The following is a 140,864-nucleotide window of genomic DNA, read 5'->3' as shown; positions in this document are numbered from 1 at the left end:
CCCGCCTAATACATTTGTATTAAATATAGTGAATCTATATTAAGCTTCCAGTGAGTTAATAAAATGTAGAAAAAAAACACCCCGTACATAATATAACAATATAATAAATGTAAAAAATAATAATGTAGCTATAGATATAATACCGATGAGTCAGAGTTTTTTCGGAGCTTAAAGATTACTATGACTTTTTACTATGTTTTTATCATCATAGACAAAAACAATAGTTTACAAGAAAATTGTAAAAAGAATATATTAATTAACCCAGAAACATAAAATCAAAAGTATCATAAGTCGACATTGTCTATGAATTTTACAGGCAAACACATAAAACGATTCTTTACATGTTTCATACCTAAGTATTACAAGCTTGAATGCTTATGTACATAGGTACATAATTTGACACAGTATAAATTTAAATTTAACAAACAATGTAATTATTTGATCTTCTATATATAAATGAGTAACCATTACCAGGAGAGCACTTTCTCGTGTTGTATCATAGGAAATTAACGTCAAACAAAATGTTCGAGTTTCGTCATCACATAAAAACGCCGATATATGTAAATTATTTCAAAGACGCATTTTAGGTAAGATATTATTGTGTTACAACAGAGCGTAATTTTTATTTTTATTACGTAAATTTATTTCTAATAATAAAAGACATGTTGCATAAAAAGTATGAAAAGGAGTCTTATGGTTCAATAAAAATTTAGACAAACCCTCTAATTTATACAACAAAATTAAATTGAGTTTGAATGTTCAAACCCAACATGTTTATTTAAAGAAACTATAAAAAGAAAACTTTTATCAATAATTAAATAAAAAACAAGACTTCAATTAAACTTTTGAATATTAAATTAAAAAGGTATGTTATTGTTATCTTCACTTCAGCGTGATCGCGAGTTACATAAGTATCATTGCTCCATTTTTATTAAATAGTTAAGTAGATGTTACGACACACCAAGTTATTTCCACAGATTTCTTTCAAAGACTCCGAGAGTCATTTTCTCGGCTTACAAAGTCGCAGGAAATTAAAATTTGAGAGTTCTTTTTTCGTAGGAATAATACTTTAAAGATAGTTGAAATAGATAATAAAGATCAAAGTGATTAATTTTTTATCTATGACTTGTAGTAATAGCTTTAAATATACGACAAGTTTTCAATTGCTTGATAAGACATTTTTGAAATATTAAAAATTACAAAATTATAAAAAATGAACTTTTGATACAGACAGATAGTTTATATTTTAGTGTTATTTTAATTAACGAAACAAGATAATTCTATTGGACTTATTAAGTTTCAGTTCATTGTAAGAAAAATATTACCATTATAAGAATACAACAAGTGTATAAAGTTTGTTAAAGTGATGTCGTACTAAAATTAAAATTACAATAAATAAAGAATGCTAGCAATGTACGTAAAACTTCTTAGAAAATTAAATTCTGTATACCTACTCGAATATTAACATTTAATATTTGGGACGCATTACTTATACTATATACTTTCAGAACACTTTAATAAATGGCAAAAATCCATTTATTAGGCAATGAAAGTGCTTAAGAATAGTGGCATTAGAAAAATGTAGTTGTGTACATTATTATATTAATGGTTGACCACTTGGTATTACAATCACGTGTTTAGAAACATTAGCTATGTTGGTTTCTAAACACGTATATCACGTGATGAACCTGAAATTCTGATCTGTATGTTTCTACGGTTGTATTAATTGAAATAAACTCACTTTTTAGCCGACTTCAAAAGAAGGGTATCAATTCAACTGTATTTTTTTATGTTTGTTACCGCGAAGCTCTGCCCCCTGGAGCTCCGATTTTGATAAAAAATATTTCAATCGAAAGGTAGTGCTTGCAGATGGGTCCCATTTTTTTGATTATTTTTTAAAATAACTAGAAGACTAGTAGATTTTGAGTTTAGCTTCAAAATGCGTTGCGAAAATTAGAGACATTCAGGGAGTCAGTTTCTATAATAGGGACATAAACGTAGGTATGTCTAATACATCTCAAATGTCACCAATGTCACAAAATGTCACCTATTTACTTCGACCGACACCGACTGCGAAATAACAATAATTATACAATATAGACATGTTACAAGAAAGAAGAGAACTTTCTTTAGAGTTTAGAGGGTTTTCATGACATTATTTTGTTACTTTTTAGTGAATTTTGTTTGAGATTGTTTTTTTTATGTTACTTTTAAGTGCATTTTGTTTTTATTGAATAAGTTTATCAAAGTACTACCTAGAATAATCCAACTCAGTTAAGTCAAACAATAGATGGGTAAACGAATAGATCAAGCTTGCTGCAGTGTACTAAAGACAAAGAGCATAAATTTTAATGTAAAAGAGCTTGATAAGTAAGGTGTTGTTATTTAGATATTTCTCTATAATATGGATTTCAGTACCATTTGATTCTTATGAACTAAGAAAGGATCTGTATATTTAAGATCTTTTAAAACACAACGAGTAGGAAGTTTAATATCTTTAAGGAATTGACGAACCGGAGTCCCCTTGAAAGCTCAAAGGGGAAATAAAAAGATATTTCCATTGCAAATTTGGGCAAGTTTGATTTTGATCGTTACTTCGGGTAAGAGACGATGAAAAACAAGGTTGGCCTCGAACCTAGTTTGAAATACGTAAATGCAAATTTTTGGGTAACTTAAGAAGAAAATTGAAACCAAGCTAGAGCACACTGATTACAAACTTAAGTGATGTGTTTGTTTCAAAGTTGTAAAAACAAAATTTAGATTTTTTATATGTTATCCGATAAATCCAGTACATTCAGTATCGTTTTATTTATGTACTTTAATGTTAACTATTTAAAAAAAAACAAGGTAATAATACAAAAAAGAAATGATATAAGCTCCTCAAGTTTAATTTCCAAATTATTAAGGCCATGAATTGCAAATTCACAATCTTTCCGACGGAAGTTTAGCTTCTTTCAGATGCGAAACATTAAATCTGTTGGAAAATGTGTAAGACTTTATGTTTATTTTATTGATGTTCGCTTGGTTTCTGTATTGGTATGAAACAGTCTATTAAAGAGGCGTGAAATTTTACTTGTCTATTTTCAATTCTTTTATGTTTCGGAATATCTTTGCGCCATTTTACTGAACTCACACTTTATTGAAGGCATTTTTATAACGTACTAGCTTTTTCCCGCGACTCCGTCCGCGCAGAATAAAAAAAAAAAAAAAAAAAAGAAAACGGGGTAAAAATTATCCTATGTCCTATTCCTGGTTCGAAGCTACCTGCCCACCAATTTTCAGTCAAATAGATTCAGCCGTTCTTGAGTTATAAATGGTGTAACTAACACAACTTTCTTTTATATACGAGTATATATAGATATATATAGATTAGAACGGATTGATGTTCTCTCATACTTTCTGCTTCTCTTATTTCTTTAAAAAATAATTAAAACGAACGTTACTTAAACATTCTCTTTTCCAGTATTTATTTTTACTTGTCAATAAGCATAGTTGAATTCAGTCGTTAAACGTACGTATAAAAGTTTATGAAATAATGCTAACATTAGTTTTTTTTCTTTTTAATTACAAATAGGATTATTTTAAACAATAACGAATAAGGATTTTCATGTTTTCGCTTTAAAGTGAATTCTTAATGAAAACGTCACTATCATCTTCTGAGAAAATTGTCGTTTTACAATGAAGCCATAACTGGCTAAAACTGAAGCAGACGACGAGGGAAAAGAACTTTACAAAGAAGTGTTATTAAAACGTCGTGAGATGAAAACAAACTCAATTTAATTACGAGCCAAGAATTCTTTTAGAGATTTTAAAGAGATGTCTCTGCGAGATGAAAAAAAAATGCTTTCTTTTAATAAATCGGTAAGTATTATATTACATGAATATTTAAAAACAAAAGCGTTTCACCTTTTATTAGGCGCTCTATAAAATTTGTTTATTTATCAAAATCACAGGAAATTATTGCAGGAATAATTTCCTTAATAATAAGAACAACAACACAACTCGTGCCGGTGACACAGAGGTGTCGGTAGAGATTATCCATTGGCAGTTCTGATACTTTATACAACTACGCATGTATGAATGTCTGAATAGTAGCTATTGTATGAAATTTAAAAATGAAATTATACATGTAACAGACGACGATGATCATTGTATATAATACTTTAAGAAGTATTTATAATCTTACTTGTTACTTATATGTATATAGGAATGTTTAAATGGATGGACGGATGTTTGTTTGATGGTATATCCGGAACAGCTTAATGGATCTTAATGAAACTTGGCTCAGTTGTAGAACATACATCCTGTTTATTATGTTTTTTTTTTAATGCCGCGCGGATGGAGTCGCGGGCGACAGCAAGTAAACTATAAATGGCAAAAAAAGTATGCAAACATGTCGGTTTCCTCAAAGTTAAATCTGTCGCGCTTTGTCTATTCCTCTTCTGACATTTACAAAGAGATTTTCTTTATTGTAGACAGCGCGGCGTATCGTTCAAAAGGAAGACATATTTAAACGAGGGACTTATTGCCAGTACAAAATATTAAAAAAAAGAGTAAATATAAAAATGTAAAGAGTTTGGTTAGATTATTAACGGCCAATCTTTAACAATGAGTCTATTAAAAGAAATATTTAAAGGAAGTATCAGTTTTTTATTATTAATTTAAATGGTTTCAACTTAAAATTCTTATTACTTATTTGGCATCTATCGAAAATCATTCAGTTAAAACATAATTGTATAGTAGCACAATCATTGCAGTACCAATTTAACTTCTTAGATTGTAGGTAGAATAACATTAAGCAATTCCTCTCCCTAAGGATCGTAAAATATGAAAGCAATAAACGTCAGACACAAACAGCTAAGTTTCACAACATAAAAGTTTGCGAACCGCTACTACTGGAGAGACGGCCTCTGAGACCAAGTGGCTATTCAGCGTTTTTCTATAATATTGTTTTGTATCTGGATCATATCGTCTTTACCTGCCCAGCTTCCTTTAGCTAGGCGCTTCATATTGTTCCCTCAATGTCATAAAAAAGTACAATATAAAATGATAAAACGACAACTAAAACTTATTCACTATTTACAAAATCAGTGTCAAGTTGGCAGCGAAATACAAGTTAATTGAATCATAGATCGTGTTGTTATCATCGTCGGAAAATTTACAAGTCGGAGAGGCCACTTTTGCAAACTAAAATGGAAACAAGCTGCCGACATTGGAAAGTTTCTTACGGTGAGCTGTTGATATTCATTCAATTTATTTTTAACCGGTTTTAATTTACTTTTTTGGGATATATTATTTGGGAACGGCTTAACTCATGTATGATTGTCCGATGACGGCACCGACTAGTTTCGGACCGCACTTGCGTGGGACACGACCCTGAAGTTCTCAAAATAAGTCCTGTATATGACGGTATGAGCGATCTCACTTAGTTGCTGTTAAAAAAATATCTAAACTTACCTTCTGTTACATTCATTGCCTAGTACCAAAGTGTCGGGACAAACCCAGGATGGGTTTATAGACACTTTTATTGTAACTTTGTATTTTGTACACTGTTTAATATAAATAAATATAAAAAACAATCGCCCTGAAGATCAAGGACACCCGTCGGGTCCGAAACTAGTCGGTGCCTTCGCCGGAAGATCACTCGTGAGTTAAACCGTTCTTAATTAATTTACTGAGAGTAGTTTTTAGATCTTACTTGACTAAGAACGTTATGTATAGTACGTTTTAATTGATATCGCTTGCAGTATACATATACATATATGTACCATTAATAATGTTAAGTGAAGAATTCACTCACTTTATAAAGATTATTTGAAACATATATCATTCAATTTTAATTTCACATTTAATTTTTAACAAACTGTATTATTTCTTTCAATATATTTTAAAGGTAAATAAAGAAACTATAGATAATAATGTAAAAAATTAAAATTTCATGTAATCGAAAAATGTACACAATTTATACAAAGCCAATATTTCTGGTTACATCTCCCATGTCATGAGTTTAATATCGTCCATGTGCAATTAATTTACACCAATAAATTTACTTTACCAATAATTATACTCATATACTTCTAAAAGATTTTTGGATAACAATAAGTGATTGACACAGGTCACTTGAAATATGTACTCGAGATCACTAAGTAGTTTGTATGCTGAATGACTTATCACTACTCGTAGTAAATATGACGCAATTAAACTATCAGTGGTAAGTTGCGCAGTGTAACATGTCCGGCTGTCTAGTTCACAAGCCCTATTAATTTCCTGTATAAGAGTCGTGTTGAGGACAAGCTTTGAGTGTAAAGTTTTCAAAATGCTTCTCTAATGTGTGGTTTGTAATGTGTTGTAATTGAACAATTATATTTTATACATTGTCTTAATGAGTTATTTTCAAACAGATTTTACTAAATAAAGTTACACGCTGTTCTTTTGGACAATAATTTTTGTCTGATTGTTATTGTTACGAGGATAAGTGGACTGTATGAAAGGGCCGGTTGTATCGCCTTCTTAAATCGCAATGAAAGTTCGGGTCAAGGCTAGTTCAGAAGAGTAGTCCGTTGCCGGTGGAGTCCGAGGTGACGAGTGTCGTCGCCGTCGACCGCCGTTCGCTCGTTGGTGCCGCCGGTCGTGACGTAGGTCGTGACGTCGCGGTCGCCGGCGCCGCGTCGCAGCGAGTCTTGCCATGTCTCAACATGCTCCCCGGGTTGAAGTACTGAAGGTGTTGAAAGACTTCAAAAATCTGGAAGGGGACAGATGTTATTAAATGCCCTTCGAATGGTGCCTCTCCTTGTCTTCAGTTCAGCGACTCTAGCGGTGCCGTCGCTGCCAGGATAAAGCTGAATGACGCGTCCCAAGCACCAAAGCAATGGCGGGAGAGCTTTCTCCTTCACGAGGACGAGAGAACCAAGTTTCAACTCGGATTTTGAAGAATGCCACTTAAGCTTTTGTTGCAAAAGAGTTACATATTCATTACAGAAGCGCCTCCAAAAGTGCTGCTTCAAAAGCTCAATCCTCCTATATCGCTCCAGGCGGGTGATGCTGACATCAGGCACCTGTGGTTGCGGAACAGTCATAAGCGAGCGTCCAATTAAGAAGTGAGCAGGGGTTAGAGCGGAAAAATCTGTAGGATCAGTGGAAAAGGGAATGAGAGGGCGAGAATTTAAAACAGCTTCTATTTGAGTGAGTAAAGTCGCCATTTCCTCATAAGTAAGATGAGTGGTTTGCAGTAACCGCTTAAGATGATGCTTTGTAGAGCGCACGGCTCTTTCGGCGAGTCCGTTGAAATGAGGTGTATAGGCAGGCACAAATTTAAATTCAATGCCTTCCTGAGCCATGTGACCTTCAAGGTCGGACTGAACCAGAAATTGAGCCAGCTCGTTGGAAGTGCCGACGAAGTTTGTCCCATTGTCGGACGTGATGCTTTTGGGCTTCCCCCTGCGAGAAACAAAACGATTTAATGCAGCTTTGTAAGCCTCGCTGGATAAATCCGTAACGAGCTCGATATGACAAGCCTTTATTGCGTTGCAAACGAAAATTGCCAAAAATGACTTAATGAGTTTGCAGCCTCTGCCCTTTCGATCTGCTATTAACACTGGCCCTGCATAGTCAACACTACAGTGTAAGAAAGGAAACTCCAGTTCCGTACGGGTGGCTGGTAATTGGCCCATGATTGGCTGAACGTTTTCAGCCTTAAATCGGACGCATCGTACGCATTTATTGACGATGGTTTTGGAAAGGTTTGTGCCACCTAGAGGCCAGTAAGTCTGTCTGATATTACCTAACAGAAGTTGAGGTGGGGAATGTAAATATTTTATATGATAATGTTGAAATAATATTTTTGTAAAATGATGCTTGCTGCATAACAAGATGGGATGCTTGGTATCAAAACTATAAGGGGAATTATCTAGCCTGCCACCGACTCGGATAATATTATTATGATCTAGAAATGGACTTAATGAAATCAAGCGATTTTTATTGGGCAATGTCTCGCCGGCTTTAAGAATAGCATATTCATCAGGAAACATCTCCATTTGAGATTTCTGTATGATTAAATTTAATGAATTTTGAAGTTCTTGAACCGAAAGATGACCTGTTAATTTGTTGGTCTGGTTTCGAGAATTATAAATAAATCTCTGTAAATATGCTATTGTATTTTGTAAGCTAGTTAGTTTTGATTTATTTTTGATTAAGTTAGCAATTAAGTCAGCATTAGAATTATTATCAAGCGCTAAAGAACAAGTAATCAACTCGGGTAGATCCTGTTTCACGTTACAATTGGGCATTGTTGGCCAGTCACATTCATTTTTTGCCAAAAAGGTTGGCCCTGACCACCACAAAGACGAAGAGCTGATGAGGTCAGCCTTCAGCCCGCGGGAAACAAGATCCGCCGGATTGTCTTTCGACGGTACGTAGCTCCACGTGTGACCCTCCGTGCTTTCCTGAATTTCGTGAACGCGGTTACGAACGAAGCTTTTCAGATTAGTCGGTGGAGTCTTTAGCCACCCTAACACAATGGTTGAGTCACACCAGAATTTACATTTGCTAATAGGTATGGTAAGAGAGCTTAATACTTTATCACACAGCCTTGCAGCTAACAAAGCTCCGGAAAGCTCGAGACGAGCAATCGTCATGGGCTTTATCGGTGCCACCTTACTTTTAGACGTCAAGAGATGTACCTCTACAGATCCTGAAGCAGTCACAGAACGCACATATATGCACGCTCCGTAGGCCCGTTCTGAAGAATCTGAAAAGACGTGGATTTCATGACAGACAGAGTCGTGGACAAGAACCCAACGTGGAACCATTAATTGGTTTAGAAGAGGTAAGGTGCTGGCGAACGAGATCCACTTTTCTTTTATGTCTTCTGAAACCTCTGCATCCCACGAATATTGTTGAATCCAAAGCTCCTGCATGATTAATTTTGATTCAACGACGCATGGTCCTACGAGACCCAAAGGGTCAAATATCTGACTTATCACGGAAAGTATGCTGCGTTTTGTGACCTTTTCACGAAGTTCAATGTTGATACAATATGACAGCATATCTAAATTCGAGATCCAGTTGAGATCCAAAGTTTTTGAAGACGTGTGAACATTATCACTGCTAGATAGGTCTAGAATTTTGTCAGATTCAAGTGATGAAGTGGAAATTTGTTCGAGTATTGTAGTGTTATTAGAACGAAATTTTCTCAAATTGAAATTTGCAGATTTTAAGGTGGTGATAACTCCTTTACAGAGGTTAATTGTATTATCGATAGTGGATGAACCACCTAAATAATCGTCAACGTAGAAATCGCGCTGAATCGATTGTTTGACGTCATTATCGATAGCACTGGATGCTAAACTAACCAAACACTTTGTCGCTAAGTATGGCGCGCTTGCAGTACCATACGTAAGCGTATTAAGAGTGTAGGTTTTCAAAGGCTCTGATGAATCATACCTGAAGATGATCTGTTGAAGGGGGCGTTGAACAGGATTGAGCTCAATCGCCCTATACATTTTTTCTACGTCTCCAGTCACGACGTACTTATGCTGTCGAAAACGTAGCAAAATGGAATAAAGATCCTCTTGTACAGTAGGACCGACCATCTGAATGTCGTTGAGAGACACACCTGAGGTGGTGGAGGCCGAGGCATCGAAAACTGTACGTAACTTTGTAGTAAGACTCGACTCACGGATTACGCCGTGGTGAGGTAAGAAGTAGTTGACCTGTTGAAGACAGCTAGGTGCAGACTCTTTGTTTTCAGTCATGTGACCAAGGCGCTCATACTCTTGCATGAACTCCATGTACCTATCTTTAAAGGCAGGTTCTCGATGAAACTTACGCTCCAAGGACAAAAAGCGGCACTTTGCCATTTGATAAGAATCGCCCAAGACTGAAGGGTCCTCCTTCAGCGGCATTGTGACGACAAAGGTGCCATCCTCTTTGCGTGTAGTGTTGTCAACGAAGCTCTGTTCGCAGGCTCGTTCTTCAGGAGATAAGAAGTGCTTGGCTGAAACAGTATCAAGTTCCCAGAAACGAGTTAAGTCTGGATTGGGTTCCTCATTTGCAAGATTGCAGATAGGAGAAGAGGGTGACTTAAGACGGGAAACGTTCCCTGTCACCAACCAACCCAGTTTTGTTTCATGTAATGTGGGCTGATTTTTACCTAAATCAACACGATTATTTAATAAGACAGACCAAAATACTTCGGCCCCAACTAAGATGTCTACGACTGACGGTTCATTGAATGTAGGGTCAGCTAGACTTATTCCCGTAGGAAGAGGAATATTTTCAATATGTATGAAGGAAGACGGTAAAGCGTTGGTGATTTTTGGTAATATAAGACAGTCAACAGTAAGTCTATAGTCGCTATGGTAGGACTCAAAGGTAAGGCTGCAAGACTGTGTAATATGAGAAGTATTATTGTTTATACCTGTCACCGTGGAACTCGCACTTCGTCGTGACAATCCCAGCTTACCGCAGAGCGATTGTGTTATAAAGTTGGCCGTTGACCCGTTGTCAAGGAGCATCCGGGCGGCGTGGACGGCGCCTTGGCTGTCCACCGCCTTCACCAGCGCTGTGGAAAGCAAAACGTGCGGAGGAGTAGTAAACTGCTTTGAATTGCTTGAATTAGCAAAGTGATTAACGTTACTAGTTGAAGGCAGAGCAGGCTCAGGAATTATTTGCGGCTCGTGCAAGTGCAAAAGCGTGTTATGACGTTTTTTACAATATTTACATGGTACAAGGCTACAATTATTTTCTAAGTGCCCAGGTCGTAAACAATTAAGACAGACCTTAGCTTCTTTGGCCTTTTGAATTCGAACTTCAATAGGGAGGGCTCTGAATGTTTCACAGTTAAATAGAAAATGAGTTTGATTGCATAAGGGGCATGTAAATATTTTTTTGTTGGATGAATTTAATTTTTTATTTATTTTATTATTATTTTGATAAAATTTTTGATTGTTTGAAGCTATAAGCAAGTTTGTATTTAATTTATGAGATTCTGGTTTATGCATTTTACCTTTATTTTCTTGCAATGTCTCCAATAAATCTGCTCTGTTGCTAAGAAAGGTAAGAAATGTATTTAAAGATGGTGGATCAGTGAGAGTATTTCTATGTTCCTCCCAGACCCTATGAGTAACACTATCGAGCTTTTCAGACATCATGTATATGATTAACACATCCCAGTGCTCAGTATTTTGATCTAAGGTTGACAGTGCACGAAGATTTTTATTCGTGACTTCTATAAGACGACGAATAGCTGAGTAGGACTCGTTACGAATGTGTTCTACGTTAAATAATTCCCTGACATGATTATTTACGAGCAGCCGCTTGTTATCGTACCTATTACATAATAAATTCCACGCCGATTGATAGTTTTCGGCTTTAAAATCTAAATTATCGATAACTAGCAAAGCACTGCCTTTAAGAGATGCACGAAGATAGTGCAACTTATTAATGTCATCAATATCCCTTCGGGAATGTATTAAAGAGGTGAAAGTATCACGATACTCAAGCCAGTGTTGATAGTGACCATTAAAGACGGGTAAATCTATTTTTGGCAACCTAACACAATTGGATTTAATAACGCTTGCCTGTGCATCTTCGAGCTGTATCACGGAAGTATCCTGGGGCTGTGCACCCAGCAGGCGCCGCGCCTCGGCTACCAGCGGGTGGTACCCGGCTTCGAACTCCTCGCGCTCCAACTCGGAAACGGAGGGGTCGTCCGAAAGCATCTCGATCTCGCACTGTAAATTATCGAAGTGGGCATATAAGGCATCGAATTTTTTAAAACGGCCTTCTAAGTCTAACAATTGTAATTTGCTAGGCTGACCGCCGGACACAAGTTGCTTTAAATATTTACTAAAAATAGTCACTTTAGTTTTTATACACCCCCGTTTTTGTTTTAACTTGGTTAACTTGTCGTCCGTCATAGCGAAAGACGATAAATAGTTAGCGATTAACTATGAAAAATATTATAAAGGGAAACTAAATAAATAGGTCACTATGACGTAAACTTGACCTACTTTCGTACGAATAATAAATACAGGTGTGCATGCGCAGCGGCGCAGCGAGCCAGACTAATTAGCGACAGTGATTGGAGTGCGACAAACAATATCCCGTTATGCGGGAGCAATGTTTTTTGCTAAATGCAAGCGAAGTTAAGCTTTAAAGGCATAGAATATTGTTTATTATTGTTTAAGCTTGTATAAAAGTAAGAAATACGCTGCCAGTAAGACAAAGAATATGCGACAAATGTGTGTACCCACTCAAAAAAAAAAAAACTGTTTTAGGGAATTTAAGATTAAAAGAAAGGAAAAGATAGAAGGAATAATTGGAACGAACTCACGAGTGACCAAACCATCCACCAGTGAATCCTTGCTGATGCAATCTTCTCCTTTTCTTGACGATGACTCGCAGATTCAGCGGGTTGGTCCGAAGTCCGGCGTTCCGTCGACTACTTTGTTCTCGAGCGCGCGCGGTTGCCGGGCGAAGTTTCTTCGGCAGGATGATGATCTTGACGACGATGAAGGCTCCCGAAGATCTTCTATAGCTGAAGACCGCGTTTTGAAGTGCGCAGAGACTCGACGTTGAACATTGCGGTGACCGTTATTTCGACGATTTCGAAAATTAAGACGGTGAGAATCCTAAAGGACCAATGTTATTGTTACGAGGATAAGTGGACTGTATGAAAGGGCCGGTTGTATCGCCTTCTTAAATCGCAATGAAAGTTCGGGTCAAGGCTAGTTCAGAAGAGTAGTCCGTTGCCGGTGGAGTCCGAGGTGGCGAGTGTCGTCGCCGTCGACCGCCGTTCGCTCGTTGGTGCCGCCGGTCGTGACGTAGGTCGTGACGTCGCGGTCGCCGGCGCCGCGTCGCAGCGAGTCTTGCCATGTCTCAACATTCAATTCAAAACAATTGTAAAATTCATTAATATAAAATTTCGATTACATACTATCAAGCTATGCAAGTAAAGCACTTAATTGAATCACCAGAAAACTGTGTCAGTTTTAGCGCTGACATGCAAAATCTGAATCGTATTCAGTAGGAGTGATTTCAAATTTCTCGCAATGAAAGCCGAAACACTTAATTGCACAGAAGAAGCCGCCCCCGACTGGGGCGCACTCGAATTATTTCAAAAGAGGTGCGGTACTTCATTAGACATTGAGATTTCAGATTCCATTATTTGTTCGGTACTGAGTTACTCCAGGAGAAGTTGAAGTTTAAGAAATTCCTCGTACATTTAACCAGTTCATATAAGATCTTCTGACTGAATATATTTAAAATGAACTGATGAATATAAGATTCAATTTCAGTTTTATTATCACAATTATTATTATTATCACACAATACTTTGGATTCCTTTCACAAGGTGTCCTGGTTAACTTTTATAGAATAAAATCACGTACGTTGTTACGGGAATATTACACGAGGCATATGAGACTTCATGATATGAGCAAAACCACATCTTTTGTATTTAAAACATTACGACCAACTTGCTATCATCTTCAATTGCATTAATACACTTGACTTTTTGCAACAATGATATTTAATTACTACCAAAACTTTAGCTACAATAATATTTTATAAGCTTTCAAACAATTTTAGCTATTTCTACTTCTCAAAACTAAGAGGCGAAGATACGTTTTATAGATATAGTAAAGCGCTTCGGCATATTACTTAAGCTTTTAAGTAAATAAACAAATTGTGAATTGTAAATTTCAAAAACTATATTTCTCATATCTTTAAACTGATTAAGACTGTTTAATTAACAACAGCAAAATCAGACATCTTGACACCGTTCGTATCTTCGCTATGTAGCAAAATGATAATTAAATAATTTATAAAATAAACACGGAACAGATCCACTACTATTAAGTACAAACGTTTTAATTAAATGCTATCTAAGCGAACATTGCCGACTCTTTTGGATAAAAGTCGACTTCAAATATAGCCGACGGTCGTTGAGAACTGACCTCTCAGCCTCATTTGTGGGATCGGGTTGGACTGGAGCCGTACGTAATGAAAGACGAGGCGTTTAATGAAACACCTAACTTCGCCTTATTAACACGGAAGCGAAATATATTATAAAATCTAAAATTTTAATCCTAAATGACTTGTCATCAAGCACCTGTTGTAATTTAGAGTTTGTAGTGTCAGGAACGATTCTTCATTGTATTAATAGTATAGTAGTATATGTATATACAAATGTATATATCATCATCAGTTCACTATATGTCCTCAAGTTCGGCCCTCTTAGGCACCCTTGAATCGGTATGCTAAACGCGTAATGAGTGACAGCCCAAGCCGAAGTCCCCTCTCGGGGGCTCTTGAGCCCAGTCACTCCATGGAGCGTCCACCGAAGCGATTAAGAGCTCGGTGACCTCCCAATCCGGTAATAATAACGAAGTAACAGCCTGAGCCGAGGCTCCTGAGGGAGCCCTCGAGCCTAGTTAGGCTAAGCGTCCGGCCACCTCAAGCCCGGTGAAGCTGTAAATACCTCTTCAAGGCAAAGAGTGACTACTCAGTCACAAAAAAAACACACACATATATATATATAATATATGTCCCCACTGAGGGCCTCGGAGTATACTCTGTGTTATGCGTGTATAAATCTGTATATTGTGAGATACAAATTCGGATACCTAATTATACTGCCTAAGTTTATAAAATGGAATAATAAAAGAAAAAAAAATTACACTGTAAACGACTATTAGCTCGATAAATAGAATATATATATGACCGCAAAAAACAAGAACTAAGGGTTTAATACTTCTTTAAATTCTTCGTAGATATACGTTTTTATTTTTTTATACGTCCTAAAGCTACGTTGAGGTAAATTTAAATATGCCAACAAACGAAATTAAAAGCTTGAAGATTTATTCTGGCGCGACTAAAACAATATTATATTTACTTTCATAAAATTATTTCGTGGAGGTGACGGCGAGGGCCATACACTGCTTTAATTTATTTCCACACAAATTGCTTAATTGGAGGTAAAGGATTGTTTGTTCTTTTCCTGCGACGGAGGGTCAATGGGCTGGGAATAAGTGTGGACTCCCGCGTATGTGCAACGCACACTTCCCCTTAGAGTGTACGGAGTATACGTATTTTAAGAGTATACTTTATGCCAGACAGTATTAGTATGAGATAAATATAATTGGCCGATTTTGTAGGCTTAACATTTTTCAGAAATATTAAGCTTTTTTTAAATTGATGAGAAAAGAGATACTTTCTATCTTTTTAACACTAGTAACTGATTAAAAAACGACATATTTACGGCTTACGGCAAACAAATATGTATCTTACTAATTTATTAAATGCGAAAGTTTAGATGTATGGATGTTTGTTTGTTAGAATGTATCTCCGCAGCGGCTCGACGGATCTTGATGGAATTTGGCACATATGTAGAACATAGTCTGGAAGAATACATAGGCTACTTATTCACTTTTTTTTAATTCCACGTGGACTGAGCCGCGAGCGATAGCTAGTTTTTTTTAACTTTAAGTACACACAAACATTGGTTTTTATTGACATAAAAGAAGAGACAGTAGACATAGTACAAATTAATAGTAACAGCTAACAGTGGTTCGATTCTATCATTCGGTTATTCCATTGGTCAAAGAGCTTGAAACCGATTTGATTAGCCAATTGGCACTCCAGTTAACTAACTTATCGAGCTTACTCTACCATTTTGTTTCTCTAAAACTAGGTGTTTCGAAAATCCGACTCTCAACACGACAAACTTCACAAAAAAAATACTATTCATCATAATGTAAGTAAAATTTTCTAAACAACATAATAATGTTACACTATTTAATGTTAACATAATATTATTAAAACCTAATTCATAACTTTATTTAAAAAAAATAAAACAATTTTTTGATACTATTTTGCCGATCAACCCTTTTTTTTTCTGGATTATCCATCTTTTTACTCGTTATTATTAGTATTTTTCGTATTTCAACTTAAACCAGACAAAAGACTGTAATATTAAGGCAATTATTCGTTTAACTTTATCTAAACTCTCTGGCTTAAAGCCAACAATACAGCCATGTAATTAACAGGGAGGTTTTTAAATTTCTATTTGCCAAGTACATTTATTTAGTATTTTGATCACATAAGAAATAACTTTCAGAAACACATTTATTCGTATTACTTATATTATAATGCATCTATTTTTCCAAAATTGCGATAAATTGCTTCGCAAAAAGCATAATGATTATACCAGTTACATATCTGGTACAGGTCTGGTTATATCAATACAATGACACCGTCAGTTTTCACTGCTGAAACATCCGACATGTTGGTGATTGTTTCCAGAGAGAATATAGAGATCAAACTAGTTACATGGTGGATATTGTTAATATCGGCTTATAAGCATCTCTGTACTCTGTACGAGTTACATCCATAGTGTGCAAAGAGAAGTTACAGTGCTTCACTATATTTCATATCTTATTCACGTCTTGCGACATCGACAGTTATATCAATAAGTTTGCCATTTCAAAATACTAATACATTCTCGACACGTTTGTACCTTTTTAACTTATTGCGTTTCACTGTGGAAAGCTCAGAGCGCAATCATCGCGTTACGACACAAGCGGCTGTAAAGAGACTAGACGGAAACTTTACAGCCACGTCGTGCTCTTCCACAGTTAAAAGTGTCCACTTTGAAAAATGTGAAGGATGTAACGCCATAAAAATATAAAAAATTAAATTGAAGAACTTTGCCTCTAAAAATGTTTATTATTCAATGTTGCGAAGACATTTTGAATAGATTTTTATTATTATTCTTTGTCTTTGTCAGAATTAACATTACAAAGAAATATGTTTGTTCCGTTTAACTTTAGGTACATATATCCATTTAAATTTGAAATAGTTTAAGCAACCAAGAAAATAATAACTTTACTTTACACCCAACAACGAAGAAAGCAATTCTAGATTGTGGAATGAATAATTCCATTCATTAAACAAAACAGTGGTAGACGCCAGCAACAATAATATCGGATGCACAAATCTAGCTTGACCGGTGCAATACCTCACAGAAGACAGGCGTGAAGTGAAAATAATTCCGCGTTTCGCTTGATGGGTGTGCGTACCGGAGAATTTAGACCCTTTTCCCTTCTCACCCTTTTCTTATAAAGGGAGGATGAGAAGGGGAAGAGGATTTGCTATAGAAATATAAATTATTTCTATATGTCTCCTCATTTGTCGATTAAATGTAGGCAATGCATGCACTTGATCTTTTACCACCTTAAAATATACGTATATAAAAAAACATTGTCTAAAAAGTTTAAATTTCTTATTATCCGATGAAGCACACTCTAGCAAAAAAGGCTGATTTTACATTGCCATTTTCATTCAAAATCTAAAATCCTTTCGTTTTCACATTCTGTATCCGTCCCACATTACCTTTGAATTATTTTTACCGACACTTATCAACCTTTAGATCGGAGACCTAATCTCACCTAAAAAGCCTTACGGTCATAATTTTCGAGGGACTTTCTACTGCTATGATGCGAACGTAGAAGAAGATACAATGAATTTTAAATTTTACTCGTAAATTATTCATGTTATATTATGGACTAGTTTTATATGAATATCTTACATATAATAAGATTTCATTGGTATGAACTATGTTATTGCAGTGGAGCCTATTTCGTTTCTTTTTTTGGTCTAATCTAATTCGGAAATCGCATTCAACGTGATATTAAGGAGGAAAATCTCACGAGTGTCGTTTTGATCTAAAAGGCGGTAACGATTCTTTTGCTTTCTACGGCACATTAAATCACATCGGATTTTTGGGTAAGTTACCGACTCCGGTGGGATCTGTTGTAATGTTGAGCATAGAATTTATTTGAAAAACGATGATTCGGACGATAAGATTCGGTTGAAAAAGTCCACATCAAATATAAAAAAGAATAGATCTAACTTCAAATTGTATATAAAATGAAAATTTTCTCTAACTAAATATCTATATAAATATATTGTTTGCAAAAGTACTTAAATGGAACTATTATCAGAAATAGAAATAATTTTAACTGGAAGCCACATTCAAATCCTTTAACATACAAAAGCGCTTAATACATTGTTACGTGCGTTACCATATTTACGTTTAAATAATATTTCAACCGAAACAATTTTACATTATTACCTTCCGGATTATGTACGTTCAAAACTGGATATTGCATTAATATAAATTAACGTAGTTAAAGAATTGAACCGTTTACGATTCTAATGGAAAATTTCACAACAAAGGGAATTAGCATTCAGTGGAGAGTGAAGCTATTAAGTTAAATAATCCGTAGCTACAGCAAAGATTAGTTGTTCATTTAGTTATCGAGCTATAAAATAGGAGCTATAAATTCATAACCAATTAAAATAGAGAGATAATAGAGAGACATTTGATAGGACATATAAAATCTATGAAATACGCATACAATTTTGTAACTTTATTTTTGAAGGTCACCTCTAATAATATTTAGTTATTCTACTAGAACTGAATGAGTAAATACTACAATATTATACATATTTAACAAGCTTTTACCAGCGACTCCGTCCGCGCGGAATAAAAAATAGAAAACGGGGTAAAAATTATCCTATATCCGTTTCCTGGTTCTAAGCTACCTGCCCACTAATTTTCAGTCAAATCGATTCGTTCTTGAGTTATAAATAGTGTAACTAACACGACTTTCTTTTATATATATAGATATATAAGTTGTTATGTGACAAACTAAGTATATGGTTTTGCGGGACCTAATTTATCTTTAACATAATAACATAATAAAAAATAATAAAATAGAAATTGAATTTGAGTTGATAAAAATAAACAAAAGAATTCTTCAAAGCAGTCACGCTCTAAGAAAATTGCGGTGTAAAGTGGCACATCCCGCGAGTAAACTTACTTCAAGACATAACTAAACTTTGTAAGTACAAGTCTTCCTTGTTGTATCCATTTTCAAAATCAAATTAAGTGTCAAACGTGTAAAGTATTTTAATAAAAGAATATTAAAATAATACTTTGGATTTTTATTTTGTATGTCTATCCAATACTATAATATTTATAATTCTACCGTCTTTAACAAACACAAATACAAGAAATGTGATATAATATTACTTCCCGTCAATTAGTGTTTGCTGGATCTGATACTGTTGTAAATTGTACAATATAGTCATTACCAATAGCAGTATCTATTACATATGTCCTTATTGTGGTAATTGCGTCATCTTTCACAATATTGATTACACGTTAATTTGATGAATATAATTTTTTATTTATGTTAAAAAAATATTTTACATTTTATCCTGCTACAATATTTATCAAAAAATGTAAAGAAAATATTAAGACATTTGGCACCAACAGCCTTCTAATTGCTTCAATCGGTATTAAAAAGTGTAACCTCCTTTTATTAATCCTATATCTTGTGGATACCCTAATATGATAGTTGCCTTTTGTTTTTTTATAAAACGTACATTAAATTTCTTTATCAAATTATTTTTTAATATAATTATAAATGCTTTAATTTGTCCCTTTATTTATATAACACAGAGTTAACATCACTCAGTGTGTTTTCTTAAAACTCAGTCGCAGTCGGGGTTAAGAGGACTAATTACTTATTCAACGTCATGCCCCGGACTCACCAAAACCTCGTTCCTTGTATTTCGTCACTTCGTTATCACATTTAAACACCGAGATTCTTGCCTCGTGTGTACTTCCAAATTGCTCTTAATCTTATAATCTACTAGCTGTCGCCCGCCACTCCGTGCACCCGGAATAAAAAAAAACTTTACTAGTCTATATATTAGGCTATGTGTTTTTTCAAACTATGGTCTACATCTGTTCTAAATTTCATTGATATCCGTTGAACGGTTCTGGTACTACCTTCAAACAAACATCCATCCAATCATCCATCGCATTTATAATATTTATAATAAATATTAGAATGAATTATGAAAATGAATTATTTATTTATTATTATTATTATTATAAAATATAAAATTTATGCATACACATGACGTATTTACCTTGACTCGTAAATCATTAATTTGGAAAGGAAATTCAAAATTTGCATTGATAATGTCGTCGTCGTTTGCTACAAGCATATTAGATGTCCGCTTTGATAGTGTATTTGAGAGACGATTGTAAATTTACTCTTGGCCAGAGTCAGACTTAGTTTGTGCAGGACACGACGCTTGTGTGCTGTTCAATCTAACAACAGATATTTAGTATGAAACATTCTCGACTATACTGGTTTCTAAATAAAGCATAGGTTAGGTAAGGTATATTAGGTAATAATGTTTACATTTTAACAAATAGTCATTAATAAAGTAAGCTATGTAAATACTGATCGTTACTATCTGATCTTTTTTATAAGAGAAAGGGGCAAATGAGCGGAGTAACATCGAGGTGATCAACGACTCCAATGGACATCCGGAATACCAGAGGAACAGCAGATGTGTTGGCGGCCTTTAAAGAGATGGTAAGCTCGCTTTTTGAAGGATATTAAGTCACATTGATTAAGAAATACCGCCCAGGACAGACAATGATGTTATGAAAGAATAATATCATCTTAATTATTTTAATATAGCCAAAATAGTCTGACTTAGCAATAAAAAAGTTCAAACATATTTGGATGCAGCATATATCGAATATATATATAGATGAAAGACAACGCACAAATATTTAAATGTTTATGCTATTACTAAATATTATATTGAAACGTTTTGTACCATTTTTATTCTGCTTTAACCGCATATATTTCTTGGCATTAAATGTATAATATAATATAAGTTCTCACAGGCTTTTTATAGCTCACTTTAGCTTGAAAATACTAATTATAAATCTCAGTTTAATTAAGTCATGTTAAGTTAAACAGACGCAACTGCAATAATTTATACTATTTAAATTAATACTATAAATGAAGAGAGCCTTTGAACATAATTAAAGACAGGGTTGAACGGACAAATAAAATGTATTTCACCCAACCCTAATAATAAATGAAAAGGTGTGGGAAATAATGATAAAATTTTAATTACGTGTTAACTGAAATCTGATTACACGGATCAGGAAATTTATGAGTTATTTTTAACACAAAGGAACAGATGTTAAGAACCGTTGGTCACGATCTCGCTCTTCTCATTTTTCTTATATATGCGCGCATAAGTTTTTGTGTTTTTTTTTTATTTTACAATATATTACAATTACAGAAAATGTTAAACTATGAACTATGTTCTTAAATCGTTCACTCGCAATAATGTTCGACATGAAAACGTAAAATTCAATTTATCTTCAGACTTTGGTATGTATTCTTAAATATTAAACGTCGTGGGTAACCGCATCTGAGATATTCTCTTTTAATAAAACTTCTGGCTTTTGTTTCCTTAATTGAAATCAAATTTCAAGAGGGACGCAGCTGCTGCGTTAGGACTCGTAGCGGTGACTCGAGATTGCTTCTTTTCTTTTGAAATCGTTCATTTCATCTAAATTACTGGAAACTTTAATAATAAGAAATTATCAAACTTTTTCAGTTTAAGTGAAATTTGAATTAAGATGAATGATCGTATGTTTTCTTTTTGTACAATACTGCAATGAAAGATACTCGTTTGTTCATTGCTTAGTGTGTAAACTTTTCTTTACTTCCTCCTACCGCTTGTTAAAAAAATATTCATAAATATGTCGCTCTCAATCTGCTGTTCCTGATACAGTTTTATCCATATTGATTAATATACAACGCCCAAAATGAGAACTGGAATCAGAGCAATTACAACTTTAATACAAACTTACCTAATTCCAGCGCACCTTTTAACAGCTCTCCGTTTTATCAAATTCTGCCTTCCATTTTCGCTTTGTTTTCATATCTTCTACGTTCCGCTTCAGTTCGGGTACGGTTTGCTTTCGCAATTGAGAGCTATAAGCTTATCAGTGGCGAACTTTAAATATCACAAATATCACGCAAACAACGCATTCATACACCAACAACTTGTCTAATAAATTACCCACACTCAGACAGAAGCACATACGATGAAAACAGCCCCTAGCGTGGCGCAAACAAAAATCGAATGCCAAATACAATCGAATTCGACTAATTTACAACGGTTTGGAAAATGACGTGCAGTTGCAATTAAATTGGCTCGTAACCCGATACCGCCTTTGCCGAACGAATGTATCTGTAGTTGATAATTGTCAGTACAATGTGTTCGTCGAATTTTAACCACAAATATTCCAAAAAATAAATTGTTATTCAGGATGTGTTACTGTAGCTAGTGTATACAAAGTCTACATAAATACATGTTCTTCTTAAGCTTATAATTGAAACTAGCTTTTGTTATAGAATAGTGATTATGTGACTAAAACTATAAGGAAAAACGTAGATTCAATTGTTTGTTCATTTCGCAAGTAAATTTTTACAAATATGTAGAGTACTAATAATAACTTTGTAAGAAGTGAATATATCTATATGAAAATTAACAAAAAATGCTGGAGTAATAAACAAAAGGTTTTTGTACTAGCCTAGTAGGTCCTTTTCTAACTCCGCACACTCTGAACTGTGCCACTTTAAATTCCTTTATAAATAGGAAGGTACATAATGGGTTGGAATCGTGGCCGCGACTAATGAACGCTACAATTTACTATTAAACAAAATTAAGGAGCCATTAAGAAGTACCCACAAACGAGCTCTATGGCGAGGAGGAAGTATGTTCAACTTTAGCAAAGATACTTTGCGAGTACGTAACATTTATGCTTCGTTTGAACTATGACATGTTGCAGACATGTCTCATGTTAACTTTAACATCAGTATTTGCTTTTAAAGTAATCAATACTGCAGTCAGTTATGTCTATATATACAATGTATAATTCTATATGTAGAGCCTAGCTGACTGTACAAAGTCCAAAAAATATACTAGCTCTCGCCCGCGACTCCATCCGCGCGAAATTACGATTATCCTTAGACTATAACACTTTATTATTATTTATTGTGTTCTTGCATCGACTGACTAACTGTGGGTTTCTGAGACTAAAATCCCCTTTTAAAACACATTGTTACCCCTGTTTTGTCAAAGATAAATAACAGGGACGACGATATGTTTTATACAGAGGTCTTGGTCTCAGAAACCAACTGTTAAAAGATCCCTTTTAATGGCTAACAAGATACGACATAATAAAGGTGGCGCTTGCTTCAATGAATGCAAAAGCAAATATTACAAAAGCAGTCGCCCGAGACTCCGTCCGCGCAGAATTAAAAAAAAAAACTTTATTAGTAGCCTATGTGTTCTTCCAGACTGTGCTCTACATCTACTCCAAATTTCATCAAAATCCGGTGAGCCGTTCCGGAGATACCTTCAAACAAACATCCATCCATCCATCTATCCAAACATTCGTATTTATAATATTAGTGAGATTAAGTACTAACTATATAGAAAGTCTCATATTCCTATAATATTGCTCTCTCATTTTTTTTCGTATAGCAAAAATAAATTCCCGATTGAAATTAATTATTTACTCATAATTTTAACGTAAATACTGCACTTATGAGCTAGACCTATTAAAACCATTTTGAATTAAAAACTTATGAAAAACTAATTTAAGATTTTAACTAAAAATTGAATGAACTTGTAAAACTGAAAGAAAAATACTTTTAACTCTTTCGTTTGATTACGTAACCTACAGTTAACCTATTCGAGAAAAGTGTTAAAGATGCGGTGACACATAGCAACGACAAATAAACTAGCCAAATTCAACTAAAGTATAAAAATTAACAAAGCACATCTAAGGAAACATATCCTTAACCTAAACCTTCGGAAATAATGCTACTTAAATCAAACTTCTTAAAGCAACTGTTTTACAACAAAAGAAACTACATATATACATATTCGTTCGCGAATACATTAAATAAATATACAAATATATGTATTAATCGAATCAAACGTAAGCTCAATGGTATATCCTAATAATTATTCCATCTACAAACTTAATATATGGCATTATTCGCACGTACGACAAATTAATTTTATTACACCTATCCTCCGGCAAGGGATCGGACTACGTTCGTCGGCAAATGTGATCGTAATTTCAATTTAAAACTTTGCAAGATATGTTTACGTTGTGCTTAAATCGAGTGCGCTACGAACTTACAGTAACCCTGCAGGGTATACAAAAGTCGAAAGATAAACAAAAAGTATTTTAATTATCTGCTACGGGTAATGTACTCGTAGCATTAATAATGCACATACAAATGACATACAAGTCTAAAATAATAAATTAGTTTTTCAATTTATGGTAGTGTTGATAAAAGATGACATTTTTATTTCTTCTTTCTTTGTATTAAACTGAAATTATAACAGAGTATTTTTAACAATAACAGAGATAACACTAGAATTTACTAAAAAAAAACATGCGTGTTTTTATCAATATTCATCAATAACCTTGCATTGAGAAAGACTTTTCAAATAAGTTCAGTAATTTTCAGTTTATACTTAAAATATTTATTTTCACTTTGAATATTCAAAAGTTTATTTAAAAATCTAAAATCATTTATTAGTATTGTAAAACACATATCAAACTGTACATACAGTGTAGACCAACGATCAATTTAAAACGAGCAAAACTACTGACCACCTTTAATAATTGAGTCAGATTAATTACATTAATTTATTAAATTTGAATAATTAAAATGGCGATGGTGTATTGTTTACTCGTAAAAGTAGGACATGGGAGATGTGGCAGGAACTGAGGTGAAATTATAAGTGATCAGTACCGCGCACAAATTAAATTTATCAAACAAAATTCATATAAAAACCTAATATTAAAATGAAGCAACTCTCGTTCATTGACCTAATTATATGAGCCAAATAAAACAGAAGAACGTTCATTGTTGAAGCATTTAAGACATTTTTGACTTCATCGAAATTATCCTTGAATCTAAACTAGGAAAACATATTTTATGTAATTTATTATATTCTATTTATAAAAAAAAAATTGGACACGTTATGTATTTGCGTTGCTAACAACGAAAACCAATTCTCAAACATTTTTTTTACTCTGTCTGTTTGTCTCTTTGTCCGCAAGGTCACGTTTGTTCCGTGTAATCTCCGGAACGACTGGAACGATTTTGACTGGATAAGTAGGTAGCTGATACCCGAGGGAATATTATAGACTACTTTTTAAAAAATTCGGCGCTGACGACGTAGACGACTTTTCATAAAAAATTTCCAGTGCTCAAGATCCAATTCATATTACTAGTACAGTTTTTAATTTTGATTTCAAAAGCGAGTGTAACAATATAGAATTTAATATTTCACAAATACAAGGAATATTAGTCTATCAATGTTAGGAAAATTCTGCTATATATAATATTAATGGGCGGATCGTTCGTTGTAATAGATTTTGCCATAATGCGTCAAACAACAATAATTTATGAACAGATATTTGGCAAGCAACGGAGTCAGGAAAAGCGTGATAATTCTGGTGAGTGGATGCATCGTTTAAGTCAATGCGACCGATGTTTGAATTGACACTTTCAAGTTATAGTAGCTTGCTTATTGGAGCTAAATAAAAATGTTTTGAAATAAACTCTAAGGTATATGATTCAAAGATGTAAAATATAGTACAATAAATGAAATTTTCCCATATTGTATAATATGTCCTTTAAGTATTCAACACTTAGATTTTCCACATTAATTAGTTTCTACTTACAATTTAAATATACATAATAATTTTCGATTCTATCATGGACCTTAGTGGACCAGATCAGAACGAAAATCATTCCTCTGCCGCCTACTAATAGTCTTTCATACTGTTGACGTCATAATTATACTATGAAAGTACACATCGTCCTTTTAGGTGCGTTAAAAACTTTAATTACTGTATTGGTGAATCTACGAAAATAATGTAAAGACATCTTAAACCTTTAACCTTTATCTAAGTTAATGAGGATCTATAGTTTGGTCGGTGAGTTAGTAAGGGACCGTTATTAAAATAGGGTTACCGTATACGGTGTATCTTTGTTTTAAATTAACTTTAAAAAACTTAATGTTTAAAAAACTTTCGAAAGATATTTTCAGTAGACTATACCACGTATTGGATCTGGATGAAAACTTGGCGCTATTCCTTTTGTAACCGTTGTGTAATTTTCTGTTAAACGTTTCTGGGTCTATCGTTAAATTCGCTATCCCAAATTGTCCGAAGATAAATGTTGAAAAGGCCAAATAATTTGGAATTACTTTGGACACTGTTAAAATAAAAAACAAAAAAAAATCTACAACGCAAAATGTAGATAAAACGAATGCTGAAAGAGTTTTTTGAAAAAAAATATCACCTTGTATAGGCATTTTCTTATGTACCATATTTTGCAGCATTATACACAAATAGGTCCAGAGAGTTATATATTATACTGTTTTATTAACACTAATTGTTTTTATAGATTGAGAAACGAGAAGCTTAGAGTTCATTATGTCTTAGATTTCCGAGTAGACTGCGCTGAGTTTACAAGTTAAAAACAAAAAGAAGTTCAAGCGCGTAATCAAACTTCAGCGGCCAAGACAAATTCTAAACAAAAACCAGTTGCCGTATGAGAAAATACTTTTGCATCGAAAGTACTCGTGTGTTCCTTGTAGTGAAGATTTTGAAAGAGCATTGTTTTCTCGTTAAAGTTAGCATAAATATTAGAAATAACCTACAAATTACCGCACAATCGTGTTTATTTAAGAATAAAATTAGGAATTAAAATCGACTGCGAAATGGCCTTGTTTTATAAGATAGAATCATTTTCATACATATTTGAACATGTTACCGTGTGGTTATTGAGAAAGGAATGTGTTAACTAAGTTACGTGATTATCCGGGGATAAGTAGGCATTTTCTATTGGGGCATTATATTCTCCATGGTAAAGTATTGATGAAGAAATCGGTACTCTAGTTTTTGATTCGCGATTTGTCAAATTTGTTTCTAATATTTAAAAACTATTGAATTACTGCACTCTATTTAGGTGCGAATAGCAATCGATGAAAAAAATTAAGAAGTTTCATCGAGTACGAAATAGACCATTAAACAAGATTATTAAAGAAAAATAAAAGTAATAAAACAAGTCGTGCGTTTCGTATAGGGTGGGCGAGGTCGTGGGGGTGATGTGGGCAGGGCGGATACCGGGTGGCTTGGCTCAGTGCAGTCGGTATTCGACAACAGGAGTAGTCGGACTGGCGCGCGGGAACCCAACTCAAACTTTCGGAATCCGACTTGCAAGTGAGCGCGAAAATAATGTGCAGCGCAAAATGTTGTTGAATAAACTTTAAAGAACTGTAGAATTTTTTAAAAATGGCACAATTTAAATTGATTAAAATACTTCTCAAAACTGTGTTAACTTTTCTTTTTATGATGTACTTTGACGGAGTTACCAAAGGTCAAGTGCGAAGTGATATTGTACCTATTGGTAAGTAATAATTTTAAGAAATAAATAACTACTTTGATTTAAATTTATTTAAAAAATGCATCGTCTAACTTATGTTATTAATTTAAGCAATTCAGGTGTATTATTAAACCTCCGTAACTTTTAAAATAAACCACGATAAATAAAAGAAAACAACTGAAACATTATTTTATTATTTGTTAATGCATAATATGTTCTTGTATTTAAAATACTTTAAATAAGTACTTGAAAATGAATTTAATTCTGCATTTTAGTGCTTTAAGTTTGTTAAATTTTACGTAAATCATTTTATTTAAATAAATTATTTTATTATTAAGAAAAAATATTGTTGTTAATTTACTAAGTATGTTTTTTTTTTAATTCTCCTCTTTATTTTTCATGAATATGGTTTACTGTTTTTAATTCAAAAACTTTTGAATATCTTTACTTAAGGTAACATTAAATAAAATTTATTCACTTATATTTCCAATTTAACTGTAGTCAAATTTGAAGCAGCAAAACGTTGTCGAAGGGGCAATTGAATTAGACTGATAAAATTTCTAAGATAGCTCTTTCGTTCCCCGTAATTTTATTTAAGCCACAAATTATTTTCATTATGTTCATTTTCAATGGCTTCTACCCACTTTTTCTTAATTTTGAATATCAGCACTCTAAGCTCGAAAGTTACAGAGAGATTACGATTTATCAAAGACCTATAGCATAAAATATAATTACCTTTATTTATATAATGTCTGTCAAAAAATCGAATCTCTTTTCTTTCTTATTTTTTATCTTATTTCTCCTTTGTTTGACTATTTATTTTGGTTTCTGCCTAATTTTGCCTGAATGAAGAAGGTATGTATATGTTTAGGTAGTACTTTTTACATTGTAAAGTGGCAAACGAGCAATTAGCCACCTGTATTCGCTGAAATACCGATTTCATCGTTACCATCTCGATGGGTGGCATTCCACAACGACGAGGTTTTCACGAAACTTTCTACCTCGCACAGCCGCGTTGTGGAATACTCTGTCCTCGGCGGTATTTCCAAACAGTTACGACTTAGGGACCTTCAAGAAAAGAGCGTATACCTTCCTTAAAGGCCGGCAACGCATCTGCGATTCCTCTGGCGTTGCGGATGTCCATGGGCGCCGGATCAAATAATTCTCGGTCCGTTGCTCGTTTGCACCCTACTCCTATAAAAAAAAAAAAATTGCGAAGCAAATGCTGCCCATTGACAACTAACTTCTAACATTTAATCAATGGAGGAAGGGACGCACAAAGAGGAATATATCCTTCCTATGCATCTCCTTCTCCAAACCTACTCTCCCAACTAGAATTGATCGATACGAAATTAACTTAATACTCTCGGATGTTGACTGTAAAATTTTGATACATTTTTTGGCAAAGTCGGATATCTCACTTTGAAAAAACCTGTTTCGTAATACGCCTGATTCTAACATAGTGGACACAGAGTCCATTAGCTGTTTGGTACGAAAACAAAGGTTCAATATTCGGTGATGCCGCCGCTGCTTTTTTTTCCTGTCTACACTACTAGGGAAATTTCTGGTTTTAGGAAATACGATGCCATAATAGTTTTAATTAAAATTCCTAAATAGTTTGAAACATAAATCTTAGCAAAGATTTTACACTTTTTTCTACCGTTTAAAAAGATGTTACACACATCGTAACGAGTTTTGAAAAGATAAACCAAAATAGCCAGCACATATCCTTTTTAACAAAAGGTAATGTAATGGGAGGGATTATGAACTGAATGATAACACTTCAATATCAGTCAAGCCCTCTAAGATCAATTCACAATGGATTGGTCATGCATTCTGAAATTAATAAATATTTTATATTTAACAAAATCGGGGTATCTGTACGTAATAACGTAAAAAAAAAACTTATGCCTATTGCAGGAGTGAATATGTGTAAACTTTGATGTTGAATTTAAGTAGGGCGTATTACTGCAAAAGTTACAACATTTACATTAACCTACATACCATTCGCTACTTTTTTGAGTGAAATTTATGCTGCGTGAACACAATTGCAGTATTTTTATTTTGGATGATTCACAAAATGGAATATAATTCTGATTATGATATATAAAACAGTTAATTAATTAAGAAACGGCTTAACTCAAGTTTGATCGTCCGGTGACGGCACCGACTAGATGGACCCCCGATGGGTCCGAAACTAGTCGGTGCCGTCACCGGACGATCAAACGTGAGTTAAGCCGTTTCTTAATTAATGAATTATGATGTCTCACGAAAGTTTAAACAATTCAATTTATATAACACAGTTTATTTCAAATCAATTAAAAATACGAATTAACACTTTTTTAATACATTTATCAATGACTTCAGATGTTTTTTTTTTGTCTTTTGTGTATTTTGCCGAGCGATTGCTTTTGAAAAATTAACGTTTTGTAAATAATTTGAAACCTGTCTTCTAAAATATGAATTAAGTATTTAATAAGTGAAGGAAATTTCCAACAAATGTCGTTAAATGTTTAATGAAATATAATTTACCGATTGAACGCTATTTGCTCGCAGAATATTATCATTATTCGTATATCTTCGTAAAGGGCGCAAAAAAATTAGAAAGTGGTCTTTATTATTGATTTACAATTTCTTAAAATGCAAACGAGCTTATCACATCTATTAAATACTAGCTGTCGCGGAATTTAAAAAAACGTACTAATAGTAGCCTATGTGTTCTTCCAGGCTATGTTTTACATGCCAAATTTCATCAAGATCCATTGAGCCGTTCCGGATATACCTTCATACAAACATCCATCTATCCTTCCATCTATCTAAACTTTCCAATTTATAACATTAATTATTCCACATCTTACGATATTAATTTATTATTAACTATAATTTCTATACTTTATTAAGATACTGGAACTAGTTGTAATGAACATTTAAACTACTTTTCCTCTCAAAGCAATGTGAATAATCATGCATGTAGAATGGGAACAAGATATAACAAAAAAAAACCTAAGGTGTTTTATATTCGAACAAGACTGCAGAGTGAAGAGAGGGCACTTCAGAGGCGAATGGCTAGGGGTGTCTCAATGAGACGCTCTGGGTCATCTGCCACGGTTGCAATGGGTCGTTAGTCCATTCCATCGTTTTAATGATCTTAGGGACCCTTGGAACCATTTGCGATTAGGGTGGAGGACCTGATCGACGACCGCAATTGTCCCGGAAAGACGGTGACACAGCGTGGTCCTATGTTGCCGTAACACTTGAAGCAACGGACAGAGTTCTGTCCTGTGTAGTAAAGTGCTAAAGGTTCCGGTGCGATCCCAGAACCCTCTTCAATTGCCCACGAGGCTGGCCACCGAGGGAGCTTTAGTGGGCTAAGCCCCACACATCCCTGTCTTACCCCCAGAAGGTATCTTTCGAAGATTTCTCAACCGATACCAAAAAAAAAATGTTTCTTATTTAAGCTTAAACGAGACTTTTTCTTTTGAAGAATCAGCTGGCGCTTGGCGTTTTTCTCATCATATGAAAATTCAGAAGAAAGATTATCAGTGTTAATCTCTTGTACCTATATACGAATAAATTTAAAAAGAGTTGCCAAACAATGTGTTTAATCTGTAATGCGCGCTACAATAAATATTTACACGATGAGTTATTAACTGCCATAAATAGAATGCCTTTAAATCTTCACACAATTTTATTCGTTTCATAGACTCCTTTCTTTATTGTATTAATGTATAAGAATGAGTTCAGTATATGATACTCGTATACTCTTGTGACATTCATTTAAATCGAATCAAAAAAATAAATTAAGCTATTATTACAATGATATAGCCTTCTAGACGCTAATTAAATAATTCAGTAGCAATTAATTTAAAATCCACGGCAACGACTCCGGAGTATATTTGATACTCCGGAGCAAAATACTTATCTTTTAACATTTATACCTGATTAGTGGATCGCCTCGGCATTGCATAGACATTTATTTTTAAAAAGGTATTTTATAATAATGATCAATGCATCCCATGTAATGGTGAAAAAAATTTTTAACACGTTCAGATACTTTTTGATATTCGATACAAGCATACAAGAAAAACAATTTCTCTTTATAATTTAAGTGTCTAAAAGACTTTTGGATTTAATTATGTAAATAGTATAGTAATATAAGATTCAAAAATATTTGCTTAAATTTTAAGTATAGCCGCTAAACGCTGGACTCTTAAGGCAGGCGCTGTTAATAAAACTAACTAATTATTCCGTAGTAATGTTTGAACAAAAGTCAATTATTTCTGTATCGTTATTCGAACGCCACCACAAACTTATTATTGTACCAAGATTATTTCTAAATGTGACACTCACGATAAATGAAAGGAGAGATTAATGACGCGGAAAAGTTCTCGATACTTTGCTTGCTTCGTGAGCTACTCTATGTAGTTCTATTTAGAACAGGAAAACACGCATGGCCACTTTTTTTATGAGTGTGTATTGAAATATCAAATTGTATAAACTTATATTTTCAGAGTTATAGATTTGCTCAAAGATAACATTTTAATTCACGTGGGATTCGATTTTGTCAAATTTTGTAAGGCAGAACTATAAAATATTCTGAAGTGGTCTAAAATACCTTTTACTCGTACCACCTATCAAATAAGATCAAAAAATAATAATATAGATTTCTTATATTGTAACATAATCGTTATTTTATAATCGAAACTATAATGGTTTTTCTGAGTTAAGTACACTGTGATTTCGAGTTACTTATCATATTCTTAGTACTTACTCCCTAGAATTTCTTCGAATGAAACAAAATTTTAGTATACCTGAATGTAAACTGGAATCTTATAAACAGCCAGGACCAACTCGGCTTTTCTTTGCGTAATCACAGTGCTTTGAAAAACAAACTCATTTAAAGTGCTTTAAAACTGCACAATCGTTGCGAAACAATCGCTAACGACCAGCAGGGTATGTATTTGTTAGTTCCCATTTAATCCGAAACTGTTTTTTACTGCATACCCTATGCTCGAAAATATTGCTCTGTATTCGATATTGTAACGTCCCAATTTTACGTGATACCGATTTGTAATGCTTTTAGCATATTCGAGATGTAATAAATAAAATTGTAACAAATGAATACAACTATCAGATATACGTTTTTAAACATTATTTTTTTACAGGCAGAAAATGCATATCAATATCTTATCATTACGGTAAACCGGTTTTTTTTATATAGGTAACATATCGAATATAAATTACTCCTTAAACTTTATTACTCACTACATACTCACAGTAATAATAATGTCCAATAAATTGGTCAGGACTAAAAACATGTTTGAATAAGGGTTTTAGTTTCGATATAATTCTAAGAAGACATAAGCCAGATGGGTTCTTTGATGCAGGGCAATTGACATCTCGGGAATAACTTTTGCGAGAAAAAAAGGGAAAAAGCTTTCCTGCTCAGCGTAAGTAGGAAAAAACTATTTCAAATAAGTCTCGTATGTCTAGCACATCCGGGAGTTTAACTGGGATGCGTCAGAGACACGCGATTCGAAAACAAGCGATAAACGTATTCTATAAAGATCAATAAAATTTAAATTGGAAATGTGAAGTACACAGAACAAAAACGGGCACGTAATAGAATTTTAGGTATTAAACAATTCACATCTTAGTAACACCTGATAAAATTCAAAATGTAAGTCACTATCTAAATAAAATAAATTTATTAAGCATAAGATCAACGCAATAAAATATAAATTACAAATTACTGGAAAAAACACATTAACTGGAACACTACACTTCAAAAACTTAAATGGTGAAATGGAAACTTTCCTTTTGGTTTGATAGTCACATGGAGGAATCGTGGTGGGCTAGAGTGAAAAGTGCTTAACAAATGTGGTTCTAGAAATTGTACTTATTGATAAGTTTAAAATAAACAATTGCTATTGCTTACCTAATCACACGTGCGTACAACACTTGAGATTTAATATAACCTTTTCTACTATCTAGGGAAAAGATTGTATTGTATTTCCTTACAATTACGAATTAAGTAGGTACACATACGTTTCTTCTATAAAATAGAGTTCCAATTTAAAGATCGACGTTAATAAAATGCACTATAGAGAAGTATAGTAGAGAAATGTTTGAAATTATTAGAAGTATGTTGAGGCTTAAAGCAAATGCATTGCGAGACGACCGCACATACAAAACCTTGGTATGTAGTTTGTACTCGCTTAATGGTTAGAAGCGGCGTCTGGAAAATATTAGGTTATGAATTTAGGTCGTAAATCCAAATGTTATCAAAACTAACAATCGTCGTAATATCAAAACTGGTGTGAATACTATCTAAACAATATACACATGTTTTAGTAATAATTTAGTAAGTATAATTTTACTAATATTATAAATGAGAATGTTTGGATGGATGGATGGATGTTTATTTGAAGGTATCTCCGAAACGGCTCAACGGATCTTGAAGAAATTTAGCACTGATGTAGAACATAGTCTGGAAGATCACATAGGCTACTATTTAAGTTTTTTTTTATTGCCGCGCGGACGGTGTCGCGGGCGACAGGTAATGTAATATAAGAGCCGCCGTATACGCACATTTTCTAGCTGACTGGTGCGAACTGCCTTGCACTGTTCGTGTATAGTGGTACTAATATGCCATGGTATGTCGAGGTGAACCATCAAATATTAATATCAATTATTAACAGTTTTACAAGAATGTCCACTACTATCTTAGAATATAATTTAAGTATTTGCACACATTTTAAAAGTAAAAATAAATTCAATGATTCATCTTATCATCAAAAAGTAATGAGGTGGATGGCTATAAAGGTGGAGGAAAACCAAAGAAAGTATGGATGGATTGTGTGAAAGAGGATATGCGTAAGAAGGGGGTAAATTCAGATATGACGGCTGATAGAGATGTATGGAGGAGTAGTACATACTGTGCCGACCCTCCATATTGATAAGCGCAGGTGATGATGATCTTATCATCAAACTACTTTGCGTTTCAATTTATTATAAACATTATAATTATTATAAAGTAATTAAAAACGGCTAAATTCGCGTATAATTATTACAATGCCGGCACCGACTATTTTCAATCTATTATTGCCAAATATACAAATCATTTCGAATCAATTTAAAATAATTACCATCAAAACATAATATTTTAGTAAAAACTGTGAGCAAATCAAAGCTTTCGGCAAGTTTTTCCCCAGTCAGTTGTCATTGCAATACGCGCTCCAATTTACTACGCCGCTACCACCAAACATATTTTCTGTGCGACTAACTTCGCTAGTAATAAATGTGAAATGAATAGCCCTATAGCGCCCTCTTACGTAAAACTTACGTATCACTTTATACAAATGAAGATAATTTTAACTTTAAAATGTTATAAATAGACAATGTTCCAACCAAAAATCCTTTTTTCTAAGTAAACGGAACAAAAACGACAATGGCCATAAATAACTTCGATTATTACACATGAAATCAGTAAAGTAGTCGTATTTTTCATAATAAAGTAAAAAATAAGGTTATCAAAGTGGTATAAGTATTATGTGACTGTGTGTGTAGTTATTTTTTGAGGTATGTAATATTGAACAACGTTAATGTTAAAATATTCGCCTTGTCTCATTTTATTCATTTACCTTATTAACGTGCGAGTACACGAACTCTTTAAGAACAATCAGTTAATCAACAACCAAAGTAATACGTAAAAATCAATTAAAGTGAAGAATGGCTGCCGATGTTATGACGTTATGATAGGGGTGACGTCAATAAAACGTCTGTGTTTGCGAAAATCGGTGTTCCTAACTCCTATACTCCCCCTTGAATTTCGAAACTTTTTTTTTTTGAATCCGCACTAAATATTGTTTGACATTTTTGATACAAATAACCGAATATAGAAATAATCTAACAATCCACCTCGTTTGAGAAATAATAAGCTACTATTATAGTAGATTTACGTTTTCAAATTTACATCTTTCTGTTCCATCCAATCCTTTTCTAACAAAATACATTATTTTGTGTATCGTTTATATTGTTATTTGGCTTAAAATGTCTTGTCTTGAAGTCTTAAGATTAAAATTAAGGTGTGTCTTCGTGTTTTTCCACTACTCTCATTAAAAAATAAATTATTTTTATCTGATCTTTACAATTGAGTTGAATTGACTTGTCGTATTTTTTAAATTTTAATCCTAATAATGTCTTCGATTTTTATCTTATTTTTGTATATTCGACTTTTCAAAAGTTAACAAAAAAGAAATGGACACACGTTCAGACTATTTCTTTCCTTAAATAAAATAGGGAATTGAATCTACCTATTTCTATTTAATATAGCCATGAGGAAACTAGGCTACAGCCAGTTTCGTAAATTATTGATTAAATCGTAACAAAAAATATACTTGTGTATGGATAGTTCGACCTCAAGGGATTAGTCCCTGCCCTTTTTCCCAGTGTTTGAACTTTCGCTGATGCCTTACACAAATAAATTATTGACTTTATGTTATATCTTCGTCATAGAAATATTCCGTATATTTATTGTATTATAAACCTAAACGTTAGTTTTTACTGTCGAAATACGAAATTATAATCTCATCTTAGTTTTATCCAAAGGTTAAAGGCCGCCAGCGACTTAATCATTACATAAAAAATAGCCTATAAAATGCTCGCATGCATCAGCTAACTTCCCGTTAAAGTCCCGTCAAAATGGAGGCAGCCGTTTCGGAGTTTACTCGGAGCTAACGCGGATTTGTTGACAGACGGATAGATATAATAACATTTTAAAAAATTACATTCGTTATAAGCAACGCAGATATTTTTGTTAAATTATATTCGCGAATTATGATTGTTTCGATATCACAGACAATTCACTCTAATTACATTAATTGTAGATAATGAAATGCATATTGTCGCATTTATACAAATATTTTGAAATGCACAGTAATGACACCAAAGTAACACAACTTTAACACTCATTGTGTCCTTTATTGTCCTTGTATTCTTACATTTGTTAGGTATATTCCTACTTTAGCTACAGACGTTGTTTAAAATAAAATGTATGTATAGAAAAACTTTAATACTAATAATTTATAATGCATATTTTCAAACTCATAAATTTTGTTTTCATTAACACGCTGTGACGTAATAGATAAAGTTTATTTTTGGTGTACTTATTGAGCTTTGTTAGCATTAATTAGATAAAAATTAATCCGTGCAAATAATAGCGTTGAAATTAATTTGCTTATGTGCAAACGTTATTAAACATTTTGCGTTAATAAAACATTCCAAAATGTTAAAATATCATTGTTTCAATAAATGTTACGACCTACAATTTTATTAAGTCACGGTAAAATATGTTAAATATAAAATTATACTGTCCAGTGCTATTTCTCTACGATGTTATTTGACTGGATACTTAATCTGGTATATGTAGGTACTCAATGAGTAGGAGAGAGAAGCGCCCATACGTCGGCCGGAATTCAAACGGGGCCCCTATGCCATTATTGTGATTTAGAATGTGGCTGTACTTTGAATGTGGAACAATAAATTAGATCTCAATCAGAGTGAAACCGCCATTTGTTATTCGTACATTGTGAAATTCCAGACGTATGGCTAGACACCTTTGTTTTACTCCTAAGATAATACAATGTTACCATAATTTTAATGTACGAAATAGATTCATGGAAAGAAAGACAAAAAAGTGAAGAAGTATTTACTTAGTTCTATCACACAATTTACAGGACAGCTATGTTACTACGGATATTTTTTAAATATGAATATGTCCGTACGTTTGTGACCATCTTAAGCTTAAAAAGCTCGACCTTATTTCTAGTGTGGGGAGTTATGGGATTTACATTCATCCCGGAGTGTTAGGACCATATATGCACTGCTTTCAGAAATCATTATCCATAATTGAAACGCACTACTGCGTTTGTTAACATCTTAAAGCTGTCGCTACCGATTGCTTGAGGCTGTCCGTGTATGGCGGCCTTAAGAGCGGTTAAATCAATAGATTTTATAGCTTGTTAGCGATTTAAGCGATGTGTTTTTAATTTATTCATTCGTCATAAGCTCTCTATACGTCCTCAACAAGGGGTTCAGAACCTATACTAAGTTAGGGGTGATTAGGCCATAGTCTTCACACGTACGTTAGAATTTCTTCTCAGATACGTACAGATGTTTCAGATATTTTCTTTCGCGGTATGAACATCGGATAAATGTACACATGTAAATAGAAAACTGAAAAAACACTTAGGTACCTACATGACGGGATTCGAACTCAGGACATGCAGATTGCAAGTCAAGATCTTAACCCCCTAAGCCACCGACTGTCTTAATTATAACGACGCTTTAATTTATCCAGTTAAATAAAAATTCGTACTACATGATTTTAATTCTTATCTTTTTCATAAATAGTAACACTAATGATCAAGTAATATATTTAATTTGTAAACATAGGATAACAACGGAAAAATGGAAAATAAGTGCAAATGAACACTTAAGGAAAGTAGAATGAAGATGGATGAGCTGTGAAAAAAACACCGTAACATATCACTTTTGCACTCACTTCGCGTTTCATGAAAATTATGAATGGATACCGTCGGTGGGAAGGAGCGTTGCCGTGTCAGGATAGCTTTCATTGTTTATGCATGAAGTTATTATTTACGAGCGAACGGCGTCTCAGGCTAGGGGTTATGTTGGCCGGTCGCTATCGTATATAGAAAACCGATCAAATTACTATCATAACAAAGAAATACAATTTTCAACAAATTTAGCAAGCAGTTGCTTTATATTTTCGTTGAAGGGATTCCAAAAAACGATTAAAAAAAATAAAAATAAAGCAATTAAAAATAACAGTCCGCAGTTACTTGGGACTCTGCTTCCTAAGGTAGTTTGGGGCTTTTGTTTCAGGAGCCTAACAAACTTTGTAATATTCCTGTTTATTAATAACTACTTAATACTCCATAATACATTTTCAGTGTATTAACATGAATCTATATATATATATATAACCTTTTTCTTTCAAGTAAGACATGTTTAAAGAAAACCAAATATTTTTCAACGAAAATAATATGATTCATAAAATTATTTTAGGTAAAAACCGATCTATTTAAATTCAAAAGTAAAAAAAAAAAAAGTTTTATCACAAAATCTCAATTAAGAAACCAAAAAAATGTTATAAGCTTATTACCTATAAGTACTTAAATAATTATTTGATGTAAAATTAAGATTTTGCTTGTTCAATTTTCATTCGCCTAGTCCTCGAACAGAAGTTGTGTAATTTTGTCGATATTTATTGAATGGATATTTTAACGTTGGAATTCAAAAAGTACTTACATTGTAACTAAAATACTAAGAAATAAGGGAAAACAAAAACTAGTACTATTTCAAACTATAGTCTTAGAATAAACTAACTACGCTATAAGAAGTGAAGTTAGTAATTAGTAAAAAATTGCAAGAAATATATATTTCTGTTATAGGTACTATATTTTCATTAAAAATACAAAATGTAACACTTTCTCTATGTCCTCATTTTGGCTCTGGCGTGACACTTCACTTTCCGTGAGATATTAAGGCTGGAAGCATTTTAAACGAAGGAAAAATAAATTATCTTAGAAGAAAGCTTATGTTGGCTTTGAAGATTCTCCAATATTATACTGTGTTTTGCGATTCCATCACGTTCCGGATTAAATTGTTGACATCTTGTAAATAGTGGCCAGAAATTTTGGGGACGTTACGTGCGTGATTTTACAAAGTTTATCACAAAAAAATCAAAGAATCGAAAGGTTTTTGATTTGCAAAAGCAATAAAATTCCATAATGGAAAAGCTACTTGGCTCCTAAAGCTTTTACTTTGTAATTTCCTTAACAAAATTAAACTAGTTTAAAAATTAACTTAACTTAAATATTTATACAATAATAAAGTCATATAGGATTCGTAAAGAAGAAACTGAATACAAACAGTGCAAAACATCGATTTTAAAAACAAAGAAAATAATCGTGAAGCTACAGAGTGAAAAATGCATACTTCACGTCTATGGCCAGCTGTAATCAATCAAGGGAGAAACGCAAACAGCACATAGCTGCAAAAATACAATTCTCTTCTCAAAACAGCCCGGACTCATTTTACGAGTTTTATTTTATTTCCAATACAATCTTGTACTTTAAAAAAAAGCAACATTGTTATATGTGAATACGGTGTCGATATAATTTCATGAAACAAATGAATGACTGGAATCATTGTTATGTCCTGCATTTTTATTTATTAAGTTCCTGATATCGTACCAAAATTCTTCATTTAAATTGAAAAATTCCTTTATTTCATTCCAGCAAATTAATACTTATGCTCGTAGAATACTTAACATTCAATAACGTTGCGAGTACCTTTTGTTCAGCAATATTTTTAATTTAAGAAATTAGTGAAGAGTTACATTTTACTTATATCGTATATAGAGTTACAGGATTACATCACGAGCCTTTAAGCCTGTTAAAGTGTGGCATAGATTGGCGTGAGATTAGAGTGATATAGAGCGTAATTTAATGTGGATTTTAAACAAAAAGAGTCATAAGACATTTGCGATTAAGAGCTCAATCGATATGTTAGACATACTCAAATTTAAACAAAATTCTTTGTACATTATTTACTTGTAGCAAGTTATTAGTTACTAATGGTTAAAACTCTATTCTCTAATGATTGAGGAAGTTATTTCATTATTATATTATCTCAGTTAAAATTTACAAATGTTATATTATGAACGATAACGATGTAATATCTACAGGACTCGAATATTCATCGTTAGCAGTGAGTTTGTAAAGTACCTAGGACCACCGAAGCATTACGATTCAGGTAGAATTGGAGACGTCAGTTGTTATTCCAGACTACGTAGAAGTGTAGATGAGGAAATAAGTTGACGCCGAGAAAACTTAAGTTTATTTCGAAGTCTTCAAGAAACAGACAGTATTGCCAGTTGAAAGTTTTAATCATAATTTTGTTTTACGGGTTCACAAGACGTTGCTAAAAATCTGACACGAGGTGATGTAAGTTTTTAACATTTAATGATCTCTTGGTACAGATTATACGTTAATAGAAATGCCTACTACGGATTTCCTCTGTCAAAACACTTTTATATTATAATGTTATCTCTTTCATTATCCTTGATAAAAACAACGACAGCAGTATGTTTGAATCGTGCTATATTATAGTCAAAGGAATCTAAATCAAAGTTTGAGTCTATTAACATTCATAAGGCAATCGTAACAAATAGCGAAACTTACAGGATTATGCAAACTAAATTAAGAGTTGCAGTTGTGACAGGAACCCACAAAGTCATCTTGTACCTTTTGAGACAGCCGATGAAAATTAACAACCTAATATGAATATCTTATAGTTACGCAAATGTTAATAATATATTGATCAAATAAGTTAATCATCATTTTCATTAGCAGATAACGAGTACACGTAACGATTTCATTCTTTGTTACTTCACTGATAACTGTATTTATGTATGAATGTCCTATATATCCTTGCATAAGCTAAAATAATAAAGTTTATTGTTTATTTGTGTAAATTTTTTTAAAAGATTTGCCAAATAAGAATTTAATTTTGCAGTAGATATATATCAACAATTTACATAACACATAACAACAATACCAGATAACATGTATAGAGAAGTATTTTATAGTGAAAACTGAAATGACGGATCGATCTCAACGAAAACTGGTATGGCAAAACCACTTAGGGCAGTATAAGGACAGATGATACTGATGACCAAGTACTCTTCTGTAGTATACAAATATTCCGTTACTTTAATTTAATTTAAGTAAGGACGATAGAACGATATCAAAGGTTGAGCTGCTATCATATTTTATCTCCGTCCGGGTTGGCAAGAAGCCTTGCCAGTTTTACTGGGGCAAACTACATACAAGCTCTCCTCACCCAATACAAATACTTCTTCGGCACTTTATGGACCACATAGCTTCAATAACAGTCTATTACAGCTCTACTGCGGACTATAAATAACTTGTATATCTCATTTAGCATAAACCAAAGTGTAATCTAAAACACATTAAAAAGATACTGTTTTTACTAAATTATTATTATTATAAATGCGAAAGTTTAGATGGCTGGATGAACGGATGTTTCTTTGAAAGCATCTCCGGAACGGCTAAACGAATCTTGATAAAATATGGCAGAGATGTAGAACATAGTCTGGAAGAACACATAGGCTATTTGATATTTTTTTAATTCCGCGCGGATGGAGTCGCGTGCGACAGCTAATAAAATCACAAAATGTAAATTTATAAGAATAAACAATTGAGTATTAATATATTTGAAATACAATTTTTTTATAAAATTCTCCTTTAGATTTTATACATATTTTAAATTTATACTATTATCGGATATTACGTTTAATCGTAGTAGCCAATAAAGTAATGTAAACTCCAATAATCTTAAAAAATAACAAAGCGCATTTTACAAATCTTTCAACTATTGGTCGAGAGTGTAGATGTTCATATAAAAATTCATTACATTTTAATAATACCTCAGTATCTCGAAATTAGATTTAAAATAAAATGAGAAATGTCAGTTTACGTGAACTTGATGTCATACATACGATGTGCAATCTTTGTAAGATGTCACACGTTGTTTCTAGTGTGTTGGCTCTGATAATTTTATTTATGTTACATCGAAAAACGTAATAGAAACATTCTAGAACTTTATAGAAAAAACATAGTTGCATAATTTGATGTGGACAAACCAATATTTAGAAGAAAAGGAAGAGAAACAAATGATTACAGTTTAGAAACTAAGATTAGAAAGTTTTAGAAAGTAATTTGTTCAATAAATTTTTAAGTAACATGCATAAATTTGTGTAAACTTATTTTACATCAGTAACCGAAAATTATTAAAGAAGGAAAAATATCAAATTGAATAACATTTTGAAATAAAATATATTTTAGCTTTGCGAAAACTCGCCCTCTCCGCGTGATATGTGTGTTTGGTAACTGCTAGACGAGAGAGTTCAAGTGGTCACAGTACCATACGCCACTGCAAAAATATAGTTACATTTTCCCGTAGAACATTCAAGTAGGTATGTACACATTTATACTTTAGTCATATTTACCTTTATTTGTGTCTATTATTTAGCCTGATTGTAATGCAAAGAAACGTTTTTATCATAGCTTATTTATATGATGCACATCATGTTTTATGATTTTCAATGAATAGGGTGCGAATAAATTAAGATTTTCTTGTATTAATATTTGTATCGATAAAAAAATCAAACCGATAGGAGGGAGAGTAAGTTTGTATTTTTTATAAAAGAAGTTAGCCCACTTCTTCAAACGGTGGTAGTACCGAGGTGATCATCGAGGCCCATGGACATGCGCTATACTAAACGAACAGCAGATGTACTGCCTGACATTGAGAAAGAGCTCGCTTCTTGAAGAACCCGAAGTCGTACTGATTTGGAAATACCGCCGAAGACAGACCGTACCACAACGCGGAATGTATATGTAAAAACATCTAATAAAAATTATTTGATAACCATTCTGTGATATTGCTGTGGCTGCTAATTACATAAAACCGCAACACTATCAAACAATAATAAACGTGACTGATAAATAAATCAGATATAATTAAACGGATAAACAACACAACGTCCTCATTAAAGAATAGCTGCCCCGTTTAAATTATTTGAAGAGCAGTCGCGTAGTTTATAAGAGTCAAATTAAAAATTGTGGAAAGAAAACATTGCATTTTTATCCATAACTAGCTTATACCCGCGACTCCGTCCGCGCGGAATAAAAAATAGAAAACGGGGTAAAAAATATCCTATGTCCGTTTCCTGGTTCTAAGCTACCTGCCCACCAATTTTCAGTCAAATCGATTCAGCCGTTCTTGAGTTATAAATAGTGTAACTAACACGACTTTCTTTTATATATATAGACTAGCTTTTACCCGCGACTTCGTCCGCGCGGAATAAAAAACAGAAAACGGGGTAAAAATTATCCTATGTCCATTTCCTGGTTCTAAGCTACCTGCCCACCAATTTTCAGTCAAATCGATTCAGCCGTTCTTGTGTTATAAATAGTGTAACTAACACGACTTTCTTTTATATATATAGACTAGCTTTTACCCGCGACTTCGTCCGCGCGGAATAAAAAACAGAAAACGGGGTAAAAATTATCCTATGTCCATTTCCTGGTTCTAAGCTACCTGCCCACCAATTTTCAGTCAAATCGATTCAGCCGTTCTTGTGTTATAAATAGTGTAACTAACATGACTTTCTTTTATATATATAGATGTATCGAAAATTCTTACGGAAAATTTCCACTGCTGTGACACTTACGTATTATATTGAGACATATTGTCGTCCCTTTCATTTTCATTTTTTTTTTTTTATAAGAGAAGGGGGCAAACGAGCGGCGCGAACACCGAAGTGATCATCGACGCCCATGGACATCCGCAACACTACGAGAATTGCAGATGCGTTGCCGGACTTCTTTGACAAAATAATGACTACTATACAAGTAACGACTGTGGAATGTTCGGTTAATGTTCAAATTTGTGGTAACCTCACTAAATTAGCAAGATTCTGTTTACGTATATAAGATTAAAGGTATTCAGAAAACTTCAAGAGAAAATTAAATTAAAATTACATAAGTCCCAAAATTTCAAGGCTTACTAAATGTGTCGTAGTTAATTTTCTGATAGCAGTAATTAGAAAGTAAGTTAGTGACTCAAGAAGTTTACGTTAAAATGGTATTTAAATTTAAACTCTCATTTCTATATTCGGGAAAGTTAAAGTAACTAAAGGTAATTGTAATTTAATATAAACTATGAAATAATAGTAATTATTAATTAATTATTTATTTTATATTATAATTAATTTAATTCCCAAGTAGGGTTGGCGACAGGCAGGCGGCCGGCCGTAAAAACTTAAACCAAAATTTTAAGGTTTATAAAACCTTGTGTGCCGACCCCACGTGAGTGGGAAAAGGCCAGGGAGATGATGATGATAAATTATAAAATAAATTTTATGATGTGCTATCAAGTTTAGTTTCCAGCATACAACTAAACCAGATTTCAGTGAATTTTAGAAATATGTAGCAGTTTGGCATGAAATTGAAAAAGACGCGGCGAAAAACTAGTCAAGTGGAAAGACTGGGAGAAGCAATAAGTTACATCTTAAATGTGATATCTATTTATGTCGCTGTTATTTATTTGAGTCCATCGTAGTCGGTCATTTTTCAATTTAATGAATCGAAGATTTATTATAAGAATGGGTTCTGTGACTAAAGCAGTTATTATTATTGTGACTGCCAACTTTACAAAAAAAAAACTTGACACTATTTGATTGAATTGATTTCGTTATTAATTAATTTAAATACGACGTATGTACTGTGGGCCAAGCACTAATACCATATTTATGACTTCATATCGACAATTGTCGTCATATCGTCATTGTCAATTATGTCAAAATTAATATGAGATTTTTGGTGTAGTTTACGCCCGATAGAATAGGGGGCTACACAAATTTTAATACAAATATTGTCGGTAACAATACGATGGTAATTGTTACAAATATTCGTGCTCGGACCACTGGTGGGCTATTTAAACCTATTCAGGTGTAAGGGAACTTAATAAACTAGATGGATTGTGGAAGCTGAAATTTTAATACGACTTTTGTATTAGTTGTTCCTGGCGTGGAGCCCAACTCTATATTTATTGTGCGTCGTTTATCAATTTATAAGGTAATGTGAATATTCTCGAAACTATAACACACCAAGTGAATAAATGTAGCAAAATATTCCGTGCAATTTCGTGTACATACATACTGATAACTAATAGCAAATGGGTTGATCATTTTAGATTTATATACGGAACTATTAAATGGAGAAAATATAAACATTTAAGATGTTTTAAAGTTAAGATACAACGGTAGTTGAATTTGTTTTATTGATGTTGTTTAGACATGTTATAATAAGTTGCTGTTTCATAGGAAAAATGGGGCGGATTTATCTTTTGAATTGCAAAGTATATTTTCTCGTACCTAGGATAATAAGATTTTCGACTACTTCCTGTAAGACCGTTCCCTGTCTCGCTTCAAGTATCTTCATAGTCAGTAAATTAGATTTCAGTAAAAAGCGAAGAAAGCGACATATATTTAGATGAATCGGCTTTGTAGCCCCTCATAAACTTGACGGTGGAAGTTTACCAGGAAGTTGTAATATTTTGTGAATAAATTTCATCACTACAATAATTTTATTAGATAAATTTGTTTATAACTTTTTTTATGATAATACTATTAGATAATGATAAAAATCAGCACATGAAAGATGAATTTTCATAAAACCCTATTAAAGTTAATCAATTATTATTTGTGTTGAAAAGTGATTTTAAGTATTACTGTACAGAGTAAGTCCTCCCTTAGTAACCATTAATTTGAAATTAAATTTGAAAATAATCGATACCAAGTTGCTTTTTGTATTCACTGGAGACACTTTACATCACTTAACCACAAAAAACCATTGAGCTTAATTAAAGAAACGGTTTGGCTTCCGAATGAATTTTCTCACGCCCTCTCGCTCTATAATTTGGTCGAAAGACTGTGGTTTATAAACGACCTATAAAAATGTAGATTTCACAAGAATTTTGCAAGCGCTATAGATTTTCGTTTTACTTCCTAACTTTACAAAATGTTAGAATTATATAATCCAAATGATCATTTCAACATAGTTGACCTTAATAGCAATTAATATGTTATTGTAATTTAAATAAACTATTTATCTTTATCCTTTGGGAGCTACAATAGCAATTATTATAATTAAAAGAGTTATAAGAGTACTTTTGTTTTAAACCAGAGTTATCACAGTACAATTATTTTAAAATCAGTAATACCAAAGCAAAAAAAAAATAAAGAAATTATTAAGGAAGGTAAAAATCAAACAAATATCTTGTAAAGAAATATCTAAACAATTATCTAAGTAAATTATTTTATCGAAATATGAATTTGAATATTTGATGTCGATCAAATATTCAAATTCATATTTCAATTCAATCAAATTATTTTTTATTCAATCAAATTACTCGTGCGTATAATATAGCAGAATAAAAAAGTTCTTTTCTCAAAAAATATGTTAATTAGTAAAGAGACCGAAACCAAAATAAACATTAAAAACATCTTGAACTTTCATCGTTAACAGTTAATGTTCATCGAGGAGGAAATAAGAACGCGGGCGAGAAAAAATGTATTCTAATAAAAATATATATATTTAAATTAAAAACTTGTGACCATAATGTTATAGTAATTTTAAACATTACTTAGTTAGTATATATATTAGATGTCTTAAATTATTAACTTCACAGGATAATTGTGTTTTCTAGTGGCTATCTTACAGCTTTGCATATATAATTTGTATGAAATAAAACCAATCGATCTCTTCCACAATATTGCACGTAAGCTCACATGTCTGCCGATTACGCATACGTTAATGACTCCTTTAGTTAGTTCCCAAATCCTTTGAATATGTGGTTTTGCAATTAGCATCACTGATTAACTGTGACTGAAGGTGCGTAGATGCGTTTGGTGCTTACGATCTAATCGTAAACAGACATAATCAGACGACGCGTTCACAAGCAGACAGACTAATGATTATATGCATATATAATTTCATTTCACACCGAATATAATGTTTAAACATGCAGATAAGCAAGCAATTTTTAGAGTTTAATAAGTTCAAAGCTGTTTTCATCTATTTCCATTCATCTAAAAATATCGACAGGGTAAAGGTTAGTAATTTTCTTTCTTTTATGCCAGAACCATGTGCAAGGAATATGCTTCACAGCTTAGTCGAATAGGGAAATTTGTACGCACATGATCAAACGTGATCGTCTTTTTGGAAGTAACTCTGAAACAATAGGCTTCGCTTCTAAATCTACAGTGCCTTCTATATACAACGGTTATTTATAACTCTATATGTTACTGGACACTAACGAAAATTTCCGATTTATAATTCGATACTGGAATAGTACAGGCGTCTAATACAGAATTCTCGAGCTTAAATTTAATAATGGGTAGAAAGAGCTGTTTGATAAATCATTCCATTAAAGTTCGCAGCCGCATAAAAGCTTCCAGACGAATACGCTGTCACAAAATCGTGCAGAACTGTCGTTTGGATTTATCAGCGCCGGGGGATGAATCGTCAGTATTCTCACACATGCAGGCCTAGTTCAGCCTTCAGACATAAATCTTTTAGATTTATCAGTACGGATGCGATGCGTTGCCGCACAATACCGATCCCAGTCCCAGCCAGCTGAACATTCTAACGGAAATAATCGTCCGCACCAACTTACAAACGGAAATTTTATATTATATCTACTTTCTATATTTTATCTTTATTATTTTGCTTACCTTGTTTTTTTTAGGACACATACGTAGAATTGAAGTCCTTTTTTTTATAACTTACTTGATACTTTTTTGTAAATTTTTCATCATCAGCTCACTCACTATACGTCCCCACTGAGGGTCTCGAGCCTATCCTAAGCTAACTTAGGTGACTAGGCCATAGTCAACCACACTGGCCAAGTGCGGGTTGGTTGACTTTACACATACATATCTTTGAATTTCTTCTCAGCTATGTGCAGGTTGCATCACGATGTTTTCCTTCATCTTAAGAACATCGGATAAATGTACATATGTAAATCGAAACTCGAAAACACATTGGTACATGGCGGGATTCGAACCCAGGACCTGCAGATTGCAAGTCAAGGGCTTAACCCCTGAGCCACCGACGCTCTTTCTTGTAAATTATACGATGTATAATCGATGTCATTTATTCTCTACCCATTTTGGTAAAATATCGCGTTACGCTCGCAATACAGAACAGTCGAAAACTTGTCATAGCAATGATCTTACGGTAACGGTTTCCTGTTCCTGTAACTTATATAATTCATAGGCTGTAAAAAAACTATTCCTTTTTCAGTACCTTTTAAATATATTTTTAGAGAGTTAAATGTTAAAGTTAGTGCCAGGCCAATTACTGCAACATGTCTTTATGGTAAATGAGATCTGATAGAGTAAAAGCTGGTGAACATTAGCGGCAATCGATAGTGTGGTCTACGTTCCGATAGCGTGGAACTAATGGACCGTGATTATGTTTTAAATCTATCGACACTCTGCACAACAGTACTCTAGGACAATTTAATATTTAAATATTTTATTATTAAATATTTTAAAACAAGTGAACAATTTTAGCTTCATTAAACAAAAATATTTTTTGTCAAGTGTAAGCTGCAAACAAATGAATTGAAATACTTGACTTGAAATCCAGAAAATAACCTGTAAGAACTAATAAAAAATATTTCAGAGACTTCACTGGAATATAAAAAAAATGACGGTAGAAGTTTTAATATCTCTTCTGCATAAGGTTTCGTGGACCTATAAAGCCTGATTTACACTTTTCTCTTTCTGTTTTATAGCTATAATATCCGGTGTGCTTGCACCTTGAGAGGGGAAATAAATTATTTTAATAAATTACCATGAATGTACCAAGACTATGCTTAGTTAGTAGAATGATATTCAAATCTACTCGTCGATATTGAATTAATCCAGACCAATCATATATCTAATATATAAAATTCTCGTGTCACAGTTTTCGTTGCCATACTTCTCCGAAACGGCTTGACCGTTTCTCATGAAATTTTGTGAGCATATTCAGTAGGTCTGAGAATCGGCCAACATCTATTTTTCATAACCCCCCCCCCCCCCCATTTAGTTTTTTTTAACTGCGCGCGGACGGAGTCGCGGGCGTCAGCTAGTTTTCTATAAAATTGTAATATTGGAAGGATGTAAGCTTTAAAATATTCTATTCATTTACTATTTATATGCTTCATACTTACCTTTCTCATAAATATAACATTCTAGTAAAATACATACACAAGGACAAGGAAAGTTGTCAGTGAAAACCTTTATGATATTACAGCTTATGTTTGTAATATCTTCTGCTCATAAACATAATAACATATTGTATAATATATATATTAGTATATATTAACATAGTATATATATATATATATATATATATATATATATATACATATTAAACAGTAACATAAGAAGGGTAATTTTCAAAGTTATTTGTTACTCGTGTTTTGTTTACGTCAATAGAGTTAACAAGTATTCAGTAGAGAATAGATACAAATATTTTGCCTCTAATCTGTTATTTACGTATTAAAAACGTTTCACGGCGAAACATGATGTGGGATCGAAACTAACAATAGATGTCGAAATATTTGTGAACCATCAATAAAAGTTTCACATTTACTTTCAGTTGAGATGTCTAGGAAATAAATTAACTACATTTTTTTTTCAATTAAATAATAATAATTACGATTGCAGTTAAAAAAAACTGTTTAGTAAATGAATACCCTAAAGTTATATTTAAGTGTGAAAGGGACTTGTAAACACTGAGCAATGTGATAAAAATGGGGACCATATCAATAAATCTTAAGGCAGACAGTAACAATGTAGTTTGCTGACTCGGGCCCTTCTGTGCCATGCTGCCGAAACCGTAAAAGTCAATGTAATAGCACCCATTGACAAGCCCGGCCGTGCCATTGGCGTAAATTGATTTAAAATATTGCCATACTTTAGTTCCCCTGTTTTGACGCAGTTTATCGGTCAATTGAAAACTTTTTTTTTAAGTACCATTTGTACATTATCCGAAGTACAATTATCCGATGTTCTTACGATGAAGGAAAACATCATGATGCAACGTGCACATCTGAGAAGAAAATGATAAGTGTGAAGTCAACCAACCCGTACTGGGACAGCGTGGTTAACTATGGTGTACTCACCCCTAACTTATGGTAGGCTCCAAGCTCCTCGGTGGAGACGTATAGTGAGCTGATGATAATAACCATTTGCAAAATTCTTCACATATATCTAATGATTTTTTTGTACACTACAACTTGTATTCCTTTTCGATATAAGACAGCATCTAGTAATAATTTTATTAACGACTACGCAACCTTCCCCTTAACTAAGTTAAAAAGAATAATTATGCCGCATATCTTTAAAAGGTTACTTACTGGCCATTATGTAAAAAGTGTAAATATTTTCGTGCAATAACTTCGATATACAGTACTTACTGTCCTATTGTTGAAGAAGCGAAATAGTTTGTTTTTTCGTATTATGTGAAGGAGCGATAAATTAATTTCAAACATGTAACGTAAGCGTTTTAATATCTTTAGTTTCATAATCCTTAATTTTTTACTTTTAAAGCGCACCAAGTGACTATTAAGTTAAAGTTACTTTACTACTAAAGTTGAAAGTCGTTAAAAACAATTTTGTTAACAACATTATTCATAATGAAACTTGCACTACTCCGGTAGTCGGTATATAATGAGTGGGTGTTGTAACAATATATCTCCATAACGCAGACATCCCCGGAGGATACGCAGCAAACATAATGCATAATTATTGCTATGAAGCTTCGGTTTTTAGATATAACATTTTTCTTTATTCATAATTCCTGTAAGATATAATTTAGTAATCATTTTATATTGCATTATTATAAACATTTAACACATACATGTATCAATAGACGGCACATTACGAAATAAACCACACACTCAAAAATATGTACCGTTTGTACAGTTTTGGTTGTCTGACACTTGTGACGTACGATTATGTACCATATATATACCTATATATGTTGAAATAATTGAAGAAAAGTGCTCATAATGTCCGTTCTACTCGTATAGCTAGCTACTAACACATATCTCAATCTCCTTGCCTTATTACAAGACGTTTACTTTAGTATAAACGTTACACGTACACGTAAATAAAATCTGTGAAATTTTCTAATCACAAGTCTTTCTAGGAATAATTTAAATCCCCACTGTTTAGTATAAATTTTCAAGAGTTTGACTTAATCAGTACTCTATACACAATTTCATTATCATAAACATTTCTTTATTAAATAAATCAATTAGTTATATTTGTGGGCGGAGTATATTACATGTATTTCTATACTATAATCATAACATTTGCCGAAAACGAGTCTTATTCTGCGTATTTTATAAAAAGTTAATTTTGTCCTTTTGCGGATTTCAACGTTAAAACTAACAAAAAACCAACACTGGCAATAGGAGATAAACTTTCAAAATTATTACACGAACGTACAGAAAATCACCAAAGAAATAAGGATTTCATCAAATTATAGTATACAGTAGTCCACTTAAAGCCCTAATTCATTTAGAATAAAAAGATTGTTATTACAAAGGATAATCTGGACAACGAAGATTTACGTCATACATGATTGGATGTCAAAATATTTTAAAAAAAAACTACTACGTTTTTCTAATGATTGGCTTTTGTCGCTGTTACATAACAAAGTTGACTGTACCCCTGTGGGCGTTTTAAACCATAGCGATATATCCTTGTTGTTACTAGACCTAAAGACCTGATTAATAGACCATTTACAGTCAGGTTATGCGAGACCGTTAGCCTTTAAGCAAAACGCACAGTTAACATTTTAAATAATTTATTTACAGCTTAACAGTACTTACTGGACAGACCTCTAAAATCTTCTAAAAAAAGTTCTTTCCATCAACTATCCATTGTTCTTTCAATGCCGTATAAGCAGCCACATTGTATAGAAATTATGTGGGCAACAAAAACTGTTAGTATAATTTAATTTGTGAAGCATACTGTACGGTACCTACTCATTCTTAAAGCGAACCAATGCATGTTACATGGAATTTGTACTATGTAAGCTCTGCCAACACCCAAACATAGTAAACGTAGTAACTTGTATTAAAACTACTACGTACGTTAAACATAACTAGCTCAAATATGTAATCATTATGAATAGCGCTTGAAATTATAAAACAGATCGTTATTCCTACTCGTAACAAATTCCAATTGATCTATGAAAACTAATTCTAGTTTACATTTACCTTTGTGAAGCTCATTTACGTTCAAAAGGAAAAATTTCCCAGTAAATTGTACAATTCCGGTAAAACGTAAAAAGTTCCCGGTTACTTGTGCAACCAATTTTTCGTCTGCGAAGAGTTATTATTTAACCAACGTTTAAACTATAAAAACATACAGAAACACAGCTTAATTAAGTACGGTTGCAGTTAACTAAAATAAAAAAGTCCTTTCAGGCGTTCTTAAGATATATCATAACCTGATAAATTTAATTTTTAGCCGACTTCAAAAAGAAGGAGGTTATCAATTCGTCTGTATTTTTTTTTTTTTTATGTGTGTTACCGCGATACTCCGCCCCTGGTGGTCCGATTTTGATGAAAAATATTTTAATCGAAAGGAAGTGCTTGCAGGTGGGTCCCATTTTTTTGTTTTTTTTTTAAATAACTAGAAGACTAGTAGATTTTGAATATAGCTTCAAAATTTGTTGCGAAGATTAGGGACATTTTTGCTTTCAGCGCTTACGTAGGCTAAACTATAGGACCTACATAAAAATGATGTATGGCGAATTGTAGCTCTTTAAATGTGCTAAATAAAAGTCAGCGATAGCATATATCTATCTTTTATAGTTTTCTCACAATAACCATTTTTTTCTTCAGAAACATCAATTAAATTCATGCCCTATTTCCGACGCTATTATTCGAGTTCAGTATTAACCCTTATGTAAATAAACATGTTCATTATCAAGAGAATTTAATGTAGATTATATTTGCAATTGAAACTATATCATTCTGTCTAATAGTTTAGGAGATATCGTAAGAATAAAATTACGCGGAAACGAAAAATGCTACATGAAAAGCACAATTTTGCTTTCTGGACTTACGTAGGTCAAACTATATGACTTACATAAAAATGATGTCTGGAGTAATTATAGATCCTTAAATTTGCTAAATAAAAGTCTTCGGTGGCATATATCTATCATCTATGGATGTCTCACAAAAACCATGTTATTGTGAACAAACTTCGATTAAAATGGACACGAAAAACAGCGCCGTAAGCTTACGGCACTATTATATTATATTCGATATGAATCCTTATCCAAATAAATATGTTTTATGGCAAGAGTATTAAATGCAGATTACATTAGCCTTTAAACTATGTAATTCTGAGCAATAGTTTGGGAGATATTAAATAATTAAAAACTACGCGCATTCGAAAAATGCTAGTGCGGCGCGCGGCTGGACCAAATTAAAGGTACGCTACGATGTATTAGTTCGGTAATTTTCAATTTGTATACCGATTTTGATAATTATTTCATTGTTTAAAGGATAAGTGGTTATCTGCTGCATTCTAAATTAGTTTTTGAATTGAAATACACACATATCAAATAGGAAAGTCCTTTTCTTTATTTGTCTTATTTATGTCTTTATACGTATTAACGAAATTTGTAATTGAACTTCAAATTCACTAAAAATTGTGAAATAAAACAAAAATTTTAAGAAAAAAAAATAGCCGACTTCAAAAAAAAACAATCTCAAACAAAATGCACTGAAAAGTAACCTAAAAAAACCAATTTCAAACAAAATACACTCAAAAGTAACATAAAAAAACAATTTCAAACAAAATGCACTCAAAAGTAACCTAAAAAAAAACCAATTCAAACAAAATGCATTCAAAAGTAACATAAAAAAACAATTTCAAACAAAATTCACTAAAAAGAAACAAAATAATGTCATGAAAACTCTCTAAACTCTAGTAGTTGCTCTCGTTGCGCTCTCTAATAGTAGGGGCTCAGTTTTCCGCAACTCCACGACAAGCGCGTATTTTGCGTGTCTCTAAACTCTAAAGAAAGTTCTCTTCTTTCTTGTAACATGTCTATATTGTATAATTATTGTTATTTTGGAGTCGGTTTCGGCCTAAGTAGGGACATAAACGTAAGTATGTCTAATACATCTCAAATATAAAATGTCATCTATTTACTTCGGCCGACACCGACTGCGAAATAACAATAATTATACAATATAGACATGTTACAAGAAAGAAGAGAACTTTCTTTAGAGTTTAGAGACACGCAAAATACGCGCTTGTCGTGGAGTTGCGGAAAACTGAGCCCCTACTATTAGAGAGCGCAACGAGAGCAACTACTAGAGTTTAGAGAGTTTTCATGACATTATTTTGTTTCTTTTTAGTGAATTTTGTTTGAAATTGTTTTTTTATGTTACTTTTGAATGCATTTTGTTTGAATTGGTTTTTTTTAGGTTACTTTTGAGTGCATTTTGTTTGAAATTGTTTTTTTATGTTACTTTTGAGTGTATTTTGTTTGAAATTGGTTTTTTTAGGTTACTTTTCAGTGCATTTTGTTTGAGATTGTTTTTTTTTAATATAGACAAGTAAGGATAGTAATTCAAATAGAACGACTTAAAAAACAAATAATAGACAATATTAATTAACCAAGAATGTTGAATATTCTTATTAAATTATATTTTCCACCATAAATTAAACAAGTCTGGGAGTAAAGCAAGCTTATGGAAGAACGAGGCCGCTGTTTGATGTACTGCCGCTGGAAGGCAGCACTCTGGCGTACTGCAAAGCGCTTCACGCTTGTGCAAACACAATTTATGCTATACATCACTGTTCGCAACGCTACACTCTATAGTTAACTTGGCTGATTGGTATGGCTGTGACTATGAGCCTAATCTCTAGTGAAAACCACACCACACGTTAGACTTTTTGGAACAGACTAGTTGTGAATGTAGTTTGTACTTTGATACTTCATTACCTGAAATGAAAATGCTGCTTCGGAGTACAAAGGGATACTCAGACACAATAAACAAGCAACACATCTACGTATGTTTGTTAAGCTTTTAACATTAAATAAAGGTAGGAAAGGAGCAGACAGAAGAAAACTGCTGTGTCTTTTAATTTTGTTAAAACAACCTTTTACATTATTTTAAGGGAATGTTTTGCTAAAATATTTCTCCATCTATTTCCTTGTAAAAGTCTTTTTTTATCGGAGTACATTTTAAATAACCTCAATAAAAGACTTACCGATTAATAAATGGATCGTAATTCAAAGAAAAAAGTATTTGAAACTCTACAAGTTCGAGCGCAGTGGAAACTTACACTAGGAGAAACGGCGAAGTGAGATATATTACACGTTTTAACTTCACATTTAAGTAAGTGAAATCGTGAAGAGTAAAAGAAATCTTTGGAAACTATGTTCATTTATTAAATAAACATTTTTTTACTCTAAATAAAATTGATCGCGATTCCAGTTAATACTGAAAGACCTTTCGAATAAACTTCATTTTACTTATGCTCATGATTTCGTACTATTTCTGAAATTCTAATCTTGAGTGGGAAGTTCGACAAGTTAGTAATTATTTTAAGGGTTAGGCAGCTATTTATAACATATGTATTTTATTGTGTTCCTTGAAACGATGTACCTGAGAAGCTATTATGAGTGTATACATTTAGATGATAACCTGTAACTGTCGGGTTTCCACTGCCGAAACACAAAGACACAAAACAAACACAAAGATTGCCGAAAAATTGAGATGGATCGGAATGTATTTTATGCGGATTTTTTGTCGTGGAAAAGTTACTCTTATCTTACTATTACTAATAGTATAATAAATCGGAATGCTTAGATGGACGGATCAGATGTAGCATGGATCTACTAATTACGATTTTTTTTAATTCCACGCGGACGTAGTCGCGGGTGACAGCTAGTGCTTTATAAAGCAGACAACTACAGCAATTATTATTCACTTATCTTCTTATAAAAATTCTATTGAAAATATTTGTGTGACGTATTAATATAAGAAAAAAATTCCCTGTCGAATTATGAAAACTAATATGCGAAGGATTTAGAAGCAAATATTTTATATGTATGCTTGACCCTTAAAAGGGTTTTGCACATCGACATGTTGTAACAGATTATAAACCGTACATATTAGAGCTTTAATAATATAAATGTGCTTTTTTTTCAGAACGTTATTCTTTTTTTTTTTCAGTATAACTATTTTTCCTCACAAGTGGGGTTCGCGACAGGCTGACGTCTGGCCGAAAAAAATTAAGCCAAATCTTTAAGGTTTATAAAACCTTGTGTGCCAATCCTACGTGAGTGCGATAAGGCCAGGGAGCTGATGATGAATTTTTCATATCTATTTTTTTGGAATAAAATTCATAAATCGAAGTTATAAAATAAAATTCTTATTAGAAATTAGATGTTATCGACTAAGTTCGTAAAAAAATTTTTTACGCTGACATAATTTGTTAGAAACACATTTGAATTCTGGAAAAATCTTTACGACATTTTTTGTCTTTGTAGCCTATTATTAGGTAGGATGTTACTTGTTTCTGAATTATTTCACAAAATAATTTTGTTAGTCTAATAATTAAGATACAAAGTATTTTGGAACGACCCACACTAATTTAATTTTGGTGCTTTCTATTGCCAAAATTATAGTTTAATTTTTATTCCAAACGTTTTTTCACAAACACATGTGGCAAGATCACAAAAAAAAATTATACACCGCACGTATTTATAATCCAACATTAATATAGAAAATAATATTCGTTATCGGCTCATACACAGCTTGTGACCGAAATATAAAGGGGAAGGTTTATTAACATAAAAAGACTATAAGGCTTGTTTTAATACAGACACTGTTATACAAAACTCCTTTGTAGTCAGTCACCGTCTAGACCGAAAGTGATACTTAACAACGTAATACTTTGAAAATCTCAAAGCTTCGTCGATGTATGACAATCCATATATTAAGTTGAGAATCTACAAGCTACAGCTTTTAGATAATGACTAAATGTATAAGTATTACATCAGGTACTTAAAATATGTGCCAAAAATTTCTATCCTCATTCCAAACCAGAACAAAAGACAGTTTTTTTCGTCTAAGTATGTTTAAATTTACATTTATTGTATCTTTATTTAAATACTAGCTTTTACCCGCGACTCCGTCCGCGCGGAATAAAAAATAGAAAACGGGGTAAAAATTATCTTGCTATTAGTAAGCTTGGTTCCCGATAGCGTATTTAATTTCGAGCATTTATCAAACTGTTGCCTCGAGTGCGATACATTTAAAGCTCCAGGTCGATGACAATGGCGCAATAAATATACCTTCAATATGTCAACGAGAACAAAAAATGTTTATCGGATACATACGCGAAATGTGTCCTATTCATTCATTGGACCAGGTGTTCGCTTAACCGTCGGATTCGGAGACCAAAATCTCTGTTCAAAACATATCTTCATCCCTATCTTTGACGAATCGGAAATAAAACATGTTTTAAACGATATTTTGGTCTCAGAAATCAACGGTAAGATGAAAGTTGAAAATGTTGGAACTGTATTTGACTTAATTAGAGCTAATAGTCATTTGCGAATTTGTAAAAAATATCTAAAAATAATTACCGTGGGTTTCTGAGACCAAAACCTCCGTTTGAAACGTATGGTTATCTCTGTTTTGTCAAAAATAATGACTGGGGTGCTGATATATTTTTAGAGAGATTTTAATTTCAGAAACCCACGGTATATTTTTTAAAAGACTTGTAAAGCTTTAATTGCAATTATTCTCGATCGGAAGCGTGCCCAATACCTCTTTTGTTAAAATGTTAATATGGGTTTAAGTAGAGCTTCCAGCCCCGTTGTTATGGCGGTAAAGGGATTCCACGCATGATCGTATCACTCAAAGGGTTTACGCAGCACTGGCATTATTTCATAACAGTAAAATATTAGTAGCTACTAAATGCTATTTTATTTCCGCATTAACAACATATTACACGAGTAAAATTAATGAAATTCAACAAAATAGCAGCACACATAAAAGAGATGATTTAAAAAATACTGACGACACCCGACTGACTTACCGTGGGTTTCTGAGACCAAAAACTCCGTTTAAAACATGACGTTATCTCTGTTTTGTCAAAGGTAATGACAAGGTAGGCTAAAAATCCTCTTATTCTTTTGGCATAAATCTTAACTTTTATGTTATCTCTTAAATTAGAAAATTAAAGACCTTTTACAATTTCACAGTTTCGAAGATAAAAGAAAACGAACTACACGTTTTCAATTATGATGCGTCGATAATATCTGGTATTAGAGAACGAATAAACGAATGAACTTTTCCGTTGAAATATCTTTATTGCTACGGACTTCGAGTTGGGTCTAGATAAAATAATGTACCGGAGAGATTTCGGGTTCAAGGAAGGAACGTATTTCACACAGAATATAAAATATGAAGTTCCAAGATCAGATTTTTATTTTATGATATAAAGATAATTCTAGAATATACGATTATTTCGTTTATAACTTCTCATTAATGAAAATGGACATACTTTTTTTCTATTGCTAATTACCAGCTATAAGTTTATCTAGATAGAAATAAATTAAAAAAAAAATGGCTACCCTAGAAGGGCTTTTCTGTTCATCTTGCCTTGCCTTGAATATTTTAAGTCCACAACCGAAACAATTATATCTAACAGTGATAGTGACAGAAACATATACTGTTTTCTGTTTTTTTTTTTGTTAAGAAAATGAGAGGGAAAATAATTAGGATTGGTACTGTGGCATCAGGAAATCAAAACATTTTTATGAATAAAACGTAAATATAATTTTAATTTATAAAATTTGACTCTTGTGCTTTTAAGTAATAAAAATGCTGTTTATTTTTAATGTTTTAAGACATGTATTTAGTTTAATATGATTGTCAAATCTTCATTAAGGCAGGAACAAATACAGAATTAAATGGCCATTTTTGCAATTACAGTACATTTTATAATATCAGCAAATAAATTCAGAATAAAGTTAATCATCTGTAACAAATTAAAACTTCATTAAATCGATAAGTTAAATTAAAATTTTGCTATGCGTCTGTTGTCATTATTAATATTGATTAAGTTTCAAAGCGACAAGCGCACGACGATCATTCCAACGAAATTAATTTAAATGTCCTCAAATCATGTATTGCTCATGTCTTTTCATAAAAGTATTGCTAAACATTTACGAGATAAATAAACAAGAATTGATTTGATTTTTTTTTAATAATTACTAATATTATAAATGTATAGATTAAAAAAAAATTATGAATGGATGGATACATGTTTGTTAGAAGGTATTTCCAGAACGGGGGAGACGGACCTCGATAAAATTTGGCATAGATGTAGAACATAGTCTGGAAGAACACATAGGCTACTTGTTAAATAATAATACCGCGAGGACAGAGACACAGGGCGACAGCTTGTCTAGGCGTGCCTAGCTAGTGACTAGGCGACAATAAAAATATTAAAGGAAAAATGAAGTGAAAATTAATTTATTACTGAAAATTATTAAATTAATACGAACTTCGTCACAATTAAATTCTATTGTTTTCAGAAATCAATCTGAAGCGCAGTTAGGGCATCATCACTCGCAGTTTGGCACCACTCGAGCTGTCAAAAGTTAAATAAACGATTGAAGCACAGCGCTTAATTGCCAAAACCACAATATGAGCTTTTCATCTCTAATAGTGATATTTAATAAAATAATGTAGTGATTTCTGTATTAATAAAGACCGGTTTCTTTTAAATTTGCGTAAAATATTACACATCAAGTTTTAGGAAAGCATAGAGAACAAACATAAAAACATTGATTTTTATTTATTAAGAAAAGACAAATACATAAATACCTAACGCCCATTAGTATAAGTACAAAAAATTTAACCAAATACAGTTGGATTTTATTTAATATACCATTATGACAGTTAATAGTATCATTAAAATTTATTTAATTTTAATATTACCTTATTCCATATAGGCAATCATAATTTCAGCGGTCAATTCTAAAATTTTCTGTACTTTATTCTTGTCGGTCGTTGTTAAATGATTAATAAGGTTATCATAGTGACCAGTTTCTTTTAGATTCTTTATTGCTTCTTGTTTAACAGATTCCTCTTGTTTAGAGTAGACCCGATCCCATAGCGTTTGTAAAATCATAGCTTCTAATGTTTTTCTGCTGTATGTTTCTGCATTTATCTGTAAGCACGAATAACGACTTTATAAATATTATTAATAACTATATGTCGGTAACATCCAAGAGGATTAAAAAAAAACTTTTGATATCTCTAGTATTTTCCTAGAAACATTTATTACAAAAAAATATAATTTATAAATTAATAGAGGTAATAAAAGGTAAGCAATGCATCTGCAATTGCGAATGTCTATGGGCAGATATCGCTTCGCTATTTCGGCGAATTTGGATAGCCGCTTTTTAAGTCACTTTTTCTAATTTGTTGCAATTAATATTATTAACTAATATACATACCAAATGAAGTTTAAAGGCACTGGAAATTATTATAACAATAAAAAGAAATTTATATGCCATTTCTTAAATAAAGACTTTATTTAGTCTTACTGCCACAACTGCTCGCAAAGTAATGTATGTTTTAAAAGTGGTCCATAAGGTTTTATTAAGAATTACTTAAACATCCATTTACGTAATCATGCTCGTTTCTTTCAGATCATGTTTATGCTTATCTCTGTAACTTTTAAAACAACACGTATTTCATGGTATAAAGAACAATGTACTTAAAAATAAATATACAAAGACCTCGTGGCTGGTTTATACGAATGCAGAATACTGCGAAACATGTTTGTGCATCTCAAACATTTTTATTTGAGGTTCGTCGAGTGATACTTTGGTTGTGGATTTTTATATCTGCTTCGGTCAATACATAGATTTTGCCAATTTGCCATCAAACAACATTTTTTGGGCAAAACTTTTTATTAAATAGTCGTGGAATTGACTGTTTAAACTGTATATTTTAGAAATGTTGTTTTTATGTTGACTCTTAAATAAACACAGTATGGAAATATAAATATTAACATTGCCTTTTTAACGCTATAGACATTTTGAATTAAAATTAAACCTGCAACATATTTTAGAGGGAAATTTTAATTCGCTGGTAAATCTTTAACTTTTGAAATTAAAAAAAAAGTTGGCTTTTAATTGATCGCGTTTCAATTATTTTAACTTTGAAGTCTCACATAGAATTTGGTAATGAGAAATATGGAAATTAACATACATGATTCAATAATAATCTGTATTCTTACGTGTAAGTAGAATACTTACTGTTTATATCAAAAGGTGACAAACGAGCTAACGGCCAAATGAATTCGCCGCAATAGTGAGTCCAACGTTGCCCATGGACAACCGAAAATACAGATGCGTTGCCTATCTTTAATTAACGGAAAAGGAGACGCACAGAAAGAGGATATTTCCCTTGCCTATGCGTCCCCTCTTCCACTTAATCTACTCCGCCTTCCCATCCTTTCCTAATAAGAAAAGGGTGGGAAGGGGAAGGGGAAGAGGACTAAAGTTAGGCCTCCTACACCGCACTCATCAGACAAAACGCGGAATTCCACTTCACGCCTGTCTTCTGTATGGTCGTGGTATTACACCGGTCGACTTGGCCCATTCGTGCACCCAACAGATATTGGTGTTGCTGGATCTACCACTGTTAAACTACTTTTACTATTTCTTACTTAACTATAAACCAAAGTAAAGAACGGTTGGTCATCGCCAAGTCAATCGTCAAACGTATCATAAAAATAAATGAACATCGACACTCAATTTAATCTTGATCGAAATACTATTAGATGTATTCGTTGACTCTCAAAATAAAAAGTGACAGAATTCCAGCCTGAACGAAGTAAAAAAAAAATATCTATCTAATCAAAATAACACAATTTCTATTGGTTCATTTCAATCTTTTCCGCTTCGCTTCCTTTTGATAAAATGTCACTTTAATCTACTGCGCAATTTTCATGTCTTTTTTATTTATGCACAAAGTTCTTAGCGATTTTCTTTTAAGCAAAAAAATCCTATTGCTGAATGGACATGTTTTGTGATCACTTCTGTGAAATCTTCGATGAAACACAATAACTCAAAGAAATTAAATGTCTTTAATTCTTTTCAGTTATTGTGTTTTGGGTGAAATAAATGTCAGTGAGAAAACAACTAACTGAAAAACATTGATATTTGACTGAGTATAAAACATATATATCTCAAAAGTCAATAACGAGAAAATCTTTTAACAATGCCTGTTCTATACATTCAATCGAAAGACATTAGAATATGGTAAACAGAACAGGAGCTTGGCTTAGGTAACGCTTTTCGCATATTAACCTCCTACATTTTTTATATCACTGGCAAAACTTTTTATGGCACTGTTTTCAAAAAATAGTTTTGACCGTCAGAATTCTAAAGTATATTCCATGGATAGTTAGATAAACATTAGAGTTACTTTAGCAAATTCAATAGAGACGTAATTTCTAGTTTACTTCTTTTCGATGGGTCGCTGTCTTAGAAGTAGTTCGGTATCTCACTCCGTGACGGATATCGTATTAGTTGTTGCATTTCGACGGTCTTGTTTGTTTAGTGTTGATGCAATAGATGGGGGCTTGCTCATGAAGTGAAGGTTTTATTAAATGCACACATGCTTCGAATACCTTAATTATATTTTACATCTTTCAATGTCTATTATGCATATTGCAGACAGAACAAAGAATAAAGAGTACATTGTGCTACAGAAGATTTCTACAGATGAGTCAAAATTTGAAAATTGTGTTATCAACAATGTTATAATACACTTTCACCTCATGTATCTTTTAGTTGTAGGCAGTTCGCGTTATGATTCCTTCGCAACTCAAGCCGCGTTCATTTTCAAATTAATTACCATCCATTAAGATTTTCGTTTCTCAGGAAATTGAGAAGGTAAGAGAATAATTCAATCAAAATGGCCGCCCACCTTTAATAGGCGAACTCCTAACCTAACCAGCTACTTGCGGATTGGAATTTTGCATCCACTTGACAAAGTTGTAAAAAGTACATCATGCTTTCCTTTTGTTTCGGGTTAACTAAATAAAAACGAAAAATAAATCGGATACTGCCACAAATAAACATATAGTATAGGAATCGGAAGGGCCATTTGTGTAAAAAATAATTACAATTTAGACTTGAAATTACGTACATGATCATTAGAGTGAAGAATTTTGTAAAGAAGAATTGGTTGTGAAAAGAAGAATGTGGGGAATGTAGTTTGTTTCGAAAACAATGTTATTTGAATTCGTACCAAAACTTTTTTTTTTAAATTAAACTGTCGTCGACAATTTTCCAGAGCGGTTAAGGCCGGTGCGAAGCGTCATACAAATTACACGCAGATAAAATCCACATTACGGATTGACAAATTCTAGGTTTAACCTGTTTGTGGCTCGACGCATGGATGCGATGCGGGCGAAGGTCGAATGAACGAATAATGGTGTAGATAAGCATGCTGACTGCTGGCTTTGTTCCCTGAGGTAGCCTACACCCCCTACTATTTAACGCGTAATAGTTTCACATGAGGACGTGAGACTTAAAAGTAAGATTAAACAGCAGTGTTATTGTTTAACGGCCGGAGCAAAACAGTGATGTATTGAAAGTGAGCGTTCTAAGAATAGTAGTCCTTTATACCTACTGTCGTGTCCTCGTGTGAAACTAGTATAAATAGGGAAATAGAAGTGAGAGACCATCACGTGAACCTGGATGAAAAGTAGCGTCGCCGTCAGATGAATTGTGGCTCTACAAATGGTGCGGCCGAGACAAGCAATGAAAAATCACAAAGCAAAATAAATTACGAGTTTAACTCGAAAGCTCTCCATATACCGCTACTTTTATTTGCAATTTAAATTTATATTTGTGTGACGGATTATTTGATAGAAAATTCCTAGTACACACGACTTTCACAAAAATAATACTTGGCACTGATAAAAGTATAAAAGGTCATTGCGGTTATTAAATGCACTTGGTCTTGCGATTCACTACTGTGAAGTTTATTGCTACTGCAAAAGTGATTATTAATTTACTACTTTCTAATAGTTAATAAACAATTTATTAGAAAACTATTAGAAACGGTGTAATCACCTTCATTTATTCTTAATAATTGTGGAAACCCCGAAAAGTTGTTAAAGTTAGATTACATTCTAAGAAAGGAACATAAATGTGTACTGAAGTCTTTTATTAAATGTTGCCATGTTCACAATTTTTTTGTTGTTATTTGTACCGTCACTTATTTTATATAAATAAATGAATTGTTTGAAAGCCGCGTGATATGATGTGGCAGGTGCCAGTGCCACACTAGTTAAAATAAAATAGTAACAATACTTTCAATGCTTTCTGATTTTTTATAATAACCAACATGTGCTTGATTTTGTGTATCCAAATAATATTATAAGAATAAAATAAAATGGATGTGAATGCGTAGATGTTTTATTGAAAAAGTGAAGTGTGTTAAGATCGTGCTAAATGGAAATTCGTAATCTCTTCCTACCCTACATACTAACCCAGAGGAGTTACATAAGTGTTATGTTAATTGGAACTACGATTTCAAATAAGATACATCGGTATTTAATATAGCTTAAGTTCCTCAAAGTAGATTAGCGAGAGCGTAAAGCATGCAGCTGTAAAATCAGTGTGAAACGTTACTAAATCGGTCCCACTACTCGTATATGTGACATAAATTGGATTTTGTGTGACAATTGCATCGTGGCTTGAGCGGAAAACGAAACGTAACACGTTATGTAATGTGATTTACTTACATACTGATATAAATATTTGATGTTGAAAATGTGCTTTGTAGACCAAGGTGGCAAATATTCAAGCGAGTCACCTGGCGTTATGTTCCCGGTACATGTGGTATCCGGATGTAGGTATCTACAACAAACAAATGGGTTGTAGTATATTGCTTACCTTTTGTAAACTAAAGAGGGTAAACAAAAATAAAAGTTGCTTCTCTTTAATATCCATCCTCTATTAATTTAAAAAGGATGTGATGGAAAAAAGGACCAGATTTGAACTTGTGGCATTTCTTGCGGATTCTGCGACAGAATGAAGTATTAAGAATAATTCTTCATCTTGTCAGGTCTTTGTCTGGTCTTTTGTCTTAGACCCACAAAGACAGAAATCATGCTGTCACAATTGGATTAACATATAAACTATTGGTTTACAGACTTAATATTTCCTGATCGTCTTTTATAAAAACTTAAATGTAATCTTACTAATATTACAAATGGATGGATGGATGTTTGTTTTAAGGTATCTCTGGAACGTCTCAACGGATCTTAAAGAAATTTGGCATAAATGTAGAACATAGTCTGTAAGAACACATAGGCTACTTACTAATTTTTTTTTTAAATTCAGTCCAAATAAAGATAGAAAGGACCGTCCAATTTCCACATTGTTTACAAATATTTTTTTAAAACATTGTAAATCAAATTCACTGAGAAAATATGAACAGCATGTTAAAATTGCTACCATGTTTACGACAAACATTTGTGATGAAAATTGAGTTCCAACATTTTTTTTATATTTTCCATTGTATGTTTTACTTTTGAAAACAGTTTTTATATACATCTAACCAACCAGTATTGATTTATTTTGTTGTTTTTTTAATAATTCAGTTAGCAATGAATTCCTAAATAATCATCACACTTACAGATTTTTTTTTTCAAAGTTTATTATACCAATTGTGTTTTGTTTTTCACGTGTCATGTTTAAAAATGAAGATCAATTTACCGCAAAATGGATACAAGGATTAATAAGAGATTACGTTTTATGAAAGTTTTGTTCCGTTACTTTAAAAGTGCCTTATATATTTAGTTAAAGGAATTGACATTAAAATATTACAAAAATGGTTAACAGCTATTACTCTTACATACTAAAAAAAGTAAAAAAAATCTTTGTAAAAAGTAATTGTACTTTTGAAGTATGGATAAATATCAATTTAAACTTTAATATTAAAGGTGATAAATGTGTCCACGTGCCGCAATGTCCATGTAAGTTATGTGAGGTTAGAAGCCGGTCGCTGCCAGATGACAGCGGTCACTACGCCTCGACACTTGCTCCCTCGGGAACATGACACCATATGTCGCGTTACGTCCGGACAGCGCTATGCATAATCTTTACTTGATAGTTGTACTAATTACAAATCTAGTATTATTTAATCAGATCCGAAGTAATTATTGATTATCGAAAAAATATCATATTGGGTCCATTGCGCAACAAAAAAAGATGGTCGACCGAATCCAGCAACATCATAATAGAGGGAATAAAAGATCTACATTATAGACTAAAAATCTAATGAAGGTTTCTGAATAAAAGCAACAAGGGGATCCAATTTATGGAGGTATCTTTTATTTAATTGGCTCTATTTTTATTAATAATTATATTCACATTCTATTGATTGATTAATCTGAAATTTAAAACACACCTTTAGATGTAATAACAAAGTAATAATAGAGAAAAAAATCCATGTTAAATTTTCTGACCTGAGCATGCTATTAATCTACGTTTTTTTTTTTTTGAAAAGGAACGATACCTAGTTAAGACCAACATGTACTTGAATCAATACAATACGGGTCATGATACTTTAAAATTTAGATCAAACGACTGCTGCAATTTTACACTTTAATGGGTTGGAAAATAACCTACCTGCCAGTATCTTTAATACAAATTAATAGCAGCAATTGTTTTAAGATAGGCAATAATACTCAAGTTATAATTTAATGAACGTACCTTTAGAACACCATAAAGTATTTAAATATAACAGCTAATTATATTTGCAGCTCTCAATACTATTCATTTTAAAACTAACTGTTGGCCATGGTTCATCGCAGATTTCGTACACATATTTATATGTCTTAGTTTACTTAATTTAATCATTTGGTGTTTAAGTAATTTACACCACGTGTAATAGTTAAGTTGAAAGTATAACTTTTGTTTCAAAAAATATTACAAAGTGACATTAGTATGGGTTGCTACTAGCTTGTGAATCTAATTCACATTAGTCTATTTACTCATCATACATATACGTAAACTAAAGGGCCCTTATTTTATAGATAGTACATAAAAGAGTCATAAGCATTAATATACTCTCACAAATATTTACATAACTTTTCCTATTAATGGGACATTTTAAACATAACGCTCAAGTATTTTTGTTTCAATACCTTTGTGTTCTCTTGAAATTTAATAACCGTGCCGAAAATGCAATAAAGACATAATTTTACTTGTACTAAAATCATCGTAAGCCGGATTAATTAAATTCATAAGCACCCTCGTTAAGGCATAAAGATGTGGGATGGCATTCACGGGATCGCGCCCTAAAGTTAAATGGAATATAACCGCACGAGGTACAAAGTACTGTACCTTACTATAGTTTAAACAGAACGCCAATGCTACCGCAACTACTGATTACTGATCAATTGTGACGATAATATTTGTGCAGACAAGTAAATTCAAAACTCCTTGGAATTTACTTGTCGAGAGGAATATATTACAATATAAGGAATTAACTTGGTGATGTAAATCTTACGGTTTCTAAGAAAATACAGAATGGATCTAGATAATTTATGTCCATCAAACTGTCACACTAATAAAGAAAGGTTTTATAATTTGTACCAGAAATATGTATGCGTAACTTAAGAAGCGACAGAAGTTTCCCTAGATCGCGCCAATATTAAAATCCATATTATGTTATTGAAAACTAGCTTTTACCCGCGACTCCGTCCGCGCGGAATAAAAAATACAAAACGGGGTAAAAATTATCCTATGTCCTTTTCCTGGTTCTAAGCTACCTGCCCACCAATTTTCAGTCAAATCGATTCAGCCATTCTTGAGTTATAAATAGTGTAACTAACACAACTTTCTTTTATATATATAGATATAGATTAATAGTAAAAATCGTTTTCGTTAGTATTTGTATTACAGGTACATTAAAGTTATCACTTGCTTAATGAACTATATTTGAAACATTTGAATAACAGAAAAAAGCTTGTAAATATCGCAACACATATTCATTCACCTGAGTAAATGAGCGCCTTATACAAGAGTAAAAAAGCGTATTGCCATTGTATTAAACGCATATGATATTTGTAATTTTCAATCATATTTTAATAAAACACCCATTCTAATAATTATTTACCTTTTAAGTAAAACAATGGATTTATGGATTTACTAATAACAGTTAATCTCGCAGTATGAGTCAAGTGGCCTCCTTTACTGTAAATTTAGTATGATAAATGTACACTAAGCGGCTGTGGGAGACTAAGTGTGATTTTGTTTTAAAACTATCAATTTTATTAAACTACCATCTATACTGTCAATATCAAATAAAAAAATTATTCCAACCTTTAACAATGTAATCGTCAATATACGGACAGTTTTTGCAATCATTTATATCAGTAATGTTAAAGGCACAACGTTAAATGCATTTTGATTACAAAGTTTAATCGAAGTCGGAACTAATTGAACAGAACTTGTATTAAACATAGGGGTTGCAAAGCAGGTTTATTACGGTGACCAAAGTCATGCGCTCTCTGAAACCAAAACCACTTAATAATGATTACTTAGTAGAAATGCCTAAGGGTATTGAAGACGTTATTGTATTCCAAGTGTAATGTATTATTCGACAATTACACTAACCATAGATAGAACTCGAAGCATGCACTTAAACATCCCAATTGCTGACATTCGCGCGGAAATTTATAGATATCCTGCTCAAAGGACTCTAAATTCCCTTTCGGTCTTTGATTGGACCTAGACATGAACTTGAGAAAGATTGCACGTTTCATCTGAAGAATGTGGTGCCGGAGGCCTAATTTTAGTCCTTTTTCCCTTCCCACCTTTTTCTTACTAGGAAAGGATGGGAAGAGGAAGTTGATTTGGCGGAAGAGGGGACGCCTAGGAAGGGAAAATACCCTCTTTAAGTGCGTCCCCTTCTCCGTTCATTAAAGGTAGGCAACGCATCTGCAATTACGGATGTCTATGGGCAACGGTCGCTTCGCCATTTCGACGAATTTAGGTGGCCATGAGCTCGTTTGCCACCTTTTTATATAAAAAAAAAACAATTTTATTGGATCAACAAATGTAGCTTAGAATCAGTACTATTCATTTAAAGAGACTTAACTCGTGGCTCTATTTGTATGTTTTTTTTACTTACATTAAGTAAAACAAATAATAATACAAATTGGAATGAATGAAGCAACAATCACCAGTTCATATTATGTTTTTGGCATTCCAATATAATTGAGTTGTAAATAAAATTTCAGTACAAAACAAATATGTATTACAAAAAAGAAAGTTAAATATCATTTAGTGTCAATGTTGTCTTTATAAATATGAATTCGTAATAAAATATCGATGAACACGACCTCAAGGTTAATAACATGCGCAAATATGAATATTTACTTATAACATTACATACATCTGAAGCTTTTCTTTACCTAAGTCTGTTTGATTTCTTATTTCATGTCGTGAATCTTACATCAGCGAAATGAACATGTTTGAATTTTTATAATCTGTAATATTGAGTTACTACATTGATCACAATATGAGATTTCGGTGTAATTCAGTGCGGACATAAATAAGGATGTTCGACAAAAAAAGTAATGATACGAAGTAGCAAGTTTTACATTTGTGATGTCAATATGTCAGAGATATTTATATTACGAAATATGAAGTAGACAAAATGAGTGTAAATTTATTTTTACGACATAGTCAAAAAATAAAGTTAGTGGATTACCTTCCAAAAATCAGTGTTTTTCACATGGTCGATTATGTGTGGCTTTTGCGTGCGAATACCATCTGACTTATTTCTTCAGGCAAAATACAGAAAAGTCAAAAATATTGCACACCAAAAGGCACTCCAATAAATAGAACATGAAACCAAAAAACGTTATAGTTTGCATCATCATCATCATCAGCTCACTATATGTCCCCACCGAGGGGCTCGGAGCCTACCCCAAGTTAGGGGTGACTAGGCCATAGTCAACCACGCTGGCCAAGTGCGGGTTGGTTGACTTCACACATATCATTGAATTTCTTCTCAGATATGTGCAGGTTGCATCACGATGTTTTCCTTCACCGTAAGAACGTCGGATAAATGTACATATGTTAATCGAAAATCGAAAAACACATTGGTACATGGCGGGATTCGAACCCAGGACCTGCAGATTGCATGTCAAGTGCTGAAACCCCTGAGCCACCGACGCTCTATAGTTTGCATGAAACCTTTCAATATAAATTTTATCTATAAAAGTCATACAGCGCCAATGTTATACCTTATTCATAAATTAATAGCAGTCTTTATCGCCATTTGAGCATATATTAGTATACATGTCCCTTAAAAATATTTATATATGTATATGTTCTATTATTGTAAAACTGTATTTCGTATGACTTCATTAAAAATGCCATCATAATTCGTTAATAAATCAAGGTGTGAAAATTCCACTGAATTAATGATTGTGCGAAGTTCGTATCCACTTATTACTGTAATGAGATACATAAACCAATACCAATTGATGTTCCGAATGAAATTGAAAATCGCAGAAGAATTATGTCAATGTATATGTTTTATTATAAAATTATGAATTAATCTTAATGTTATTTTTTTTTTGGATATGAAATGATTTTAGATTAAAATTTATGTAGAACATTGATCGGGTGATCTAAATTGTTTCTTTTTAGTTTCCCGAAATACAAAAATATATATGGTAAGTATTCTGGGAAGTCAGGCACATTCCTGGCAGATATTGCCCAGTAGGTGGTTGCGTGCAAGGGTTAATCTTGCTTTAGTCAATTTATAGCCATAATTTATGAATTTGTAATTACACAGCGCTTGCCGAGTCTCTTACTGTATGATGAATAGTTCGTAGCATAATTAACCTCAACAAAATAATAACCCTTAATTCTTGTGTTGTTTCAACTACCGCTTATATGAAAAAGAACCATTTGTTTACTAAAAATAAAACATAATTAAACAGATTCTGAACAATGAAGAAAATACTTTTTTGTATTATTTTCAAGTCGTTCTATTAACTAGCAATAAAAAAAAGATAACACTGACTGACCGAAAGTCTTCCAGCCAGTTCGCAAAACTTAGGTAAAAGTGATACGATACAGATTCATTGTGAAACACATCACAGGAACTATTGTAGGGCAAACTCTTTATTCTTTTGTATGTTCCGCAATTTCTATTCGGATAAAGATACGTGAGTCGACACTACGTACAGTTGCGGCAGCGGCGTGATGATTATATGCCGTAAACATTAACGGCGGTGTCACGTGCAGGCACTCAAGCGTACACTCGCTAACATTACGTGGACAATAGCAATCTACTTCTATGTTTGTCGATTCTACTATATAGTCAATACCATATTATTTCCCACTGACTTTATAAGTCTTTAAAGCACTTTATAATTATCATACTGCTATTTGTATACGGAGGGTCGGAACAGTTTCATACTCGTACATCTCTATTAAGAGCCAGTCATACCCGATTCCACTTAACGCATATCCTCTTTCACGCAATACATCCATACTTTCTTCAGGCTTCCTCTACCCTTTTAGCCCTCCACATACATTTCATATAAGGATTATAATAGAAGGGAAATCAAGAGATACTTCCTGTTTACTTAAGGCAATCATTTTACTAACGTACTTGTACTTTCAAGCCCAGAGCTCAATTCAAAAAATTAAAATATGTTGTCCTAATGTACCATTACTAATTATAAAAGTAAAATAAATAAATAAGTACATTTCCAAATAGAAAGTATTTAATATTGACGACGTGTGGGTTTATTAATATTCAGCCACTAAACAGACGGTTTTATGAAGATGCTCGTTATTAAAGATCATTAGAGGCGGTCTCGTAAGAGCATATTCGTCATTGTTACTTCATGTGATATGATCGAGAATGGCGCAGCCTCGGAGTGGATATGTGCGGGATGACGCGGTATTAATCTGCGTCGGGTAAATAAATGTGGGGCGTATGTCAGCTCGGAAGCGGCGTCGAGACGGCGAGCGTCTCAGGAACTAGTCACGACCCATCTTGGTCGCACTCAAGAGAAATGTCAAGTGTAATTTAGGAAGCCTCACTATTATAAGTAGTTTTTCGACAACCTAGAGGGTATATTAAACACCTTGTAAACAGACGCTTTTCTCATCTGTTTGATTTCTACGAGATATAACATGCAGGGAAAAGATTACTTTGCTTGTTCCCGATAAAATAAAAACTTCGGTATCGGATTTAAAAGATTTTTTCGTGAATTATTTAATACTATATAATATGGAGTAAATGTTTTCATTTTATATAAAAAAACTAAATAAGCTCTTACACCAACAATCAATTTTATAGACGCAGAATATTTTGGACGCAAATTAATTTCGTTACTCTCTTACATAAATAAATTATTTTCCAAAAGGCACAAGCATTATATTTTATGGGTTATTATGTAAACATGTATGCTATTCACACTGTTAAATAATTATTAATTTAGATAAGAATAAATCTTATATACAGGATGTTCTTCATTTATTAATTATGTATTTATTTTCTTAATCATTTCAAAAACCATTTTATTTATCATATAATAATGATTACTTCTATTTAAAAATCATTATTAATTTATATAAAATTATTTATGTATAATATTACTACACCATCTATCATTAAATGATAGACGCAGTATCTAAATTTAAGTCAAAATATTGCATCATTTCTGAAATTATTGTACGCGGTCATAATTGAATTAATAAGCTATTTTCACTGCAACGGCCGTTCAATTTATGTGTAAGAGGATTATTTAAACTATCGCCGATATTGTTATCACAGCTTTTGTAGGCGACCATAGAGGTCGGAATCGTACTAACAAATGGAACAATTATTTCATTTATTCACTAAATAGCTTCCATAGTTCTCAAATAAATATAATGTTACTCTTTTTATCCATATTTTAAACTTGCAATTTTTTAGGGAAACGAACCGCGGAAAAACATCATAGACGTCCATAGTAGACATTTGCAATACCAGGGGAATTAAAAATCGAAAATTAAAATCGCCTTTTTTAGTCGCCAAAAGCACATTGAATATAAACCAGAAGAAAAAAAGGCGAAAAATCGAAGACATGTAAACTCCATTACCAACGACAAAACCTCATATGAACTGTAACGCTTTCTATCGAGATCGAGTGCAGCATTTACGCCATTTTAAATTTTTGTTAAGTCATATAACTTACATTATACTCGTAACATCCTTCATGATTTTTTTATACCTGAAATAGCTGTAGGCTTTTTAACTTCAAGGTCAAAATAAAATAATATCAACTGTACCTGCAAAAAAAATACATTAAAAACAAAACAAAAATTGTATCGTAGATTTTAAAGGGACTAATATTCATCGTTGTCCTAAAATAATAAATTTAATTTGTCAAAATCTGAGTTCAAAATACAGAACGTGAAAAAAGATTTCGTTTTTTTTAATAAAAAAAAAATTACAGTGTTAGAGGTTTCAAACAAATAAAGTTATCGTATAATTGTTATAGGCTTAAGAAAATCAACAATCTTTTGGATCAGAGTAAACAAATATGTTATTAAGGAAAGGGGATCAGGGCCACGAAACGAAATACTGGCATTTAATATTGGACTTAACAAAACGATACCAATAATTCTATTGATATTAACGCCTGTCGGGGCAACAGTTTATCTTAGTTACCCTTATTAATGAACAAACGATTTATTATATGCTGTTATTATTTTGTGGTTCATTTACGCAATAAAATAAATTGACTGAGATATTTACTGTATCAAACATTTGTGTGTAAATCATACTCTGTTCTTTGATATTATGATACTTGATATTTTATTATTAATTAACTATTTCTTTTATGTGCCTCAGTAGATACAATTTTCCTTGAAGAGGCATTTACAGCATTACCGGACTTGAGGTGGCCGAGCGCAGATGGTGCTTAGCCTAAACCTAGTTTAAGTGTAACTAAGAGTAACATGTTGGTGAAAATTTCTTTTGAATGATATAGCGAGTATCACTGTCGTTTTCGATTGCAATGAAGTATCACTTTTGGCTTGACACATATTGTCATCTCTCTTATTTTCTTTGGAAAGAATAGAGACAACAATATGTATCAAGTGACAGGTCAGTCAAAATTTACAGTCAATAACAGTTTATTTATTTATTTTATTTTATTGCTTTTTTTGTCGTTAGATTAATTATTAACAGTGGTAGATCTCGCAACAACAATATTTGTTGGGTGCACGAATAGGCCGGCTCGCCCAGTGAAATACCACGACCACACAGAAGACAGGCGTGAAGTGGAAGCAATTCCGCGTTTCGTTTGATGAGTGTGTCGTTTAGTCCCCTTTCCCTTCCCTCCATTTTCTTATTAGGAAATAATGGGAAGGAGAAATAGATTTGGTGGAAGACGACGCATAGGAAGGAGAAGTATTCTTTTTCTGTGCTGGGGAAATATCCTATGTCGATTAAAGGTAGGCAACACATCTGCATTTGCGGATGTCTATGGGCAATGGGCGCCTCGCTATTTCGGTGAATCCAGGTGGTCGTTTGCTCGTTAGGATAAATAATAAATTTTATTTAATTATTTTTGAGTTTGCCTTCAACAATGTAAAACATTTTCGAAAAAATATGTGAAAACTATTGCAGAGCTACCAATCTTACTTTCGATTATTTTATTGTTACAGAACGTGCCAGATTAGTACAGAAATTCAAATTTCATTAATAAATCAACATCCAATGTAATAGTATAATCCGATGTATACAGTACAATAGTAACATGAGTGGACCAGATAGACAAGTTGAGTGTGTACTCTATTAGTATCAAAGCTATGCTATGCTATGCGGTCAAACTTAGTTCAAGATGTCCACTACAAGGTGTAGTGTCAACTATACTATGCGAGACATCAATTACTACATGTTTGATTTATCGATCAAACGAATTTATCAAGTAAAGGTCAATTTGTAATACATAAACCATACCTATTTAAATTATATCAAGGAATAAAATGTACGAAATGTATACGATTAGCTAAAATATAACAGTATGTTATCAATAATAATTGATTTATTAATTGAAATCTGTCAGATTTAATCAAATTAATAGTAATTATCATTTAAGGATGACAATCGTGTTTTCTATTTGTAACATTATTAAAAAGGCAAATAAAAATCAGGTGACTAATACACATTATATCTATTCACTGTTATTTTTTTAAAGTAAAAAAAACTTTTCCGTCCTCGCGCTTCTATGTTACAATAAAAATAATCCGAGGCATATTTTTCTCACGGCACCATTTTCAGCTTCAAATAAAAGTCGAAATAAATGCCACTAGACATTCGGGCTTTCTCAAGCAAATACCGAAAAAAATCTGGTTCATATCAAAAGCATTACATTCTTTTCTTGTTCAGAGTTCCGTAGAACATTTTACTATAAACAATATCAAAGCCACTAAAAATACAAAAAACTTTATTATCATATACTTGTTTAATAATTTTAATTACAATATAAAATCAAACTGACTATGACACAATGACGCAAGTGGACATGCAGACGTACATTCATTAATATTACACTACGATTAGTCGAATTGAAAAATAACGATTGATTTCCTACATCATTAAAAGAAATATAACCTTAATAACTGTACTTTAAAAAAAAGCTCCTGTCATTAAAAAATACACACTAGAAAGAAATCACTAAACACTATTGTGTACTCTAAAAGCAATAACGATCTGTTGCAAAACCCTAGCAATAAATCCATATTTTTCTCCAACCAGACTAAAGCTATAAATTCCATACCGGAATACGACCAGTGTGTATGCTCGCAAAATAATAAATCCTATATGCCTCACGCACACTCTTCTCACATTCACAAAGCTATGGCCGACCAATATTCATTGAAAACATAAAATTGATAGTTTTTTTTATCAAATAGCTCTTTTTACAACAAATAAACCAGCGCTTGATCACGACCCCCCTTAATGTTATGGTTGAAAGATTAGCGCTAGCTTAATAGATTCCTAATGATGTATTAAAAAGATTTGAAAATAAATACAGAATGTGACAGATCGTCATTACCTACTGGTAACGTTTAATTACTGTGGGATTCCACTGTCAAAACATATTGTCAGCATCAGCACTATCTCACTCTGAAAATAAAAAGTGAAATAAAAAGATATACTGGTGTTTTGGTCAGTGGTAACCGTTGGTAACTTTTTATTCTTTTATAACATCGAACCTCAAATTGATAAGGTTAATTAAAAAAAAATCGGATGTTGAATTATTTTTAAATTAATGCTCATAAAAATAAGATTAATTTTGCTCAGTACATTTGACGCGGTTAATTTTAAACTATTTTTGTACGTGCACGATAAGTTGTTTATTGGGTCGAACCTTTCGTTCTTATATCTGAAATGTTTACGAGCATCCCTTTTATCGACTTGAAATAGGTTGTAACATTGAGTGGTGAATTTCATAAATTATTTCTTGGTTTTGGCGTCGTAAAACTGTTTACTGCTTTTTCGACACAGTTTTTGTTACATTTTCTAATAAACATTGTTTTTTTATGTTCGCAGGCGCGGTCTTCGATAAAAGCACAGACGAGATACAAGATGCCTTCAAGCTCGCTGTTATTCAGTTCTCTAATGCCAACAAAACACGCTGGGAGTTTCAACTTTACGTCGATGTTATAAACACAGCAGACGCCTTCAAGTTGTCAAGACTCAGTAAGTACACTATTATGTAGTCAGTAGTAGTTATCATAGTTCGTCGTCAGCTCTACCGAGGGGCTCGGAGCCTACCCAAGTTGTTAACTACGCTATAGTTACCCACACTGACCCAGTGTGTGTTGGTTGGCTTCACAAATATCTTTGAAATTATTCACCGATAAGTGCAGGTTGCATACAATATTTTCCTTCATCATGAGAACGTCTTATAAATGTACGTATGAAATACTTAAATCAAAAAACACATTGGTACATGGCAGGCTCGAACCAGGATGTATAGATTTTAGTCTGGTCTAGACATTTCCATCTGGTCCGGTTTAGACATTAGTGATGTCAAGGTTAGTAAGTACATTGATAATTTACTTTTGCAATTGTTTCATCTAAAAATAACTTTAAATGTATCCGAATTTATGTCTTTCATTCGATTTTATTTCGCTGTACCGGACATTTTTGTAGAATTTATACCGGTCCTTTTAATCTGTATAGGCCTAATTTACTTTAAGATTAGTAATGTAAAAAAATATATTATTTTCCATCTGAATTTCACCGCTTTTACAACTTAGCGTTTTGCGTACTGAAAATTTTTAAAAGTGTTCTTTTTAAATTAGATTAGTAGCAATATACAATCATTTTGCTTATTAACGATATTAGATTGAATGAAACAATAGTCGTACGCCAAAGGCATACTGAGAAAGTAATCATTATTTACACAGAGGATTCTAAAATTGTTTGAAATATAATCATTTCATTGGACATCAAATTAACAATATTATTAATATAATATGAAAAGATTTAAGTGCTTAAGAAAAAATTTTAGAGATAAGTAATATGTGATATGTTTTAAAGCACCATAAAGTAAAAAATATATGATTGTATATACCTTCTTTTCTGACGTCGATTAACAAAATAAATACAACTCTCAACACTAGATTTCTCTCAAAGCAGCACTAATTTAGCATAGTCAATGTTTGCGTTGTCCTTGTAATGATAGAAATTTCGATGTTTCCGAATTCATTGTTTGCTAATTTTGTCTCAAGGCAGATTACAAAAGGCACTCAGAGATAAATCTAGAGTATAAATCTAAAATTAATCTTATATAAGAACCTGTACACGCGGTAATGCAAAGGTTCTTATAGTTGGTCGTTGCACGGTGGGACGAGTACAAAACTGCGGGAATACGATAATTGAGGCAGTTCTGCTAAAGGAAGGAAGCACAGTACCTTGTCTCTTTTCTCCGGACTTCTCCTGCTTCTGGACACCTCCAGCACGAACCCGCACTCACTTTAAAAACTTTTCGAATAAAAGTTGCGGAGCGGCACACGCACAACGACGACGATTTCAGCCATTATGTTTTTTTCAAAACGCGCGATTGCGGGGCGCGTCCTTCTCGCTCACCTGTACTGTGCGGGAAAAGGACGGGAAAGGATGCAACGACCAAACGCAAAACGGCGTAACCATTCCCCCGGGCTTGAAGGAACGCCTTCAAAAAATTTAGATGAAAATAACGCGATATCTAACTTCTAACTAAGTACCTACATTACTAATACGACTAATAACTAAGATTAATGAAAAAAACGAATGTAATTTAAGCACGCTACTGTTTAGGTAACGGACAAAGACGAACAACGGGACGCAAGTACGATCCAGTCGTAGTCCTAACCCGGGCGACGCGAGTGACTCCTGTGGAGTCGGGAAAAACTTCCTCTATGACACCTAATGGCCAGTGTAGCGGTGGTGTATTATCAGTTATGATAATTACAACTGAACCCACAACGACTGGATCTACCGGCGTGTTCCACTTACGACGCGATTGCAACGTATGGAGGTAATACCTTCTCCAGCGCTTCCAGAACGATTGAATTAGTTTGTCTAATAAATTGTGCCTAGCCACAAAAGTAAGGCTTTCATCTATTTCTTCCGCTGGCAAATACCGTAAAGGTGAGAGATTTAAAAAATGCGCTGGAGTCAAAGCGAGGGGTTCCGAAGGATCACTAGAGAGCGTTGAACATAAAGGACGAGTATTCATTACCGATTCAATTTGAGCAAGCACAGTGCTTAACTCTTCAAACGAAAGAGTGGTGTCACGCGACAGACAGTCGGCGGGATTGTCTGTACCCGAAATATGATATAAATTATGCGGCGCTAAATTATTTTGTATTTTTGTAACTCTGTTGGCTACAAAGGTATTCCATCGGTGAGGCGAGGAATGTACCCAGCAGAGAGCGACAGTTGAGTCCGAAAATGCGAATATGTTACGAAAAATCACGCGAATTTGACATGCGTCTATCACCCTTTTAATAAGTTGAGTTAATAAAAGAATAGCACAGAGTTCAAGACGAGCGAGTGAGACAACCTTTTTTGGAGAAACCTTCGATTTAGCTGTTATCAAATTGATTGTATTAGAGTCCCTATTTTGAACGTGAAAATAAATAACTCCCCCGTACGCTTTCTCGCTGGCGTCTGCGAATGCTAAAATAGTAATTACACTATCAGCGACGATACCAATGTGACGGGGAATTTTTATATCACCCAACAAAGGAAGTTCCTCTCTTAAACGTGTCCATATTTTAACTATATCTTCAGGCGGAGTGTCATCCCAATCACAGTTACACAGCCAAAGCTGCTTGATAATTAATTTTACATACAAAACGACAGGTGCGACAAATCCCATGACGTCCCATATTTTAGCGACACACGACAATATCGAACGTTTAGTACAAGTTTTTATGGGAGTATTAATTTTTATACTGAAATAATCGGACGTGGGAGACCAACACAAACCGAGTATCTTATGTTGATCTGATCCGTCAAATTCTTTCACCTCCGGTAGACGGTGCGATGGCGGAATCGAATCTAGAACCGCCTGTGAATTACTAGACCATTTGACCAATTCAAATTGTCCCGCTTTCATGAGATCTATCAACTCCGAAGCGGTAGAAATTCCCAACTCTTCAGATGGGACCGAGTAAACGAAGTCATCCATATATAGGCTTGTATCGATGACTTCCCTAGCCTGAGGGAACGAAGCGCCTTCGTCGGCCGCCAGCTGCTTAATAGTACGCAGCGCGTGAAAGGGGCTAGATTTGAGACCGAATACTACACGATTAAATTCATAAACTTGTAAAGGTTGTTGCGGGGAAAAACGATACAAAATGCGTTGAAAACGCCTGTCAGATTCTCTTATGCCGATGCTTAGAAACATCTGACGAATATCAGCGGAAAGAGCGATCGAAAATAAACGAAAATTATTAATTATGTTAAACAAACTACCTTGAAGATTTTCACCTCTATATAATAGGTCATTAAGAGAAAAACCAGTGCTGGTTTTACAACTACCATCGAGAACTACACGTAACTTCGTTGTGACCTTATCTTCTCGGATCACACCGTGATGCGGAATAAAATACGAACTTTGTGAAGAATTACAATTTATAGGCGAAATATAATCCTTTTCTAAGTATTCTCGGATTACATTGTCATATGCGATCTTTAATTGTGGAGAAGCCTGCATCTTTCTCTCTAGGCAATAAAACCGTCGCTCACTTGCCTGACGCGAGTTACCGAGACAGCTTACGTCAACCTTAAAAGGCAAAGCCACCACATAACGTCCGTCGCTAGCTCGCGAGGTAGTACTCGAGTAAAACTCCTCACACAATTTATCATCGGGACTAAGTACTGGAGGGACGTCGACTTCCTCCAGCTCCCAGAATTTCCGTATAACGGAGTCTAATGGATCTGCGGTGCAGCAATATGAAACGGACTCGTGACTATTTACGCGGACCGGAGCGTCACCAACAATGACGTAGCCGAGGACCGTTTCTAACGCGAGCGGTGAGACATGCGGAGGTTGTCCTTGAACCTTATTCGACAAAAGAAGATGCGGAAAAATAGAGGCACCGATCAACATTTGAATCGGGCCCGAGCAATAGTAGGTATCGTCTGCTAGCGGAAGATCTTTAAAATTCGACAATAACGAAGGATCGACTGTTGCGGTCGGTAGCCGTTCTGTTATTTTATCTACAACCAACGAATCAATATTATAAAAAATGTTGCGATCGAAACGAGAATGAAATTTAAGTTTTACGGAACCTTGAATGGCTTTACTCGAACCTCCTATCCCTTTAACCACTGAACAAGCGGGTCTTATGTTTGTGTTTAAACCTAAAATTTGACAACAAGAACGAGTAATAAAATTGCTTTGAGAAGCGCTGTCTAACAATGCGCGAACTCTATGTTCATTACCACGAGAATCTACAATGATAATACGCGCGGTTGCTAGTAATACCGTGGTAGGGCCACGAATATCGCTGCGAGTAATACTGCGACTATCCGCCAGCGCACAAAGCGTGACGTCATCGGTGCCTGCGGAGCGAGCGGGGAGCGTATTCGACTCGCTTGTAAGAGCGGGCCGTGCGGCCGCGGCGGCCGTGGGTCGTGTGTTCTGTTGTACGGCCGTCTGAGCGTTTCTCGCGGCAGCGGGTTCGATTCCGAAGCATAATAAAGTATGATGTTTAGCGTTACATTTTTTACATGAAGATGTCGAGGCACAAGCGGAAACGCGATGACCAGAACTTAAACAATTTATGCATAAATTTTTCGACTTGACGAATTTAAAGCGTTCATTCGGTTTGTAGTTATTAAATACCTTACATTTATAAATGTAGTCGTGATTACAATTGCACAAAGTACATGCGGACGACTCGAAACTAGTATAAGCGTGCATAGTCAATGGCTTACGATCAAATGGTTTTCTGTTGTTATTAGCAACCTTTACGACGGATGAGGTGCGTTCCAATACCTTAATATGTTCGCGAATAAAAGAAACCAGGCTTGAAAATTTTGGAATTTCACAACTCTGACTATGACAATGGTTGGATTCAAATGCACGCGCCGTATCAGTATCTAGTTTTTTAAGTGCCATATGCAAGAAAATTAAATCGGAGAGGTCATCGACTTTTATGTTTTTTAAAGCGGCTACTGACGAAGCGAATTTGTCTAAGAATGACTCTAAACTATTAGGGGTTGCGGAAGTAATGGATTTAAAATCAAATAATTGATCCAGGTATGAAGTGGCACAGAGACGCTTATCTTCATACTTACTAGTTAACAAATCGAAGATTAATAAATAGTTATCAGCTGAAGGCGTGATCCCCGAGCATATGGAGCGTGCCCTGCCAGTTAATTTGCCTAATAAGTAATAAAGCTTCTCCGAATCCGACAACGAAACATTATTATGTACGACGTTTTGAAAACTTGCAATGAACAAAGGCCAATTTTTTATGTCGCCATCGAACTCGGGAATCTCCATCGGAGGCAATTTCGGAGGTCTAGGTTGACATGAGGGTCCGACATGAACACTAGTGTGAGAGTATTGCGATTGCAATTTTTTGGCAGCTCGTTTCACACTTCCTAATAGAATTTCGAACGAGGAAAGCGGTTGATAATCAACAACGTAATTAGGATTTGCCTTCAACTCTAAGGTAGCTATTTTATCCAGCACATTTTCAAAATCATCACGCAATGAATCAACAGTTTCGAACTCGCACAAAAATGAATCTGCATCAAATGATTTTGAATCAATATCTTTAACGCGATCAAAAATATTTTGCATGCGGGAGAATATCCTATCTCTTTTAGCATATTGCAATTGCAAACTGGTATCGGCCGGTGCCATTTTTATAGAAAAATAGATGTAAGCAAATGTTTAAAAATGAAACAATTTAAGCGAAAACAATAAGAAGCGACGGAGAAACGAAATACCAAGTACCGGTACGAGCAAGCGACGTTAACGACAAATTTAATTTTAATTATTCTAATTATTCTATTCAATTTAATTATTCTATAATCGCGGTACGAAATATACGAATACCGCCAACTAACGCGGCGAGCGGGCGGCGCGGGGCTTGTAATAACTTACCCGGCCGGTGTGCGAACGATAATTTAAACGAAACGAAAACGATATATACGATACATACGCGGGATGAACTACTTATTGTGCACTTAATGCAATTTAATGAACACAATTTTAACTAAAACGACTTGAAATTAAATATACACCTATAAGCAAGTATATAATATTATTACGTAATTTCAAACGACAAAATGGCGGGTTAGTGCAATTTAATTTATTTATACGATTTTAAGAGACAAATATTAAGTACTTGAATGAGTTTAAAAATGCGGGTTAAGCGAATTAAATTAATATGTAAGCGAACTAAATCAATATGTTAGCGAATTAACTACGATATAGCGGGATGAACGAAAATTTATACAAGTAGGTAGGTAACCGCGCGAACCGATGCCGCGGGTGTACGAACTACTTTGTACGCGGTTTTAATACGAAACGAAACGAATTTAGATAATGGCTAGCGCAAATTTTAACAAATAATCCCGGCTCGTTTGGACCAAAATGTACACGCGGTAATGCAAAGGTTCTTATAGTTGGTCGTTGCACGGTGGGACGAGTACAAAACTGCGGGAATACGATAATTGAGGCAGTTCTGCTAAAGGAAGGAAGCACAGTACCTTGTCTCTTTTCTCCGGACTTCTCCTGCTTCTGGACACCTCCAGCACGAACCCGCACTCACTTTAAAAACTTTTCGAATAAAAGTTGCGGAGCGGCACACGCACAACGACGACGATTTCAGCCATTATGTTTTTTTCAAAACGCGCGATTGCGGGGCGCGTCCTTCTCGCTCACCTGTACTGTGCGGGAAAAGGACGGGAAAGGATGCAACGACCAAACGCAAAACGGCGTAACCAGAACCTTTGCGAAGAACGTACATAATCAATTAATAACATTTACTAGAGACAAACATTTTTTCTTATCTCAGCATTTTATTTAACTTTACTTAACTTATTAACAGTTTTCAGCTTTATATGAAACATTAAAAGGTTATATACACAGCCTGAGTTCATCATCAGCTCACTATACACGCCTACAGAGGCGCTCGGAGCCTAACCCATGTTAGGAGTGACTAGGCCATAATATAAACTACGCTGGCCCAGTGCGGGTTAGCTGACTTCACATATATCATTGAATTTCTTCTCAGATATGTGCAGGTTACATCACGATGTTTTCCTTCACTGTAAGAACGTCAGATAAATGTACATATTTAAATCCAAAATCGAATAACACATTGGTACATGATGGGATTCGAACCCAGGACCTGCAGATTGCAAGTCAAGTGCTTACCCCTGATCCACCGACGCTCTTGTGCGCGACGCTCAGCCTGAGTTATTGAACATTTTATTAAGCAGACCATGATCTGATCATGAATTAAACTGCGTAGTTCGTAAAGCTTTGAAACAATCAATTGATTATTGTCATAAGTCCCTTCGTAAGCATGGTAACATAAATCGTCGAAAATAATAATGCATGGTTGCCTTTGCGCGCGCTCCTTACACTCAACGTTGAATCATAGACGCGAATCGTTAAATTGGTCATAACTACAGACGCAGCGACAACATGGCAACGACATAGATTTGCTCTATCATATTAAATATTGCGGCGACTTTTTTCACGACGGTCTTGACATACAGTACAGGCTACGAGGGACTGCCTTGCGATGACAGATCTATGACATTGTATTCCGTAAGTCGCTTAGCTATTAAAGTCGCCGGGTTTTGAAGATTTACGTGACTCTCACAAAATCTGTTTCGAGCAACGGAAACAAACTGATTACTCTATTTTGATTCACGATTGTTCAATAATTGATGATCAAATGTTTTAAGTGTTTGTCAAATTATTTGCAGTAATGTCCAATATATTTGAATGTTTGATATATGACTTGATCGGTAACAGAATCGTATACAAGTAAAGTATAGAGTATATCCACCATTTTGCATATATTCACAAGCAACATGAAAAAGTATGTTCGTCCTCTCTGCTAACATTCTCGACGATTATGCAATTCAGCTTTTTCAAACTATTTTCGATTCGTCCGTGAATAGCTTACGCAAAGCAACGTTCACGTCCGCTTGTTTAGTCCGTCCCTAGTTCCTTGTAGTATGTGTTTTGCCAGACTTTATAATGCCATTCCATTTAGCATTCATTTTAACATTCCTTTATTGAATTTGTATTACAAATAAAGTTTTGGTAATCTGCAAACTAGCCATGTTAAAAAGAAAGATTTTTTGGAATTAAATCACCCATAGACATTTCCATAGTCACATTGAATGTAGATTTGATGGCGTTTTAGAGAACGTGTTAACAATATGGCTAAATTTAGATCTGGAAATGATGATTATCACAAGATGGTTTGAAATTATAATAATTAGATTTATAAAATTCACCATATGTATCTTGCACAGAATCGTATTTTTTTATGTTTTAATTCTGCAAGATACATTTAATTTTGTGCGGAATACGTTGCGCTAGGTCTGAATATGCGTCAGTTGCCTGCAGTGCAAAACGAGGTTGAGATAAAATGCACGAGTTTTACGTATTACGTACGGTGGTTGTATGTATTGATTTACATATTTGCTAATTTCAAATATTCTTGTAATCATAATACATATTTATAAACATTTCTTTTTCTCAAAACTTCATGCAACTAACATAAACGATATTTTATGTGTGTAATTGTTATATCACGGTATTTCCAAAAGGAAAACATTAAATTTCTCTTTCTATGGCGAGTATAAAGAGTTAACAATAAGCAATAATTAAGGAATAATGAACACCGTATTTTTACTTTATATTTAGATTTTAAGTACTCCTTATGAATATTAAACCTGTGCCTAAAATTCTGTTAAAGATTTAATAAAAAACAACCATATTAAAATATCGTCTTAAATATCGATGTCAAGTAATTTACCGAGTCGTTAAGCTACTTCTTAGAGCTTAGGGATTTAAAAATCGAGTCGTCTTAGTCGGACTTTTTCACAGGGCCTCATTTAAAATAGCGGCTCGAAGATAAAAAGGGGCTGAGAGCGCGTTCGCAGAGCGCGACTTCCTGATCAAAACACGTCTGAGACTAATGACGGCGTCGCGAATTTTTATGGGGACTTCCTCTCCTCGGGGCCACTGTTTGTTCACAAATATCCATTGAATTCCCTCTCTTGAGTCGCCCATAAAAAGTTAAAAGCCTCAAATTTTTATCAAGTCACAACTAGAAGTCAGAATTTTTTGATGAAAATATTATTCAAAAAATATTATAAAAATATTTCCTAATTCTACATAGTGTAATTATTGCTAATAAAATAAATCTATTGAACACCAAAGTTTATAACTAAAAATGTGGTAAATTTTATATGTTTCCATCACCTAATCGTAAGGTTTGTAGTACCAAATAAACTACTACTAAATAAAAAACATATCATCATCGCCTACATTTTCCTTGAAATACTATGATACAACTAAACATGAAAGTAACTCTAAGAAAACGAAAAAATAAAGCCTACTAAACTATGAGAGAAGTTATATATAAATTAATTATACCTTCCTTAACCAATGATAGAAACCTATCATTGGTTAAGGAAGGTATAATTTATATTATATTAAATTCTAGTACATGTTGTAAAATGAAATTGAATGTTTTGATTTCGAAATGCGAAGTGAGCAATTTAAGGTTCCCTTAAAAAGAGCACTAGCATTTACTCAAGGTATAAAATCAGCATATAATATTTTCTAATTTCGGTACCGGTATATCTGGCAACTTGCCCACTTCAATTTAATCTTTGTAGTGCGCATTGTGGTCAATTTTGCCACGTTTTCTCGTTTCGTGTGCATTGCCCCCGTAGCCGGTTACCGCGTACCGATCTAGACAGATATCATGTAAGATTACTGCGTATGCCTCAATCTGATGCGGCTTTCAAGATGTCAAATTATTTTTATCTACTTTTGAATATGGCATGAGATGTTTAGTTGATTGTTTAGTTTCATTGGTGGAGTATGTATACGATCAAGGTAAAAATGACAACAAAAAGCTTGTTTATAATGGTTTTAAATAAACTAAATAGAAAGTTTGAATTGAAAACTTAAATGCTTAAATATTTTTCTTCGGTCAGCTCAATTAAAACAAACATAATTTGACATTTAAAAAATGTATATAATTGCGTATAACTTTAAATTAATAATTTATCCTTACTCATTAAAATACATCAAACATTGGGGTTAACAAATAATTATTAATCAAACTAAGTTTGGTATTACAAACGTGCACTTAATAGATAAATGCTTACCTTAACTAAATTCAGTTAAGCAGACTTCCGAGTGAGTACATGTACTTAACAGACTTAGTGTTTCGGTATCATTGTAGGGCAGGTCGGAACGTTTGCAAACATTATTCCCGCCAATAATCTCGCCAAGTCAGACGAATCTAATAACTCATACGGTTTAGGACGTCACTCACATAATACTCTCTATTTGTTGTCAGAAGATTATATTATATACGTGACTATTCGCATAATTTCTAATAAGATTTGATTAAACATCACTTATATTTATTTTATGGAAATAAACTTTAGTTAACTAATTCCATTTTTTGTTTGGCTTGAATGTAAGAGTGGAAATGTATGCATTAGCACACATTTCACGTTACTTTACCAATGAAATATTTGCACCTCAGTCTAAATAGAGACGTAGCTACGAGTATTAGATTGCGTTAACAACTAGAATGAGTTTGCTATGTTTTACCCGAATATACTAGTATACCAGTAGTACACCACTTTGGAGGGTAAAGTATTATTGGATTCTAATTTCCAGTATTATACGTTTAATCCACTATTGCTTATTAAATATGTTTTGCGTAAGTGTCATATAAAGGTTACCGCGCGTTCGTCCACTCCTAGTCCACCGGGCACCACCGTGTTGAAGCAAGAAAAAAAAATCTTTATCGCAATTAATAGGCAATGGTCAACGGCAATCTAGGCGGTGGCGAGTGTATACCACGGCAATCACGAGGCGAGGTGATTCCGTTCTTAGTAGACGAGGAGTTTAGTTATGCGCGTTAACCTTTATGAAGCTATATAAACCGATAACAGTACTGACATACGTAACGTAAGTACATACGCTAACTCCAAACAGAGTCACAAATACTAATTTGCTTGAAACTTCTATGCGGGCACAGTCCCAATCTTGGCGGGGAAGTAATAATTTGACAACTTCAAACTATCATTTAGACGCTCGTGACATGAAACAGATGTTACTTGTGGTAAATAAATTACACCAAGTATAGAGCTTGAGTGACTTAATCGTTATAGCGTCCGTATATAAATTATGCACGCTTTTTAGTTGCCGTTCACAACTGCAATTACGGAAAGATGGTAATTAAGAAACAGTTTCATTTCTTTTAATAATTGTTCATTTGCTACAGTTTTTATAGAACTAGACTATAAATGAAGAAATATACTAAAGTTGATGGCTTGAAGACTTTAAAAATGTGTTTTCAAAAGCAATAATTTCCAATATCGTAATACTAATTTTACAAATTACGAGATTCTAGCTGATGAAAATTTTAAGTACATTTGGCGTTGATAAAAAACAGAATATTACAAAAAATATATTTACATATTTGTCGCAATATAAAAGATTATTAATCTTTCTTAATATGATATTTGGTACAATATTAAATATTTGTGAAATACAATTTCACAAGTAGAGTGCTTATAATACACTCGAACGCCGCCGACACTGATTAAATGTAATAAGCTTAATATTATATGTGACATTTGACATGAAAGTACCTACAATTTCTAGTTACACCTCTTATCATAGAAGTGATCGTGGCAACAAAACATAAATCAAATCGGATTCATATACAACAAAAAAATCACAAAAATCTATTCAATTAATAGGAATATTAAATTAAATACTAATATATATTCAGTTACTTTAGTATTTCTTTTTATTTAAAAAGAAATATATATAATCCATAAAATTACATTAAATAATAGTAATGTTATTCGATGTTACATTTAGTGTGTTGATACTTCTAAAACTACTATTGGAACATTGATTTTTATATTTATTATCACCTCACACTAAACCAGAAACAAAGGTGTCAACTTTTTCTCTTGTGCAACGACGTGGCTGCTTAGTGAGAAATTTGATTAATTTTCAAAAGTTCAATCAATTTACGTACTTGCGAAGTTTAAAAGTTAACTCAGTCCATAAAATGTCAAATTTGAGTAATGAATACTTTACAGGAAGGCAGCATTAGTGAGATCTTGTAACAGCGCGATTTTACGATGTAATCTAAAATAAGGGTTCAACAATCAATCTTTTAAATCTCTTTGTTCTTATTTGAACAGAGAAGTAATAGGGCATATGTTTTATAAAAAAATGAAACACAGATCTAATTTTCCAAATAATGTTTGCGAGAAAAATTTTCAATCTAAATATGTATAGTAATCTTAATGGTTTTCAAGAAATTCAAGCGGCACTTAGTTTATTTAAAAAATCTAAAAGAAAATGTTTTATGTCAAAAACTTTTTTATTAAATCTTTTGAGGAAAACCAGCGAAGGCCGGTGTTCGGTCGCCGCTACTCATTACATTAAAATTTTCTAGGAAATATTTGTATAGATTTTAAGGATTAAGGATTTTTAGGCTTTAAGGATTTTAAACAAAGCTTTATAAATGTACATATATAATATTTTCATTCATTCATTTAATAAATAAATGTATTTCCCGAGGCGTAACTACAATAACTAAATTGATAACACTTTAATGATCAGTACAAAATAGTTTACACCGAGCATAGCAGTATTTGTTTTTTTTTTTAACAACAAGGCCATAGACAAAAATTGTGTGGTATTCACGTCCTCCTGTGGATAGGTATTCACGTAACAATGCATAGTTATTGGGAAAGAGGTACCGCTCGTCCGCGGAGATATTTTGGTCTTGAAGAATTTATGCGGCATGCGAACGGGTCGCCGTGAATCTAGGATAGTCAAGTATGCTTCGTGTTATTATCTATGGTTGTATTTTGCTTTTTCAAAAAGCAATAAAAATGTATATCCACGTGGATTGTATTATGAAGTGATTTCTTTTGTGTAATTTTCGACATCTCTGAACAATGTTACTTTTTTAAAACATTTACATTGATTTAGGACCCATGCAAAATGTATTTTTTTAAATATTTTATATGGAGAATTTAACTAACGTAGGCGTGAATTAATAAAAGTCATACATATTTGAATTTATAAGTATTAATTCTAGAGTCGAATTTGCCAACACCATTAAACGTGAATAAACAGCTCTTCCCAAATTTGAGAGCCAAGTGTGTGTTATTGCCTCGCCAAGGCAAAATTTAGCAAGGAAGAGATATGACTAGCAAAGCACCCTATTTAGGTTGAAAACGGATCCTTCAGGCGTTAACTTAGCAAACACGATCTTAGCTTAATATAGATTACTGCATATCAAAATGTAGCTTGCAGCTTTACATTCTAAGATCCCGCATTAGCAATTGCTTGATCAGGTAATCTATCTATATATAAAAGAAAGTCGTGTTAGTTACACTATTTATAACTCAAGAACGGCTGAATCGATTTGACTGAAAATTGGTGGGCAGGTAGCTTAGAACCAGGAAACGGACATAGGATAATTTTTACCCCGTTTTCTATTTTTTTTTATTCGCGCGGACGGAGTCGCGGATAAAAGCTAGTATGTAATAAATCGCAATTAAGGTATGTAAATAAATAGAGAAATTTTAACTCATTTCAAATACAGGATGACCATAAAAGTTTGACATTACTACAAAAACGACTATTTCAATACTTAATTACGGATGTATTTTTTATAAGAAAAGAGGGCAAATGAACGGCGGGAACACCGAGGTAATAACGCCGCCCATAGACATCCGCAACACCAGAGGATTTGCAGATGCGTTGCCGGCCTTTGAGAAAGCGATAGGCTCGCTTCTTGAAGGATTCCAAGTCGTACTGGTTTGGGTATACAGCCGAGGACAAACTGTTCCACAACGTGGCCGTGCGTGGCAGGAAATTTCGCGTAACCGCAAATAAAATATATATTGATATATTCCATATAATATATAATTAATAAATTTATAAGCTTACGTCGCTTGTGAGGAAGTCGTAGCAGACGTATTCTTACGTAAAGAGAAATCGTCCAATGAACTTTTTTCTTGTTACTAATATGTTATATTTGTAAAGAAAAGCTTCGAAAAAACTCGAGAATAAACTATACGTTTCTAAAAATACTGCATTTTCAATTTTAAGTACAGTTTTTTTTTTTTTTTGAGTATAGTATCGAAATAATTTGTAAAATTACATATAACTAAAAAGTTATACTTATCATATAATACCTTAGCTTATAGTTCACAGAATCAACTTCATCACCAAGTAATAGTAATACAGAAATGATAATTGCTCTACTGTTTTTGATGTCATCATACAGAATCAACAAAAAATGTCCATTGTATTTTAATCGATCTTTTAATATATACGAGTATATAAAAAATGTAAGCATTTACTTCTACCACATTCACTTATTTATTATTTAGGCAATGTAGTTAATGAAAAATAAAAAAGACTCACGTAAAAAAACAATCACGAACTAAAAATAATACAAAGAGGAAAAGAATGTATTTGGAAATAAGTCGATTTTAAGTTTTAGAATAATAAGCCATCCCTATGCAGTGGAGTGCACACACCGTCTACATCACTGATACTTTGCGCTTAGTGTAATTTGCATGCCCAGTCGCTGTTCTATTCAAATACTAGATACTGTTGAATTTTAACGTACATCTGTGAAGAAATTTAATGCACCCACTTACATATGTATAATACTAATATAGAAATATCTACTACAGATTTAACAGTATCTAATACATAAACAGCTATATATTCACATATCTGTCAAATTTCGGCACCTACTAGTTTATTATTATTAAAGGTAAATGTTTATTAGAACCTTTTTAATAAATTTCTTTATCTTTAGCCTATTCACACTGGATAAATTCTTTAGTCATGAGAAAATATATTATTAGTGGTCGGATAAAATTAATTCATTCAGTGAAAATGTAAACTAACAAAACTATGTAAGGCAGAGGTGACCATCTTGAATAACCAAAGATCTGTTGTTTAATGACGAAATCCTGTGCTATCCACCAATTAGAAACTTCGTGAATAAATAAAACTGCATAGTTCAGTACACAATTGTGTAGTATTTATTAAAAGGGGAATTATGAAGATGAAAATTATTTTTTAACGTGTTTATATTTTATGACTCATTATGATCTAGAGCGAGGACTAATAGTTGCCATCAGCCGATAGGTCGCAATCGTCCACTTGGTCACTCGTGACCAGAGCTGATTCAAAACCAATCCGCATAGAAAAATTACAAAAATTCCCATATATAATAAAAAGTCATAAATCTCTCTGTCTTTTTAAACTGAAAGATATTTTAGTGTAAGTCTGTCTGTCAAAATACTGAGAATATTCCGTAAATATCTTTAACGAGGTTAAATTATATAATTTATATTATTAATGACGCTTAGCTGTATCTAGTTAAAACTGTATAGGAAATTGACGAAATTTTATTTTATCTATATATCTATATATATAAAAGAAAGTTGTGTTAGTTACACCATTTATAACTCAAGAACGGCTGAATCGATTTGACTGAAAATTGGTGGGCAGGTAGCTTAGAACCAGGAAAAGGACATAGGATAATTTTTACCCCGTTTTCTATTTTTTATTCCGCGCGGACGGAGTCGCGGGTAAAAGCTAGTTAAATATATATTCTTGAAGAATAAATTTTATACAAAGAAAATAATTCGTGGCTAAATATGGATAGGTTTAATGACTTTGAGGAAAAAAAACATGATAACGTTGTGCATTATAATATAAGAAGGTAAAGGACCCGGGTTGATATGAAAATAAAACAGGCTGTAGTTCACTTTAAAAAGATAATTTGCATGAAAATTATGACAGAACACGAGCAAGCCACCGGAGCTTTATTGTGGAGCGGCGAATATTGCTCGACAGTTGCCGGCGGAGCGGAAGCATTAAGGATCTATACGAACCAGGATACTCCATGTGCATTATAACACTACTACGAGTTAAATCCTTTATTACACAACCGGCGATAGGTCTACAACCATCACTGGCTACCCAAAGAAAATAATTTGCTTCCCACTTATCGAATTTTTTAGCAAACTATTATCTTAAGAATTATAATTTAATACGTTCCTTTACTGCAACAAAATTAATCTTAAAATATATATTTTTCACTATTTGTCGCGGACTCCGTTCACGCGGAATTGAAAAAAAAAAAACAATTAGTAGCCTATATATTCTTTCAGACTATAATCTACGTCTATGCCAAATTACATCAAGATCCGTTGAACCGTTCTGAAAATACCTTCTAACAAACGTCCATCCATCCATCCAAACATTTATAATATTGCGAGTAGTAAGATAAATATGATGGGCAAGTTTTTTTTACAAATTACATTGAAAGCGTCGTGACGTTTAACAGAAATGGGTAAGAGATAAACGTCCTCGACAATACGACCATTATTCCTCAAAAACTAATCATTTTTTGCTATTGTAAATATAGCATTACTGTTGGGGAAATGAAGATAGAAACCAACTTGAAGATCTTACTAAAGTGGTAGAAATTTTAGAAGTTACTTTACATGCGACAAAGTCACCGCAGAGCTTAATGGAAAAAGTCACCAAATAGTGCGTCCCTACACAAACAAAAACTGTTCCATTAGTTAAGAGTCACTTCACGAAAAGACTGTACTTAGGGTAGAATGTTAGCACCGATTAATTTCAATATCTTATCTAAGTTTTGTACGTGTACGCTATTTTTAACGTTTTTTGTACGCAACAGTGTATATATCACACATAATTATAACAAGCAGTTGCCCGCTACTTCGTCAGTGTGGAAATCAAATAATCTAGTAAAAAATGTAGCCTTTGTCACCCGGGAATAGTGTAGCTTCCCAGCAGTGAAATAATTTTTTCAAATCAGTTAAGTAGTTTCAGAGACAAATCTTTCCTCTTTATTATATTAATATAAATATAGATAATTGCTATTTATCAAAAATATTTTATTACAAACAATATATCAAATGTTTCAAATCTAATACCAATTTAGACAAAAGCTATCAAAACTTAAATGGAGAATATCGGTTACGAAGTTACGCAACGCTTATAAGGACTAACAGTTTCGAGGCGAGTATCTGAGGGTGCGAGGCGTCTGTGATGCTAGCAGACGTGACCCGCATGCTCGCAGCCCCCTGCGGCCACACCGACGATATTTGCTTTTTTTTATTACCGCATCCATATTTCAACAGGAATACCCTCAACAATATTTGGAAGTAGTGAGAGCACTAATGCGTGCGTGGCGGGAAAGATGATTCAAAAAACCTTTTTCAATACTCTCAACGAAATACAAAAACTGGCAATTGAATTGTTTAATATCAATAAAGTACTGAACGTTTTGAAGTAACATCTTTTATATTATTTGATTAAATATCCAACGAAATTTTATTTAGCTTTATAAATTTGTAGATACAACCTACCATCCTCTTTTTTTGACTTTTTTTTTACCTTTGTCCCAAACTACTTCAATTTTGATATTTTAAAAAAATCCGTTTAGTTTAGATTTTCTACTAACCATTAATATAATTGTAATCTTTTTACAAAACATACAGCAATTTCAATTATACTTTGTTATATATATAAGATTTAAGGAGAAAGGATTTCGAATTAAATCTCACAAGCTTTCTTACGCTGCCGGATATTAATGTCCGTCGCAATAAAGAACTCTGTACTATGGAAGTTTTGTATTTAATGGTATGTTTACTACTGTTTTACTATATATATTGAAAAAAAAACAACAACTTTAAGTTACTTTATTTGTTTTCTTTAAAAAAAACAACTTAATAGAAGGAAACAATATCAAAATTGTGTCAAAAATATGTTTCAAGAACTCTAGAGTCAGAGGCGTTAGTACTCATTTATTAAATACACCTACAATAATTTCCCTCACATTTCTCATATAGATAAATCTGTTGATAATATTCCCCAAGCAATAGAGTAACAATGTAACATTAAACATAAATTAACGTATATAAATCAAGTTGTACTTACTACTGGAGTACGAACTCGGAGTAACTATTGACTGAGCTTATCTCCCCGCTACCTACGTTATAACTGCAAACTTAGTGCTTGAGTAATATCAAATATTCAAGTCTTACATTGTCACATTAATATTCCCGGCGTTTCCTGTTATAACAAAACAAACTAAAGATGCAATTAGATAACATATCTAAGAAAAATGTGTGAACAAAAACGTGAAATAATGACTTTCTAAATGACAGGATGACAGATCGGAAATATTTCGTGGTTACGAGAAAACTGCAGAAATATTCTTTGAGTTAAGACTGATAGAAAAGCGCCTTAAACAAACACAAACAATTTAGGACAGGTCTCTAATATTAACATAGTAAATGTATATTTAAAATATTAAAACTTGTGTTTATCTATTCGATATTTTTTATTGCTGAGTACATTGTCCATAATTATGTATTACAATCATAGTGTAAAAATTATATGTTAAAGACTTATCCATCCATCCCATATATATATTACTTTTCAATTAATGACTTTCATCAAAAAAGTATTCGTCTCTTAGCTTTATTTGAAATAGATTTAGAATAGCCGCAGATGTTACAAACAGAGTAATAGGAAAATGTATAGAGAGAAAAGTGTATTGCAGGCATTTGATTGTACCTCATAGCTACGGGCAGAATAAAAACAGAACGAGCCTTCAGTAGAAACGAGGGCAATTAGAGACAGGCTACCCGAGCTGTAGCTCCACAAAATAAGGGGACCCGTTGATTAAGTAGTTAACTATTTGAAAACAATGACAAGTATCCCCTTGTCAGTACAGGATTGTGAAGGGTGAAATTGTAAACGCCGGTCAATTAGGTGGATAACAATTCGTTTCGAATTGTATACAACGGGATTTAAATAAAGAACATTTATTTAAGGACTATGAAATTCTGGAAACTTATTATTATTTATTTACAGAGGGTTTCCTGTCGAAATTCAAAGTTTGTTTAATAAAACAGCTTCATACATTTTAATTGATCACTTATTTGATCCTAAAGTAGATGATAACCAACGTCACTAATTTACTAACTTAAATCTAAGTAAGTCTCAACTATAGTATCAGATCTTTCGGAGTTGCAGAGTTGCGTCCTACGGTTTGTTTAAAAACAAATACCGTCTCAAGTAATTAGAAAAACTTTAAATCTAACTTTCGCCCGACTATGTTCTCCTCTCCCTCCTATCCGGAAAATGTAACACCATTAATGGTGAAAAATAAAAAACCAAAAAACTGTGGAAGTCAAGGTTACAGATTGAAAATTTGTAAAAATATTTTCATGCCACAAAATTATAATTCTTTTGTTTCAGTTTGCAACCAGTTCAACCGGAATGTGATATCTATGCTGGGGGCGGTGATGGCCGACTCCTTCGATACCCTTCACTCTTACACCAACACCTTCCAGCTGCCTTTCATCACGCCCTGGTTCCCAGAAAAGGTATATCATAAGTATATTATACTTATTCATATAATGCTTAATTTTTATTTAATATTTGTAGAGATTATGTATGATATGAAAAAATAAGAAATGTTCAATTAGAAATGAAATTGTATAAGGATAAATTTATTTATTAAGATAATGGTAAATTTTGAAAGAAAGAGGATACTCAATCGTTGCTAACGAGCACTAATATGGTACAGGTACTATAGAATTGACCTGACCGATACGGTCAAAAATCCCCAAAAAAAAATATTAAATAAAAAGCACTAACATAGAAAACAATAGAAGAATAACACTTGAAAAATAAGTGTTTCTTTTTAAATCGTTTTAGATTATTTGTTTTCTTAATTTTATTTGGTTCGAAAAAAATAATATTACACAAACTATGGTATTTTAAGAAAATGACAATACGTGAACATACTACATATGTATAAACTGATTTATATTCGCAATAGTGTTTTGGTAGGATTCTGTGTAGGTCACATAAAATTGTCCGTGATTTATTTGTCCTATTATCAAGCGTAAACTGTTTACTGTTAACTAAGCCACTGTTTAGTTACGTATTCGGCGCAGCTTAGTTTCGAATTAAGCTGATCTGTGTACACGTATCAAATATTTGCATCTGGTTCACCGCTTCACGTTTATGTACATTGGGACGGTATTGTCCATCGGTCATGGGTCTCCCTTTCTGTACTGTTTCTATCACATTCATTGATGTATATTAGGTCATGTTTCCATCGGCGAAAAATTTATTGCGCAGTGGAAACCCACACATAATGCACAACTGATATAACTTAAAGTCACTAACTATGTACTCCTGCACTTTCGAATTTTCTAAACTATTTTATCTAATTTCTCTTTTGATTACACCAAGACTTACAGCAGTGATAGCAGACTTGTCTAATTGTATGAGTATGCCCTCCGTCACAATACTGCTCAGTATTAGCAAAAAAAAATACGGAAAATAAACTACAATGTTAACCCTAATTTTAAATATTCAAAATCGAGGGACCAGAACAGTCTAATGAGATTACTAATATACCTGTATGAAAGGCGCATGTCAAGTGGCATGCATGTCTTAAGAGACGTGAGATTGTACGAAACAGTAGGTAAACCAGTACGAGTATTATTTTTAGTGCCAGCAGGTGACATATTACGAATAGCTTTTTAAATAGATGAAACATAACTCCAAACATATAAGACTAACTATAATCAAGCTAAAAGGGAGGAAATTATTACCTCGCGAGATTTTGTACATAAAAATGCCATAAAGAAAACGTCTAAATTTTTTTCACATCTTGAATTTCAAGCAGAAAATAATATCAAATTACGTTTGCACCAATGTTATATAACTTCGCGCTTTGTGCTCTCAATGTTATTGGATCTACGATCACTTCTCACGGCTCCGTATAGTTCGCACATAAAGTTGTATGAGTTCTGACATCAGGTGTTTACCGTCTCCCGTAGTGTTTGTGATAATATTACTTTACGTTACTACACTTCAAATTGAATTGGAAAGCAAACAAAAGATATATTCTCAAACACCTGTCATTAGAACAGAACCTATAATAATAAGTGGACCTACAATTAATAATTTGCCGAGTTTTTTTACTAGTATTTTTGCTGTGGTTTAAAGAATAGTACGTTTATAATAGAAATTTACTGTGAATCGTTCATAAAAATAGCAACAAGAGTTAAATTATTATTTCTAATGTTTATTTTCGGACGGCTTTTCTCTTTACATATATTATTTTCGTTATTTCGAATATTTTGAAAATATTTTGCCACGTAATTTTAAAATTAAACAAGGACATCCCCTCAACAATTGCGGAAATTGTTTGCCAACAGAACAAACACTTATTTCGAGAACACGTTGTCGTTTGTATATCCGTTTGTAGTTTTCATCGCAAAAGGCGACCAAATCATTTCTTGTTTTCGATTTTTTAATTAATATTTAGTTTTTTTTTTAATTGTGGTGATTGTAAATGTGATATTTATTGAGAATTACTTAATTTATAAAAATATTTATTACTTTATTTAAAAGACCTAAAGCTTGAAGATGAAAATACCTTAATTTTATGGGGAAAAGAAACTTTATGATTTATAACTAGTAATTTTTTTTTAATAATTTACTAAAAAAAATATCGATCCATCTGACGGCAAATGTTACATAACTTATAAGATACTTTTAGAGTTGAAATTAATTTCTTTGGATGAGTCGAAATATTCTTTGTCTATTTACATTCATTCATTGTATCTACATGCATTTTGTGCAATACAAAGCCAGTGCACGTCATTGCTTTCAGCTTTGAAATACTCCTTTCCTACACAGTGTGCCATTTCCGCGCTGAGTTGACCGCAAACGTTTCCTCCAACAAAATGGCTCAAAATATACTTTAAGTGTTCCGAAATAGTGCACAGTTATTACGAAGTTCCGAAAACGAGTAGTAAAAAGACTTCTCTCTTTTATAAGAAGTTGAGCTGTTCTGACAACTCATAATCAAAGGCAAGAATTTAATATTGGTTGCTTATGTTGATAAAATAACATCAAGCGTAAATATAAAATTATTGTAAAATTGGTATATAAAACTCAATATAAATATTCGCAGTATTTTCACCAAAAATAATAATGAAAAACAAAAACAATGTAACTACATTACCGGAAGTAAGTGCGCAATTCAACCACCCGTACTCTGAACAAACAATAAAAGAAGTCTTTCTTTTGTTTCCTGGAGTCAACAAAACAGTTCACGGTTATGAGTTTTATCTAAAGCGAAACCCACATCTCGCTTCTTAATTCAAAATCCTTCGAGCATTAGTCCTACGTAGAACAAAGAATAAACTTTCCAGTGAACGACAAGTCCCATCTGGCAAATTGTCACATTGCGGCGATGCTATAAAATAATTACGTGTAATTATACCTTTTCTATCATAATGTTACGAAAATGTTATGTAACATTTAATAAACACCGAACATATACATATTGTTTTGTCTCTTTTGTGACTAATTTTTTAATATATATTTAATCGCACAATAAATCCTAAGAATAAACGATACTTTATATTTTTATGTAATAAATTGCGTATTGTAATGAATTGAAGAAAATCAAAGTTAACAATGTAGGTATGGTTAAAAGAAAAATTTAAGTTAAGATTTTTTAAAACGAAAGCTTTTTTCATTGGAGTCAACTTTTGAATTTCCATTAAAAACTTTGTTAGGGTATGTTGTGAAAATATTGTTCAGTACGCAATTTAATTTTTTTATCTTTATAGGTGATACCGCCTTCATCGGGTCTGAAAGACTACGCAGTGAGCATGCGTCCGGACTACCACCAAGCTGTAATAGATACAATCACTTACTACGGATGGAAAAATGTAATTTTCATCTATGATTCGCATGATGGTAAGTTTTTATTATTTTTCACTTTCGATTTTAACAGGAGAATAATTTGCTGACTTGCCACATCGATCTGATTATCTGAAATACTCGTTTGACGAATTAGATGTCACCCAGTCAGTCAGTCGTTCCGTCTGTCAGTCAAACCTTCATTCATTCAATTTCTTCTCTTTTATATAGACATAGTGATTGAGTAGATTATTTTACACACAAAAATTGTAATTTGAAGAGACAGTGTAAATGAAAATAATATTGCATTATTATTGCTTGAGTAAACACTTATTAAAATAAGTGTTTAAATTAAAATAATGTCTTTGATAATCATAGTCATCTACGATAGAAATTTAGAGTGTATTGCGGCAGTAGATAAAGGTATATCATAAAAGTGACATGTTGTCAGCGATTACGTAAATATTCCCTTTTTTTCTTAGCCAGGTGTATTTTCCTCGGCTCATATTTTCTGCTTCCTACGTAATTCATTACATAAAACACTTAAGATATTAAATATCTATATTAAGTAGTCTAAATATTATGCAATAATCTATAACTTTTCATAATTTTAATTAATGGATGTTGTTTGTACATTTTAATAAATAACTAATTGAACATAGATGTAACCGACGCCAGCAACCTCTGTAACATAAATGGACAGGCTCGCCCTATGCAATACCAAGACCACACAGAAGACAGGCGTGAAGTGGAAGTAATTCCGCGATTAGTCTGAGGAGTGTGCATGGCGGAGGCCTGATTTTAGTCCTTTTTCACATCTCATCCTTTTCTTATAAGAAAACGATAGGAAGGAGCAGTGGATTTGACGGAGGAGAGGACGCATAAGAAGGAGATGTATGTCTTCTTTTTGTGCGTCCCCTCCTCCTTCGATTAAGTGTAGGCAACGCATCGATTTTGAAATCTCAACTTTAATTAATATAATGTATTCTTTAAATGCAGCCATTGACATTAGTTAATGTAATTTTAACATCTTACGTATAATCATGAATTTATTTTCAAATGAAGTTTTAAATAATTTTGTGTCAGTGAAAATAAATTTAAGGAAAAATAATATTTACATATTATCAGCGAAGGTATTCCTTAAGATATTAATGGCGTCATTAAAATTCCTAAGCCTGATAGGTATTAAAATGTTACGCCTTTATTTCTGAAGGAAAGAAGGCAAATTCTTTAAAGCAGTCGTGTCCGGAATGCTAATTCAGTGAGACGGGCAAAATATTTTCAGCTCTCACGCTCGCCGAGTAATGACTGCACCGTATTTACAACACGAGACCTCTTCTCAGTCCCGTCACGCAGAGCCGATTGAACCCAGTACTAATGAGTTATAAAGGTTATCTGATATCTACCTATGTACCTATCTATTGGTCACTCAGAATTTTTGTAAAAAGTACAAACAACGCTTTCACTCTAGTAAATAAATCTAAGACAAATATGTTGTATTGCTTAAACCTTTTGAGGAAATAATGCCTTTTTAAAGACATTGTTGACTTTATATATAACCAAATTTATATAGCAATGTAAAAGAGACGAAGCATGACCATTTTCACCTTCAGTTTCAGACAACGAGATAAGAAATCTATATATATAAAAGAAAGTTGTGTTAGTTACGCTATTTATAACTCAAGAACGGCTGAATCGATTTGACTGAAAATTGGTGGGCAGGTAGCTTAGAACCAGGAATAGGACATAGGATAATTTTTACCCCGTTTTCTATTTTTTTTTTCCGCGCGGACGGTGTCGCGGGTAAAAGCTAGTATCTGATAAAAGCTGCGAGATTCTATTGGGTTCAAAGCGATAAGCATATTAGTAAGCACATTACTAATCCTAGGATCTAATACAGCATCCTACAAAAACTTAAATATAGTTTAACTGTGGGATCGATAATAATTAATTTTATTAAATTATTTTAGATTAATCATTTAACAATCTTTCGCTTCACAATGATGGTGAACGTAGTACAAATACAAATACAAATACAAATATACTTTATTGTGCACTATCATGGAGTTGCAAAAAAGAAAGTACAACAGGATTTTCACAAAAGGCGGTCTTATCGCTAAGCAGCGATCTCTGCCAGACAACCTTTGGGTAGAAATTAAGCTAAGTAAACCAAATCGATAGGGTGCACACGAACAGTGATAAGAAATAAAAATAAAAACAATAGAAATATTAATAAGAGAAAATAAAATAATACAATATTTCAGCAATATATAGCCAAATTAGAGCTGCAGATAGTGATCTTTGACATGTTTTTTAAACGATTCAATACTTTCACTGCATCTAATAAACTCTTACTCTCTCTCTCTGTAGTACTCTTATTTTTACGTTATTTAATCAGATATAGTTATCTGTCGCTCGCTTTGAATTATAAGAACGTGAGTTACTAACCCATGCGCTATTTCTGACTGTAAGCTATTTACTCGTATGTTCCGAATTCGGTCCAAATACTTTTAGTAGTTTTGGCGTTACGGGCTTAATAAAAAAATATGTCATGTTGCCGATAATTTAAAAAAAAGACCTACATCATTAACGCCTACATCGTTAAGTTTTAATTTCTAAAATTCTAATTATTCCTAAATTCTTCATTAATTTTCCTAAAATCTTTAATCAAAATTGTCAAACATTAAGTCTCTTGTGGTAATCGGAAAGTTTTATTATCTAAATATTTTCTTAACTTATCTAAGACTTGTAATGATTTTTGTGGGCGGCTGATAACGGTATTTATAAAGATCATAAAGACTGAATACTCATTTCGGCTGTAAATAATCCAAATTAAAAAGTTCTCAGTATTTTAACTATGTGTTTTTTACTACAAACACTTTTTAAAGAGATTACTTTAGTATAAATCATTCGGAAACACTTTAATCTTTCAATTCTCTAAAAAAAATTAAGGGGTTTTCTTCTAAGCTAAAGTTCTCCCAAGACCTCTTAGTAATAGCAAATTGCGATGAACATATGGCATAATGCGATAGTCCTTGTTACATTGCTAAGAAACGTGTTAATACTTAGAGATTAATATATAATATGAATATATACATTCATATCATAGAGAAAAGTTTAATCCGGTAAGAAATAAGTTCTGATACGTAGAAAACCTTCGTCATATACGGTTTAGTGATTCCTTTTGATAAAAAAATCTTTTGAAGTTTTACCTTTTACTAAGTACCATTAATCTTTTTTTTTAAAAAAAAACAGTGTATTCTGTTACCAATTTAAATATAATTCTAAAGTATAACTCAAAAGCCGCGAGTTTTAAATGCCGATAGACATATGAAAAAACATGTATTGTTATATACAAACATATATAGTTACAAGAACATGTTTAATCTATTATGTACACTGTTATATACAAATGAGAAGTATGATAATATATCTGTGTACTGTTGTGTTGTGTTGTGTTAGTGGAATTCTATGGTAACATATACCTATTCAGATCACTTTCACAAATTACAATTTAATATGTTATATTAAATAGCTTGTATTAAACACATTTCAGGACGCTAACCACTATCTTAGCTTATCGAATCTAATAAATTCCTCCTGTAAATTAATCAACGGTTTACAATATCTAATATTAATTTTGGAATATGAATCGAATTTGATTCCAATACAAACTAACAAAACTGTTTATTCTGGTATATTGTATTTATTGCACATATGGTGTCCTTTGTAAGTAATACTAACTGTCGCCCGCGACACCATCTGCGCGGAATTGAAAAAAACTTAGTAGTCTAAGTGTTCTTCAGACTATGTTCTATATCTAATTATAAATTTCCACGTGACTGAACATACAAACATTCATCTATCCATACATCTACACATTCGCATGTAAAATATTTGTAAGAAGTACGATTTTATATAAAAACAAGACAAAGATGTTCTATATTTGAAATTCCTTCATTAAAGAAATACTAATCCTATTAAGAATGCTTTTTATAACGTAAAATAATCTAAGGACATTACACATTCAAACAAAAGCGGAAATATTAATCCTACTAAGTTTAGATGGATGTATGGATGGACGTTCGAAGGTATCTCCGTAATGGCTCAACGGATCTTGATGATATTTGGCACACATGTAGAACGTAGTCTGGAAGATTTTTTTTTTATTCTGCGTGGACGGAGTCTCGGGCGACAGCTAGTATTGAATAACTTTTGTTGTTACTTTAACACTTTAAATTAGTTACGTATTCCAATGTTAGTATTTTCAAAATGTAAAGTAGTATGAAACTATATTTGTTTCTGTTGAGTTTTCTCATTTCGACGAAAACTATTCAAAGTAAAATTCATTCTCTGTCACAGTTGCAGGATCAGCTCCTTCAAGAAGGCACTTTGCAAACGAAAAGCGCATTTACATATAAAACATGGTTCTTGTGTGCATGTAGTTGCCAGAAAATACATACCAAAGGTCCATTTCCATTTTATATCCCAGCCGCCATATCCGTCTTCATTTTCAAACGTCAATGGTTCATAAAATAAATATCTTCCATATACCAAGTAAAACGAGAATTTGGTGCATCAATTTTACATAATAGATCCAATATAAATAATCATAAACCGACATGTAAAAAGAACAAAAGCGACGTCTGTAACGATACTAATCTGTATTAATTTTATAAAGAGGAAGGATTTGATTGTTAGCATTGAATAGGCTTTGAAACTACTGAACATATTTTCACTTTTGGGAAGCTACACTATCTCCGGGGGACATAGACTATATTTCTTATTAGCTTTCGCCCGCGACCCGATATTAATAAGAGATAAGATTATATTTTGATTTAATTCCGCGCGAACGAAATCGCGGCCAATTGTTAGTCAAATTATAAATCGATACACAGTGAAAGAATTAAATTAGCTTTCCACTGGGGTTAGACAACATACGAGATGTGTGTTGTTGTAACCAGTTTTAGACTTAATTTTATTTTTAGTCTTAAATGACATTTCCATAATAAATTTTCCAGTACAGTAATTTGAATCAAAATTTGTTGATAGCAATTAATTCTATAGGGAATAATCATCTCTATATACTGCAGTAGTTTACATTATGAGCAATAATACAGAGGCTAAAGAGATAAAAATGAAAAAGATATAAAAAGTAAGTGCGGATGTCATACCAGGAGGACGGGCGTTCGCGCCTGATATGATGCAGATGTCGAATAGAGGTAGATATAAAAGATATTTGGATCTTTTATTACAACAGACATTAAAAGAAAGTGTGACATTAAAAAAAGGTCCCGAATCCAAGAATACGCCCTACAATTAGACAAGGTGGCTTACATCATCTTTTGTAATTATCAACAAATAATTGTTTTGTTTAATTTCAATAAAACCGTTGCTATCAGGATACAATTTTATAGTTTCAAATTACACAGTGGTTTCACTTTTAGGCGAAGGCTGGTATAATCATATTCCGTAGATTGATATCGTAGTATAAAAATGTATAGAAGTCGAAATCAAAATCTCAGTTTAAAACAAATTGTTATCTCTGTTTTGTCAAAGATAATGGACAGGAATGACGATATGTTTTATACAGAGATTTTGGTCTCAGAAACCCACGGATAATACGAATAGTCCACAGAAGCGATGGTCTTATTTATACGTATTTTCTATTTGAACAAGTAAACAAAGTAAATCCCTGACCCTTTATTTTTCTAAAAGTATAGCTGCATAAAGCATAAAAGTAAAGCAATTTATAGTCAACGTATTAAGTATTTTATAAATTATTAAAAAATTAAATAAAAAACAGAAAATAATCTGTGCAAATTTTATGTTAGAAGTAAAAATAAAATTACATTTTAAACGTATAGGAATATATAGAAAATAAATAAATATATAAACACTTGTATTAATAATAAATAAGGATATGTCAAACAAATAAAGTAAACATTTTGCCCAACTACCTCGGAGGCGTAACTAAATACCGGGACACATGATATATCGCCAAAGTTTTTGTAAGCAACAATTCGTAATACTCTCATTAGCACTGCCCACTCGGGATTCTAACTTACCATATCTGATTTAAGTATATAAATATATCTACTATATAGTTCTAAAAAATGTATATTACAATAGGATGCGAGGAAGTTCATTAAATGTAGGTAACGCATCTGTATTGCAGATAGGCGTGGGCAGCGGTCACTTCGCTATTTCGGCGAACTCGAGTAGCCGATTGCGCGTTTGTAAACTTATACGATGTTAGAATATCTCATATTACTAACTGTATTTTATATTTTCGCTAAATCGTGCATTTATCAAAATTTATCGTATTTTTTTTTACAAAGACACGAATTTAAGTAGAGTTTATGTATATCTTAATTTTAATCATCTTTCATGATTATATTAAAAAAAAAACTAAATCTTATCTATTTTGATATTTAAATTGAAATAAGATACAAAGAAAATCAACTTATATAAGAAAGCTTTAAACCTTTTTTTACCGACTTTCAAACAAAAAGGCCTTTTTCTATGAGTTTTATGATAAAGACTCGATTTGAATATTAATACATTTTCTGAAACAACTTTACTTTGTCATATTAGTTACTGTTTTAAACTATAAAATGGATGACAGTATGTTCTTTGCGAGTGTATAGTTATATTATATTTTAAGGAAATTGAATGAACGTGGAATTTGACACTGACAAAATTAATGTAGAGAAGAAGTTCATAAATCTATTTTTAATTAAAAATAAAAATAAAAAATCTCTGGTTATGAATACTAGTCGAAATTCTAATGAACGACTAATAGTTATTAATAACTTTCAAATTAGTTGGCAAATTAATGATTCACAAAAAAAAACAATTTTGTTAATTAATTTTCGTACAGACAAATTACTGTTGCTGTCCTGTTATTTAACAGAATGATTCTGAACGAATTCTTCGGTAAGCGGATGAAAAATAAAAAGATTTAATTCCGTCAGATTCTTATAACAGGAAGACGATTAAAAAGGGATTTCGATTATCCTCAAGGAGATTTCCCTCATCATAATAAATTTTATACTTTATGTTTACCTGTTTGTAGTATTAATAAAAGTACATAATATAGGTTTTATTTAAGCAAGTGATTAAATTTGTTTTGTATTAATTCAACGCTTAGTTCACGTTTTAAATTATTCTAATAAACGACTAATATGCAGGCAATGCAATCACATTTTTATTCATTTTCGTAAAATCTCTACTAAGGGTGACATGGCTCATTTTGGCATTAACCAAATTTTAGTAGTCATATAGAAAACCTTTTAAATCTTAGTAAAATGTGAATAGATTTTAAATGAGATGTTTATTTTCTTATAGTCGTTGTTAACAAATGCAAAGCAGCATCGGCTAGTAACAATGCTCGCGGTAGGCAATAACGGCCCCTCCCTGAAGCCTCAATGGCTTCTTGCCTATTTAGCGCGTACTCTTTGCATCCCCAGCTCGGTAATAGCGACTACATAGTACCTATTCTTATTTTCAATGGAAAAAAAGCTTGGACTGAGTTTCATGGAGTCAAATCAAATATTGCGGTACTTTTATTTGAGTACTTCTAGTTTCTTTGTATATAAATTTATATTTAGGTTATCTAAATTCGCCGAAATAGCGAAGCGACCGCTGCTCATAGACATCCGCAATTACAGATGCGTTGCCTACCTTTAATCGACGGAAGAGGACATTTTCCCTTCCAATGCGTCCCCCAACAAATCCACTTCCCCTTCCCATGCTTTCTTTCCTACTCTGAAAATAGTGGGAAGGGAAAGAAGGCTAAAATAAGACGTCCGGCACCACACTCATCAGACGAAACGCAGAATTACTTCCTCTTCACGCCTGTCTTCCGTGTGGTCGTGGTATTGCACTGGGCGGGCCGGCCATTCGTTCAACTTAAAGACTTCTTTTCGTAAGACACGAATGAATAGATTAATAATCTTTATTGGTAATTAAGGCACCCACTTAGTGCATTGATCTTTGGTTTCTGAGACCAAAATCCCTGTTTAAAACAAATAGTCTCTTAGACAAAACACACATATCAATTTTATCATAGAAGGATTTTGGTCTCGGAAACCAACGATTAATTAGTACGGGAAATCTACAGCAAACTACTATTTATGTAAACATAAATGGAAAATCTACCTCATGCATGCATTCATAGATAAAATCAATACATATTACGGTGAAAGCACAGCCTTAGCCACTTTTTGAATAGTATTTTGCCGTGACTTCAAACTTACTATCGGACTTGTAGTGGTTATAAAGATACGTGACGAATCCGAATGTTCAAAATATTAAGTCTAATCGCTTGTTATTTTCTTTTCTTGAATTCATGTATCACTATAGAAATAGATGAAGCATTGTGTACTACAGAGCACGAAGAACAGCCGCTACAGCCAGGAACAGATAGGAAAGTTTGTGCCCATTTACAGTTCACTGCTTTCGCGTAATAGATACAAAGTTTGCAATTTAGTTTAAATATGCTAATTACTTTGAATGTTAATGTTTTCTTTAGTCAACTGCGAGTTGTTACTATTAATTTATTTCTTCAGCTCATATGACTTTTACAATTGGCATAAATGGGGAAAAATATTTCCCTACTAAACATACTATATTAAAACACTATATGATTACATGCGTGATACCTTGTTTATATAAAAATAACTATTTTTATTATTTTGTGGTATAAATGAAATACAACTTATAAAAGAACAACAGACGCGCTAATATCTTATTGCAAGTAATTAATCGTTTTACAAAGAAAAACAGCATACATAATTTAATAAAATCATACCTGTATAAATGTATGAGAATATTGCTCCTGCAAGTTGTCTAGGTTACAAAGTCGTTTTATTTCAAAGAACTTAGCTCCCGCGGGATAAACTAATGTTCACAAGAGCTACTTTGTGATGTATCGTTTCCAGACTTTACCTCATAAGGAATTATTTTAACATAATACTATATAGGTATATTATGTACATCTTAGAGAGGGTTTGTACTAGAATTACATGGATATAATTTTTTAATAATAATATGCATGTATTAGACTTATATGTAGTAAATGTCTCTGATAAATTTCATTAAAATTTTCAATTCATACGACAATTATGTTGATTAAATTGATAATAATCCATGTGTAAGAAGGAAGGAGCAGTGGATAACATAATCTTTGAAATGAATCTAAATAATGAAACGTATTAAAATCACATATGGATGAAGGTAAATCGGGCGAGCATAACCAGATATCTAACTTTCTCCGGTCAGTGTAATGCAGAAGCAATAAAATTCATTATAGCTCAAAGAATCCCGCCCAGTAAGCGGTTAGGATAGGAACGGAAAATCCGGAGGTTTTATACATTAAACTCGCTGAATAAATTGATAGTCGATAAAACCTTTCCGATCGAAAATCCACACCGTGACCGGAGGTTATAAAATAGACTAAATAAAATTTTTCCCCAGCGAAATTTAATTTTAAATTGACGAAGAATTTTAACGTGTGAATTATTACGAAGTTCACATAAATTCGATTATATATTTTAATGTGACGTAGCAAAATATCGCTTCAATAATTTTGAATTTAACTTGCGTTTAGTTTGATATTAACTTTAGCGAATTAATTCGTTTAAATAATATCTTTTATCGATACTTATGAAATTTAGTGAGCCGACAAAATTAAATTAACTTGCTTTTTACATCCCTATAAATAATTGCAAATACGCTCTCAGAAGTTATCTCGTTATCAACTAATTTGGCCACTGAACTTCAATTCATTTCGATATAGAAAAAAATGTGAGCCGTCATGGATGTGAAACATCGTGTGTGTACAAGTAATATGCATAAAAGATAATATTATTAAAATAAAAAACATATATATATATATATATATATATATATATAATATATATATATATATATATATGTATACCTCAGTATAGCGTGGCGACCAGTCGCCACACCGTACACTCTACTAAACATAAAATATATATATGTATACCTTAGTATAGCGTGGCGACCCGTCGTCACGGCAAGCGCCGCCTCGCCAATACTTCGATTTACAAGTGAGCCTATAGATGTTTCACATCAAAATTCTTTAATTGACATAAAATTCGTGTGTCCAATTTTTTTCCTCGGATGTTTTAACTAGCTGTCGCCCGCGACTCCGTCCGCGCGCATTTAAAAAAAACTTAATATGGGTATGAAAAATAGATGTTGGCCGATTCTCAGACCTACTCAATATGCTCACAAAATTTCATGAGAATCTGTCAAGCCGTTTCGGGGTAGTACGGGCACGAACATTGTGACACGAGAATTTTATATATAAGATCTACAACGCCCAGAATGTATTGTTTTAATTTATTGACGAACAACAAAACAAAAAACTGCAAAATGGTAATAAAACCTTGTAACATAACGAGCAAGTAAGACAACATTTGTTTGGACCGCTAAATAAATACAAGAACGTCGTTTGTTATTACTTTTAATTAGTGCGTTCTCTATTCACATCAAGGTGAAGTATTCGTAAGTGCTCATTAGTTCTTAAAAAAATACACATTTGTAACTACGAAAAAGGTTTTATTTTAAAAAGCCGATTTTTTTTGCTATTGCTTTTATATCCGCGTGAACATGCCATTGAAATTTTGTTTCTTTTTGTTTTCAGCAGTTTTAGTATCCACTCGTATAGTCTTATACTAATCATCATCAGCTCACTATACGTCCCCACCGAGGGGCTCGGAGCCTACCCCAAGTTTTAGGGGTGACTAGGCCATAGTCAACCACGCTGGCCAAGTGCGGGTTGGTTGACCTTATACTAATAAAATATTGTTATTATAGTGTTATTTTTCTATTTAAATTATTATTTGAACAAACGATCCTTAATCATAAAAGAAAAATGCTATTTAAAGTGCTTAAGACGAACTTTATTAGAATCTGCTAACAATTGGTTTGAATTTACATATCCAAAGCTTATATTTTCTCGAGAATTTTTTGTTTTTTGTCAACTTAAATAAATATAAGATAACTGGTAAACTTTCAATAGAATTTTTTATCCATGATACTGATAGAGTTTTTTTCTTCCATAACAATAAATGCGGTAAAGGAATCGGTAAAGACCAATGTAATGCTATTTTCGAGTGGTTCACTAAACTCGCTAATGCTATCAGCCTCTTAATTAGACAAAGAGTTAAAATTATTTAGATAGTTAAAAGCGGAAACCCATAGCTATCAGTATGAACAATACTACACAAACATAACAGTAACAATGAATTGCAAATAAGTTGATTAAAGTTAACACTAGACGTGTATTCTAAAAGTTGCCACGCGTTCTCGCGAGCACCCGTGCCATGTGATTATGGAGGCTTTAACCCGGCTGAGTCGAGGCGGTAGCTTGTTTTATTCAAAGTCTTAGTAAATCCTTCCCATTCTGCAGCGACAATGCGTGGGATCACATCCCCATTGTTGCCTGTATCGAGTTAGACGATTAGGCGTTTCAATAACATGACGCGGCATACTTTGCGTGTTCAAAGAAAAATTTAAACGTATAGAAAACTAGCTGTCGCCCGCGACTCCGTCCGCGTGGATGTAAAAAAAACATTATATATTCTATATCTGTGCCCAATTTCATCGAGATCCGTTAAGCCTTTCTGGAAATACCTTCAAACAAACATCCATTCCTCCATTTATCCATCTACACTTTCGCATTTATAATGTTAGTAAGATTGTCTTCATTTATATGAAGACAATCTTACTAACATTATATACGCGTATAATCACTAGTATTTTTATTAAGAAGCTAGCGTATAAATGAAGCATATTATGATCTAGCGAAAGCCAATGAGAAATGATTAGGACAAATAAGGTAACTATTAATAATGTAATCAAACCTTCATACATTGATATGGCAATCTTTACTCAATATTATTAACATTATAAATGCGAATGTTTGATTAGATGTATGGATGTTTTTTTGATGGTATCTTCGGAACGGCTCAATGGATCTTGACAAAATTTGGTACAGTTGTAGAACAGAGTCTGGAAAAACACATAGGCTACTTACTACGAGGTTTTTACGCGCAGACAGAGTCGCGGGCGATAGCTAGTAATTAATAAGCCACATATTTATTTAAAAATATTTTACTGATTTAACACATGTAAAAGTTACATTGTACATTTTTTGAAACTATAATTGACATAATCAATTAAATAACCCACTACGAAGAGACAGTAATCGATATGTGATAATTTTTTAAGCTTTTATTTATTTTTACTAGTTTATGTGCAATGAGACTGTAAACTGCCGTTTACGAGATATGTTGAGTAGCAAATAATACATTTTAATCGGAAACAATTTACAGTTTGTATTATTTACTACAAGAGACTTTACGTTAAAATAAAAGAGAAAATTCAAACAGAGAAATGCAAACTCGGAAAAATTATTCGCTCCCGTACGTGGACATAATGAAAGATAAAGCAAAGTGCCTCGCTCGAATCAGTGTAACGACTACTACAAAAGAAAGGCAGTGGCCGTGGGCCTTGACGTCCGATGATGACAAAAGGACAAGGGAATCAAATCATGCATTTACGTACGCTCCAACGTTATCTCTATAACACGCTACAATACCGTTTTCTATTAGACAGAATCTGTGTTCTAACGAATGTAAGGATGATAGAAAGCAGCGTCATTCTATTGTAGATTCTATAAGCGTGTTCTTATTCAAATTGTTATTAAAGTATTACATGATCGATGCATACGAATAGCTATTATTGTTTTACCTCTTGTATTAGTGGAGGAAAACGTCGATCGCTCAGAGGTTAAGTACTTGATTTGTAATATGTAGGTCCTGGGTTCAAACCCCGCCATGTATCAAGGTGTTTTTCGATTTTCAATTTTTCCGACATTCTTACGGTAAGGGAAAATATCCAACCTGCGATATCTGCGAAGAAATTCAAAGATATGTGTGATGACAACCAACCCGCACTGAGCCGACGCGGTTGTTTATGGCCTAGTCGTCACGGTTAGGGTAGGCTCCGAGCCCTCAGTAGGTTCTTATAGTGAGCTGATGATAATCAGTGACGCCGTATTTGCATTTTTTTGAGGTTGTAATCCTGTTTAGGTTTTGTTTGATATCCCCGTTCTCCAGTTGTATTATATTTATTATGGTATAAAATGATAGAAAATATTATAGGATTTGCATAAAACTAGGATTCGATTCTTAATAAAGAAATCAGTATTACTTAAAAGTTTATTAGCTGAAATTTTTGATTCCTAGTGAGTCGTAAACTTAAACTTAAAGTTAATTTATAAATTGACATTAAATATCATTAAAAAACTTATTTCATTAAAAGTAAAATCTGTTTTATGTATCAAATACATTTCAGTAACGGAGGTGAAAGTTATAATAGTTGCGTTGGTAGCCAGATATTTGATTTTTTTACGTGTTTTATAAAGAAAGCAATTGACTTGGTAGACAAGCGGTAACATTTGCCCACTCAAATAATATTACACGAGATTCAATAATCCGAGGGATGAATCATGCTCAACGATTTATTAAATCGGTATTTTGCACAACCCGTCACTTTGTCTGTGTACACGGATGAATATTTTTTACCAGAAAATCAACTTACATCAAACATTTAATAAATTTAGGGTCTGTTAAGCTAAGCTTTTGATGTTTACTCAAGAAATACAAACACATTTATGTTTTTTTTTCAATGAAAATCGATTGACTAAATTCGTTCCTTGTTTATGGAATGTATCCTATTATGTAACTACATACACTGTTATCAGTTGGTCTGTGTGAACTCACTCCGAAGTTATCGTAACAGTATGATTAATACCATTTTCTTTTATTTTACGTGTCCAAAAAATCAAATCAAAATAGTCATTGCACATGAATGAGACTGGCTGGAAATTGTTAGCAGTACAACATCGATTACCTTTTCTTTCATGTGTCAGCAGTGTAACCAACTGCTATAAACAATTTACCAGGAGGCAGCGAACTGCGTATAGTGGTATCTATCCACATCATGTTCTACAAGTACATAATACTCAAAGTAAATAACCAATTTCTTTAAGAAATTGTGTCAAAATAGACTCTGTAGTTAATAATAATTTGTTAGTTAATTTTTTTAATGATTTTCTCGACTTTAAACTCATAATACGATTTCTTTAAATAAATTGCTACTATATTTAGAAGTAAATGAAAAGTATTATTAAGAAACGCAGATTGTTTCACGTTTTGTTCATACACCGCAGTTGTAATTAAATTAGTAATTAACAATTTAATTAGCACTCGTAGTTAGAACCGAATACATGTTGCGATAACGAGATTTTTTTTAAGTCTTATATTTTATTTCCAGTATTCGATTAAAAGATTCGAAACTAGTCTTTTTATTAGACAATATATAAGATAGCAAAACATTGAGATGAAAGATTTTAAAACATAGGTACGTGGAAATGAATAATAATATATTACTTAGTCTCTACAAAGCATTTGTGATATCACATATATACAAATACATTGTTGTTTACTATAAATATTTTTAAATAGTTCTTTAACAGTTCAATGCGCGAATTACTTTTATTAACTAATAGCTGCCGCCCGCGACTCCGTCCGCGCGGAATAAAAAATGTAATTAGTAGCCTTTGTGTTCTTCTAGAGTATGTTCTATATAGGTATGTATAGCAAATTTCATCGAGATCCTTTGAGTCGTTCTGGAGATACCTTCACACAAACATCCATCCATCCATCTAAACATTCGCATTTATAATATTAGTATGATATAAAATGTTAAAGTTGTATAATAATAATATTGTATTAACTTCACCACTCTTCAATGGAAAAATTTAGCAGTGCACCCAACAGCAACATATTTAAGTGGTAATTAACCAATCACGAAACGGTAGTGACAGTACGACGATAGACGTTGGAACACTACAATCATAAACGCGGGACTAATGAAGAAGCAACAAAAATACCTTTTCTTCAAACCTCTTCATTAAATGTAATCATAGGTCTTTGTCTTTTTACAATATACTCGTATGAGACCCGTGTCTTTGTGCCCATCTCTGTGGGATGAGTACTACTATTAAAGTAGCGGGAATTAAAGTACCCATCAACGTTAACAGTCAGTTTTCTGACTTTCTTAACTGAGAAAGCTGCCGCGCGGAGCGCCTTCTCTCACTACAAATGACAAGTAGTCTTTCTACTAAAGTTACGAATAAAGTTACTCGTAAAAGCGCTGCGAAGTTTGAAAATATTCAATATTTGAAAACAACTTTTGTTTCCTTAACCCCACAACTTATACAGTCTTATACACTATACTTATAACTTATTCAATGTGATGCACAGTTAACAATATTCGTGTAGTTTGACATTGATTGTATTAATTTAAAATTATTAAAGAAACACTATTTTAGATGAACATTATCTTAAGTAAAATGTTCTAAATGTAAGGTATAGTTTTGGCAATATTTATGGTGTTTTTGATTGAAGTTAGTATAACAATTATCAAAATAGTTGAAAAGATAATTTATTCTGTACAAAAGTCTATCTCTATTACATTGGTCGTGCTTAACCATCCGATAACTGTACGTAATAACGTTTTGCCTCTAAATTTAAACATAAGTAATGTTCAATCTATGGCATGCTGAAGAAGCGCATTGCTAACCATCAAATTACATGCACTTAGTCTCATGCCACCTGAAGAATCAAACATGCACTTTCAAAACTTTTTCTTTCATATAAACTTACTTGCTGTCGCCCGCGGCTCCGTATGCTCGGAATTAAATAAAACTCCAAAAGTATTCTATATGTTCTTCCAAACTATGTTCTACAACTATGCCAAGTTTCAACGAGATCCATGCAGCCGTTCTGGAAATGTCTTCAAACAATCATCCATCCATCCATCTAAACATTCACGTTTATAATATTTGTATGATGGAATGTCACATACAGTACATTGTGATTACTTACTGTGAAGTAGACTTTTGACTTCATTATTGTCGGCAAAGACATTTGTTTTCACGTATGTTTATTTAATGACACTTTCAAAAAACTTACCCCTTTCAATTTCCATTTGTAAGGCTTGCACGCAAAACACATACGGATTAGTAATAATACGATTTATGGCCGCCAAAGCTTGTAAAACCCAAAGGGCAGACTACCCTTTAACTTTCTCGCGAAATCTCATATTTCAGTAGCCGCAAAAAATATTATCACTTATTTAAAACTGCTTCTTTATTATGAATGTAACATATTGTTGAATCTCTATCATAAAAGTCATGCGATTTCCCAACTCTTTCACAAAATATGCTCGCGAAGGCTTCCGTTTGTTAGATATAAAACGGAATTATGCGACGTACCTTATCTGTGTCATGGAAGTTTCTTTCAGTGGAAAATCGTTTATTTATGCTACTTTAGTGTATTTTCGTTCGCAAACTTAGTATCATACTTAAGTGTAACGTATTGTTTTATTTCTTTGCTAAAAAATATTTTTCTTCTTCATTCCTCTAACGTAGTTCAAGTTGTTATCCTAATATATTCTTATAACGAAAGAATTACTTCATTTTCCTTTATTGAATCGATATTATGACTTATTATTTACATTATTCACAATTGCTGTCTAAATTTCTCAATATCAAAATCACAATTAGTTTAGTTGAATGAATAACAAAGATACGTAAACTCGATCATATAATTCCATTAAACTCATGTCAGAACACAATAAATATTTCGTATTAAATTAAGTTGAAATAAATGGTATTAAATGTCGGTTGAGTAATTGTGAACAAAATTTAATTATAACAACGTTATTGCGATGTTTGCATAGTAGTAGTAATAACAATCGATGAATCCGATAACATTATTGCAAAGCCAAATTTTACGAATTTCAATCACATAGTTTTGGTAGGGAAAGCGAGGCCCACATTTTGGATTCTTGGTTTCCGACAGATAATTCCTCTTATTAAAAATACATATTAGATAATCTTTCTAATTTTATAAATGCGAATGTTTAGATGGATGGATGGATGTTTGAATGTATCTTCGGAATAGCTCATTGGATCTTGATGAAATTTGGCACAGACGTAGAACATAGTCTGGAAGAACACATAGGCTACTTATTATTTATTTTTTAAATTCCGCGCGGACGGTGTCGTGGGCGATAGCTAGTAGTAAAATAACTCTTAAAATTTAGAATCGTATGTTAAAAACTTCACTTCTTCACTAGAAAAAAGAGGTTCGCAAAACTTGTCATAAGTTGTAAAAAATTATTAACATATGTCTTCAATCTTATTGGTTTTAAAATTTTCTGATATATATATAATAAACAAATAGACATACAATAATATTCTACTGTAATAAAATAGAACATAATGGAATTTTTATATGACTGGACATCTCAAAATAAATTTAAATTACTCTGCCAAAGCACAAATTTGAAAGAGAGATAGTTTCTAAATAAAGTGTAGGACAAACTGTAAACATTGCGGGATAGTATAGGGCTCTCTTTGCTCGTCCTGAAAAATACTTTGTTCGTAGTATGTCTGAGCAAACTAAGACTGGTCAGCAAAGAAGTTGGAATGGCTGGAATTCGATTGCTCTCTTACCAAAAGCACTGAATGATTTGTAAAAATCGAAGCCCGTAACGATCTTTCGAACGTTTTTAGATAAAGCTCAAAGTTTACTCTGCAGCGGATTAGATTCTAAGTCGTTAGTGAAGTGAACTTTGAAAGATAAAGAAAACTTTTCAATGCGAATTTAGCAAATGTTGTGAAACTTCATGTTTGTGTAGAAAAGGAGACATCTACAATCTTGTGCGTCTAGTACTTGAGACAACTGAAGCCATTTAAATACATGTTTCTAGTTTTATTATACTTACTTAAGTTACCTTACTTAACGAGGGATAATTGTTTACTTGATAGCAGTTTTAAAAACTTTCAAACTACTTTGCAGTACTCATTCACTCTTTATTAAACTATAAATTGTTTAGAAAGGCATTAGAAAGAAAAATTTTTGATCATAAACTACTAGCTGTCGCCCGTGACTCCACCCGCGCGGTATTAAAAAATGTTAATTAGTAGTCTATATGTTCTTCTCGATTATGTAATTAATATATGCCAAATTTCACCGAGATCCGTTAAGCTGTTTTGGAGATACCTTCTAACAAACATCCATCCATCTATACACGCGCATTTATAATGTTAGTAAGATAAAGATGGTATTACATATTTACGATGATGCTTTGTTACATAACTTCTATGTAAGTCACAGTTACTACAACCTCTTATCACATAAAAAAACCTAATTCTTCATTTTACACACATAAAAATTCAGAATTGTTAAAACATTGTAATCGTTATGCAATAAGCCTAGTGCATTTTAAATGGCTCAACAATATTCAACATTCAAATAGTACGTTATAAATTGAAACGATTAGAAAAATCTGTCTATTTCGTTTTTGTTTGTAGATTGCACGGTTCACGTTTTGTTTTCAATTTTGCGTATTGATTCAAAAAGGTTGGTTTGGAAATGTGAGAATAATACTAGTTTTATTCAATACTCCATTTATCTGTAAAATATTATTTGATAAGGGGCACTGTGAATATGGATAATACTTTTTTGAAATGTGTTTAACGACTTAAAGTCAGGCGTTATAAAGTTGTGAATTAGTAATGAGAACTTTTCAAGAATTCTTGTTTTCTACGCTTCAATATGTGAACTTTTAATACCCACGTGTCTCTTAATAACACGAGTCTCTACCCTGAATATTCATAAATGTTTTCGCTTAAGGTGTTTAGATTTAGGCAAATAAATGGTATTTTTAATCAACGCATATAGATTCAGCAAATAAAGCATGATATTGAGATATTTCGTGATTTATAATCTATTCTTGTTCGGGGGTTTATCTTACACTGGCCTGAGGCGAGGACAGGATTACATTCGATGCCAATTGTATCCGCCTCGCGGCGCATTTAACGGTTTTTACGCTATCTAACTCAAAACGTGATTGAAATTTTTGTATCCCCTTTTTTATTACTTTTCATCGAAAATTACACTTCAAATTCTCGTAAAATACTCGACACGAATTGATGTTAAAATGCTTTCACATTATTAAATTCTGATCAAATGTGAAACCTTAGAGAAGCTCCATTTGTAATAATCAAAATTATCAATTTTCTCAAAACGTTCTATTAAATGAAGGTTAACAAATTAAAATACATTTTTTTTTACTGTTATATGAAAAGATTAATTAAATATTTTCCACAGCACCTTATTTATTAATTATTCACTGAAAACTATGAAATTAATATTTCAACAAGGATAAAGCGTTAACTTACGACAATATTAGGCAATATTAAGTTTCAGTATAGAATACTCAAGCTTTCACGTAATTTTAATAATTAAAACACGTAAATATCTAATTTAAGTAGCGCGTATTCAAACTTAGAGAGCTTTTAAGCTTAAAACTATTAAGCATACATCAGAGATAATAAATTAAGCATTTTGCTAATGACTACGAACACTTTGCATTTCGTTTCCTACATGTCAGTATAAAATTTTTACTAAGATCTTTTTCAATATATTACTTTACAATCGTTGCAATGAAAATAAAGTGCTTTTAATCGTCTGAAATTTTAAGTAGACTAGACTAGATTTCAGCACAAGAAAAAGTTGTTAAAATGTAGACAAAATGTAGGTAAAATAATAAATTATTTTTAAAACTAATTTTAGGTTTCCAATTGTTAAATTTCTCGTTATGCTATTCCGATGTCAGACATAAGGAAAAATACGTGGGCTTTTCGATATAAATTTACTCAATGAAGTACAAACTGTGAACGACACAGTTATTTTTAAGCGCTATCACATCAAATTTCAACTGCGCTCGAGTAGTGTCCGAGGAATCGGCAACTTCTCTCCTTGAGTCACGAATTTAGCTGACTTCTTGGCCGGGAAAGGCTATTCATCTCGAACAATATAAGAAAAGGCGTAATCATGTCGGAGAGGAATCACGTTCAACGAGCCACAACGCCGGAATTCCGTTGGACCCGCCACCGTCACTATCGTTGTAGATAATGTTCTTTAGAAAAAGCAACTGACCTTTGCTTGCGTTTCGATCTCAAAGTTGGGATAACAAGGAGAAAAGACCTGCCCTATCTGCATGGAACTTATGGTAACGGATTTCTTAACAATAAACTTTATCTAAATTATAATTTCCTCTTTCATATACATCTATATGCATGTACAGTCGAAGAATTAAATTCGCATCCCACTTAGGATTTAAAATAAAAAATCTAATATATAAAATTCTCGTGTCACAGTTTTCGTTGCCATACTCCTCCGAAACGGCTTGACCGATTTTGATGAAATTTTGTAAGAATATTCAGCAGGTCTGAGAATCGGCCAACATCTATTTTTCATAACCCCCCCCCCCATTTTTTAACTGCGCGCGGACGGAGTCGCGGGCGACAGCTAGTAATTTATAAATGTTTAAATAGGAAATTAACGTACAAGACGCGACATTGATAAGTCAAGCCCTTGGTAAAAAACCTAAATATTAACCTCAAACTTAAAATTACTAAGATCTCCTCATACTACTCGTATTTTGGTACACTTCATTTTGGTTATTTAATTGGTTTAAAATTTCGAACAAATTTAATCAAGCACCAGTCAGTGTAAAATGTTAGCAAACTTTTTTTTTCAAATCGTAATATTACGTTCGTACAAAAGAGTCTTTCATCTTTGGAGCACAATACTCTTCGTATTAGCTGATATTTCTATTAGTTTCAGTATGTAATACATCTTATATTTAGTACATTTGTTATTTTATATAACGAGGTTTTTCTTACAAGCTATCACAGGACAATAACTGTGGGTTTCTGAGACCAAAATCCCCGTTTAAAACGTATTGTCATCTCTGTTTTGTCAAAAACAGGGATGACGATATGTTTTATATAGCGACTTTGGTCTCAGGAACCATCGGTAATTCACTAACTCGTTAGAGAATATGAAATATGTCTTTGTTGCAACATGGGCAATATCCAAGATACAATATCTAACTAAAAATTAATAATAATTATAAAATACACGATAATTATTTTAAAACAACTTAACTGCAATTTGATATTACTTTACAATAAAGATTAAAACAATTTAAAGTATATTAAAGAGATATTTATTACTAGAAAACTTTTGCTTTACGTAGTCCTTAACATTTTTCTAGACTTCAGAAGAGAATGACACAACGTTGTGATAATGGCCTTTCCCGGGCCGTAGGGAAATGGCCGCGGCCCGACAAATAATACGATAACGTCTTCATTACCCACACGTCGACCCTCTTCCCGACACGTCTTCGTCACCCCTTCAATCTTTTCGCGGATATTACACTGAAATTATGACAAAAGTGCTAGATCGAGGCCTGCATAATGAATCTCCATGATAAATGAGGCACTTCTACTTCTATTGAAGTTTGCTTTAGGTATATTAGATTCAGACAGAAACAGATTTTTATACAAATTTATGAAATAATTGACCAATTTGATTTGATTTTTAATATTCATAGAAGCAAGAGAAGTGTGTCAGGACTGCACTAAATGGAGGTACGTCATCTCTGCTTACCCTTTGGGTTAGTGGCGTGAGTTATGTTGTTGTTTCCTGATATTTGTGAAGTGTAAAGAAATAACAGCACAACTCTCCCACGTATTTCAGAGACGTAGACAGAGATTCCGTATTTCCATTTGGTACGCACACACACCTCTTTGGTCTCTTCAACATTTTGACATGTACGCATGCATGTTCGACGGTTTCGGATCTTCTTCCTAAGTGTTTCTTAATTTTGGTTGGTTATTTAATTCGTATTTACGTTGACTTTAATTCATTACAAATTAACTTTAATTTCTATATCTTTTGTTTTACGTGCAAACCGTTATGTACCGATCAAACAATAATGTAAGGCAATTAAGTCAAACTGGCCATAAATCTAAGTAATTTGTCTAATCACAGCTAATTAATTCATCAAGATCGTATTGCTATACTCATTACTTTGGAATTGGATCTATAATGATGTGATTTATGTTATACTGCTAACATATTCAGACAATGCTATGAATTATTTTAACGATATTATGCATAAATGAATATTACCTTGTTTGTATACTCGTCGTCACACATAAGTCTCATTTTCTTATTTTCTCTCCGAGAGCTCACTTTGACTCCTGTCCAACGAATATAATATAGACTTATTCCTTAATTTAAATAATTTTATACTAATCTTCCTATTTACTCTTTTATAAACAACCTTTGTATTTTCATTTTTAACGTTTTCTTTTTTATAATATTTTAATTACCATAAAATCGATCGGTAAGACATATGTCATGACATAAAAAAATTAAATTGTCATGATGCACAACGAAATACAAAAACCTCATTTATGTGTACAACAACAAAGTCTATTTTACGATAGCAAGAATACTCTCACATCGTGTGCTACAAACAAGGATAGTACACAAACAGGAGGGTAAATAATTTCTAGTCGCGGAAAGGGTTTTTCGTTCGCAATATAACAGGTAGAACATGTGAAGTATCTACTTCAGTTCTCGTTATTTCCTTTGTTGCTTACACGGAAAAGGTGATTGTTCACTGCAAAAAGACGCATTGAATATTTACCTAAGACAAAATGTTTGACACCTACTTCTGGTTTCTAAATAGCTTTTAGCACATAGCTTAGGTAGAGTTTATTTCTATTCTTCCTTTAATTAGGTAAACATACAGACTTATTTGGGAGCACGATTATACCTTTTTACTTCCTGAGATGACTTTTTTTCTTAGATTTTCATCGTATTAGAACTGAAACGTCTGGGATAGTTTCCGAAAGCTGGACTCTTAACAGTAGTAGATCACGCAACAACAATATTTGTTCAGGAAGAATCGACCGGTGAAATACGCGACTACACAGAAGACGGCGTGAAGTAGAAGCAATTCCGCGTTTCGTTTGATGAGTGTGGGTGCCTGAGGTTTAATTTTAGTACTCTTTGCCTTCTCACTCTTTTCTTATAAGGAAAGGATGGGAAGAGGAAGCGGATTTGGTGGAAGAGGGGACGCATACGAAGGGGAAATATCCTCTTTCTGTGTCCCTTCTCCGTTGAAATAAGATAGGCAATGTCTCTGCAATTGTGAATGTCTATGAGCAGCGGTTGCTTCGCTATTTCGGCGAATTCAGGTGGCCGTTTGCTCGTTTGCCACCTTTGATATAAAAAAAACCTATTTTTTTTTTTAAATAATTAGGTATCATCAGGTGTTGAAGGTGTCAGATTTATTGATATCTCAAACTGAACTGACTGAAGAGCCCTAAATGTATGAATGTACGAGTCAATACTCCTTCTTTTAGGGTGAAATTTGATATTTATGTCTAAGATAGCTTCAGTTAAAATATCGTCTACTGCATCCAATATAAAAATATATCCAAAATTCTTCTAAATAATTTAAATAACATTTATTCAGTGAAATCTACTTAAATAGATTGCTTAATACTTGAAGTAAAATTGACAAAAATATTTTAAAGGTATTAGAACTTGATTTTCCAAGCTGTATGTAGCCAATACGAAAGTAATGGAATCGGTTTGAATCAGATAGACTATAATTAAAGTGCATTATGTTAAAGCTTTAACGTTATTTGAAACGTACATTTGTCTAGTGTCTAGACCTTAACTGTAGAACAAAGTAGACCGACAATGTGTTTCATAGAGCTCACAAATTCAAACTATGAGGTCGATGACAAAATAGTTGGGTAAAACAATCTTAACCCGACACTAAAATTTGAAATTAATTAGCACATTAACTTATGCTTTATTTAGCAAAGTGCAATGCAAAATAGACTAACAAGCTACTTATAATTATGTACCCAAATGAGTTAACATAACAAATAAACAATTAACATATACTCACCAAATTATTTTTTTCAGGTCTGCTTCGCCTTCAACAATTGTACGAAAGGCTGCAACCCGGTAATGCTACGTTCCGCATTTCGAATGTAAAACGCGTCTCCAATGGCACAGATGTTGTTGAATTTCTTGGCGCACTGGAGAAGCTCGACCGTTGGACCAACAAATACGTTGTGCTAGACTCCTCTACACGAATAGCAAAAGAAGCACTGATTTTGCACGTACGTAACGTACAACTTGGCCGGAGAAACTACCATTACTTCTTAAGTGGCCTGGTGAGTATCCAAATTCCATTTAAGCTATCGAATGCGGTGAAACGTCTCGTTTACTATTTAAATTAGCGTCGTTAAATATTTATAGCCTAGTCCATGCCAATTACAGATATGTCCCGCTAAGAATTGAGATAATAATCATCACAATCGAATCAGGTTAAATCAATAAAAAACAGTCGGTATCGACAATCGACAAACGCGAACGTCAATAACTAATTTCCAAATGCTAACCGCTTGAAACACTCAGTACAGCCTGATTGAAGCAGTCCATGTATGGACAGCCAAATAGCCAAAGATTCCAGTAAAAAATACGTAATTAGTGAAAATTCGTAATTGAGTCATAAATAATACATCAGTTTCCATTTGCATTGTACGTTATTTTAACTTCACTGCCTACTCTGTCCATTTATCGTAAATTGCTGAACACACAGTATTAATTACCAGAAATACAGTACAAACAACCATTTACGAGGAGGTGTTTACTCAAATTGGTTTGACATTTTTGTGAAATTTCATACAATTAATTTCATGAAGTACTTAATTATACTAATTGCATATTTTTGTTAATTCAGGTTATGGATGATCGTTGGGAGAAACAAGTCACCGAATTCGGTGCTATAAATGTTACAGGATTTCGTATCGTAGATTTTTCTCGAAAATTCGTTCGAAATTTTTCTGAAATGTGGAGAAGAGACACTATATCGGTAACTTTTTTTAATAATTTACACATAATTTAAATAAAATAATCAATCCCTACTCGAAAACAACATCAACCAGAAAGTTACAAATTATTATGAAGAATTAAATCAACATTTAATAATGGTTACTTTTAAAATTAAATAATGACTATTGTTAATTCTAATAAATATAATTTTTTTTAGCAGTACCATCAAAAACAGATACTAATTAGTTGCGTTAGTTTAATATAGTAATTTTAGTACATGTGTATGTCGAAGACGATATTATTAGATGATAACTTAATCACTTGAAATTGCTAAAGAAGTAAAGGGTAATAATCAACGCTAAGAAAAAGTAGGTTTATAGATCACCATTACAAATTTACGTGATAGTAATATAAACCACGGGCGAGAGCATAATTCCTAGAAGGAGCACGTACTACGATGATTATGAATTTGTAATTATGCATTCAGTCGGCGAACTTATTATATTGTTTTCTTTAAAAGCAACCGTTTGGTTGGAATTCTGTACCAAATGTTTTGTTTCTTGTTGAATGTAAATTAGTAGTACAATTTAATAGTTATTCATTGTTTATATAATATATAATTTAATTTAATTTGTATAATTTAATATAACAATTATAAAGCATTTTTCTAACTATTTATTTACACAAATTACATTGTATTAGACATAGAAAATCATATTCCAAACAATTTAGTAAAATGTAAACCAACACTTTGAAATATGCACAAACATAATATGTAAGAATGTTAATAGAAATAATTTAAATAACAAAGTTTTCGGTTTACTAACAAATGAAAAACCCAATACTAATTCTAACATCTTTGCTGACTGCATCCCAAAGCTCTATAATATGTTGTTTGCTTTAATTATTCGGTTTCGATTTATGTGTAAATTTGTACAGGCACAAGCTGCTTTGATGTACGATGGAGTCCAAGTTCTTATTGATGCTATATTTCGCTTACTGCGAAAAAGGCCAGATATTTTAAGAGGACTATCGCGAAGAAGTGCCAGCAGTAGTTCCAACAAAACTCTTGATTGCACTCCCCGGATTGGAACAGGGACTTATGAGATCGGAGACAAGATCGCTAGGTTGATAAAAAAGGTAAGATATAAAAGACATAGCTTGCGTATTCGCAGTAATGATCAATGAAATCATAATTTTGGTTGTCTCCTGTTGGGTTGATGGGTCTACCGTTTAATCGGCCACCGGACCGAGATCATATATTTAAAAAAACATTCCTACTGGTCCGATTTATTCTATGAATTTAATCGGTCCAATTGGAAAAAAAATCCCTTTGGGCCGATTGATCGATAGACCCATATACCCAACGGGAAACTCCCATTTTACTGAAGTCACCGTACCCGGACTAAAGCAGAATCTATCGACTGCTTGCGTCCGTATACGGTGGCTATAATTGTTGTTAAAAAAATTACTTTACGGTCTGTTTAATTGGTGCGAAAGCTTATCTCAGTATTTTGAGCGCTAGTGAACTCTTTGTTGTGACTTAAATTCCCTGTAGCACATGCGAACGATTGTTGATCATTCAAATAAATATGCGGGCGATTGAACGTTATTCTCAGTATTCGATACGCAAAGAGAGTGCCCACACTGATTGTGACAAAATGTCGACCGTATTTACAACATGAATTTTGGCTAAAGTTACGGCATAGTATACTTAATAGCATGTCATATGTTTCAGGATATATTTCATTGTATAGCTTATAAAATTGTTATAGCAAATACTATATTTTATACATTAATATTTATTTTAATTTTATACCATACAAAAATAATCTCCTGCACGAAATCGTAAACTGAGTAATAACTCAAATTAAGTCATAATAATGTCGTAATAGTCATGTGAAAAAAACGAGAAAACTAAATATAAATTGCATATCTAATTTAAGTAAGATCGCTTAATGAATCACAACCGCAAACATTTTGAAAACATTTTAATCTATAGGAATTTATCTCTGAAAGTTTGAAATAAAGATATTCTGAACATTCTCATCTTGGTGACAAAGTGCATTCGTATCATCAGATATTAAATTAAACAAACAAAAATATATTCGAGGCAGTGGTCACTCGTTTAGAGGAACTGGCGCTCGTTTATCCACCAACAACTGCGATCTTGTAGAAAACGCCTGTAAACTTACATTAAAATGCTGCTGGCTACAAAAGCTGACTTTAAATTTCTATTTTGAATATTTACATAGCTTAGAATATAAAAAGGACCGTTGCCTAATGCACAATTTTTTAAAGGAGTATTTTTATACTTATTTTATTATGAATACTTCACAAATATGATTTCTGAATAAGTCAAATTCTTTTCACTCCTCTTCTTTCATCTTCTCTCCTTTATCGTAAGGTCTTCCACCTAGGCCGAACCCATTGATTTCCCAAAAGTAGCCCCTTAACCTATCTTAACCATCACCAATCTTATTTAATCAATCCTGATTTAATCTAATTGATTTACTATATTGCTTGAATAAAGTAAAGTTAATTATTGTAACGCTACAAAGATATTTTTAAAGTAAATTTCCTTCGTGTTACATCGATACCGAAAGAGTTTATGTAAAATTATATCTATTCATGAAATAAAAATTGTACCTGTTGTGAATATTGTAAGGCGACGTCGGCAAAGCCAAGAAGCCGAGCAGAATAATGTATTTTATATATATATATATATGAGAAGTGTCCTCTCCCTTTGAGAAAGCAAACATCGCAAAGGGATGGCTCAAGTTTCTACATTTTACTTCCGTCGTGACTACGAAAGGTGATAGTTTTATTAAAACTTTCTATTTACTTTAGCAATTGGGTGTCCAAAATGCCGCGTAAAATACAGTACCTATTTCTTGGCCAAAAATATGATGATATAACTTAACCTCAACGCAAGGTAATTTAATATGACGTTTTCAAGTTATAAGAACCTGAAAGTTTATATTGTTTACTTATATTCTCTTTTATGAAATATTTATAAAAGTTTTGTACATGTAATTGTTCATTATCTTATTTATTGTCACTCTCATCTCTGTCATACTCTATGTATAAAAAGTATATAAATGATTTTATTATTATACTTTTAAAGTAGTCTCGCAAAATCTTATTTTTTATGAGTGTAACTATGAAATAGCGCGAGAGCTACATTTATTACGGTACCGTAGCATATGTAGCAGACACATGCTACGCCGCCGTAATCGTAGCTCACTTGCTACGTAATCACTGCGCCGCGTAGACAACAATACGGATTCACATCTTATCAACAAAAAAGTACAAACATGGTAAAAAATGGATGTTATATGGCGTTTTGGTAATACTCTATTTGACTATATAATACCTACTAAGCACACACAATGGGCAAGGTTTTCATACTCCAATATTACCATTAGGTAAACGGGAAATAATATTGCTTTTATACAGGTACTAGCTGTCTCCCGCGACTCCGTCCGCTCGGAATTAAAAAAAACTTAATAAGTAGTCTATGAGTTCTTCGAGACTATGTTCTGCATCTGTGCCAAATTTCATCAAGACCCGTTCAGCCTTTTCGGAGATACCTTCTAATCCAGCCATCTAAACATTCGCATTTATAATATTAGTAAGGTTAAATTCATAGATAATTTTACAAGTTTTTATTTAGATGTTTTTAAATCATCGCGCAATTCAACACAAATTATAACCCTTTAGGGTTTACTAATGCGAAAAATTCACTCAATATAAAAAGTATTTAATATTTTTTTCACCTTTTAGTTTTAAGCATAGAACTTTATCCAGGTATATTATACTATTGTCTTGGCCTAAAACAACAGGCACTTACAAAGAAATATTAATATCGTTAATTGGTTAAGAATGATGCTTACGTCACGATGTATAATAACCATTATATTTTAAACGCTGGTGGCAAACAAACAAGGAACGAATTAACCAGCTCTATATAATTTCGTATGATTATTGGCAGTGTGTCAACCAACCCGTAGTGGGCTAGCGTAGTTCACTATGGCCTAGTCACACCTAGCTTAGGGTAGGCTCCGAGTCCCTCGGTGGGAACGTACAGTGAGCTGATGATTTATTGGCAGTGTGCGCTGACGTGAATAAATGTTAAAAACTGATTTAAAAACGTAATAAAATAAAGAGTTAATAGTTTCCGTATTAAAATTTATCATAGAGTTTTCCTTTAGACATCTACATTAAATCAGACAAAAACAGAAGAAGTGATCAGAAGTGTTGGTCCACTTAGCGTCCTCTAAAAATAACCCCCTTTGAATTGATTTTCTATTACTAAGGTGTAAGTAGAAATCTACTATATGGGACTACTTTAGTAACACTTGAAAATTTAATTAACAGACCTAAAGACCATTGAAAGAGTCAAATATAACGTCAAAATCAATTTCAAGTCAGACTTCTGTTAAAATCAATTTTGAGCCGACACCCAGTGAGTATACGTTAGCGGATTCAAATTAAACGAAATTGCAGACGTGAACACAGGTGCTGAATATGAGACCTTCCTTTATATAGAGCGGGCGCCGTGGTGAAACCTCTGGCGATTAATGAGGTCTCGCTACCTGACGCCTAATTAGTATGAGTCATGTATTTACTAATCGCCAGTTTCGCGGATTGTTGCAAACCATTTTTATAATACACACTACTGAATGTGTTGTTCTAGAAATTTACAATTGTATAAATATATTAAAGAATATAATGACATATGTTTCCAATTTTATTTTATAATCACTGCTTTGTTTATAAATTACTTTTCTATTCAGATATTTATACTGCTGTGGTATTGATATTATAAAATGATTTCCTTATGTAGCAATAAACATTGCTCCAGTGAGATAATTATTTTGTGACAAGTGTATACGAAGCATAATTAAAGACTGTTATACGATTCAGCATTATTTTGTGACTGAATAGCCACTGCTTGACGCAGATAACAAAAATTCTTTTTTAATCTGTTTCTGTGGTCTTCTGTATTTTTACATTATGTTTTGAAATATTTCATTGAAGAAGAGACGATATGATATTGTTTGCTTCAGACGGACTTAGAAGGATTGACCGGCCCTCTCAAATTTAATGATAAAGGTGTTCGACGCAATTTTAGCCTACAGGTGGTGGAAATGACGGTTGCAGGAGAAATGGTGAAGGTATGAAATAAATTAAATGTGTATTATATGAATAAAAACTTTGAATATCAGCGCCTATGTTTGCACTATAGTAGTATTTTCAGAGTTTTACCTATACACCAACGAATAGAAAAGTTTTTATTCCAGTTTCTCATTTTAAAGTTTTACAAGACTAACTTTAACAATAAACAAGTCTACCGGTGTTGCAACAAAACGAATACAACATCGTTTATTTTAATATTTTTTTTTACCAATTCTTATATTAATAGATAACCAAAAATTATTAAGCTTTTTCACTAGAAACATATCTTGGCTATATCAGAAATAATCTCTAACATTTTTAGAATCAATAATTTTCACTTCATTTCATTTACAATAAATAACAAATACAAATATAAAACATTTGAAACGGATTTTAAAAAATTTAATTACTTAACAGATCGGTACATGGTACGACTACAAAGGCTTGATCACAAAAAACAAAAGACCAGGAGCAAAAAGCGCTGTCGGTAAATACAATCGCAACAAGACCTACATCGTGTCCACTATTGAAGAACCTCCCTATGTGATTCGTGACCTAGAACCAACTGTAACTTACCCATTCAGAGGCTTTTGTGTAGATCTAACTCACATGGTTTTTGAGAAACTGGAGATTAATTGTAAGTAACACTGTTGGAATAAATAAAGACAAAATATACGTTAATTTTTTTAATATCAAAAGGTGGTAAATGAGCAAACGGCCATCCAAATTCGCCGAAATAGCGAGGCGACCGTTGCCCATGGACATCCGCAAATGAGGATGCGTTGTCTACCTTTAATCAACGGAGAAGGGAACGCCCAAAAAGAGGATATTTTCCCTTCCTATGCATCCCCTCTTCCGCCAAATCCACTTCCCCTTCCCATGCTTTCCTAGTAGGACAATGGTGGGAAGGGAAAGAGGGCTAAAATTAGGCCTCCGGGACTCATCAGATGAAACGCGGAATTGCTTCCACTTCACGTCTGTCTTCTCTGTGGTCGTGATATTGCACCGGTCGACCCGGCTCATTCGTGCACCCAACAAATATTGTTGCTGCGGGATCTACCACTGTTAAAATGATGTTTAATATTATTTACCTTTTAATATTGTTTAAATAAATTATTTTTTTGTATGTTACATTTTTTGTATTTATTGGCCATTTAACTCGAGAGTTCGTGTCAATGTTTTCTCTCCGTTTTAGATTCCGTCCCCTGCGATATAAAAAAACGTATTAAATAGCATATGTGTTCGTCTAGACTATTTTCTACTTTCTATTCTCTGTGCCAAACTTCATCAAGATTCGTTTAACCGTTCTGGAGATAACTTATAACAAACGTCCATCCATCCATATATCCAAACTCTCGCATTTATTATATAAGTAAAATGAATGTATTAATATAACAAATGTTTTACAGACGAACTGCGCACAGTTAAAGATGGTAAATACGGTAAAGAGAATACCAAATTTGCTGGCGGCTGGGACGGAATGGTCGGAGAACTTTTAAGGAAGGTACGTGCTCAGTCGTATTTATCTAATTTCGTTGAGTGTTTTCAATGAAGCACAAAACGCTCTATACACATACTAACCTAATTCTTTTGTAAGTAAAGGTTGCTAAGAACAAGATAGGCTTTTAAGAATCCATAAAATATAATTTAGCCTACTTTTACATTTTTTCTAGGAAAATCTAGTAAATAAATAGCATTTTACTGAATAAATAAAAAGTAATTTTAATAGAACGTAATATTATAATATGACATATTTTAAATTAACCGTTTTCAAATATTGTAATTTACTTGTTTTGCGTTGTACCATACATCATTTACTACGAGTATAGATTTCTGATACCTAAATATCAATGTCTGTTATTATGATAAAATAGTATTTATTTGGCAGTTTCTAACACTAATAGTATTCTATATACATGATTCAGGATCCAAAAACTTTATCGACAACCTTTTTCGTATAGATATCGTAAAAAACTCGTAAAATATTTCGTTTTAGTATATACTACGCACGGGTGCCTACTAAAAATAATTCAGGGTGTTAAATATAGTAAATACCAAGTCATACTGTAACCCACGTAAACGATTTCCCTTTTCGTAGTAGCTCAAAAGGCATAAATCTTGTGAGCCTTTATCGCAAATATCTACTTGTATTATATTTCGGAAGATACGATCATAAAAAATTATCACGTAGTTTTATTTTATTCCTTACTTCATCTGTATTACAATCAGGTAGAACGGCTAAATAGATTTTTCTTTTAAATTAAAAAAGAAAAAAAAACAGATCTTAAATATGATAACAAAAATCTTTTTAACAATTTTCTATTTGTATTTATTTAGGAGGCGGATTTAGTGATTGCCCCGCTGATAGTTACCGCAGAAAGGGAGCATGTGATTGACTTCAGCAAACCATTTTTGTCCTTCGACTCAAAACCGGAGAGACCTGACTTTGAGAACACAAACACAATATTTTCCTTTCTTCATCCGCTGTCAAAAGAGATATGGGTAAGATTATCAAAAATCTACTAAACCTAAAGTTATAATACATTAGTAATGACAACTAACTTTTTTTGTATAGAACCCTTAGTATTTAAAGGTCGAATTTTATGCCCTTATTCCATTTACTCCTGAAAAAAATTGAATATCTCGACTGTATTACTAATATTTGTTATATTTCCAGCTTTGTATCTTATTCAGTATATTCGCTGTAAGCGTCGTACTATTTATTGTGTCGAGATTCTCTCCTTCCGAGTGGCGCCTCGTATCTGTTACAGATTCACAATCAAATGAACACAATGAAGTCTCTACCACCAAGGTACGCGTATATTATGAGATTTTAAAAATAACATTTATACTATTACGACGTATGATTTGACATTATGCCAAATAAGTACATCTTTGAAATGTTGACCTTTAGAACTTTCGTTAACAAGGCTTCGTAAATCTTAAAACCCGACGATTTAAGTCGCCAATCAACTTACGCGTAATACGTTTTAATCACCAAAACTAGTCGCCCGTAACAAGTTTGTCAAGATTATGGTGCAAAAATGTCGCTGCAATTTTCAACATGGCGCATTAAATCTATACAGTTTATATTTAATCGCTATGACTGTACTGATCGAATAGACAACTCACGTCGATGATTAAACGTTGCGTTACGAAGCGCGATACTCGCGAAATTTATACAATATTAGTTTAGAAGATTTACGTTGTTTTGTGTACGAAGGGCCTTACTCTAGAAGTCCACTGCAGTGACACTTTTTTAACGCATGTTGTTATCTTTTTCATTCCTTTTGTCAAAACTCTGTTTTACTACAATATATTTTAATGCAAGTAACACTGCAATCGAAAAACCATAAGAAATACAAAACAAAACATTGCGTTTTTAATAGTATAGTCCTCAGAAATGTTTGTCCACTCTCGCACACATATATTCTCTATTTTACTAGTGAAATATCTTAATACGTTCTTAACAATAATTTTCTTCTTTTCGATATTGATTGTTCAAAATAACTCATAAGATGATTATTGTTTCCAGACAACAGTTATAAATGAATTCAGTTTCTGGAACTCTATTTGGTTCTCGATCGGTTCATTTATGCAGCAAGGCAGTGATATTTCTCCGAGGTTTGTGAATAATTTTATGTTTTATTATTCAAAACAAATTTCTTTATTTACCGTTTATTCCTTTGTCTTTTACTAAAAAAGGAACATGTATAATATTAGTGTATTTTCTAATGGAACAGCATCAGATGAAAACATTCAACTAAAATATTATTTCAGGTCTCTCTCTGGGCGTATAGTTGGGGCAGTTTGGTGGTTTTTTACTTTGGTTGTGATATGTTCGTACACAGCAAATTTGGCCTCGTATTTAACATTGGCTCGTATATCTGAACCGACACAGCTATACAATAAAATAACTACTTGCCCTGAGGTAAACTATATTACTAATAAACAATAATTAATAGTTGTCTTAAAATTTTTATCTATTTCATCAGTTAATTCGTAGCTTAAAAAATGTTTTATAACTTAATTGGTTTTTGTGTTTTTAAAAAAATATTCTAATAATGGTTATTAAGTTGTGCAAAATATAAAACATAATAGGAATAACATACAGACAACGCTCATTTTAAAATTCGAATTAAAATGAGATTTTATTTTATTTAAGGACATCATTTACGGACAGCAAGAACCCGAACCAATTGAACCGCCCACAACAGAAACTACGGGAGTTGTCGATGAGCATGGTTGGTTAGCTTTCTTACTGGATCGTTCAGCTATGGGTTTGAAACGAAACAATATAGACAAACCATGCGAAATGCTCGTAACCACTACAAAACAAGGAGTGATAGACTTCGCCATAGCTTTTCCAAAAGGATCTGAACTGAGGTTTGTACATTGTTTTACTTAAGATTACGCGTTGCGAATTGCTAAGCGATTTATATAATGCATTTGCGTTAATATGCGAAGCAAAGCGATTTTACTAATTCAATAAAGGCGATATTTTATAACACCCAATGAAACACTTAAGTACTTTTTAGGGATGGAATCAACATAATTTTACAAAATCTCAAGAAAGAAGGCGATTTACAAATGCTTCTTCGTAAATGGTTCATCAAGACTGAATGTGATGTACCTGATCAGGTTTGTTAGTTCAATAGCTTTCTTCAAATCTATTTTTTTTTCCTAAATCATTCATATTTTCTTGATTCCCTTTATATTATTTTTTTAGATGTCGTACCATTTGTTTAGACTACTTTTTTCATCTATCATTTAATATGGTTTATTCTTATTAAATTAATGTAACAAATACATTACTAAAATATACATTTTAGAGTTTACGTGGACTTGAACTTACATTGGGCCAAATTGCTGGATTGTTTTATATTTTGATGGGTGGTTTGGTACTGGCATTAGCCGTTGCGCTATTTGAATTCTTCCACTACGGTCGTGCTGAAGCGGCACGAGCTAATATACCACTGCGTGCAGCATTTAAGGCCAAATCGAGATTGCCAAACCGTCTCGAAATTAAAACCACCCAGCGTCCTGCCCCGCAGCGCGATCAAGATCGCCTCGACTGGAATAGCGGACCGTATTCTGGAGTAAGTTATTTTTGTATTTAAGTTGTACCACAATATCGCGAAAATTAAATACATATTACGTACTAAAAAGTACTAAATTAATCATTACCATTCTCAATTTAATTTCTGTTGTGGAAAAAATAATTTCTTACGTAATTTTAATAATTGTTTTAAATTTAATTGAATTTTAGAATTGATTTTGATCTAAACAAAGTTCTCTGGGTTGAAAATGTTATCCTTAGTTGATGAGAATAAGTTTTATACAAACATCAGAAAATGTGGGTATGTGTAATGTTATACTATAGTAAAGTTTGGCAAACAAAATAGGGATACTCATCTGGGAAAATCCGAAAGGAAAAATCTATTTGATGTTTGTTTACTAACTGATAAAATAATAAAACTTTACAATATTTGATTCGAGATTGACGTTTAATTTTTCTTTGTACAGTATTACACCCCGGCCAACCAGATCGCTCAGGAGGAGACTGCTTTACAAGCCTCCTTCACACAAGTCTGATCTTCAACCCGGGACGCGGGCATCGTCCGTCGTGCGTCCCACGCTCGCCAGATGTCTGACTCTCTGGAACTTTACCAACTGTAAGTTCCACGAGCATACATCTCGGTTGGCGAACATCTTTAACAAGCGCTAACAATCTCAAAGACATTTCCGTCATAACGTGAGTGAAATATGCCATACGTACTAACTATATATCGATGTACGGGCAACTTCATATCAACTTTTGACGTATTGTATTGTTGAAGGCGCCAAGGATATACTCCTTATGATACTCTATAGATAGACATGGAATAATCAAATTATTTAACGTAGAATAATTGCGTATCATTGATTCGCCAATACGATATTATCAATCTGTAACTGTTAAACTAATATTCCGTATGTACGTAGATGGGTTTTGTCGACCTACTTCAAGTTCGTGTTATTTAATAAGACATTAATGATAATGGATGTCATGAAATAGTTCTTTAATTTTTTCTTATACTGTTAGTAGAATCATTGTATATTTCTCACATCTTTGAAACCCTTTCATTGTGTTTATAATATGTGACTAATAATGATAGGTTTCAGGCATTGATTGTTCTAACTCTTTATAATCAACATAACAAAATTACACGTCTCTTGCCGAACTTATTTCTTTTGCATTACTGCGAAATCTTAATATAGTAGATAAATATCAGGGTCGTGTATTATATATAACGAGTTTAGTGAAGAAAAAAAAACTTTTTTCAATTAGACTAAATAAATTATCTTTTAATAACTAAAAAAATACACGGTGGGTAGCTTAAGACCCGGAAAAAACTAAAAATGTTAAGTGAATGACCCTAAATTGATATATTGAAGCGACTTTACCTTTGCTTTATATGCGATACGCGAAAAATAATCCTATTTTTTTTTTCGTTTAAAAACAAAACAGAAGTATTAATTTTACTTTAAAAGTTTTAATTTATCAAATTACAAAAATTAGTTGACAGAAAATTGTCAATTGTTTTTTTACTTACTATAAACAACATTCGCAATGGATTACTTATACCCGAATTTCCAGTGCAATACATTACCATATGTATGGGATATTGTTCCCAGTTCCAATTGAAATAAAATTTGAGTACTCAGCCGAAATGTACTGCAATATATTAATGTCGATGACAATTTTGTAAAGCGTTTTTAGCTTCGATTGCAGAGCAATCATTTTAAATTTCACAGAAAGAATTATTTTGAGTAAAACTACCATTTGTTTTTACTTTCCATCATGTTCAAATCGAACATTTACTAATAAGTATTTTTCTTAACGAGTAATAATATTTAACAATGCAATCTCAACAATCTCAAGTTACAGTTTAAAGAAGCTAAGTGTTATTTCAAATTATAATTGGGAATTTGGGCTACCATTAAAAAGTATAACCATTAGTATAACCTATTTAAGTTCTCTAACCCGGATAAATATATATGTGAGCGAGTAACTGCAACACGTTTTTTTTTTTTAATTACAGAAAATTTTACCTCTAAATATAAATCCTACGAGCCTAATTGAAATAAGTTTTCTTATATTATATTATTGTGGTATTGTTCTTTACTAAGACTATAATGCCAAAGGCAATATGTAAGTGAATCATATCAATAAAACTATTAACTTATCTATAAAACATAATTTGGTTTCAATTCACGTTTAAAATAAAAACCGTTTAATTTTTCTTTTTATCTGCTTGTTAATTGATTGAGCTGCCGTCCTATAAAGCTTTCTATTTAAATCAATTAGAATAAAATTATAATATTTTAGTTATTATTGTTACTTTGGTATAACCAACCAAGTTTACGTTTAACTAATTTTATTCATTTTTAATTTATTTATCAATTATATTATAATTTTATCTTTCATCAATGACGTAATCTGGAGCTTTATCGAGTATAGATCATTGATAATAATAAAGATCTTAAATAGTAAAAGTGCCAAAATTATACATAAATTAAAACGAGGGTGGTTTTAATCGCGATCATTATAATAATTTTATTTGACTTAAAAATTATAAAAGATGTACGGTTTGATCCGTCCATCGACGAAAGGCTGAATTCACTTTCGTACTTTCAGAAATAAAAATGTGGACACATTTGAAATAATGGTCATAAAAATTTGACACTTTTGATTATAGGTAATCTCAAAAGAAATTACCACCCAATTAATCGTTTAATAGACACTGCATTATAAAAGTACGTCGATACACTCGTCGTATACACTTAAATTTTATATCGAAAACTTCTAATTCGCCATCAAAAATATTCCTTGTAACCGTGGGCTTAAACTGCTTAACCAAATGTCCAAAAATATATTATCATCCCCCTCACTCTCTATTAGAAAATAGAGATAGAAATATGTTTTGCAATCTACAGTAAGAGCCATAGAATTACAACTTTAGTACAGTTTATTTTTAAACATTAAACAATTGAAAAAAAACACTGAACATTAGTCATATATTATACTTCTACTATCAACTCGTGTAACCACTCCTGTATTCAAACTGTTAAACAAAATTGAAACTTTTTAATTATGTTTACTATTGTTATAGATATTTAAAATACCTATAATTAATTTAATGTTGTTCTTCAAATGACTGATTTACACAATCGTTTCGTTGAAATTAATGTAAGACTACATCGTATATTTTATATGTTAACTACTTAATCGTAGATACGACGTTTAAGAATTCGAATAAAAAAAACGTAGATTTAAATTAGTAATTCATAAAAATAATAAGTAACGCAAGTCTGTTTCACGTTGCTATGGATTTTATACCTTATCCACTAGAACATAGGTTTCCTTATTGTTCGAAGCATAATCGTGAATCAGGCTTGTATAAACAATTTAATTCCATAATAGATGTGTTTAATTAAATGTATTTACCAATTAAGATAAATGTATCCCAATGTCAAGGTAAATGTTTGTTAAATAAATGAAAAATGTAAATCGTGCCTTTTATTTCATATTAACTTGCTTACATTCTATATAAATCTAGGATTTAATTTAAGAAGTTTAATCTAGAATTTCGTTGTAATAAACATCCATACATCCAAGCTTTTATACAGATTAAAAATATTTTTAAGATGATATTCATATGCACATTTAGATGGAGGTACTTTCTAAAAAAATAATAGATTCAGAATGAGGGAAATGATCTTAACAACTTGTCTTTGTCGTCAGGTTATTATTACGCCGAGATAATTAAGTACTTTAGTTTGTTTTTTAGTACAGGGGAATAATTGTTTCTAATGTTTTATATTTATACATACAGTCAACGCTTAATATTAACCTACACAGTATTAGAGTCGCTTTTCTTACTCTTTTCTAATAATTTCAGTAAGAAAGCTACGTCAGTCTTTCCAAGCAATAAAAGTAGTCTTCGAGGAAATAGTGAATCGGTATTTGCTAAGCGATTGCGCTTTAACAATAAGTGAGATTGTTCTCAAGAACTGGCTTCTGATAATCAAAAGAATATTTTATTTTATTTCTCTCTATACAATAGAAAACTTTTACCCGTCTTTGATATTGGTCTTTTTTCAATTGACATCTCAAATATAAATAACGCGAGCTCTCGTGTAAATTCATTTATCGAATTAAAAATATCATAAATTAAGATTAATATTAGTTCGGTTGTTAAAGAGTTGGAATAACGAAACAATCCAAGCTTTCCATTCTATTCAGATTTTTTATGTTTTTAACAACAAATTTAATACAATAGTAGTTGTCGTTCTGAAATGCTTTATCCAGATATCTGGAACCAACTTAATTACCAATTTTACAATAAAACATCAACCACTAACACAACTACACAAACACAAAAAAAAATAAATGAGATCTTTCGGCAAATGTAACGGAAATATGCTGAAATCTTTTTTCGTCATTTGTTGGAAGGCGGGAGGCGAACCGCTCCGAGTGTCAGCGAGGATTTTTTCCCAAGATGTCATAAATCAGATGGCGGCAGATGGTGTTGACCTACACAATTATTGCCATGTTTCTAGCTAAGAATTATTATTGCCTTTACTCTCTGGGTTCGCTTTTCAAATAATAATTCTTTACAATTTTGCCTTCGATAGTCGCTTTGTAACCTGAGTTTGAGTCAAATAGGCAAAGAAATATTTCTTAATAAAAAGACCACGTTCCACTTGAAACACATACCGTAGATGAATAATATTTGCTTCAAACATTCTCTATTTTAACATCTAGCTTTACTAGACAGGGATAACTGTTATGATATGAAAAAAATACATTAGAAGTCTCTCCAGAACGACCGTATGGATCTAGCTGAAATTTTGCTTAGATGAGTAACATAGTCTGGAAGAACACATAGGATATTAATTAGGTTTTTTCCGCGAGGACGGAGCCGTGATAACAACTAGTTAAATATAAGTAGATATTTCTAGCGTTTAAGTAGGAAAGAATTACAGTAACAAGTATTACTAATATCAATGCAATGTTTACAGTCTAGTACGGTACAATTATTTCCAAGCACTAGAAATGGTTATATTCCTGTTTAACTTACTACAACACACCAATATCCCACTCGACCTCCTTATTCCGAACTACAAGTGCAATTACATTATACTTCTATGACAGTATTATTTTATATCCTGCATAATACTGTTCTTTGGAGCCTGGCGAAGAACGTTAACTTGCAATATTAATTAATTATTTATAGACAAAAAATAGTACTTTCTATTACACAGAAGTGCTGATGTTGGTTAAGCGATGTTAAATATTCTAGATATTAATCTATACATTTTTCTGCATACGTTATCCAAATATTTTTTTTAAATTGCCGTAACGAGTGAATTTGGCGGAAGAGGCGACGCAGAGGAAAGAAAAACATCTTATTTCTTTGCGTCCCCTTCTCCGTTGATTAAAGATAGACAACGCATCTGCATTTTCGGAAGTCTATGGGCAACGGTCACCTAGCTATTTCGGTCAATTCTGGTGGTCGTTTTCTCGTTTACAAAAAAACGACCGATGCACATGGACACCAGCAACTGTAGATGCGTTTGCCTACCTTTAATCGAAGGAGGGCGGAGGCACAGAATTCTCCCTCCCCTCACTCCCCTCACTTCCCCTTCCCATAATATCTTTATAAGAAGAAGGTGCGAAGCTAAACTTACGCACGCACACTCATCAGACAAAACGTGGAAATGCTTCCACTTCCCGCTTGTCTTCTGTGCGGATCAACCGGTGAAATACTCGTGGTATCCGGCCCATTCGTGCACCCAACAGATATAGTTGTTGCGAGATCTATTACTGTTAAATAAAAAGAAGTTGTAGTCTAGATGTTTTAGAACAGTTAACAGTTCAAAAGACTTGAAAGTAATCGTTGACTTGATATAAAGCGTGAC

At 32.9% G+C, this 140,864-nt stretch overlaps 3 protein-coding genes across 4 annotated transcripts; 1 reads left to right on the top strand and 2 right to left on the bottom strand.

Annotated features, from left to right (window-relative positions):
* Positions 1–6,455: 6,455 nt before the first annotated feature.
* Positions 6,456–12,308, bottom strand: LOC123720917. 2 transcript variants are annotated; one of them, XM_045686170.1, is made up of 2 exons: positions 11,580–12,299; positions 6,456–6,742 (listed from the first exon to the last, which is right to left on the bottom strand). In XM_045686170.1, exons 1-2 carry the CDS (start codon positions 11,916–11,918, stop codon positions 6,545–6,547), a joined length of 537 nt encoding a protein of 178 aa, XP_045542126.1. In that variant the 5' UTR covers positions 11,919–12,299; the 3' UTR covers positions 6,456–6,544. The 2 variants fall into 2 exon arrangements, with proteins under 2 accessions (XP_045542126.1, XP_045542127.1); XM_045686171.1 differs by having other exon boundaries at positions 6,660–7,437; positions 11,580–12,308.
* Positions 12,309–27,339: 15,031 nt separating this feature from the next.
* LOC106717086 (glutamate receptor 1) lies at positions 27,340–135,527 on the top strand. The gene is made up of 18 exons (XM_014510795.2): positions 27,340–27,407; positions 76,797–76,946; positions 96,346–96,473; positions 99,750–99,879; positions 123,801–124,054; positions 124,624–124,755; positions 125,655–125,855; positions 129,788–129,895; positions 130,314–130,533; positions 131,306–131,400; positions 132,234–132,398; positions 132,574–132,708; positions 133,432–133,520; positions 133,677–133,827; positions 134,062–134,282; positions 134,435–134,537; positions 134,729–134,995; positions 135,423–135,527. Exons 1-18 carry the CDS (start codon positions 27,350–27,352, stop codon positions 135,489–135,491), a joined length of 2,676 nt encoding a protein of 891 aa, XP_014366281.2. The 5' UTR covers positions 27,340–27,349; the 3' UTR covers positions 135,492–135,527.
* On the bottom strand, positions 78,063–81,167 carry LOC123723447. The gene has a single exon (XM_045686073.1). It carries the CDS (start codon positions 80,851–80,853, stop codon positions 78,541–78,543), a length of 2,313 nt encoding a protein of 770 aa, XP_045542029.1. The 5' UTR covers positions 80,854–81,167; the 3' UTR covers positions 78,063–78,540.
* Positions 135,528–140,864: the final 5,337 nt, after the last annotated feature.

This window comes from Papilio machaon, chromosome Z (assembly GCF_912999745.1).
Source record: "Papilio machaon chromosome Z, ilPapMach1.1, whole genome shotgun sequence".
Lineage (NCBI taxonomy): Eukaryota > Metazoa > Arthropoda > Insecta > Lepidoptera > Papilionidae > Papilio > Papilio machaon.
This window is presented reverse-complemented; position numbering and strand designations above follow the sequence as displayed.

Coding starts and splice junctions, on each gene's coding strand:
- LOC106717086 (XM_014510795.2), top strand. CDS start 27,350: ATGATGTACTTTGACGGAGTTACCAAAGGTCAAGTGCGAAGTGATATT. Junction 27,408..76,796: donor AAGTGATATTGTACCTATTG/GTAAGTAATAAT, acceptor TTATGTTCGCAG/GCGCGGTCTTCGATAAAAGC. Junction 132,399..132,573: donor CGCTGTCAAAAGAGATATGG/GTAAGATTATCA, acceptor TTATATTTCCAG/CTTTGTATCTTATTCAGTAT.
- LOC123723447 (XM_045686073.1), bottom strand. CDS start 80,853: ATGTTGATCGGTGCCTCTATTTTTCCGCATCTTCTTTTGTCGAATAAG.
- LOC123720917 (XM_045686170.1), bottom strand. CDS start 11,918: ATGACGGACGACAAGTTAACCAAGTTAAAACAAAAACGGGGGTGTATA. Junction 6,743..11,579: donor TACAGCTCGAAGATGCACAG/GCAAGCGTTATT, acceptor GTCCCCTTCCAG/ATTTTTGAAGTCTTTCAACA.